Source organism: Globicephala melas, chromosome 15, assembly GCF_963455315.2.
Source record: "Globicephala melas chromosome 15, mGloMel1.2, whole genome shotgun sequence".
NCBI lineage: Eukaryota > Metazoa > Chordata > Mammalia > Artiodactyla > Delphinidae > Globicephala > Globicephala melas.
This window is the reverse complement of record NC_083328.1, coordinates 80,200,171-80,341,957: the sequence shown is the minus strand read 5'-3', so window position 1 is coordinate 80,341,957 and position 141,787 is coordinate 80,200,171. Positions and strand designations below refer to the sequence as shown.

The 141,787-nt window shown below is 45.2% G+C and overlaps 6 protein-coding genes across 13 annotated transcripts in view; 2 read left to right on the top strand and 4 right to left on the bottom strand.

Annotated features, from left to right (window-relative positions):
- The window catches only part of RTF2 (replication termination factor 2), a 40,003-nt gene extending 347 nt beyond the window's left edge, over positions 1 to 39,656 (bottom strand). The window contains exons 1-9 of one of the 2 annotated variants that reach the window (XM_030839154.2): positions 39,513 to 39,656; positions 36,207 to 36,301; positions 35,273 to 35,366; positions 33,397 to 33,536; positions 29,509 to 29,587; positions 4,215 to 4,328; positions 1,308 to 1,362; positions 1,105 to 1,200; positions 1 to 294 (exon numbers count right to left, since the gene is read on the bottom strand). The exon at positions 1 to 294 is cut by the window's left edge and continues 347 nt beyond it. In XM_030839154.2, coding sequence (XP_030695014.1) covers positions 116 to 294; positions 1,105 to 1,200; positions 1,308 to 1,362; positions 4,215 to 4,328; positions 29,509 to 29,587; positions 33,397 to 33,536; positions 35,273 to 35,366; positions 36,207 to 36,301; positions 39,513 to 39,581 — 921 coding nt within the window. In that variant the 5' untranslated portion in view covers positions 39,582 to 39,656 and the 3' untranslated portion in view covers positions 1 to 115. The remainder of the gene's footprint in view (positions 295 to 1,104; positions 1,201 to 1,307; positions 1,363 to 4,214; positions 4,329 to 29,508; positions 29,588 to 33,396; positions 33,537 to 35,272; positions 35,367 to 36,206; positions 36,302 to 39,512) is intronic. The other variant, XM_030839155.2, reaches the window with a different exon arrangement.
- On the top strand, positions 9,942 to 21,234 carry LOC115843268 (beta-1,3-galactosyl-O-glycosyl-glycoprotein beta-1,6-N-acetylglucosaminyltransferase 7). Its single transcript, XM_030839152.2, has 4 exons — positions 9,942 to 10,018; positions 15,143 to 16,171; positions 17,108 to 17,203; positions 21,011 to 21,234. The coding sequence occupies exons 1-4, from the start codon at positions 10,003 to 10,005 to the stop codon at positions 21,232 to 21,234; spliced, it is 1,365 nt and encodes a 454-aa protein (XP_030695012.2). The 5' UTR covers positions 9,942 to 10,002.
- A 7,655-nt stretch (positions 39,657 to 47,311) lies between the features above and the next one.
- On the bottom strand, positions 47,312 to 91,954 carry CASS4 (Cas scaffold protein family member 4). 2 transcript variants are annotated; one of them, XM_030839143.2, is made up of 7 exons: positions 91,816 to 91,954; positions 70,084 to 70,506; positions 65,696 to 65,797; positions 55,597 to 55,680; positions 52,826 to 54,133; positions 51,568 to 51,645; positions 47,312 to 48,566 (listed from the first exon to the last, which is right to left on the bottom strand). In XM_030839143.2, the coding sequence occupies exons 1-7, from the start codon at positions 91,849 to 91,851 to the stop codon at positions 48,156 to 48,158; spliced, it is 2,442 nt and encodes an 813-aa protein (XP_030695003.1). In that variant the 5' UTR covers positions 91,852 to 91,954; the 3' UTR covers positions 47,312 to 48,155. The 2 variants fall into 2 exon arrangements, with proteins under 2 accessions (XP_030695003.1, XP_030695002.1); XM_030839142.2 differs by lacking the exon at positions 91,816 to 91,954 and having other exon boundaries at positions 70,084 to 71,528.
- A 2,278-nt stretch (positions 91,955 to 94,232) lies between these two features.
- Positions 94,233 to 109,024, bottom strand: CSTF1 (cleavage stimulation factor subunit 1). 3 transcript variants are annotated; one of them, XR_009559041.1, is made up of 7 exons: positions 108,679 to 109,024; positions 106,345 to 106,545; positions 104,114 to 104,391; positions 103,752 to 103,949; positions 102,611 to 103,001; positions 99,482 to 99,820; positions 94,233 to 94,364 (listed from the first exon to the last, which is right to left on the bottom strand). XR_009559041.1 is itself a non-coding variant. In XM_060284926.2 (6 exons), exons 2-6 carry the CDS (start codon positions 106,511 to 106,513, stop codon positions 99,561 to 99,563), a joined length of 1,296 nt encoding a protein of 431 aa, XP_060140909.1. In that variant the 5' UTR covers positions 106,514 to 106,545; positions 107,884 to 108,609; the 3' UTR covers positions 97,459 to 99,560. The 3 variants fall into 3 exon arrangements, 2 of the variants coding, with proteins under 2 accessions (XP_060140909.1, XP_030695006.1); XM_060284926.2 differs by lacking the exons at positions 94,233 to 94,364; positions 108,679 to 109,024 and adding an exon at positions 107,884 to 108,609 and having other exon boundaries at positions 97,459 to 99,820; XM_030839146.3 differs by lacking the exon at positions 94,233 to 94,364 and having other exon boundaries at positions 97,461 to 99,820.
- A 90-nt stretch (positions 109,025 to 109,114) lies between these two features.
- AURKA (aurora kinase A) lies at positions 109,115 to 128,869 on the top strand. 4 transcript variants are annotated; one of them, XM_030839150.2, is made up of 9 exons: positions 109,115 to 109,235; positions 112,856 to 112,899; positions 115,610 to 115,889; positions 117,906 to 117,960; positions 119,022 to 119,210; positions 120,000 to 120,138; positions 124,342 to 124,490; positions 126,355 to 126,529; positions 126,656 to 128,869. In XM_030839150.2, the coding sequence occupies exons 2-9, from the start codon at positions 112,861 to 112,863 to the stop codon at positions 126,833 to 126,835; spliced, it is 1,206 nt and encodes a 401-aa protein (XP_030695010.1). In that variant the 5' UTR covers positions 109,115 to 109,235; positions 112,856 to 112,860; the 3' UTR covers positions 126,836 to 128,869. The 4 variants fall into 4 exon arrangements, with proteins under 4 accessions (XP_030695010.1, XP_030695007.1, XP_030695009.1 ...); XM_030839147.2 differs by having other exon boundaries at positions 119,019 to 119,210; XM_030839149.2 differs by lacking the exon at positions 109,115 to 109,235 and adding an exon at positions 112,400 to 112,502 and having other exon boundaries at positions 119,019 to 119,210.
- Positions 128,454 to 139,837, bottom strand: FAM210B (family with sequence similarity 210 member B). The gene is made up of 3 exons (XM_030839151.3): positions 139,600 to 139,837; positions 131,022 to 131,197; positions 128,454 to 130,824 (listed from the first exon to the last, which is right to left on the bottom strand). The coding sequence occupies exons 1-3, from the start codon at positions 139,783 to 139,785 to the stop codon at positions 130,608 to 130,610; spliced, it is 579 nt and encodes a 192-aa protein (XP_030695011.1). The 5' UTR covers positions 139,786 to 139,837; the 3' UTR covers positions 128,454 to 130,607.
- Positions 139,838 to 141,787: the final 1,950 nt, after the last annotated feature.

The following is a 141,787-nucleotide window of genomic DNA, read 5'->3' as shown; positions in this document are numbered from 1 at the left end:
GGGGGAGGTGAGTGGAGAGGGTGACGGGGTGGGGCCGGCAGGGTCACCGAGCCCCCGTCTTGCCCTGCCACGCCGGCTCCGAGCTGTGGGGTGCGCCGAGGCCGCGCCCTGGGCCTCAGAAGCAGTAGGATGTGTGGGTGACCCAGTGGGCCGATTCCTCCTTGGAGCGCTTGGCGGAGCTGTGGGTCGTGAAAAGGGACTTGTAAGCTTCTGACTCTCCGCTGTCGGCGATGGACCTCTTCATGGCTCCACACGGAGGCTTCCCGGCTTTTCCGGAAGAGCTCCCCTGTGCTGCTGGAAAAATGAAAAGCCCAAAACTTTAAAGCTGGGACTACAGATTATTCCAGATGTCACATCCTCAAAAGTTCATTAATCCCAGGAATTTCCCTCCTGCTTTCTGGGGATGAATGTTGAAATACGTTATCTCAATTGCCAAGTCCTAAAAACAAATGAAGCTACTGTATCTAAAATCACACTCATCACGACTTGCTATATATTCTCGGCACTGGTCCCAGCTCTGGGGATGACGTACATCAGATCCCGAGGCCAGGTGGCTGAGGTGTGTGTCGGGGTACTGGAACCCATGAACACTCTGGAGGGCGATTACACCACAGGATTACACACTCCTTTATTTACCTCTTCAATCTGTGCTTTTCTTCTTTGTGAAATACTATTTTCTTTGCTAAAGGTAGTGAGTTTCCAGGCAAAGGCACTAAATTCTGGACTATGCACCAAATGGAACGGCTCTCGGTCAAGAGCAGGTGGAGGAAGGCCGGCTCGAGTGCACACGTGGTGCACAGCGAGCCCCATCCTTAAATTAGGGAACGCCTGAGTCAGGCCTCGGCGCCCCTTGTTAGCCTGGCACCAAGTGCAGACTCCACAGGAAAACTGGCATTTGTGCCCGCACCCCTTCTGTCCCGAGAGGGCTCCTGCTCTAAGGTGAATCAACTGTTTCTTAGTTACCCGCCAAGAGAGCTCAGTGAACTATTCAGAGACACCATTAGGACGAGCTTGAGTTCTCGAATTCGCGCCAGCAAAACCGTGACGCACCCACGCAGGTTCCCAGCTGTCTAAGTGGCCCACTGCCATCTCAATAGGACCCACCTGCACTTCTGGGAGGCAAGGTGGTTTTCTTCTCTTGAGAATCAAGGCTGGTTTCTTCGGGCTTCCCTGTCTTCATTTTTGATGGTCCTGGGGCTTCTGTGAAAGAACAAAGTAAGCAAAACAAAACAACATCAGGAACTTATTTAGGAAACAGGCCTATGGCCTTATTTTTGCTAAGATAAGGACCTCTTTGAGCATCTTACCTTCACTGACATCTGATTTTGAGAGAGACTCTGCCACCTTGGGTTTCTTTGTTTTCTGTGAAAAGAAAGGGGGTGGGGGGAGGGGCGGACACGTGCTCAGATGCACTGATTTCGGTGTCAGTGTGGCTCCCGCCAGTCCGGGGGCCCAGTGAGAGGCCAACACGGGTCACTCAGGGCAGGCCTCCCGCTGAAGAGGACTCTGATCCTCTGCCCTAAACCTCGGCCTCCCCACGTGTTTCCAGTTGTGCACTCTGGCCTCACATGACATACATCCGCAGAGATCTGCTCAGCTGTATAGTTACATTCCAAAACCACATCCTCAAAAAATCTAAATGCGGAGGACAGGTTTCAGTGGTAACAGTCAGTGTTAATGGTGACGACTGCACACAAAAGAGCAGTTACCTGGATGATAACGTAAGTCCAGCCAGTACCGAATCTCAACCTTTCCAGGAAGACTTCTTCAAAGTTGTCCAACTGCTCTGACACTTGTGTATTTAACTATAAGGGCTTGAGGCCTGTACTAAGGAACACTTGAGCCAATTCTCCTCAGCTCTGGATCACTTCTGTCAGAATTCTGTCGCTCATAATCGTTAAACTGGTCAGCAAAAATTTAAGGAATGCAACAAACCGTTCTAAAACCACACAGCTAATTCAATCACAGAAAGGACAAACAGGACTTACGTTCACTCAGAGAATTTACTTTAAACATGCCGTTTTCCGAAGCATGCAAAAGGTGGCATTAGAGATACGCAGCCTAAACGTTTCTGAAGGCTCCCATCACTAGAAAACATCAAAGGCCTTGCTCAGGCAGTGAACCTGAACCTGTAATATGTATATGCTACGTGATCTGTAACACTTGCATAAAACATAAACACATCCTGTTCATTTCACACATGCAAGACATGCATTCACATTTGTGAAGGTAACACGTCATCCTTCAAAAAAAAAAAAATGCAGAAAGCTGCTTATTTCTAAGCCCTCCATTCAGAGCTGAGGTTATCTGAAAAGCACGAGCAATGAGGCCTTAGACAGGAAATGCTATGCCCTGTCTCCAGCTGCGGGTATACTGGGGAAATATTTTGGTTTCCTGGTAGCCGTCTCTAGGAAGCATTCCCAGAAGGTCTGGGAAGTATCCTGCCTCCGGAGAGGGGTGTGTTAGTTCCACCGGGCTTTGAACAACTTGGCAGGAAGCCTGGGACAGAGGAGACAGCTCACTAAAGTAAGAAGAAGGCTAATGACCATACCAATGTCTCTAGGAGCTTCCATTAAAATACAATTTTTCCCTTTTGTGCTTCTTAAAAACTGAACTTGATCAATAGTAGCAACAAAGAACAAGTTGGTAAATGTCCTCAAAAATACCTCAAACTTCTATTCGCTTCTAAACCCGAACTCGCCCCTTTAAATGACAGAGTGTCTCTTTCTTTCTCATGAATATTGCAATAACCTTGTACAAGACCGCTTCACGGAGCACTTCTACTGGTATTTGATCACAAAAGCTGGGCACAATTCCTTGTACTACAGAACCATCCACACACATTATCTATTTTCTACCTAAGTGAAGCTATCAAAGGAGGAAATGCCAGTGGTTTGGCTCTGAGAATTCTGGGCCCACACACAATAACGATACTGCTATCATATTCTCAGCTTTTTAAAGCCTCACGACCATGAATTATATATTATTCCAGGGTGATACGGTCTTGCACTTTCCTCTATTATGATTTTAAAGAATGAAAAAGCTGAAAAATCTTTAATCATTACATCACTGGTAAATGCAGCCAGTAGCACAGAACCAGGCAGGCTATTTCTCTTCACAACTTTATGTCCTCAGGACACTGAAACTAATTTTCTAATACTTTAGGCATTCTTTTGCCTTAGTTCTGATGGCATGAAGTTTCTCCCACATTTACCCTGAACCTTTTTTTTTTTTTTAAAGAAAGAAAAAAAGACCATGGCTATCATCTGTAAGTACTCAAGAAACAACAAAATTTACTACTGGATCCAGAATCAATGACACATTGAATGATTTCTTAGCTGATCAACTGTTTTGAGCCTGCTCATCACATCAGATCATTAAGCACGGATTCCACTGCTTATGGAAGGTGGTTCTAAACCTGGGGCGCAAAGCAAAGCCTTCACCCCAGCACCCCCGACCCAGAGCGCCGGGCATCAGCAAGCATCGCCGGGGCGCCACTCAAGACCGCGGCCAGGGGAGGCTCGGGACGGCCAGGCAGCGGCTTCCACGGGGGGAAGGCTGCTTGTCTCCTCGCTCCAGGGAGTGCAGGGAGGGGGTGTGCGTGTGTGTGTGTCTGCATGTGTGTGTGCGCGCGCATGCACGCGTGTGCATGTGTGTCTGCATGCGTGTGTGTGGGGCTGCATGCGTGTGCGCATCTGCATCTGCACTCCCAGGAGTGGGTGGGAAGCACAGGCCCCGGGGTCCCCCCAGATCTCCCCCCAGATCTCCTGGGCCGCACAGGCTCTGCAGAGGTGCTGGGGGTGGTGTCTTTCACTCCTCCTCAGTTTTACAAGGTGTGACACCAAGCCTCTTACACGCAGTGCCCGCGCAGCAATCGTGGTGGCCGCCTTGCCCTCCGGACGCACTTCACAGGCCTGAGCTTTTCTACCCTCCTGCCCACACCCGCCCCCCGCAGGTGGCGTGAACCCCCGCCCCCCTTCACCGATGAGGCAGCCGAGCGCAGGGCAGACCACTGAGCTCGACCCAGCAAGGCCGCCTGGAATCTTCCAGAGCCCAGGCCCGCCTGGTCATAAAAACACCTTGATCGCAGTGAACCCCGAACCAGCACCAGCAGCACAGCTGGCGGGTTTGCGACAGGCTCTGGAGCAGAACCTGCAGACTTGACTTGCGCCCAGACTCGGGAAGGTGAGGAACTGAGCCTAGGACTCCGGTACCTTTCCCAGCTTGGATCGCAGCCTCCTCCCCTCCATCCTTCTCTTCAGCGTTTCCACGTCCTCCTTGGTGCCATTGAGCACGATGACGTCGTCCTCCTGGAAGGCAGCCCCACACTGAAGAGGACGAAAGAGAGAAGACGACAGATTCCGTCACCACGTGGAAAGCAGCTACCCTCAGGCCCTCACTCTTAGCCCAACCACGGGTCCTCAAGCTCTTGGGAAATTCCTGTTGTTTCCCCGCCTGCACCTTGGCTTGGCCAGTTTTTGACCCCGAGCCCTGCTTGGGAAAGTTTCTGTGTACAGGGTAGCATAGCAGGCCTGCCTGCCAGACTGGCCCTGGCTGGTGTCTAGGAACTTGGATTTCTGCAGGGTTCCTCCCACTTCCTAATTGTGTTGGGCTTCTTAGCTTACAGGCCTCCCCACTGGACCCGACCTCCAGGGGCCCCATGCAAAGACCCAAGCACAGGGTGGACGTTTAGGAAATGTCTGTTTAAGGGATCATTAGCAATACTTATTGAGCACCTACTGCTGGCTCATCTCATGAGGACTGACTTAATAAGAGCCTGTGAGACTCACACACAGCTGAGCCAAGGCTAAAAGCAAGAGGCCGGGGGATCTCACATGCCAGACAGAGGTTTGCAACCTTGACCTTACATCAGCATCTCCAGGGAGATCCCTGAGACCCACGCCGGTTTCTGATTCAGGAGTTCTAGGGTGGGACCCGATAATTTGCATTTCTAATGTTTTCTCAGGTCATGCAGATGCTGCCTGTGGGAGAACCAGGCTTTGAGAACCACTGTTCTAGAGTTTAGGAAGTTGGCCAATTAGGGTAAATGGACTAAATCCCAGCAGGAGAGGGGAAGGACCATTCCGGAGGCACAGCCTGCATTTCGGCTCTTTCCTGGGCTGCAGCTGCCCACTGTCATGCCCACAGGGGATCTGCATTTTCAATTGCTCCCTGGGGAGCCAGCGCTGCTGAGGACAGTGTGTGGGCCAGCATCCATTTCGGGGGTTTGTTTGCCTCTTCCTGTGGGTTCTCTAGAGTCCCTCTGCCTAGACCTTGGCCTCAGTTACCGCATCTGTTAAATGGGGATAAACTGAACTCCCAGCATGATCGGGTTGAGGCAAGAATTAAGGGTAACGCCGTAGGGAATGGAGCCCAGAGCTGGGCACTGAACACTCAACCATCACCAGTTTTGCATTTTCCTAACACGGATGGAACTCCAAGTTCCAGCCCTCAGCATCGTGTCTCTAACTAGCTTCCCTAAGCTGAAGCATCGCATAACCTGAGTTCCTCATCCATGGATTCAACCAACTTCAGACAGAAAATATTTGGGAAGAAAATATTTTCCAGAAAGTTCCAAAAAGCAACACTTGACTACTATATAAATAGCTGCCACGTACCAGTGCAGGTCCTGGCAACTATTTACACAGACCAGCAACTATTTACGTAACATTTACACTGTATTTACAACTATTTACATAGAATTTACATTATATTAGGTATTATAAGTAACTTGAAGATGACTTAAAGTAAACGGGAAGATGGGTGTCGGTTATACGCAAACGCTACACCACTTTATATAAGGGGCTTGAGCATGTGCGGATTTCAGTATATGCGGGAGTCCTGGGCCAATCCCCCCAGCCCCCCAACCGACAGGGAGGGATGACAGTACGCGCTGCTGCATTTTCCTCGCTGGGAGTTGTGCCCCCTCGTGGAAGGGAGAAAGCATAAGGAAGCCTCACGTGGATTTCTCTAGACTCTGCCTGGGTCTCTGCCCCTTACCATCTGAGGGCTACACAGCCCTGCTGGATCACTGGACAAACCTGGGCGGTGAGGACGGCCGTAGGCCGAGTCCACGCCCAGTATCTCTCTCATAGAAAACATTCTCAGCACAAGAAAAGCCACGCAACTGCTCTTTTTCTTAAAAGTTGCCACAGCTTTCCCAGCACCTCTTAACACACAGAGGAGCCGGTCACCGTCTGCTGACTCTCCTTGGCCGCTGCCTTAGCTGGGGTTATTTATTGTGGTTCTGTGTCCAAAACCCACAGCTCTAGGTCAAAGTCGGCTCTTTTTCTAAGGTGGTAAAGACCCACAAAGCCTGAGGCTGGTGCCACAGAGAGGAGCTCTGTGCACAGACAGGGGGCGTCTGGTATGGCGTCTGGCCAGGGCTGCCTCTGGAGAACAGAGATGCCAGGAGGCCAGGGGAGGGGAACAGCCCCTCTGCAGGGGAAGGCCACCTGGGAAGCCCCGGGCTGTGGGAGACTGGGGCAGAGCCTTCCCCTGGGGGCTGTCCTCCTTGGAGACAGAAGGAAAAAGGATCTGCAGGAACAGAATCAGGTGGTAGATAAGGCCCGGTGGGGCTTGGGGCTGGGGCTCTGGCGTCAATACCCTCCTTAGCGTATCTGCTCCCCTGCCCCGTCACAGCCCTCACCCTCCCCCCCCGCGGGCTTTCTGCGCCTCTTTCCACCATCTTGCTGCCCGGGTCTGACTGATCGTGCCAGTGGTCCGCAGCCTCCTTCCCTGCACACGATTGTTTAGTTGTCTACGTGTGACGGTGGGCCCTGTCCTGCCTACAGCTGTGGTGTGTTGTACCCGAGCTGTAGTCCTAGAGTTGAATCAGCTGCTAGTAACAACACTGAGCCGGGAACCTTGCACGTTAAAACTTGAGATATTTTGCTCTTTGTCTCCAAAATTCAAAAAATCCACTAATACCAAACCCACCCCTCAAGGACTCAGCTGCCTGGACCTGAGCGGGCAGCCCCTGGGGACGGCAGCACGTGGCCCTCCCTCCAGCTACGGGCCCAGCACCTGTTCTGGGGTCATGCCTGACCTCACCAGGCTTCTGCTGGAACCCAGGGCCCTGCGTGGAGCAGCCCGTCCCTGGAGGCGAGTAAAACCAAGGCAGGAAGCAGGTTTCTGCCACGATGTCAGCTGCCAGACAGGGGCTCTCCTCCGTGGACTAAAGGGCGGGGGGGCTTTAGAAAGGGAGTGGGGCTGCTGCAAAGGCCAGCGGCCCAAAGGGACTGACCCTCTCTTTGCTTATAAAAGTAATAGGTACACAAAGTAGAAAACACCTGGATTTCCCATTTTTCTATGTGTACTGTTCCCGTACAGGTGAAATCACATATTCATTTTCAGTTTTGCTTCCTTTTATGACTTGTACCTCAGATGTCCAAAAAAGGTGGGAAATGGCTAAATAAATCATAATACATTCCTAAAAAGGAAGCGTATACAGTTATGTTAAGAGTTTTCGACAACACAGCATATGCTCAGTATATGTTAAATAGAAAAGCAGACTAGACGTTGTATATTCACATGACCTCTGGATGTTAATTTTTTTAAATATTGAAAAAAAAAAGGCCAGTAGGAAAGTGCTGAAGGAAACAGAATCAAGAGTAATATGCTACTATGTCTGTATATTTATATCACAAACAAGTGGAATAGTGGTTTCTCAATCTTTGTTCCTACAAATAATAATTGTGATGAACAACTGATTACATGCATCTTTGACCCCCAAATTCCACTTCTGAGACTTGCTTGTTCTCTATCACAGAACCCTGTTTCCTGTATTCATGGCTTATGATAAATGAATGTATGCCTGTATGTGTGTATTGACTTTTAAAACAGGGCTTCCCTCTGTCACACTGTAAGCTCCAAATGGGAAGGTTTTGTCTTTATCTTTCATGGCTGTAGCTGAGTCTTAAGCCCAGGGTCCTGCACACAGGGATGTTCAGTAAATAATTGCTGAATGAAGGAATGAGAACATGACCTAAAGAAATATTTCAAACCAGGATGAAAGGGAGTGAAATTTTAAAGCCAAATAGCTCCTCTAGAAGGTCATGAACTTCACACTCCTTACAACATGTGAGAATGCCCATCACACCACGTAAAGGAAGGAGAAAAAAAACTTATGCTAACCTAAAAAGCAGAAGAAGACAGCTCCTTTTTGGCTTTAAGAAACATAAAACACCCCACTGTATTCACAGCGCCTCTTTTGTAATTTACATGTTTACGCTCTATGTCTGTTTTATTTATTAGGATTTTGATCTTTCAAAAATTTTAGTTGAATCACATCAGTATAAGGAGCTGATGCAGGGCTTCCCTGGCGGCGCAGTGGTTAAGAATCCGCATGCCAGTGCAGGGGACACAGGCTTGAGCCCTGGTCTGGGAAGATCCCACATGCCGCGGAGCAACTAAGCCCGTGCGCCACAACTACTGAGCCTGCGCTCCAGAGCCTGTGAGCCACAACTACTGAAGCCCGCATGCCTAGAGCCCGTGCTCCGCAACAAGAGAAGCCACCGCAATGAGAGTAGGCCAACGCTCACTGAAACTAGAGAAGAGTAGGCCCCGCTCACTGAAACTAGAGGAAGCCTGCGTGCAGCAACGAAGACCCAATGCAGCCAAAAATAAATAAATAAAATAAATTAAAAAAAAAAAAGAAGCTGATACATTAAGCCTGTTTTTTTGTCCATTTATTACAACACTCCGTTCAGCATGGCTGGTTTTACTCTGTGTCTCCCTTAGAGCTATGGGAGTACAAAGCTGCACGCAGGCAACTCTCCGCATCATTTTCTCAGGTTCTTCCACTGCTTTTTTCCAGGTTAAGCATGTGTGGTCCAGGTGAAATCCAGCGCCAATCCTCTTCCCCCAGGGACGGACCTGCCAGGCCAGTTCAGCAGCACTCACAGGACAATTTAAAACAAGCCCTCGGGGTTGGGGCAGAGTTGGAGCAACACTTCAGCAGCTGACAGGGTGGCCTTTCCTTTCCTGACTCTTGTCTGATAAAATTAGTCTCTCAACTCACAGAATGTGAACAACTCCATGCAAACATATACACGGTCTCCCCACTAAAAGGCTGCACGGACCTGTTTCTATATAAAAGGCACACACGTCACACGTGTAGCAATGCTGCGTCCCCTTAAGACTAAAGAGACTAGGTTCTAGCTGCCTAGTTAAGAAATCTTTCTAGGGCAACAGCAACATCTGTTCTGCAAAAGAGCAACAGGTATCTCGAGTCACCGCAGCAGGTGAAGAAAAGCTGAACTCGGCTGACTAAATAAAGAGCTCAGGTGTCTGGACACCCACGAGGGTGAGAGTCTCTGCAGGGTGTGATTCACGTCTCTTGGCTTCACTATTCTCGACAGACACATCTGGGATAAACCTAAAGAGAGGTCCAGCGAGCGGGAGGACCTTTTAAACCAGAAAAGGAAGGATGTTAGGAGGAAAAGTATCCATCGGAGAATAACGAAAGGGAGTCATTACTAACCATGCACAGACGGCCGCGGGAGGACGGGGCACGGCAGGGCGCACCTGCCTCCCTGAAGTCAGGCCTCTGGAGAGCCACACTGAAGCACTCCGAATGCTACTTAGGAATCAAATGAGATTTTTAAATGACTTTTATTTATCCCTTTAATGAAAAAGTGTCCGATAACCAAACCTAGCCTCCTACTTTTAAAGACATTTAAAGAATTTGACCCAGGACTGCCAGGATTTCATCCAGCTTTCAGAATCCAACAATTACCCTGCGCTGCCCTTCACCTGGGCTGGGTGTTTTCTGCTGTTTGTTTTATAAGGCAGGGGGCCAGCCCTGAAGAAATACGCAGGTTCTATTTTCCAACCCATGCGTCAGGATCAACAAGAATAAAATCCTCCAGGGATGAAAGGGTAACAAAACCTGCCAAGCAACTCTGTTCATGTGATTTCACCCAGAGCCACAGCAAGGAAGCAACTGAAGGAAAAAAAAAGCCAGGCTGGGCACGGACGCGGCCAGGACCTCTACCCCGTATGCGAGCCTCTCCCGGTAAGTGCTTCGTTAACTATGCAGAGATCATGAATGGCACAGGCTGAGCAGGTCTTATTACTAAAATATGTTTTTCTGTGCCTCCTCCATGGTTTTAAAATAGAACTATTGGAATATCAGTAATTTTATAAAATGCAGAAGTAGCAGGCATCTTTTCCTCTCAAAAAACAGTCCTCTAATAAAAACGTTGTTTTTGTTGTGATTGTTTTAAATAGATATCCTAAAATGTAGTTTTCCCCTTCACATCAAAGTGGCTGAAGAAACGTATACACATTTTAGGAATAAGCATGTGTGATTAAGACATCTATTTTACTGGACAGCTCTGACGGTCTGAATTCGAAATCAGTCTAACTACTATGATAAAGCTCAAATAGTTCAAGAAAAAACTGTTAACTTGTAGGGTGCTCTGGACATCATTCTGAGCCCAGAGACGACAAAAATAACAGACACAAAATTTTCATTGCTGCAGCTACAGTGACTTCTTTGGTCTGAGGGTCTCACTGCTCCGGGACTGGCGGGTACCGAGTAGCCCCACCCCGCTCAAGCACTGAGCACTGCCCCGGGCCAGGCTGAGAGGGAAACGCTCAGCCGTCTGCTCCACACCCCTAGCCCAGTGTCCTCATGAGGCAGGTACTATCATACACCCCCATCTGCAGTCCAGAAAATAAAGACTAGATTGTTTAATCTGGTTAAGCTAATGTTAATACTCTAAAACAGTAATAGTCTATAGAATATATGGCAAAATATTACAAGTTCATCTTTAAAGATGCCCATTTTCTATTTACTAACAAGAATTACCTTTAAAAAAAAAACAGAGGGACTTCCCTGGCGGCGCAGTGGTTAAGACTCTGCACTCCCAATGAAGGGGGCCAGGGTTCGAGCCCTGGTCAGGGAACTAGATCCCACATGCATGCTGCAGCTAAGAGTTCACACGCCACAACTAAGGAGCCGGTGAGCCACAACTAAGGAGCCTGCCTGCCACAACTAAGACCCGGTGCAACCAAATTAAAAAAAAAACAAAACCCACAAAGTATAAAAGATTTAGCAAAATAATTAATTTATCCAGGATGTTGCCAACTCCCCCTGAAAAGCCTATATAACAAATTAAATCCCGTCATAACAAATTCAAAATGACTGCCCTTAAGTGTTCTAGTGGCAACACATAGTACCAGACCCATACTGCTGACTTCTGTTCTTGGCTGTTAAGGCCTACAGTAGGGGCGGTGGGAGAGGGGCACTACAGACAGATAAAGAAGGCAGAAAAGAAGAAGGAAAACATGCTTGCCGGCTCTCATAATTAGGATAGTAATGTATTTTGAAACAACTCCTTGGCAATATTTTATGCTTGGACAAAAACCTAAATAAAAGGTAAAATAATTCCATTCTGAGAACTGTAACTGGGAATCATCTGTGATTTCTAGTACCACGAAACGGAAAAAATTTTAATACCATCCTTAACCGTAACTTTGGTAATTACTGCTACCGAAAGATATTCTACAAAATCCCTTGGATGTCATATGTCCTCAGTCAACTGAACGTGTAATCTTCAAAACATTATTCACTGTCTGGAAGCTATTCAATTCTACTGTACACTATACATATTTTAATGATGCTACTCACTAAAGGCTGCAGATATGAGGAGCTAAAAGATTATCAAAATATATAAGGGCCAGGAAAGATAATTTAAGGAATGACACTATACGAAAAAAGCCTTAAGATGTTCTCTCACACACACAAAATAATAATTTTAGAAATCATTTGTGATTTCAGTAGTACATGAGGAAATAGAACACTGGAATGGTAAAATAATGGGTCTGGTCTGAATAAAGAACTTTTGTATCTGCTCCATGATATATAATGATAACTGCCACTCTTTCTAAAGTCTTTAAAATAAATAAAAATTTAAACATTTTGTGGAGGAAAAAAATTGCTCAATAATCAGTAAGACTGCACTTTTTTTTAATGGGCTGCATGTTCCTCTCACCTGGAAAACATCACTTACATTTCTTGGAAATTAATTTAGTGATAAAAAGGCACATGTTTAACAATTACAGTTTCATTATGACTACAAAAGTTGATTTCACATTATAGCAACAAAACCATGACAACAAATCACCAAGAACTGAAATGTCTGCAAAGCTGAAAGTGATGCTCATCGTGACTTAAAAAGGAAAAACTGCCAGGCCCTAAAGAGTTGATTCCTGTGGGAATTTTCACACTGTCCACCAGAAGCAGGTTAAAGCCACAGCAAGAACTATGTAAAATTCAGCAGCAGTGGAGTCTCCAAAGGCTTCATTACAAGGCTGTCCTGACTACCTGGAAAAGCTTGTACTGAAACAATGAAAATAAAGCTGGTGACCCTTCCCACAACATGGCATTCTAGCCACACCGATTTCTAAATTTCAAAGTGAACCTGAGCCAAAAGGAAGATTTAACCAGGCAACTGTGAGCACTGCACTAACAGAACACGAGGCAGAAAGGCAGCAGATTAACTGTGAGCAAGCTCCTGTGCCTGTCTCTCTATAAATAAGGGAGGGAAAGCATTTAGCCAACGTATTGCCCTGAAGGACAACGGACTACACGTGGGATGTGTCTTCACTTAATTATCATAAAACACTGAAAATACCCAATCCCCTGGGCTCTGCATGGGGTATATAGTCTGTCAGTGAAGTGGGGCTAACATTTCTGTGATGAGACCAGCATGTTTTACACTTTGACCATAAGCTTAAAAACAACAACCAAGACAACAAACCAAAAAACCCCCCAAACCCCCTTCCCACGCAAAAGCTAAACACAGGAGAAAATGTAACGAACTATGGTACATGGTTTACCTTTCACCAAAATTCTTAACAGAGAAGCAGTTAAAAGCTTTATTTTCATTTCAAGAAGGTATTTCCGTCCAACTGAATTTTTGTTTTTATGATACATGTTGTGTCTATTTTAGAGACCAGATATGAAATGTGTTAATTATAATGATGACTGTGCTTATAAAAGGTATTATGTAATTTATAAAAATGCCTGTAAAATTATGCCATAACGTTTTATGCTGGGGGCAATCAACATTTACCGAACCAGAGTAAAACGTAACCTGACATATTTGGGCAGTGGTTGTTTTATTTTTGAAGCATGATGGGCAAAAAGAAACTATACAATGAAAATAAATACGTTTTTAAAATCCACAATCAGCATTTACAGTTTTTATGGGCTCATAGTTTAAGAACACAGGATAACTCAAAATGCTGCCTTGTTAATGCTTTATCCAAATGGCATTTGCAATAATGATGTGGAAAGGTAAGGGCCTAATGTCAAGTCTGAGATAAACACTGGTCAAAAGTAAATGGGGGGCTTCCCTTGTTGAGTGTCCGCCTGCTGATGCAGGGGACACGGGTTTGTGCCCCGGTCCCGGAAGATCCCACATGCCGCGGAGCGGCTAGGCCCGTGAGCCATGGACGCTGCGCGTCCGGAGCCTGTGCTTCGCAATGGGAGAGGCCACAACAGTGAGAGGCCTGCGTACCACAAAAAAAAAAAAAAAAGAAAAAAAAAAGAAAAAAAAGTAAATGGGTTTTTAAAAACAGGAAGTAGGGGGACTTCCCTGGTAGTCCAGAGGTTAAGAATCTGCCTTCCAATGCAGGCGACGCGAGTTCGATCCCTGGTCGGGGAACTAAGATCCCACACGCTGTGGGGCAACTAAGCCCACACGCTGCAACTACTGAGCACAAGGGCTACAACAGAGAGCCCACGTGCCACAACTACAGAGCCCATGCACTCTGGAGCCCTCGTGCCACACCTAAGACCCGACGCAGCCAAAAATAAAACAAATAAATATTTTTTTTAAAATAGGAAGTAGGAACAAGCAATGATGTGACTTTTTACAGAGACCTAGAGACAAAATTCATAAACAAGGGAAAAAACTACTAACAATATAGACATTTTACCTGATCAATTTTCTTCCCTAAATTCCAAAGGATGGTCTTTGCATGCCAACAATAATTAATTAATTAAAATACTTCTTCATGCATCTCTGTAGAGTTCAAGAGAGGAAACTAAATTATTGTCAAATAATTTTATTAGATAAAGATATCTTGTTTTTAATCACTGAAGCCTTCTCTAAAAAAAATTCATAAACTCATTTCAACAAGTTGAATTATATGATCGCAAAATTTCTCTTGATTTGTTGTTTTCTTTATTGGAAAGATATATTCTCATAACACGATACAGAATAATGGCGTAAGATAAATTCTGAATAACGCCGAACAGGACAGTATCTATGTCCAAAACAAATATTTGAGATTTTTATCTGCCAATAAAAGGGCAATAACACATGAAAATTAGTCATCAGGGAAATGCAAAGTTAAACCAAAATGAATTACCACTATGCACCTATTAGACTGGGTAAAGTGTTTTAAATTGATCATACCGAGTGTCGGTGAGGATGTACAGTAAATGGAGCTCTCATACACTGCTGGGGGGAATGTAAAATGGCACACCCACTTTGGAAAAAAACCTGGCAATTTCTTAAGAAGTTAAACATATACCTGTATGCGAGCCAGCCATTTCACTCTTAGGTATTTACCCCAGAGACACAAAAACAAAGGTCTACACAAAGACTTGTGCACAAATGCTTACAGCATCCTGTAATATCCTAAAACTAGAAGCAACTTCAGTGTCCTTCAACAGATGAACAGATAAACAGATTGTGGCTCGTCCATTTCATGGAATACTGCTCAACAATAAAAAGGGAAAAATGGTGATAAATGCAGTGATGTGGATGAAATCTTAAAATCATTATCCTAAGTGAAAAAAAATCCAGGCAAAAAAGTACACACGTATAACTTTGTTTATATAAAACTGTAGAATATGCCAACTAGTCTACAGTGACACGAGCATATGAGTGATTTCCCAGAGACAATGGTGGAAGGAGGATGGAGTAAAAGGGGTCCAAGAAAACTTTTAGGGGTAAAAGAAATGATTGTTATCATGACTGTGGTGACAGTTTCATGAGTATACACATATGTAAAAACTGATCAAATCATACACTTTAAATACGTGTACACCAATAGAGTTAGCAGGGACGGGGGGGAATAAAGTTAACAACACCCTAAATTCTGCCTGTTGCTCTTTTAGGAAGCTTAGAGGAAAACATTTTAAACCATGGTAATAAGAAGGCGACTGGAGCTCAAAACATGAGCCAGCTGCGAGCCACAAAGCCAGGTCTTCTCGTGTGCGTAGCCATTGGCGTCTTCATTTTTCTTTATTTAAGGAATCCAACTCCTGAGGAACCAGAGGAGGAACCCACCTACCCAGCAGTAGTGGACTGTGGCTTTTATCCAGATGAACTGTGTTCAGCTTTGTTTGAAGGGAAAGAGGTGGCTCCCCAAATTGCAAAATTCTGTAAAAACCCTCATGGATCTGAAATACTTGCTCATTTACACAGGCCAGGAAATTGTTCCAGGATATCCCAGGAGTTGCATTTCATAACCAGACGACTGTCTGCAGAAGAGGGCACCTTCCCTTTGGCATATATTATAACTATTCATAAGGAGCTGGCTATGTTTGTGCAGCTTCTCAGAGCCATTTATGTGCCTCAAAATGTTTACTGTATTCGTGTTGATGAAAAGGCCCCCAAGAAGTATAAGACTGCTGTGCAATCCCTGGTTAATTGTTTTGAAAATATTTTTATTTCATCAACGAGAGAGAAAATGGCTTACACTGGCTTTAGGAGACTACAGGCAGATATTAATTGTATGAAAGATCTAGTTCATTCCAAATTTCAATGGAACTATGTCATTAATCTTTGTGGACAGGATTTTCCAATCAAAACTAACAGAGAAATCATACACTACATCAGAAGCAAATGGAATGATAAAAATATAACTCCTGGAGTAATCCAGCCACCAAGCATTAAATCCAAGACGAGTCAAAGCCATCCCGAATTCACCCCTGAAGAAGATATCTATGTACCTCCAAATGAAAGATTCAAAGATGAACCACCCCATAACTTAACAATTTATTTTGGAAGTGCTTACTATGTACTAACAAGGAAGTTTGTGGAGTTTGTACTAACAGACACCCGCGCAAAAGACATGCTTTGGTGGTCTAAAGACATCCACGGCCCAGAGCGACATTACTGGGTAACTCTGAACCGACTGAAAGGTAAGAACAATCCAGAAAAACAGTGTCTGTTCAGGCCAGGGGCAACAACAGGAGAAGTGTAGCCTTAACTGAAGATTCTGTTTCAGCTCTTTGCCTTGGTAAACAGCTCTGCGTTCTGTAAGACCTTCCACTGGGGTAGTCCAGGAGGGTCTTTGCTTTTGGGGATCTGAGGTTTGCCGAGAGCGCGCCGTGTTCCCACAGCAGGCTGGCTGCTTTTGCTCCCTCTCCAGAAGGAAGTACCAGCACTGTGCATCTCCTCAAATAGAGCCTTTTGAAACTTCTGAGCACAGATCTTTGGAAAGTTCTTCCTTTCTTCCTTCACTTATTAGATACTGCTGGATACCTACTAGTGCCAGGTATCGTGCTAGGGGCTCGTTAAGAATGGAAAATATTAAAACTAGTAATTTTGTTTGTGGCTAATATGATACTTCAGATAGGTTTTCTTAGAGGTAGAGGGAAATCTGATGCACTACTTTAAATGGGCTTATTTGCTCTTTCTATAAAGCTGATTGGCTCTTATTGCGAATGTGGCTTCAAGCTTGAACAGCTAAGCGAATCAGTCAGTCCAGGCGACAGTGCAAACAATGAAATCCAGCAGAAATGGGTTAGGAGCTTTTTAAAACCTCTCACATCCACTGAAAATCCTTTCAAATCACCCCCAGGGAGCTGCTGCGGAGAAAACGCGATCCAAAGAAACCCAACATAACACGCTGTCAATACTAGGTGAGTTACTAGGGATGGTGGAAGGGATGAAAAGTGAAGTCTAAGCACAAAGACGGAATACGGGACCTCGCTCCAGCCTGATACTACCACAGGTGCAGCACACACCCCGCCCCCAGAAGCGTTAGCCTTTCATCAGATGAGAACATGCATTCTGAACGAGGCTGGGCTTCCCCTTCATCTGCTCACTGTATGCCTGCATGTCTTTTCCCTTAGATGCTCCAGGTTCCACCCCAAACACTGGATGGGAAGGAAATGTTCGAGCCATTAAATGGAAAAACAAGGAGGGAACTGTTCATGATGGCTGCAAAGGTAAAAACAAAACCCAAGGGGGTTCTCTGGTGGCCTAGTGGTTAGGATTCTGGGCTTTCACTGCCGGGGCCTGGGTTCAGTACCTGGTCTGGGAACTGAGATCCTGCAAGCCACGCAGTGTGGCCAAAACAAAAATAAAAACAAAACCCAAGCCACAAAACGCCTTCAAATTTTATAAAAACTGTACAACTGCTGCCTCGAAAACAGTGGGAGAAGACTGACAGTCATGTTTACTGCAATCTGGAAGAATTAGTGATGATCCAACTAGCACGGTGTCAATTTTTAAAAAACTTTCCTTTGAATTATAATATCCAGACAGAGAAGTAGACAAATTCTAAGTATTTGAGTCGATAAATTTTCACAAAGTGAACACACAACAGGGCTGCAACTTTTAAAGTTTTAAGATGAAAACACATGAGCTATCTGGCTTGTCCCACCTGCTCCTAGAATTCAAACCCTAACATTTATTTAAAATGAGTTCTCTGTCTCCCTGGGTCTCTTTACTAGAACAGGCACCTGAGTAACACAGGTATATGCTCCTCGGTGGGGTCAGCCAGCTGCCCCCATACTTCTTACGCAGTTCTTGCTGAAAAAAGGTCTCTTTGCTTTGCCCTCAGGAGATTCTCCCTGAGGGACTGTGAATTCTTTTGCCCCTTTGTCTTGTGTGCCAGAGGTTTTAGTGACCAGGGCAATACACAAAAGCCAGATCTGGGGTGGAGGAGAGGACATCTCTATTCTGTGAAGAGTCTGGAAGAGAACTAGCTGGCTACAGAGCAGCTCTCAGGTGCATCGGTTCGGGGAAAACACCTCCGGAGTCGAAGAGCTAGAACTTGGCTCCCGGGAAGTTATCCGTGCCTCCTCTCTGGGGCCGGCGCTCTGCACCCCTGAACCCCCAGGGTGAGCAGACAGTCTCAGGGAGGAAACGATGGATGACAGACAATTCGCAGCATGATACGGACGAGTCCAGTAGAAAGATGGCAAGTTCTCTGGTGTACTCCGGGGAAGGAAAACAGAGTGTGCTTGACGTCTCTGGGGCCACAGCTGGTGGTGGACAGAGAACGCGGGAAGACTGGAGCAAAGCCGTGTGTGAAGGCGGCTTCGGCAGAGCACGTGCTCTCCAGGGATACCTGGGCCCTGCGCTGTCTGTCTACAAGCAGCTCCCTAACCACCACGGGAGCTACTACAGAGATACATACCTATTTTCACAAGGCATCTGGGTACAGTCCTCAGGTCTGAATACAGTATATCAGATAATGCAAAATAAACTAGGTTCGCCCAGTTTCCAAGCTGATTTAAAGACTGATCTAAAAGAAACAGGTTGTGGACAAACAAAAAATGGAAAATCTAATACCAGAACAGTTCAAAGACAAACAATTCCCGCTGCCATGTGCACAGCCATCCTCCTGAACAGGTACCAGGTCAGAAGGACTGGAATAATTTTCGAGTATTTTTTAAAAGGTAGATATGATTCAGCTAGGGGGATAGTCACATAGAAAGAAGGTAACAGTTAAACGACAGACTAACAAACAACCCTGGCCTTTCTTCAGACAGTAAGTGGCCCACAGGGGTTGACAGGACTGGCGGATAAATGCTCAGAAAAGGAGAGGTTCAGATTCTTCCTGAAAAAGTGATTCACCAATGGTATATAAGATGTCATGGGGCCTCCCTGGTGGCGCAGTGGTTGAGAGTCCGCCTGCCGATGCAGGGGACACGGGTTTGTGCCCCGGTCCGGGAAGATCCCACATGCTGTGGAGCGGCTGGGCCCGTGAGCCATGGCTGCTGAGCCTGCGCGTCCGGAGCCTGTGCTCCGCAACGGGAGAGGCCACAGCAATGAGAGGCCCGCGTACCGCAAAAAAAAAAAAAAAAAAGATGTCATGAAGGGTTGTGGCTGTCAATGATAAAGTGATTCCAAATTCTTAGAGTAGCAAAATCTGAGTATTTTAATAATGTTTGCAAGAAAATCTAGTCACTGCGAGTCTTAACGAGAATCATTATTCCCTACAAGTAAACACTTCAGAAAGTTCTTGCCATCACTAGCTTCACTGTGCAAATGGTTCTACTAGCAAAGCAGTACAGGGCCAACCCTGGCCAGCATTCAGTCAGTCCCGACTTAGGCCAAGCACTGTTGCAGGGTCTGTGGTAAACCCTTCTGGAACCCGGCTCTGGGCCTACTGTCGATGCTCACAGCGATATGCAGGTAGAAACTATCATTATGCACACTTTACAGACGAGGAACCCCAGACTCAGAGAAGCGAGGTCACTCCCAGAGTCACAGAACGTGGCACAGGAAGTGGCAAAGGCAGTAGCAGAGCTGGGTCTCAAACCAGGTGCGGCTGCCTGATGCCACGCCACTGGGGGGGCATATGGCCCAGCTCTGCACACAGTGCAGAGCCATCCCATTGCTATCAGCAACAAAGAATTTGTTTATTTTTAATCACCAAAACAGCATTAACGCAATTCTGACAAAGTTCCATTTATTTGTGTTCCCTTCCAGTTCATACGTACATAAGCTATAGAGTATGCAGTTACGATCAAGGTGCAGTTGATTCCTCTTTCACTATGTCCTAAGCTTTTCATATTATCTTCATATTTACACTTTCAACTGGTTAAATGTAATACTACTGAGATTCTGTGACATTGCACCAAGAGTCTATCAGTTAAAAAGATTCTGATCATGATAACAGCTTTCACGCATATAGTGCTTACCATGGGCCAGTTCTAGGCCCTTCACTACACGAATGCACGCTTAGCAGGGAAAAGATCCCTTTTGATTTTTTTCAGTCTTACAAACAACACTGGACATTTCTATGCATGCAGTTCCAACTCTTTTAAATAATATTTCCTTAAGATAAGTTTCTGGAAGTAGGATTACAGTATCAGCATGGGGGAGAGAGCATGGCAGCACTGAGCAGAGAAAAGAGCAAGGTCTCCAAAACGGACAGAAATTTCCCTTACACGCAAACTGAGCACTCCTGCCTCTGCAAACTGAAGGTGATGACAGAAACCACCTCCCAGTGTTGGTGGGAGGATTAAAATAGAGTAGGAGGGGGCTTCCCTGGTGGCGCAGTTGTTGAGAGTCCGCCTGCCGATGCAGGGGACACGGGTTCGAGCCGTGGTCCGGGAGGATCCCATATGCTGCAGAGCGGCTGAGCCTGTGCTCCGCAACGGGAGAGGCCACAACAGTGAGAGGCCCGCGTACCGCAAAAAAAAAAAAAAGAGTAGGAAGAGTCAAGCACAGTGTCAGACACATAAAACGTGCTACTGAGTTCACCTCGAAGGAGTCCAATCAGTACTGGATCCAAACTAGAATTCCAATTTTAATTACTTCTATTTATATCAAACTCACTCTGCAAAACCAAAAGAAGGTTGAAGCTATAGAAGGTTGAAGCAATGTGTTGGTTATTAAAACCAACACAACTCTTATGAACTACCCGCAACCGAGGAAAATAGCTGAAAAGTTCATGGAACTTAAAACAGCAGCTATCAGAATTTAGGTGTTATCTGGCAAATGATGGCTGTTACGTCCCCCTCGTGCTCATGACTAGCTAAAATTCTACAGTATTCACCTAAAGTAGCCATTAAACATTTCAGAAATCACTAACCAAACAAATGAAAGCTTCCCTTCCATCATGAATTCAAAATTCAACATAAAAGCCCCTGTCAAAGAGATCATGGAAACCCCATTTAATCTGAACTGGCATGAAGCAGAGAGGCCTTACAGATGGCCTTAGAAGTGCATCACTTTTCCACGTGGATGTAAACTGATGAGGAAACAAAGGCAGCTAAGTTTCTGTGTTCCCTTTGCAGGCCACTATGTCCAGGACGCCTGTGTGTATGGACCAGGAGACTTGCCCTGGATCATTCAATCACCTTCTTTGTTTGCCAACCAGTTTGACTCGACCGAGCCTCTTGTGGTCTCATGCTTGGAGCGGTGGCACAGACTTAAAGTTCTAGGGCAGGCGGAGGTCCCTGTGGAACCACACTGGCATTTCAAACGGGAGAGTCATTTTAATATGAAATTGAACCGCTGAGCTGGAAGTTATAGAGAATGTTTGCTTTCTTACTGGTATAATTCTGTTTCCCTAACTTGAAATCAGAGAACATTCAACCAAAAAGAATGGGAAAATAATTCCTTGACACAAGTTAGTCCTGAAATGAGTTTAGAAACGTGCTACCAACAAGACTCTGCTATTGACTATAGGCCACTTTTACGGCTTTGAGAAAGAAATCACAAGAGAAAAAATAACTCAAAGTCCCACTGGTGACTGGGTAAGTATCCTGGAGGCTCGACTGCCTCACTTAACAGCTGCTGAAAATCAAAGTCCCCCAAACACTTAGATTCAGGCTCCGGTTAGAATAAGAACATATCTTGTCTTAAAGATATACTACTGTGGATGAGATTCTAAAAAAGAACAAACTCCCACAGAAAATGGGAGAAAATATGCTTATCTCTGGCTGGGAACAATGTAACTTTGTTCTGGAAATCCTAGAAAAGCATGGAAGAGTCTATTTCCTTTGGGTAAAATAAAATTCTGGAGTTGAAACACAACTTCCTACAAAGGCCGCCCTAGGTCCCTGCAGCCGTGCAGCTGTGATGATGCAGTGGTCTACATCTGCACAGTCTGATACCAGACACAATCACGGGGAGAGCTGGGCATCTGAAACGTGGCTGCAGTGGCTGATTAAGGGAACCTTAACTTTTAAAATTTTAATTAATTGAAATCTAAATAGTCACATGTGGCTGATGATTACCATACAGAACAGCACAGGTCAAAGGCATGAATGGTCTGAATTCTCTCTACTCACAGATTCAGGTCTGCCAAAAGTCCGCGAATCTTTGTTGTTTTGTCGAGGACTTTTAATATACTCTCTTTCTAAAAAAGAGCTCACGGCGTCATACAAGGCTGGAAATATACAACTATTAAATAGCACAACTTAAAACAACTAAAATAAAGGAAAAGCAGGAACCACAGGAGAGGACACTAAAGAAATAAATGGATAATTCAAGGGCGAAGTATAACCCCTCAGTGAACTGACGCTTCCCAAACAGAGAAATGAAATGAAATCCACTCAATGAAAATAGCCCTTGAAAAGCACGAAAACTACATAGAAGGAAAAGAGGCTCTGAAAGCACAGCCCACAAATCAAACCCAAGCTACCCACAGCATATTAAAATCTCTGCTTAAACAAACATTGCTTCCCCAAAGATACGTAATCCCAGGGAGAACACACAGTAGCGGGTTAGGACCGTCAGAGGAGGGCATGAGAGCCCCAGACAGCTCGGAGCAGCCTCCCCGCGCACAGGCAGACACACAGCTCACGGCCGTGTTCCGACTGGCTGTTCCGAAAGCTCAGGTTCACCACAGTCATGTCCCTTACGTTTCATCACAACCCATTTGCAAGTAAGTGCACACCCCATTGCATTTTTAAAATTAAATAAAATAAAAAATAAAGGGGAAGCTTAAATCTTTTCAAATTACTTAAAAGATAAGCCTTCCTTCATCTCATTTCAACGTCAACTCACAGAACCCAAATACAAACACATACCTGCCCTCAGAGGGCTCAAACATTATAATGGAAGAAGTCATCTCAGTGAATCCTCTCAGTAACAGTGAGATAAAATAAAAATAATAAAATAACTTAAAGGCACGGTGGAATGAAGCAGCATGAGATTCAGGGAAGCGCAAGCTGGGTTTCAGTGGAGCGTCAGGGGACAGGCCAGGGAGGCCAAGGTAAAGCAGCAGGCTCCGTGGGCATCGGAACCAGCAAGAAGCTGCTGCTCTCTCCAGCCTGACTCAGCCTCTGGCTGTACTCATTCATGAAGTAAAAGAACAAAATTAAATCATGTGTAAAACACGTCTGAAATACATTGCTACAAACTGTAACTTAAAGGCAACCTTGAGGATAACAGGGATACTGAGATGATTCCTCTAACTTTCTGGGGAACAGAACCTTCTTGCTAACACGCAGTCTACTGTTCAATTTTTCTATTGTATTTTTCTTTCATGTAGAAGTCTACAGCTGCCTGTGCTGTATATGATTTCTTGAGGCTTAATATTCACAAAGACCATAAAGACAGTAGAAAGGAAAAGCGTGAAGGAGGCTGGGCCCGAACAGCAGTATTTGCCAACCGCTTTTGAAGAGACCCCCTTCCTTATTTTCTCCCCTTTCCACTCCACCCCCTCCATGACAAGTACTCAAAACAAACAAACAAAAGGTATACGAGTGTAAATTTTTGTTTCGCTTCTGACTTTAAACACCGCACTCACCTGTCACAAAGCCTAAATAAATGAAGCCAGAAGGCTAGCAAGTCAAACACTGCTGCCCACACCTCTAACGCCCAGATCAGCTTCTCAAGCTTTACTGTGCATACAAGTGCCCTGGGGCTCTTGTTAAAATGCGATTTCTGATTCTGCAGGTCTGGGGAGGGGCCTGCGAGTCTGCATTTCTTAAAAAACAAAAATACAAAAACCTCCCAGGCGATGTCAATATTCGCAGGACCATGGACCGTGTTTTGAGTAACAAGCACATCATTTATTTTGCAACCTGTGATTACTCCGATGTGTTTCTTCTTGTTACAAGAAGGGAAGAACATAGTGGGGAATACAACTAATTTTTCGGCTGGTGCTTTGCTGACAGTGAAAACAAAGAAACCTAGCAACTACATCTCTTTGGACTCTGTTTACTGAAATCAAGTGTGCACACCATGTGTTTTAGACACAGAACCAGAGCTACTTCAAACCCTGGAGTCTCTTCTAGGGAACTGAAAAGCCAAATGTCGATGGAACTACACAGGGAAAAGCAGAGAACGTGCACACCCTCAGTATCACGGAGGTTCCTGACACTGTTCTTTTTTTTTTTTTTAATATCACATTCTATCGTGTCTGTTTACTTGTTTATTCCTTTCTGTTTCCATGGGAAGGTGTCTTCCTTTTTTTGTTTTTTCCTTTGGCCGTGCCGTGCAGCATGCAGGATGTTAGTTCCCTGACCAGGGATTGAACCCGTGCCCACTGCAGTAGAAGTGCGGTCTTAACCACTGGACCGCCAGGGAAGTCCCTGACACTGTTCTTATGATATTGGTTCCTCTAAATTTCAGACATTACGTAAAACATGAAAATATTTGCTTTAGACTTTGACACTGTGGCCTTATCTTCCCTCATTCACATTTTCACGATGCACTACAGCTCCTGAAACTGCGCCATCACTCTTCCTTTTGCTGGTTTGGCAGAAGTGGCTCCTGTTCACCTCTTCTTCCCGGGCGTCCAGCTAGACTATAATCCCCAGGCTCCTGCATGTAGCTGTGGTCACGTAACTGAGTTCTGGCCAACGGAATGTGAACAGAAGCATTAAGTAGGCCTGGCCCATAAAAACCTCCTAAGCTAGATGCTCCTTCTCTGTTCCCATCAGCCAACTGAACGGAGAATACTCTAAACACCAGAGGAAGTCAGACCTACAGGACAGAAGAAGCCTGAGTCCTTGAGTTTCCCTTAAAAGAAAGCTGCCTAACCAGGAGCTCTCACCGTTCTTAGCCACTGGAATTGGGGGGCTGTTTGTTACAGGACGTAGCCAACCTTGACTGATATACTTAGTATTACTAAACTTTAGAGACATGAAATTAGAAGTACGAGCTTGATTCCTAATGACAGTATACGAATTTGTCATTGGATTTTTTCTTCATTTAAAAATGTCATTGTTTGGAATTTGGGTCTAAAAGGAAAGCGTCCAAAAATTTACTACAATTCCTTTGTTTTACATACTAGAATGTGAAGCCCAGAGAGGTGAAGTGATTTATACTCCCAAGCCAGCCAGTGCTGGTGTGTGAACCAAAACTGATATATATCAGGCTCTCAATGTCGGTCCTGTGAGTGCCCGAATGAATGACTCCCACTCAAGTGTGCCACTGACTGACTGTCCCATGCTCTGATTTTCTAAACTGTATAGTGTTATCAGTTGAATTATGCTCCCCCCGCCCCGGCATGTGTTGAGGTCCTAATTCCCAGTATGTTAGAATGTCACCTTCTGCAGATGCAATTAGTTAAGGTGCAGTCACTAGTGTGGACCCTAATCCAACCCGACTGGTGTCCTTATAAAAAGGGGAAATTTGGACACAGGGACAAACTCCACAGAGGGAAGACAATATGAACAGACACAGGGAGAAGAGGCCACCGACAACTCAGGGAGACAGGTCTGGAACAGATCCTCCCCTCACTGCCCTCAGGAAGAACCAACCCAGCCAGCATCATGACTGCAGACTTCTAGCCTCCAGAACTGTAAGAAAATAAATTTCTGTTAAGTCACCCAGTTTGTGGTACCTGGTTATGGCAGCCCTAGCAAACTAATACGCAGAGTATTCAATCTAGCTATGTTTCAAAGGCAATTTTTAAGGAGATTATACAAGTGAAAAGAGTAAAATATTACTCTTCTGATAACAGATTTATTTTTAAGAGAATTTTGTCCCTGAGGTGTTCCTAGACTCCAGCCAGGGTCCTGTCTTGACTGCAGGTAGTCTCAACAGCCCTGGCAGCCCCCATTAGGAGGCTGGAGGAGCCGGTGTCCGGTCCTCAACTGGTCTTGGCTTCTTGCGCAATCCTGATGCAGTTGCTTCCCCTTTCCTCCTACTTCCTTCCTTTCCCTTGAAGCGCTCTACGTAGACTTTCAGACGTTTACTAGCACTTTGTTCCCAGACACCAACAAAATGATTTCAGAGTTCCCTTGCAATGTTGCATTTCCATGAAATAAAATCAACTTCTCTGCAGAGCTGTGAGCAGACACTCCTATTCTGCTTCAAGTCTGTCAAGATGGTTACGGATGCCTGGCGTCAGCCAATGAAGGGACAACTGCACGCCAATCTAAGAAAGTTATCCCTGTGGGTCGGGGAAAGAAGCCTGAGTGCTTTCGATCCCCGAGTCCCCCAGACCTGCCTGCCCCTTAGAATTATTCCGGGAGCTTATATGAAAGTGGAACTCCGTGCGGGCTCCACACTAACCCTGAAGATGCTCACGAGGGGTCTGAGGTGGGGAGTGGGAACTTAGCAAACCACTGTGGGGATTCTATAGTGCAGCCTGGGTTGGGAACCACTGATTCAGGACACTTGGCTGCTTTAATAAATTTCAGCTTCATTTCTCACCTTCTCATATTTATATCCTTTCAAGTAAATTTCCTCAGTGTGCCTGCGGATGTGTCTAACACTCAGACAACGCCTCGCGCACTATCTGTGAAAACACGCACACACTTGGACACAGAACAAATGCGAGCGAGGTTCCTTTCCTGCTCGCAGGAAGCCCAGGCCAGCTGAGCCGTTTCCTTCACGATACTTCTCTCTCAGGCTCCTTTTCCTCACCTGCTGTCAGATTCTTGCTCTTGTTTAGTCTTTTCCCTCTGCCCATACTGCACAGACCTACACCCCGCTGCTCCCCAGGCGCTGTGCTGCTGCAAAGGCGTCAAGGGCCGCCTGCTGCATGCCCCCCGAGCTGCCCCTCTGCCTGGCACTCAGAGCTTCCGCCAGCAGTCTGACTCACATCTCTGGCCTCTCCCTGCTCCTGAGCGGCTGGGCCAGGACTACATCTTGAGGCCCCATCTTCACAGGCTGCCCCGGCACTTCCTCCCCTGAGTGTGACGGCTGCTCTCCTCTCCCACACATTCCCTTTGCCCACAGCGCACCCACCATCACTGACAAGGGCGTCTCTCAAACTTCAGGCGTTCCCCTGCCTAAGGTACCGTCAGTATCTTAATATTTTTCGTTAAATCTACCCATTGTTTTTACTTAAATTTACTTTAAATGTTGACTTTATATTCATACCATATGTATAAAAACAGTACCCCTTGCCATAAATGTAAAGAAAGCATAAAAATGCAGAGAACACAAACATATCTCTCGAGGCCCTGCCTGCCAAAGCTCTGAGCGTAAGGTCCGCTCTCTCTCGGGAGCTCAGTGAGATGTATTAAAACCATCCGAGGACCAAACGGAGACTTTCTCCACAAGGCAGGCAGGCACACAGGCAGAGGGTGCGCCAGAATGGGAGCTACCGTCCTGCTGTGCAATGTCTCACAGGGGCGTCTGGGGTCCTGTCTGTGGACCCCTCACACCAATTCGCCTATGCCAGCAGCCATGTCCCACTCTCTGGGAAAGCCTGACCCGTGAGAACATGCTCTGCCTTCAAGGCCTAGAACAAATGTCTCCTCCCATAAAGCCAATTCTCACCAGCACAGCCAGAAAGTTCTCTGGCCCTTCAACTCCAGTAGCATCCTTACATCCACTTGGCAACTGGCCTCAAAAAACAAAACAGAATATGATTTTTCATGTAACCTGATTCCTGCACGACTGCAGTCTCCTTGAGCACAGGCACTGATTCCTTCACATCCCATCCTCCCTGGGAACACCTGTAACATTGTCGTGAACACAGGAGACATAATAAATACTGGACAATAAACGACATGAATCAATTCCTGAATGCATTCTTTGAATTTCTCTTTTTTTGGCAAAAGCTTAATGAGACAGATTCCAAATTCTGACGGCTTGATCCGTAATCGCCCCAAACTGGAAACAACTCCACGCCCCTCCCTGACTTCTTCACTACCAATCACCTTTTGTCTGTCTTTTGAGTCTCAAATAAATGGAATCACATTTGAGCGTATCCTCCTCCACGTCTGACTTCTTTACAGAGAAATCGTTCTGAAACTAAAGTACATCCGGCCTGGCCGAAAGCTGTCCCCAGCTTCCCACTGCTCTTAGGGTAAAATCCACAAGCCCCAGCGCAGCCACCTGGGCCCTACAGAAGGTGGCCCCTGCCTCACCCTCAACCTCATCTACTTCTCTCCTGTCCCCACCATCCACCGCACTCTCTGCTCCTTCAACTAGCGAAGTCCTCCGCCACTTCTGAGCTTCGGCTCAGACCTCGCTTGGCTGGCTGCCATTCACCCTCGGGTCTTAGCTCAAAGCCCCAGAGGCGCCCCCGCCGACCACCGCTGAGGGGGCCTCTCGCCCTCCGGCACCTCACCCTCTGCGCTTCCTTCCTGGCAGCTGTCACAAGCGGTACTGCCTTGCTCGGTTACCTGAGTGTCTCTCTCTCCAACTGGAATGTGGGTTCCATGAAGGCAGGGACTGGATCAATCTTATCTACAATGTACGCCACCCCACGTGCCTAGGACGGTACTGCCCATGGCAGCTGTTCCACAATAGCTACTGGATCAAAGAATAATTCACAACAGGGAGAAACAGTACTGGGAGGCCTAAGGAAATCCAAGCAGAATTAATGTGGGTGAAAATGCAGCCAGGAGTTGTTGGTATCCATGACATTAAAGTAAATGCCAGGCTCCCCACGGACCGGCGGAACACCCAGACACAGATGTCCCAGGCTGCAGCAGCAACCCCGTGAGGACAAAGCCCTCAGCACCGCCCTCACGTGAGCTGAGCAGGCGCGCCCTCACGTGATGGGTTCACTCACTCCCGAGAGCGTCTACTGAGGACGTGCGACCTGCCCTGGGGAGAACAAGGCTGGCAGGGTGAAGGATGGATGAGCTTTGCCCTCGCTCTCAAACACTCACAGGCGGAGCACAGGGGATCACAAGGGCAGCGAAGATACACCACGTGAGGCTATAATGATGGATACACGTCATTATATACTTGTCCAAACCCACAGAATGTACAGCACCACGAGTGAACCCTAATGTAAAGGGGATGTGGGTGATGATGGGGTGTCAACGTAGGCTCACTAACTGGAACAAGTAAACCGCTCTGGGGGGGGGATGCTGATAATGGGGGAGGCACGTGTGAGGGTAGAGGGTACAGGGGAAATCCCTTACTTTCCTCTTAATTTTGCTGTGCACCCAAAGCTGCTCAAAAAAAATATGAAGTCTTTAAAAAAAAAAAAAAAGAGTTAGAAGAAGAAACCCTCATGGTCCAGTAGGGAAAGCACCACCTAACTAGCAATTACACTGTGATGAGGTCAGTGGGATAATAAGGTGCCCAGGGAGCAGGGAAGGAGACAGCAGCAAGGTTCACACAGGAAGCAATGGCTCTGGAACTAAGGTTCGGGGAGCAGGACCCCTCCCGCTGGCAGGTCACGGTGGAGGGGACAAAGGCACAGGAGAGGACAGAAGGGCAGGGACACATCACAAGAGGCGGTCTGAGTCTCTACTTCCGGCAAGGACGGGACTAGAAAGGTTTTAAGCAGAGAAGCAACTAATTAGATTCATGTTTCAGAAAGAATTGAAAGATGCTGAAATGACACATGGAGGGGGGACCCCAAACCATCTGATTTCTTCAGCTACTGGGAAGGAACAAATGATGTATGTTAACAACTCACCGTGTGACAGACTTCTGCTTTTATCTCTTTCAGGGCTCGTTCAGAAAACACGCAACCACAGCACCGCAGGAAACAAAACCTGGAGAAATAATCCAACATGGAGAATGACTTAAATAACAATTCAAAAATCATTACGCACAGTTAGCAATTGACATTTGTTTCGTTTACACAAAGGCCAAGAACCTCAAAGAAAAAAATGGTTATATTTGATTCCATTAAAAAAAAAAATCAGTGTGTCCTAAATAAATAAAGTACTTAAAACACACACACACACACACACACACACCCCGCTTTCTGAAAGTCTGCCTTACGCCACTTCATTTTTACGAAAGACCTACATTAGTACCTGTTTTCGCTAACGGAAAGAAATCCAAAGTGGATTTCTGCTTTTATGAAAAATGGCAAGAACTAAGAAATGGCACTCAGCATTTGTTTTGCAGTGAGCTGTTATACAGGCAGCTCGCACCCCGAGCTCCTTCTAGAGGAACTACATTCAGCATCTCAGTGTCAAGCTGCCATAGCTTTGAACTGTGTCTGTGACCATCTGTGCTTTATCCCTATTTATTTTGTGCATCTGCTAGCAAGATGTGTCTTAAGGGTAACTGCTTGTTCGATTTACGCCATTTCAGCTTAGGAAAGTTTTCTTAGTCACTTAGGAAAAGCTCTACTTTTCAGAGAGAGGAGAAATTTGTGTGCTGAAATTAAAACCACAAACATAGGCCAAAGTTCCACTCCTACCCCCCTGCAATAATCCTTTGGAAAAAAGACTCTATCAATAAAAATAAATAAAGGCATTTTTTTAAAAACACCATAAAAAGTCAAAAGACAGAATAGGAACTCAGGGAGAAAATATTTTAAACACATATGAGGTTCAGAGTTTATGAATATTCAAAGAGGTCTATAAAAGCAACAGTACACAATATAGAAAAATGGGTAAAGGGCGTTAACATGCAGTTGACAAGAGAAATATAAATGGCCAAAACACATAAGAGATGCTTAACCCCTACTTTTAATTACAGAAATGCATTTCAAACAAGGACATACAGTGTTTTACCTATCAAGCAATAATGAAAGAGTCTGAAGGTATCCAGTTGGAAACTGTCTGAGGAAACAGGCACGTGTTGCTGGGTGGCCACAACATTTCAGGACAATTGGCAGTAGTATCAGGTAAAGCATCACTCTGCAGACTTTCTCCTACAGAAACATGCCCACAAGTGTGCACATGCACAAGTATATATTTATGAAGTTGTGTAGGACAGCAAGGAAGAAGAGGAAGCCACCTAATGCCTATCAACAGAGGACTGGTTAAATAAATATGAACTCTTACACAGCTATTGAAAAGAATAAGGTGAGACACTTCCCTGGTGGCACAGTGGTTAAGACTCCATACTCCCACGGCAGGGGCCCTGGGTTCGATCCCTGGTCCGGGAATTGGATCCCACATGATGCTGCAAGTAGGAGTTTGTGTGTCACAGCTGGGGAGCCCGCAAGCCGCAACTGAGGACCCTGTCTGCCACAACTAAGGAGCCGGCAAGTTGCAACTAAGGAGCCTGCCTACCACAACTAAGACCCGATGCAACCAAAAAAATTAAAAAAAAAAAAAAGAATAAGGAAATCTGTATGTATGGCCAAGAAAATGTTTAAATTAGACAGAGAAGTAGAAAAAAATAAGGTTACAAAATATGTGTAATATGATTCCATGCCGGTGGGAAGCATACATGTCTATTTGTGTCTCTCTTGCAGAGGTGCAGGGAAGTGTGTTGTGTGTTGGGGTTGCAGAGGTCTGTAGGGGGCGTTAGACACCGAACAGCTAACAGTGCTGTCACTGGAGGCTAGGATGGGGTAAAGGTGCAAAAAGCACTTTCACAATTTACTTCTTTTTAATTTACTTCTTTATTTATTTTTTTATTTGGCTGTGCTGGGTCTTAGTTGCAGCATGTGGGATCTAGTTCCCCGACCAGGGATCAAACCCGGGCCCCCTGCATCGGGAGCGTGGAGTCAGCCACTGAACCACCAGGGAAGCCCCTCACATTTACTTGTTATGTTCCTCTAAAAAATACCACCATAGAAACTTTCTCCAAACTTTTCACCATAGAAACTTTCTCTAATTTCTCCATAGAAACTTTTAATCCTAGGGATTATAGCAGATGCAGATTGCTCTAATGAAAACCAAATTAATAACATTGTACTAATATTCATTAAATGTTGTTTAGGACTTAAAAAAAAACCTGCTTTATGAATGCTTACTAAGTATTAGTGACTTAGGAACTGGTTTTTCTTTAAACAAAGGCTAAATGTTTTTATTATACCAATAACCTATTTCTATTTTTCTGTACACTTAAATCTTTATTATACAAACGTTATTAAATATACAAACTAACCCCCAAATCAATTTTTGAGTGTGGAGGCCCTATTAACAGGAAGAGGGCAAAGCCAAAACAGGCAAAGCTCAATTAACTGAGAAGAGAAAAAGGAGAAGAGATTAACCAGCAAATGAAAGGGAAAAAACTGGGGGAAGCCACAACTGGAGCAACAGGCTACAGGTAACCCCTGCTCAAGACGCCAGAGTTGAGTCTGTTTCTGCTAAGTTCCTCTTTTGGGGGTGAACCATGGTTTTCTTAAAAAGAAGTGGGAAGCCAGATACAAAAGGTCACATATTGTGTGATTCTATTTTATATGAAATATTCAGAATAGGTAAATCCACTGGACAGAAAGCAGATTGTTTGCTGCTAGGGGCTGGGGGAGGGGGCATGGGGAGGGACTGCTTAATGGGTAGGGTTTTTTTTTTTTTTTTTTTGCGGTACGCGGGCCTTTCACTGTTGTGGCCCCTCCCATTGCGGAGCACAGGCTCCGGACGCGCAAGCCCAGCGGCCATGGCTCACGGCCCCAGCCGCTCTGTGGCATGTGGGATCTTCCCGGACCGGGGCACGAACCCGTGTCGCCTAGCATCGGCAGGCGGACTCTCAACCACTGTGCCACCAGGGAAGCCCCTGGGTAGGGGGTTTTTACTTTGGGGTGCTGAAAATGTTCCGGAACTAGATGGAGGTGATGGTTGCACAACACTGAGAATGTACTAAATGCCACTGAAACATACACTTTAAAAAGACTGTGAATGTTATGACTTTCACCTCAAAATAATGTGTACGTATACACACACACACACACACACACACACACACGTAGGACAAGGTTAGGTACATGAATCTCATTCCCCAGAATATTCCTCTTGTGAAATTTAGTCTGGACTACCAGCTATTAAAGATATTTCTAAATGGTGGGAAAGAAGTTTAAAGCTTTGGCAAAGTGAGACATCCTATAAAAAGGCACCTACTAATCCACTCGACACTCGTATTTTTTTAAGGGGGAAATATACTTACTTACTTACATTTGCAATATAAATCTCAAGCTTAAGATTTCTGGTGCTCTAGCCAGAGGATCTGTTAGCTACAAATTCAAAGCAAGTTATCATCATCAACCGGGCCTTTCACTGACCGATCAACCACACATTCTGTAAGACCGTTTTCCACTGCAGAGTTTTAAGCAATTGTTAAGGAAATGGCATTTGTTTGATGGGAAATATCTGTCCTTTACTTTCTTTCCCATAGGAGAAGACCAAAGAACTCAACTCAAGTCTCTTAAGTGTCACAAGACAAATGTTTCAACTCCCTCTTTACTTTAGGTTCTCCTGACCTCAAGAACAGAAAGCTGCAGACAACAAAGAGGCCACATTACACGTGGCTGGTAGGGAATGAACATGGCCTTGTGCGCCACCCAAACCAAAAGGCACCTTAAAGAAATCTGTGTGATTATTAAGCTTCGGCACAGATCCTAACAGCACTGGGATTACTCACCCAGACTCCACAGCATCTGCCCACGCCCATTACTGACCTGTGTCGGCCATTCATCTCCAAGCCCACAACAGGGCAGATGAAACGTGCCCGCTGGAGGTCATCGTGTTTGTCACCTTTAGTGTTTCCTTTATCTCCTTCCCAGGCGGGGTTATCAGAAAGTCTCAGTTCTGTCACATTCTGTGAAAAAAACATGAATATTTTAAGAGTTCCTTTGACAAATGGATCATCTTTGGCCTTAATTATTATTCTAGTCCCTTCCCATTCAAACCTCTTTTTCTACTTTCCTTTAACATCAATTAACATGGATATAAAATTAAACCATAAGTTGTGATAGAAAACAAAATTTTTTAAATGCACTGTCTAGCAAATAATTAATTTCTATTTTACAAGCATTTTGCTATATAAGGCAAAGTAACTTCAGACATGAAAATTTACCCCACCAAGAGAAGAAAGCTTTGTATTAGTTTCATCCAGAAAGGAACACTTTCTTCCCTGGCTGATGAAGCCTCACTGAGGCTGTTCATATTACTGACCAGCCACGTTTATTTAACAGATAAATAGACGGTAAATCTGTGAGGCCATGGTCTAATGAGTCCAAGGCAGAATATTAGCCGGAGATTACTGTCACACTCCAAGATCCAGCTGTTCCGGTTTTCAAAATTCAGTTTTACAAGGAGTGACCTAACAGCCCCACTTTAGCATTTGAAGCATTTCTTCATATTTAACCGCACCATTTGATTTCAACACTCCAGAGAGCAGCTGAGCACCTTGAAAGGAAAGCCACCACACACGGGGTCGGCTTCCTGCTTGTGTGTTCATCAAGTTCTCTGCTCAGAGTGTCTGTGGACTATTAACTGCAGTAATAATAACCTTTGCATTGTTTTATGTGAATCCTTTTGTCTTTACAGTTGTGATTTCTTAGAAAAAAAAATTTTGCATTAAAGTTAAAAGTTCAACCACATACATTATATATTGTGTTTTAAGTATAGACTTGTATAAGTTAATTTCAGTGATAATCGCATTTTTGAGATAAGATAATTATGCTACTATGGGTTTTTGAGAAATGAATTCTCTTCCCAAGGAAACGATGGCAACAGTCAGCATGGTTACCTCTACACCACTACCAACAGCTACATCTCAGAATCACTAATTTGTCTGAAATAAACATATTCTGTAATTACCCCGAGAACTCAAACAAAAAGCCTATTATAATAATAAAAAATTTTTAAAAAGAAACAGAAGGAGGAAAAAACTCAAAGCCGTAGCCTGGGCGTCAGGGGCTCTGGACCTAGTTTAAGCGCCCCACTGATGAGCCATGAGGCCTCAACATGTCATACACAGCGAGTGTTTTCACCTGTCAAGCCTGGTGGTTCTCGAATTTTTCACTACTTTGATTTTTCTCCCACTGACCAGATTTGAAAGATTCTGTCCTCTCAACAAACTTCCTTTACTAAAAAGCTTGTTTTTCCACTTTTATGAAAGAACTTTCAGAACCTCTAATCAGCAGGAGATAACCACTATGATTGAATAGTTATCCACCTATAAAAATCTCTAATTCTATAAAAGTGTCTTCCAAACCAAAATTCGAGTGGCTGAGTTTTAACTATAAAAATAATGCCCCCCCAAACCTATATAGCACAATATACAAGTTTCGAAGTTTTGAAACTCGTATACTACAGTTTTGAAGTTCTTTACCACAGATGAACTCACAACAGATTTATAATCCAGGAAGTACGGGTGTGAGGACTTCTGGTTTGAACTTCAAGTGACTTGCCCCAAATCACACCTTTATTAGGTGGCTGGGCAGGACTGGAATTCCAAATTTCCAAGTTCAGTCTAAAATTTACATGAATTCTATAAAATAAACCCTAACCACTGAAAGCGCCGGAGCACTTCAGAATCACCTGTCTTACCTTAATGCTTTTAATGTGAGAGGCTGCCTTCCCAAGAGCCTTTTCAGAAGACTTGTCCAATAAAAACTCAATGATGGCATCTTTGTTGTAAAGTCTGCAACAATAAAGATCAGTCAAAACATTCTGGCAATAATCAACCTTCACCCAAAGGAAGGAGACTAAATTGAGTACAATCCAAAGTCATTTACGTCTGATAATAGAAATGCCCTGCACTCCTAAAAAAAAAGTAAATTTAATCCTGTATCAACCATTTCCAAAGCATACAAAGAAAGAAACTAGTTTACATAAAGGGCTACAAACTGGCAGTCTGAGGACTGAATGTGACCTGAACAAGGCTTTTTTTAAATTGGGAAGTTTAATATAAAAGTACACATTTTCAACTTTCCCTGAAAAAAAGAAAAAAAAACAACCATATGTTCTGGAATCAGTCTACAATCTTGAACTGTAACAACAGGCTGGAACTGAATAGCAACTACCCTTAATTTGCCTTTTTTGTCGGCCGTGCAGCACAGCTTGTGGGATCTTAGTTCTCCAACCAGGGACTGAACCTGGGCCCTTGGCAGTGAGAGCGTTGAGTCAGTCCTAACCACTGGAGCACCAGGGAATTCCTGCAGCTACCTTTTAGACAGGAATGTGAACTCTCCAGTTTCCCCCAGTCCTCACCATTCCCTACTGACCCCACATGGGTCCTTCATGCATTTATCTTTATAACTTAACTCCTAATGGCCCCTGAGTTTTCAACCCATGGATTAAATAAACCAAACGGAATAGAAAAGTGCAGAAGTATGTTCTGAGACAGGGAATGATAACCCAGGCTTCACAAATTTGCTGGAGATCATTCACATTTGATGAACCAAGAACAGCATTTATACATTAAAATTCTTTTTAAGATCATTTAATAAAAACTCGTCTCTATTAAGTAACGGAACCACACCTGCCAAGTTCACAGGCAACTATTGGTCGTCTTAATATTTCTTGACTTAGAGTACAATAGTTCCACTGGGCCACTAACTCAGCATTCTTGTCAACCTGAGAAAAGAAAAAAAATCTTGTCAATTAATTTTCACCTCTGAAAGACACATGGTCCACAGTTCCACATATAAAGGCTTATTCAGTAATACCACACTGTGACAATTTTTTTGTTTGTTTTTAAAATATTTATTTATTTATTTATTTGGTTGCGCCGGGTTTTAGTTGTGGCTCACCAGCTCCTTAGTCGTGGCTCGAGGGCTCCTTAGTTGCAGCATGCGAACCCTTAGCTGTGGCAAGCATGTGGCATCTAGTTCCTTGACCAGGGATTGAACTCAGGATCCCTGCATTGGGAGCGCGGAGTCTTAACCACTGCACCACCAGGGAAGTCCCACGATTTTTGTGTTTTAAATCAAAGATAGTGACACACGAAGTTGGGATTTAAAAAGTCACAAGTAACCGACACTACGTCAAATAAAGGCCTCTCTATACATGACATGTACAAAGAAACAGTTCACATCAAGTCATTATATTGCTTATGCTAGTTACATATTAATATCTATATCTTAACAGTAAGTTAGGAAGGCCATACAGAAAAAACAAGCAGTACAGGTTAATTCCTAACAATGGGAAAGGCTCCAAAGTTGTAGCAGAATTTAAGGACAAAGAATTGAGAAGATAGGCATTTTTAAAAAAAAACAGTTCAGCACAGACTGTATAATTCTTTATAAAATCAGCAATTTAACAGAAGTGTTTTTTGCCAACTGCTCACTATGTGGCATATCAAGCCATTATCCACAGTATAAAGATCCAGATCTGAGACCTTCCCGAGCCCTCAAATGATATTTTCTCCTATTTAATATTCCATGTCCCACTCTTTCCTCTTCCTAAAATGTCAAACCTGAATAATGTAACAGGATGGCACATTTGAAAGAAAACAGGAAGAAAAAATTTTAAATTCCCTTAAATTTAATTTTTGCAGGAACAACTACTTAAGTGTTTACTGTGTGCCAGGCACTGTGCTAAGCAGTTTCAGTGACTTGTCTTTTAGCCCTCATAAAACCTTCTGAGTTAGGATTTTTACCTTTGTAGTTGAGGAAACTGACATACCAAGAAGTTAAGTTACATGTCAAGGTCACAAACACACAAGCAGACCAAGGAGCTAGGATAAAAAGCCAGGCAGGGGACTTCACTGGTGGCACAATCGTTAAGAATCCGCCTGCCAATGCAGGAGACACAGGTTCGATCCCTGGTCCAGGAAGATCCCACGTGCCACGGGGCAACTAGGCCCGTGCACCACAACTACTGAGCCTGCGCTCTAGAGCACGCGAGCCACAACTACTGAAGCCCACGCTTAGAGCCCGTGCTCCGCAACTAGAGAAGCCACCGGAATGAGAAGCCCGTGCACCGCAACAAAGAGTAGCCCCTGCTCACCGCTCACTGCAACTAGAGAAAGCCTGCGCGCAGCAACAAAGACCCAACTCAGCTAACAAAAAATCAATTTAAAAAAATAAAAAGCCATGTTCAGCAAGTTTAGGATCTACTTTCCAGATTACTCCGTGCCCGGGAATTTAAAAATTGGTCCCCCCAAAACTTCTGAAAACATTTATTCTAGGGTCACTCTTTTCAGGGCAAGGTATCAAATTTGAGTAATGTTTTGGGCCAGACCCAACATACCACATGAGTGATCAACAAATGTTATTATTTACCTATTTGAAAATGTAAGCTCTACAAGGGCTGGACTCTGTTTCCTGCTGCATCCTCAGGGCCTAGAATGGTGTATACGGTAAGCACTTAATAAGTATTTGTTGAGTGAATAAGGATAATAAAACTCCATCCTGCCTGGGCACTCTAGTTGTTTCAGATCACCCTTTTTCTTTTCTATCCCCTTCTGACACCTATTCTTTGCCAAGCCTTTCATTAAGCTACTTCTTCAGCTCTGGGCACAAGTTAACAAAACTGAGCTGAATACTCTTTGGGTAAAAGCTCTCGCACACAAGTGGTAACCACCCAGCATTAATGTCTGCACATGTTGGTATGATTAGAGGGTACGCTCCATCCTCCTGGGTGTTCATTCACTCTCAAATTCCACATATTTGTTGGGTGTCTACTGTGTGGCAGACACATCACAGGAGTCACAGAAATAAAATATACAAGGACCCTGTCCATATAGGAAAGAGACAAGAACAAATATAGTGATAATCATTATAAAGAAAAGTAGGGACTTCCCTGGTGGTCCAGTGGGTAAGACTCCACGCTCCCCACACAGGGGGCCCGGGTTCGATCCCTGGTCAGGGAACTAGATCCCGCATGCATGCCGCAACTAAGAGTCCACATGCTGCAACTAAGACCCGGCGCAGCCAAAATAAATAAATAAATAATTTTTATTTAAAGAAAGAAAAATAAAGCAGCAGAACAGGATAGAGTGATCAGAAGTGAGATGTATTTTGGCTACAGTGGACTGAGATAACATTTGAGTAAAGAACTGATTGATGTTAAAAAAAAAAACAAAACCCAAATGATATGACTATCTCAGTGAAGAACATATCAGGTTGAGGAAATTATACTCCAGGTTGAGGAACAAGGCCTGTGTAGCTGGAACAGAATGAAAGGGCTGGAGAAGGGCAGAAGATGAGGTAATTACATCAGACCCTGTCTGACCACACAGGGTCTTGTGGGATTCTTTTTCTGAATACAATGGGAAACCACTGGAGTGGTTTAAATACAGTTGATATGTGGAGTTTATCTTTAAAAAAGACTTCTCTGGCTGCTGAATGGAGACTCATACGGACCATCCACAATGTGCCAGCCACTTGTATTAGGTACTTTACACACCTTCTATTATTAAAAAGTAATTACTAGTGCTAATTTTGAAAGTTAGTGTGTACAAAACTCAACAAAGAGCAGCCATTTGTATCACTGTTACTAGCAGCAGACAGACTTCAAATCCTGGTTCTGCCACTTACTAGCTTTACAACTTTCTCCTCCTGAGCCTCAATTTGCATGTCTTCTGACAGTATGTACCCGTAGAGCTGTTTTGAGAATTACATGAGATACCCCATATTATGCGCACTGCCGGGTGAATAGCAACAACACGCACTCAATAGAGGCCCGTTATTAAAACTGTGGTTAATCTTGAGTTCTCTGAAAGGGATAAATGAGCACAGTTGCGTGTGGAAACCCGCTGGCTCCCCCTCCCACCTCTTTTCGCCCCCTGGGGGCGTCCGCGTGCCCCACTACCCCCGGGCCCCACTGGACCCATGTCACTGACCTTCTCAACCTTCTTCGGCCCCTTCACCAGTTCATGCCTCTTGGGGATTGTTCCCCCGTCGCAACCCATCGCAAGCCGGGAGTCAGAGTCCAAAGTAAACCCCTACAGCCGCAACTTCCGGGCTGCCTAGCGACTGTAGCAGTCACTTCCGGCGCGCCGCAGTGACGCAAAACGCCCGTCGCAACGCGGCGGGGGTGGGGTGGGGCTTTTGCCCCGCCCTGGTTGCCATGGAGAACATCGCTGGGCGCTGGGCGTGGCCCCACGGCGGGAGCTGCTGCAAAGTGCTGAATGGGCCTCGAGTGCGAAGCAGGGTGCGGAGCGTTCTTCCACTCCCTCGCGGCAGCCCGTCGGGCCCCAGCCTGTCTGACTCTGGGCAGACATCCGTAGGCTGGGGAGCTCGTGGAGGGAAGGGCTGCATTTTATTCGTGCAATTAGTGATGAATATGGATGGAACTGTTATTTCAGTTAACGTTCATGTGTTCAAAAAGAGAACGTATCTTTTTAGTGAGCATCAGTTGTGACCTAAGCACTCGTAACAAATCCTTTGAAGTGATATTATATGAGATTATGGGGGAGTAAGATCCTCTAAGGCCTGAAACTTTCTGATACTGCCACGTATATTTTATACATATGAAATAGTGCACACAGTTTGTACATGTATACATTTCATTCACAGCAGACTGAAGCCCAGGCAAAAATATTTTACTTATTAAAACGCAGGTATATAAAAAAATTAAAAATAAATTAAAGGATAAAGGAGGTATAATTAACAGACTCAGGTATAGTTATAAAACGTACACTGATGTTTCCAAGAGACAGGCTGTATCATATCTATAATGAGAACACAAATCCCATGCAAAACCCCTGTTAAAATCCATGATTGTCTGCTTTCATGCTCTTGACCATCTCTCCATTTGTTCCTTTAATTATTACAAATATTAGGGGAAAGCTTATCCACTGCGAGTAAAGCTGACCATTTATGAATGGATGTTACCACGTTGACCAAAGTGAAACATAAAAAACAGAAAATATTCCCCACTTGGGAACAGAAAATAAAGTGTATGTGGATATGAAAACCTCAGGGGCTATAAGATTGGGTTATCTGTTACTGCAGTTAATGGGAATTAAAAGAAAATAAACCCTTTAATCAGCTGGCCTCTCATTGGCTTATGATTTATTTTTATGCCCATGACAAGAATTGTAAACTCCCTAGGGACTTTGATTTATTCCCTGTTGCATCCTCAGTGCCTAGAAGAATCTTTGGCACACTCACTATTCAGTAGTCAGTAAACCAAAAGAAAGTACAGACTCATTCAGAGAGAGGTGACAAGCAGCCCCTAAAACTGATGAGTACACCTAGAATCTCATTTCTAGGGGAGGAAACAGAAGGCTGGAAAGATCGAAGCACTCGTCAACGGTCAGACAGCTAGTCAGTGAGAGCTGGGAATGGGTTCTAAGATTAGTTTTCTCTTACAGCAATGGACAGAAAATCAGACAGAGAATAGCAAAAACCCAAGGATCTTTAGACAGACTCTCAAACCAGTGCTATTTTCTGACAAGTATATCTACCCCTCACTGAATTCATTTGGGGCAGAAAAAACAAAAACAGCTGCTCTTGGGCTTCCCTGGTGGCACAGTGGTTGAGAGTCCGCCTGCCGATGCAGGGGACGCGGGTTCGTGCCCCGGTCCGGGAAGATCCCACATGCTGTGGAGCAGCTGGGCCCGTGAGCCATGGCCGCTGAGCCTGCGCATCCAGAGCCTGTGCTCCGCATCGGGAGAGGTCACAACAGTGAGAGGCCCGCGTACCGAAAAAAAAAAAAAAAGAAAAAAAAATAGCTGCTCTTTATCAAACCATGATTCTACCTACACTGGGAGATTTGGAAACATTCTTTCCTTCTGTCCTCACAATCTTAGTAGGGGGTGTAATGCCTTCTGTTTCCCGAAGGACAAACCTGAGTCTCAGATGTCCAAGGTGTCTTGGGTCAGGGTCACACATCAAGGAAGTAGGAGTAGGAGATGAGGAAGGGGCTTCCTCAAATGAGGCCCATCTAACCACAGATGCCAGGATCCTTGACTTCTCCCCGCAAAGCTGCTGATGACACCCAGTGGTGATGACTCTCAGGGCATTAAAGGTCAGGCAGCTGGATGTTTTTTCTCTTCCTCCTTTGTTTCTTTTTTTAGAGTATTGGTCTCTAAGTTACTTCTTGTTGCAGACCATACACAGCTAAGTTGATTATTATCATCAGTAGCAACTAATTTGTGTTGAGAGCTGTCAGGCATTGTATTCCGTGCTTTATTTGATTTGAGCCATTTCATTTCCAGCGCACTGGGCAGCAGCTTCTTCCCACTGCCTTTGCTGAATGAACCAGTAAAGGATATTCCCTTAAGAGGATCCTTGGTGACAACTTTGATCCTTGGATCAAACTGTGAACTTGAAGGGCAGGAGAAGAATGAAATCATGAAAGAGAAAAACATTACCCTCTAGCAAAATCAGTATTCCTTAACCTTTCTGGGGTCATTGGACCTGTTGGAGAATTTGATGAAAACTTTGGACTTATTCCGCAGAAGAATATCCATAAGCATGTAGGAAATTTTGCTACTGTTTATACGTGTATGTATTTCATTCATGACTTCCCGAGGCCCAGGCTAAGAACCAATACTTTAAATGCTTCTACTGGGTGTTACTATAGTTCCCAAATATTTCAGACTTCTAAACTGTTGAGGGTTTGATTTCCGGTTAGCTCTGCCCATGTGCTCTCCAGAGGTGCAGTTTTAAATTCTGTTTGGAGGGACTTCCCTGGTGGCGCAGTGGTTAAGAATCCGCCTGCCAAGGCAGGGGACACGGGTTCGAGCCCTGGTCTGGGAAGATCCCACATGCCACAGAGCAACTAAGCCCGTGCGCCACAACTACTAAGCCTGCGCTCTAGAGCCCAAGAGCCACAACTACTGAGCCCACGTGACACAACTACTGAAACCCGCGTGCCTAGAGCCCATGCTCCACAACGAGAGAAGCCACCGCAATGAGAAGCCCGTGCACTGCAACGAAGAGTAGCCCCTGCTCGTCACAACTAGAGAAAGCTCATGCGCAGCAGCAAAGACCCAACGCAGCCATAAATAAATAAATAACATAAATAATAAGAATTCTTTCCGGAAAAAGTTGATATGCAGAGTAACTCACTTTAAGAATTAGCATGAAAAAAAAAAAACAACTCTGTGCTAGGATTCTTCAAGAATTTCGCAGCCTCATTTAAGGTTACACTTGGGAGGATAACCCAAAGATGGTTAAAATAAAATAAAGTAGAAAATGGAGTTGATTGCTGAGATAACTCAGGACAAAAATTACTTTTTGTTTGCAGTTTTAGTGAAATATTAAAAATATTCTAGGAGGGTCTTCCCTGGCAGTCCAGTGGTTAAGACTCCGAGCTTCCACTGCAGGGGGTGCAGGTTTGATCCCTGGTCGGGGAACTGAGATCCCACAGGCCGCACGGTGTGGCCGAAAACAAAATATTCCAGGACTGTATGGGCCTTACATGAAGTGGCCCCTGGCTACTCCTTTCAGCTCATGTCACTCTCTTCTCTATGTCTCACTCAGTTCCAGCCTCACGGGCATGCTCCTCTCCGTTGAACTCTCCAGGTGTACGTCTACTCTGGGCACTCACCTTGCTATTCCCTTTCCAGAACACTCTTCCCCATGTTTGCCAGACCAGCTCCCTTCAGCGACGCATCACTCAGCTCCTGGTCCCCTATTCGGAGTCATCTTCCCAGACCTCTCCAACTAAAAAAGCACATCTCCTCCATCATGCTACCCCCTACCTTGATTTAATTTCTTCCTTGCACTTCCCACCACTGATACCGTGTTATAAATTTAAATTTTGATATCTTGTTCACCATGGATTTTTTGCATTGATTTAGATTTTTAAAATATGGCATCAAAGTATAATTTATCTTGATTACTAAGTTTTGGGGGAGCCCCCCCTTACATTTTCCATCCAAAAAGAGTGCCTCACTCGCCTCACCCGGTTCTGGCCCTGGTTTTCCATCTCCCTCAGCTGGGATGAAAGCTGCATGACGCAGAGTCTTTGCTTTGGCCCCTGCAGCACCTCTAGTGATCAGCAGAGGCCTGGGCAGATAGGAGGTGCTCACTAAATGTTGAATGAATGAAAGGAAAAGGGCATTAGCAAATAACCTACATAAATGGGCAACTTTTGCAAAGGGGCAGCTTCAGGAGACATGGGGTGCCTACCTGGGGAGAACATGAAGTTTTTAAAAGATGCTTTGTTAAGAAAAATAGTTGCCACTGGGTGCTTGGGTCCACAGTGCTTATCACACTAGGAGATCTCTAAACAAGGCTTCTTACCACTTCCATCTTCCTGATGAAATTGAACTTAATTGAGATCAAGTTGCTACCACCACCATCACCACCATACCACCCACCATTTCCTCTTCCTACCTGGAGAGGAAACAGTACAGAAGTCTGGGTGTTAGAGAAAAATACTTAGCCAAAAGTTGCTGAAAGCTAAAAAATACGATTTTATCCTAATTTACAGGTTTTTTTCAGAAGTAATTTTCCTATTGAATTAATCAGTGGAAACTCATCCCACAACTGCTCTCTTTTAAAAAAAAGGAGGGAAACACATTTAGCTGAGAGCAGCAGTTTGCATTATTTTAAACCCAATGGTTTTGTACTTTGTTGACAAAGGTCCTTGGTTTGAACTCTTCTCAAAAAAGGAAGTATATATAGATATAGCTCCAGATCCGTGTGTGTGTGTGTTTCTCTCTCTGTCTTTCTCTTTCTCTTTGGCTCTATCCATGGCTTGATCTCTCCACTCACATACGTACATACATAGTATTCTGAAACCATTTGGGACCTGTCCATTACCTATTGGAGACTATGTCACTTCTAAAGGACTAAATGAGCTGAAACATCTAAAGCATTAGAACAGTGTCTGGAATATAGTAATCCCTTAATAGATACATCTTGTTGTTATCACTCATGTGTAAAACATCATTTTGCCCCCTGGAGTAAACAATTATTGGTGTCTCCCTGGAGCAACCCCTCCTCCTAACACCATTGCTAACTTTGCTAGGGGCTCCAGCTGGGACACAGCGCTCCAAGGGTCTCTCGTGTTTCTGCACATCTTCTGAGCAGAGGCATTGACTTGACATTTTTTTCTAGACTATCCTTTCCAGGATGTTTGTAACAAACTCCCTTGGAAGACAGAGATAACCTCTCCCTCCAGAGCAGAAGGGCGGGATTGTTTGCTGTCCAATATCGTAAAGATAAGGTCTCCCTCTGAGGCAAAGCTTGGTCAGGTTTACACAGATACTATAAAAGATTGGGGCTTCCTATGTTCAGGGTTTTTTTTCTTTGGCTTTGATGCAAACCCACTGTGTGCATAGCATCACATGGGCCCACCTTTGCATTGCCCCTGGGACTTGAGGGATGTGAGGAAATGATGCAAAGATGAAACATAAGCTGCTTGCGAGGCTGTAAGAAAAGCCCCCTGACTGTGCAGGAGAGTTGACATGACAGGCCTGACTAATCTCCCTAGAAAGTCCTGCTTGCAAGGTTGGCTTTGGTGCTTGGATAGGAATTTGGATTTGAGGAGGGTTTTCACCATCCGCAGAGTTGGTAAGAATGGTGCAGGGCCTAAACTGTTTGTACAAATGATGTGATTCATGCTGGATGCCTGCTCTCCTTTGGAGAGTCTGGAATTTTGGTCCACGCCACACAGAGGCTGCCTGCATGATCAGCCCCAGTGAAGACCCTGGGGGCCAGGCTCTCAAGAGTTTCCCTAACCGGCAACATTGCCCATGTGTTTGTCACAGCTCGCTGCTGGAGGAATTAAGGGTGTCCTGTGTGACCTCTGGGAGGGGACTCTCAGCACCTTGAGCCTGGTTTCCTTGCTACTTCACCCCCCGCCACCTGTGCGCTTTCCCTTTGTCGATTTTGCTTTGTCTCCTCTCACCGTGATGGCTCAGAGCTGTGAGCACAGCTATATGTGGGAACCTGTGAATCCTCCTATCGAATCACTGGACCTTGTCTTGGGGACCCTGACATAGCCTCTGACCTCAGTCTCGTGTCTTCTCTCAGCATTCATGAAGTTGTCACAGGCTAACTTGTGAATTTGAAGTAGGAGAAAATCTCAGACATGTCACAGTTCTTGTCAGATCCATCCCCTTACCTCTCTCGGGACACATGGGAGTGTGTGTGTGTGTGTGTGTGTGTGTGTGCACGCGCGCGCGTGTGTGTGTGTTTGCGTGCATGTGTGTGTGTGTGTTTGCGTGCATGTGTGTGTGTGTGCGTGTGTGTGTAGGGGTGAATTCCAGGTCTAGGACAACTTGGGTATTACATGCCCTTCTCATCATGGAGCTTTCAGGGGCAGGCATCTGATCTAAACTAGTCCAAGCAAAAATCAAGACTCTTCCCCATTGGCCACAAACCAAGAAGGACATAACTCAGGGCAGCCACCCTGCAACCATGAGAGTTAACACAGAGAGAGTGGGACTGAGAAATTGGGCCTTGATGATTCTGCTGGAGGACCCAAAATCAGCTGTTCTTTTTAAAAATTTTTTAAATTAAAAAAATGTTTTATACAGCAGGTTCTTATTAGTTATCTATTTTATACATATTAGTGTATATATGTCAATCCCAATCTCCCAGTTCATCCCCCCCACCACTTTCCCCCCTTGGTGTCCATACGTTTGTTCTCTACATCTGTGGCTCTATTTCTGCCTTGCAAAACGGTTCATCTGTACCATTTTTCTAGATCCCACATACATGCATTAATATACGATATTTGTTTTTCTCTTTCTGACTTATTTCACTCTGTATAACAGTCTCTAAGTCCATCCACGTCTCTGCAAATGACCCAATTTCGTTCCTTTTTATGGCTGAGTAATATTCCATTGTATATATGTACCACACCTTCTTTATCCATTTGTCTGTTGATGGGCATTTTGGTTGCTTCCATGACCTGGCTATTGTAAATAGTGCTCCAATGAACATTGGGGTGCACGTGTCTTTTGAGTTATGGTTTTCTCTGGGTATATGCCCAATAGTGGGATTCCTAAAACCAGCTGTTCTTGAAGCCAGCCTGCCCCTGGATTAATTTAAGATACTTGAGTCAATAAATTCCCTTTATTGCTTAAGAGAGCATGGATATGGTTTTTGATCCCTTGTAACAGAAGGAGTCGTAGCTGATACAGATCACAGCTGCTCCCAGAATGTGGCTCTCTCCATTCTAGTGTAGGGAACCAAGCCTCACAAAGACGGGGTCCTTCTTTAGGGACCCTGAGACTAACTCAATGAAAATAATTAGTCTTTTGGCAGTCAACAATTTAAAAGAGCTTACTAAGTAGCAGGTAGGAACCGGAGCTAGTACCATTTCAGGTGATTTCCAGACTGGAGATGCCTAGTGGCTGAGGTACACGTAGGAGATGTGAAGACTTGAAGTGATGATGTAACCATAGCAACGTAAGCTAAAGCCCCAGCTACAAGGAGAGGAAGAGGAGGTGGTTTGACTTGCGGGGGTGGTGGGGGGAGCTCTGGGCCCCTCTCAGATCTGTGCCCAGCGATAAGGATCCTGTTTATACCACACTTCCTGGCTTTGCTTTTCCTGAGCTAGCCTTGCGCGTGCGAACTTGGCCTCTTCTGTAGCTCCTTGAACACTTTGGGGAGAAGCGTTTAAATGACACAAGTAAACATGTTGCTTTGGTACCAGAACCCAAGTGACACGGATCAAAGACTTTTCCAAAGAAAAGATTGCTACAAAGGATGTTGCAATTCATGACTGTATTTACATAATATTATAAATGGTAACACATTTGAGACCACTGAGGTGTAAACCTTTTATGATCCAACATACTGAATTTATCAACACAGAACCTATAATGTACAAAATAAATTAATAGGGAACCCAACAGAACATGTTATGTTGCAAATTTACTGCTACTTATAACATGCCTGTTTTACTAGGTTCAGACAAAATAGCAATATATATATATATATATGTGTTTTTTTGGTGTAAGATGCAGATACATAATTTGTACCAATCTCACAGAATTAGTTTAATCCAAAATGAAAAACTTATTATATTTTCTATCAGATGCAACAGAAATTGTTTGAAAATAATCTCTCCCTGCTTCTCCTACTTATTTTCTCCCTAGCAGCTAATACATTGTGTATGTACTTCTTCACCATTTGTCTGTCTCCCCATTAGATTGTAAGCTCCTTGAGGGCAAAGCCTCAGTCTGATTCAGGGCTATATGCCCAGAACCTAGAATCTGACGTATAATAGGTCCCCAATAAGTAAGGACTGAATGACTGAGTTTAAAACAGGCACACATTTAGCCAATATAAAAGTTGATTTCTGTAACTTCATTTCACACACTGGCCCTACATGATAGGCTAAAAACTTTGGTCCTTAGTTCACACCTGATTCTCTTCCCTGACTCTCTGTGGGATAAGCCAATGTCCTGGGGTTGCTCAGCCACTTGGTAATACTGGGTTTGGGCACCACGGCTGTTGCCACCCCTTGGTGTATCCCCAGGCTGGCTTTTCCCAGAGCACAGACTTGCACAGGTTGTGGGTGTGAAGCTGAAGCGAAGAAGTTAACACGGAGAAGGAAGGAGGAAGGAGGCTCATTCCAACATCCCCCTGAATTGCTGCGTGTGCCGCTCCAGCTTCTTGGTCTCAGCCTGGAGATGCTGCAGGGCGGCGGGGCTGGGATGCTGGAGTACGGCGTGCTTGGTGGCCAGCGCCAGGTCCTTGAGCAGGCTGCAGAGGCGGCTGCTGCCGCGCAAGATCTCGTTGCGCACGTCCCTCTCCTGGGTCTCCTGGCACAGCGTGTCCACCAGCTTCTGCCCGACCATGATGACTAGCTTGCTCTGCGCGATGAAGATCTGGGGGGGCTGGCCGTTGCCGAGACTGCTGTGCAACACGCCGATGGCTTTGAAGAGCGCCCCGAAATAGAGGCGGCAGTGTTCAGAAAGGCGGATTTTCTTCTCAGGATTCTGCTGACTCAAAGGTCGGGGGCAAAGGGAGCTAGGATTCTAGAGAAGAGAAAGGAAACAATGGATAAGAGAGAGATTCGATCGACAGGCTGTGGTTGTCTCTCTTTTCCTGTTTTTGCTCAATTTGCTAGACTTTTTGTAAGAAAAAGTACAGTTTTGTTTGGGAAGCCCCACAGTGCAACATTTGCCTAAGAAATTAATGTTAAGGTTTTCAAAGCACTGTTACATATAAATTATCTCTCAGGTATATAATTTTATATATTACATTATATATATAAAATCATTCATATTAGATACATATAAAATCGTATTCAATCCTCTCTACAAACTGTTAGAAACCCATTCTAAGAAACTCATTGACAATGACTAAATTTATAACTTAAAAAAAATGCAGAAAACTTGATGGTGAGATTTAAAAATTTACTCAAAGAACAGGTTTTAAAGCATTTAAAAAACCCTTCCTAGTTCCAGTATCAGAGGTAAATCTGAATCCCCCAACTTTCCAGAAGAAATAAAAATATACTGACTTATCTGCTTTAAGATTAAAATATTTATCTTACTTGCTAATTAAAGTTTTATTTAGAAGTTTACTTTCATGAATTTTATTTTCTGGAATGTGGAACAAAAGCCTGTTCACTATTGAAAGATTCTCAGCATCAAACTTAGTGGAAATCCTACTCCAGGTAATAATCAAATACACTGCTATATTTAAATTGGATAACCAACAAGGACCTACTGTACAGCACGGGGAACTCTGCTCAATATTATATAACAACCTAAATAGGAAAAGAATTTGAAAAAGAATAGATACATGTATATGTATAACTGAATCACTTTGTGTACACCTGAAACTAACACAACATTTTTATCAACTATACTCTAATATAAAATAAAAAATTTAAAAAAAAAAACCCCTTTGTTAGGTTATAGGTGAGGAGACTGAGGCTTCCGGAAGAGAAGAGGCTGCCTAGGGTCACTCTACTAGCAAAATAAAGATCTGGAGCTCTTAGCCTAGTCAGCAAGCCTGAAACTCTCATTCTTTCTATCAAACTGTGCACTCTTATCAACCTATGGTCTTAAAACACCCAGCTCAGAAGCACTCAGACAGTGTTATAGTCTGACTGTGTCTCCCCAAAATTCATATCATGAAACTGTACCCCTCAGTGTGAAGTTATTGGGAGATGGGGCCTTTGGGAGGTGACCAGCATTAGATGAGATCATGTGGGTGGGGCCCCCAGGAATGGGGTTAGTGCTCTTCCAAGGGTTGCCCGAGAGCTTGCTCCACCCTCTGCTCTCTGCCAGGTGAGGATACAATGAGAAGTGGGCAGTCTGCAGCCTGGAAGAGGGCTCTCACCAGAATCTGACCCTGCTAGCACCCTGATCTTGGATTCCTAACCTCTAGGACTGTGAGAAATACATTTCTATTGTCTATAAGCCACCCAGTCTATGGTACTTTGTTGTAGCAGCACAAACAGATTAAGATAGACAGGTAAAGGGAAGAAAAGCCTGGGGTGTTGGTTGAGATGGGCTCTCGGGGGGCAGGGAGCATGAGAAGAATGCATCAGAGGCTAGAAATGAGGAGCAACCATCTGGACGTTGGAATGTTGGCATCTTGGCTTGGGAGTATTACCTGTAGGTAAACAAAAATGTACTATGATTTTTATTCTGGGCTGTTGGAAATCTCTATTTTTGGTTGTCACATTGACCAGGGAACACTACAGGCTACCAGTGGACAGGGGGCTAGGGATGCTGAACAGTCCATCCCACGCAGTGAAGAACTGCCCACCTGATGGTCAGTGGTCCCCCTGCCACCCCCACTGAGAAGCAGTCAGTCTAAAGCAGGGTTTTTCCAAGGGTGATCCTTGGACCTCCAGCACCTGGGAACTTGTTAGAAAAGAAAATTCTCAGGCCCTTCCCTAGACCTACTGAATCAGAAACTCTGGGGTGGGGTCTAGCCCTCTGGGTTTTAACAAGCTCTATAGGAAACTATGACACACTCTCAGGTTTTAGAACCACTGGTCCAAGGCATACATCGTGCTGAACAAAATAGCATGACTTTTAGTCATCTGACAGGCCCCAAGTTTTGGGTTTGGGGTTTGCAGAACGAAGCATCAGGACGCCTGGGTTATTATCTTAGTTGGCCTCTGAGAAGGCAAACAATCTTGTCCACATCATTGGATATCTCTGTCCCTTCTCGCCCATGCTGCCCTTCCCACCCCCCATCAGCCAGGAGGTTGAATGGGTTCATTGGTTCCCAGGCTTCAGTGATTCAAAGAAAACCTTCACACATTACGCCCTTTCCATCTTCCTCTTAACTTCGGTCAGCTACATCCTTGTTTTTAAGCGATCAGCTGTTTTTACTTAAGTTAAAACTTTTAAAATCGGTAAATGGAAAACTACTATCCTTTGCCACTAATAGGAGGTAAGCAAAGAAAAATAAGTACAATGATAACATTTTTGATTTAAAAAAAAAAGGAAGAAGATCAAATGTCAGAGAGGTGTTGAAGATACACAGGCCCCAAACCAAAATGTTTTTTCTGTTGTAATCAGAAACATTAAAAGGGAATGTCAAACAGATACACGCACAGAGGGAAGATCAAGTGAAGACACAGGGAGAAGACAACCATGTACAAGCCAAGGAAAGACACCGGAGGAGAAACGAACCCTGATCTTGGATTTCTAGCCTCCAGAATTGTGAGAAAATGAATTTCTATTGTTTAAGCCAAAGGGGAAAAAATGTCAACAAGAATGTGAGTCCGTGTGACTTCATGCCATGTCAGTATCTCCTGTGATAAATTTGCAGAGCACCTAGAATTATTTCACTGATGGTTAAAGGACCATGGTCCACGTTTTGGGGCTCATTGGACTTGCTCATCCCCAGGGTTCCTTCTATTATAAAAAAGGAAGAACCGTCACAAAACCAAGTCTCCTCCCATGTGGGTCAGGGCTGTAATCCTGAATTATTCACAGCAGGAAACGTCTCTGGGGATGAAGCCTATTAGTCCATCAGAAGTATTGGAGAGTCAGCATCATCGCTTACCTGGGTTTCTAAGTCTTTGTTTTCATCCAACCTTTGTTCCAAGATGGGTGTTTCTTTCTCTTCTAGGCTAGGCAACTCCTGAAACATAAAATCCCTTCAAATTACCAACTGGAATGGTCTTTATACTATTATATAGCTGTTTAAGTCCACTTTATAACTTGGGCATTCCTCGTTATGTTTTTGTTGATGGTTCTACCTAGTAATGACTTTTTCCAACAAAGGAGACTTCAGCAGCCCGAGGGCTGAATTTTGCCTACCAACATGGCCTAATATAATGACACACAATTTTATTGGGAAACGAAAAATAACCAAATTTCCAGCTTCTCTAGAGTGTGTTAAAGCTCTTGCACCTCCAGCCATGTCAGCAGAAAACCAAGACTGGGGCTGAAAGCACTGAGTTATCTCCGTGACACAGGCCCCAGTTTACCTGCTGCATTTCTTGCAACTTGGAATTCTCTCTCTTTTTCTTTTTTGGCTGCGTTGGGTCTTCCTTGCCACGTGTGGGCTTTCTCTAGCTGCAGCGAGCGGGGGCTACTCTTCGTTGCGGTGCACAGGCTTCTCATTGCAGTGGCTTGTTGCGGAGCACGGGCTCTTGGTTCGTGGGCTCTAGAGCGCAGGCTCAGTAGCTGTGGCACACGGACTTAGCTGCTCTGAGGCATGTGGGATCTTCCCAGACCAGGGCTCGAACCCGTGTCTCCTGCACTGGCAGGCTGATTCTTAACCACTGTGCCACCAGGGAAGCCCTGCAACTTGCAATTCTTGAACTAAGGGTCTCTTTCTATAGTGTCTAGACTCATGGAGCAAAGTATTCCTAAGAGTAACTAGAGTCTGGAGGCTGCTAGGACCATGCACAACTTGGAAGAGTGTTTACAGTTCCTCTTCTGTTTCTAAGAAACACACTGACAATGACTAAATTTAAAACTGTGAAAAATGCAAAGAAACTTGATGATAAGATGAAAAATTTTGTTCAAAGAACAGGTTTCACAAGGTTTTCAAAATCCTTTCTAATCCTAGCATCAGAGGTAAGCCCAAAACCCCAATTTTCCAGAAGACATCCTGTCTGCCTTAATATTAAGATACATATCTTACTTCTTACTAAGAGCTCACCTAGAATTTTACTTCCATGAATTTTATTTTCTGGAAAATGGAACCCTTATCTCCCCAAAGACGATAAAACAGATTCTCATCATCTAACTTACTGGTGACCACTCCAGATAAAAATGGAAAGTCCCCTTATAGTATACCACTCTGAACTCACCTGTTCACAAACATCTGTCCTATTTTTCTTTAATAGTTCAGGAGGGTGTTTGCTTTCCCTTTGTTTCTGAAAAGAAGCATTCCTTTGGTATGATTCAATCTCCTTTTGGGGAAGCCAGATGGATTTTGCAAGCTTAAATTCTGCATTTGGGGTCAATTGCATGGGGTCTTCCTTTTCACAGTTCGGCTTGAAAAGGAGTCTCCCGTTGGCAATGACGAGGGAGGCGAACCTCTTGATGTCTTCTGGAACCATCCGCGCCGTCAGGACAAATCTCTCCAGGTCATCCAGGCTGTTTTGGACTTTGTTGGTCACAAGGACTTCCAGGGACCAATCGCAGCTCTCCAGACTTTCCTTTGTTTCAAGCAGGATTTGGTAGGAGTTGGAGATTGTCTGTAGCTGATCCCTAATTTTGGCCTGAAGTTTACTGTCGGTGAGGTTACAGGCGGTCCCACGGATGCCGCAGGCGAAATCCAGAAATTCTCTCAAGGATTCCTCTATGCGGTCGGCAGCCCTGCGGATCGCGTGGATATTGGCCTCCAGGTAGTCTCGGAACCTCCACTGCCTACTGACGAAGAGCAAGAGGCCCGCGACAGAGTTGTCCACCTTGTGCTGCAGAGCTGTGACTGTCTCTTTGGCCAAGTCCAGGTCCAAGGGGAGCTCTTTGGCTGACTCCTCCGAGAAGGAGCTAGAAGAGTGGCTAGACGTGGAGGAGCATGAGGAAAGGACGCTGGCTCTGCTGTCAGAACTGGAAACGGACAAGCCGTCTGGCTCAGGAGACGGCGATGCTGCCCGTCCGGAGAACCATGAGGAATTATGGTCCATGGAATTCTCTGAAGGCCCATCGGCTTTTCCCAGCTCTTTCCCAGCCTGAGGGACACTTAGCACTGCTTTAGGGACGTCGTAAATGTTCAGCCTGGTGTTCTTCTGTTCCACTCGGGAGATCAGAAAGCTTGCAGGGACCTTGTAGCTGACACCTTCATCCAAAGGGAATGCATCCCTGGGTGGTGGAAAGCTATGAGAAGGAATCTCTGGAAGGCTGAGTTTTTTCTGCATGGGCACGTTTTTCTGCGGGTGTGGACTGAGGGTCCTTGCTCTGCTGTTCTGAGGGCTGTGAAAACTGGACATGTACCTGGGGAGAGCACGGTGCCCCGATTTTTCCACAAAGCTGCTTAGAGATGCGTTTCTTACATCAGCCTTTTCCGGAGACACTGGCGTGTCATAAATCCATTCGCATTTCTGAGGGCTTGGCAACGTGTTGCAGCTGCCTCTCCTTAAGGCAATGCTTGACATCAGCGGAACACTCTGCCCCTGTGAAAAACCACACAAAGTCACCCAGTTTAGGAGCAATAAAAAGACAGTATGAGCGACTCAGGTGACACATGTGTATTATATTGAGGACCCACCAAGTGCTTGGCACTGTGCTTCTTAAAAATCTGATCAACACTCCCCACTCACGCTTCTTCTGTTGCTCCCCACTGCTGTTATCACTCAAGCCCTTCACAGTCGGGCTCCAACCTCCTTTTGAGCCTCCTTGCTCTCCGCTTCTGCCACCACCCTCCTTAAAAGTCCAGCTACCCTTGCTGTTTACCTTCCCCTAACACAGAATGCTCTCTTGAACCACTATATTTAATTTTACCCAAACTGGTTCCTCTGCTCTAAATGTCTTCCCAACCCCTTGCTTTCTGTCTAACAAACTCCTATGCATCCTTTGTGAAACTGCTGAGTTGCCACCTTGGGCATAGGTACATTTATTTATACATGTGACAGAATCCAACGATAAACATGGATTACAGATTTCAAATTAAGGCACCTCCTTTTTATACAAATAAAAACCTACCTTGATGCAACATGTCTCCAAGGTATACAATAAGAAGAAGCATTTATCTAAAGTCTACTGAGCTCAAGGGACTTCCCTGGTGGCGCAGTGGTTAAGAATTCGCCTGCCAACGCAGGGGACACAGGTTCGAGCCCTGGTCCAGGAAGATCCCACATGCCGCGGAGCAACTAAGCCCGTGCGCCACAACTACTGAGCCTGCGCTCTGGAGCCCGTGAGCCACAACTACTGAAGCCCACGCGCCTAGAGCCCGTGCTCCGCAACAATAGAAACCACCGCAATGAGAAGCTGCGTACTGCAGCGAAGAGTAGCCCCCGCTCACCACAATTATAGAAAGCCCGCCTGCAGCAATAAATACCCAACACAGCCATAAATAAATAAGTAAATTAATTAATTAAAATAAATAAATAAAACAAAATAAAATAAAGTCTACTGAGCTCTTGCTCTGTGCCAAGCACTGTACTAGGTCTTTTGCAGGGATTATGTCAATTCTCACACAAGTTTGTAATAAGAAACGGAGGCATATGGAAGTTAAAGGATCTAAACCACGTAGCTTGTTCTGTTCCTGAATGCCATTGCAGTTACAAGTTTTGCCTCCAGTGAAGTAAGTTCTGCTGTGAGGGATTTGCATTCCTAATTTTTTTTTTTTTTCTTTTGCAGTACGTGGGCCTCTCACTGTTGTGGCCTCTCCTGTTGCGGAGCACAGGCTCTGGACGCGCAGGCTCAGCGGCCATGGCTCATGGGCCCAGACGCTCTGTGGCATGTGGGATCCTCCCAGACCGGGGCACGAACCCGTGTCCCCTGCATCGGCAGGCAGACTCTCAACCACTGCGCCACCAGGGAAGCCCTGCATTCCTAATTTTGACCAAGCAAACAACATTTCCCAGAGGCCATTCAGGTTTGCATAGCATCGGATCTCAGCGCCCGTCATACTTACGTTTGGTTGGCTGGCAGGGGGACCAAGTGCTGCTTTTTGGGGGCTGGGGAGGATGTCATATAGCTGCTGCTGCTTCCCTGGCTCCTGGAGAAAGACCACAAAGAAGGACAACATGAATTTTTCCCTCCTGATGGCTGCACATCACAAACTCTCTCCACTCCAGTGTTCCTTTTTTTTTCCAAATGAAAACACAAATCACTGAAGACTTGGGGGATTTCAGTCATGATGCTTTCATGGTGGAAGTGTGTGCTCTACTGGGTATATTTTCAACAATGGACTCTGCGCTTTAGAAAAGGTGACTTCTAGATCGAAGGTGGGGACAAACTATAGAGAGAATTAGCTGCAGCTGCAGTTAAAAACGGTAGTTCATTTCCTCTTGTTAGTTCACCTTAAGATTGAATTAAAGAAGAATAAATATAAGATTGGGACTTACTATGTCTTTTTCCTTTCTTGTTTTTCTCAGCAGAAATTTTCCTGTGCTTGTAAGTCATGTATTCATCCTGCAAATATTTACTGAGTGCCTACTAACGACTACACACTGAACCATATGACATATATACACCCAGTAATGAGCAAAAGACATGGCGCCTCTACAGATAATAGGCTTTTTTTGGGTGCAACAATTAGGAAATACATATTTTAGGATAAAAAAAACAGGTTCCATGTTCCAAAGCGAGGTGAGAGAGCACCAAAACAGGTTTTGCAAAGAAAAAGAGAAAAAGCTGGAATTTGGAGAGGGGGTATCTTTGGAGCGAGCTGGGCTGTGAGTGTCCTGCTCTCCCCTTCTCAGTGGGGGGAGGAAAGGATGCTTTTCACTCCCTTCAGGCAAAGTGGAAAGTGCCCCACGGAACCTTCCGAGATTTGAGCTGTGCCACCTGAGCTTGGGGTCATAGTGCACAATGTCTAACTCTGCTTGCGAAAAGTTAAAGGTGAGAATCTTCTGACAAAGCACAGGGTGGTGGCTGGGCTGAGGGGGTCTGTTCTCAGGGCGGGGACCAGGCGGAGCAATGGGAAGCGCCTGCCTTGGCATAACATTTAAAGGTGCACCAACAAACTCAGTGTCTAAGATAAATAATATTTTAATGCAATACACTTTAAAATCGCAATTGATGTGAAAAAATCGTGATGAACAAAATATCAACATTTTGAATAAAGAAATGATCCACAGGGCCGGGACGAGGGCGAGGCAAGTGAAGTAAGTCCTGCAAATGTGTCTTTGTTTAAAACTTTGGGGGAGAAAGTGCCCCATTCTCCATACCCCACCCGCCCCCCAGTCCTGGCCCTGGGGTCCATTGCGGCTGAGGGAGCCCGTGCGTTCTCTGTGGACCAGACGTGGGCTGCATGGGAGCTGGAGCCAGGCCTAGAGGGTGAGAGCATCTCAGGAGGGTGAGGCTGGAGATGACCAGCTGCCTGGAGCTCAGGGAGGAACCTTCAGCCACCGGCCAGAGGAGAAGCATCTGCCCACCCTGTGCAACTTGCAGGTAAGAGATACCCAGCATGGGACTTCCCTGGTGGTCCAGTGATTAGGGCTCCAGACCCTCACTGCTGAGAGCCCAGGTTCAATCCCTGGTTGGGAACTAAGATCTCACAAGCCACGCAGCCAAAAAGAGAGAGAGAGAGAGAGAGAGAGAGACACCTGGCAATCGGGGGAGACGGGGAGGGGTTGGCACTCGCAAAAATGTCCCCGAAGGGAAAGAATCAGCCTGCAGTGCTCACTGCCTCCATGGGGTAACACTGCACCATCCCTCCCACAGAACCAGGCACGCGGGACCTTTCCACCTCTGTCCTGCCTCCCTGCTTCCTCCCTGAGGAGTGACCTCCCTGAGGTCACCCAGTGAGAAGGAACCCGAGGTGGGGAACTAGCAGAGAATCCAGCCAGCCCTCCGTCCCTGCAGCAGGAGCCCAGGCCCTGCAAACAAGCTGAGAGAGCACGAGCTTTCGCTTTAAATATAGTAGGAACTTCGGGTATTGCCTGCACTGAACATTAAATTCCTCCATTGAGACTAATTATTACCTGTGAGGGACCAGGAAGTCACAGAGAAGGCCTGAATTTTTATTTAGACTAGAGCAGTGGCCTTTAGCCCTGGCTGTGCTCCAGAACCATCTGGGAGCGTTAAAATTACTGCTGCCCGGGGCCCACCCAGACCTCAAACATCAGCGCCCCTGAGTGTGGTTCCAGGATGCAGGCGTGGGTGAAGCACCCAGGCCATTCCGATGTGCACTGATGGGCAGGGGAGAACACAGCCACGGGGCAATTTTGATGGGCTGAGAAGTGAGTGAAGTTGTTTTCTGATTAAACGAAGCATGTCTTACAGAAGTGATGTACTAGTAACATTCAAATAAGTTTAAAAAAATCCCAAAACCTAAAATTTCCTCCCCCAGAGATAATCAATGTTAAGATAACCAATGATAATGTTAAGACTGTGATGTGGGACTTCCCTGGTGGCGCAATGGCTAAGAATCCACCTGCCAGTGCAGGGGACATGGGTTCGAGCCCTGGTCCAGGAAGATCCCACATGCCACGGAGCAGCTAAGCCCCTGCGCCACAACTACTGAAGCCCACACGCTCTAGGGCACATGTGCTGCAACTAATGAGCCCGTGTGCTGCAACTACTGAAGCTCACGTGCCTAGAGCCTGTGCTCCGCAACAAGAGAAGCCCTCCTGTTCACTGCAATTAGAGAAGGACTGCGCACAGCAACGAAGACCCAACGCAGCCAAAAAACAACAAAAAAGATGTATATCCTTCATGATATTATTACTTTTAAAAAGTGCAGGGGGGTGGAGTCAAGATGGCAGTGTGGGAAGACACCAAGTTAGCGTCTCCCCACAACTAGGGCAACTGCCGGCTGCTGGTGTGGGACCCTGATGCCCAAGGAGACGGGAGGAACCCCCAAGTGAACTGGTAGGACATGGGAGGACTGAGCGGGGAGAAGAAATGGGGGCCAGACAGGATTGGTGCCCCTGAGGCTGGGGAGACCAGGGGAGGCAGGCAGGAGGGCCTCTCCAAGAAGAGCGGGAGGGGAGTGAACGGTGATTACCCCTCCCACTGGGGCCGGGGAGCCTGCTGAGCTCCTCGGCTGGTAGCTGCCCCGCCAAAGCCCCCTCAAGGCCGCGTGGGTCCCAGGGGCAGAGGAGGGAGGCCAGGGAGATCAAGAAAGGCAGGCAGGAGGGGCCCTCCGGGAGGAGAGGGAGAGGAGCGGAGGGCGATTGCCCTGCCTACTCGAGCCCAGGAAGCCTGCTGGGTTCCCAGGTGAGGTCCCCCGCCCTCTGAGACCAGGGGTGGGGGGCACGCCTGGGCCCCTTCTGTTCCTTGAGCCTAAGCCCCACCCGCCACAGCCCTCAGGGCCTTTTCCAGCCCTGTGGGTCCTGAGCATAGGCCCTGCCCACCACCCAAACCCGCCCTTGCTTAGGCCCCACCCTCCACAGCCACGGCCTTCCCCCCACCTTTTTTTTTCTTTTTCCTTTCCTTTTTTTTTCTTTTCCCTCATCCTCTTTTTTACTATTGTGGTAGTGATGTACCTTCCAGTTGCTGATTCATGTATATTTTTATTTTTATGTTCTTTCTACTATATCTGTTAGTTTCCTAGTCTAATTTTATTTTTTAATATGTTATTGTTCTTTTTTTTTTTTTTTTTTTGCCACCCCATGTGGCTTGGGGGATCTTGATTCATGTACTGGGGGTGGGGCAGAAGTTACTGCGGTGGGAGCTCCAAGTCCAAACCACTGGACTAACAGAGAACCTCAGACCCCAGGAAATATTCATCAGAGTAAAGTCTCACGGAGGTCCTCATCTCAGCACCAAGACCCAGCTCTACCCAACAGCCTACAAACTCCAGTGTTGGAAGCCTCAGGCCAAACAACCAGTAAGAAAGGAACACAATCCCACTCATAAAAAATTTTAAAAAAATTTTAAATTTTTTTTTAAACGGAGGCAGAAGAACGAATAAGTGAGCTGGAAAACAAAATGGTGGAAATAACTGCTAAGGAGCAGAATAAAGAAAAAAGAATGAAAAGAATTGAGGACAGTCTCAGAGACCTCTGGGACAACAATAAACGCACCAACATTCGAATTATAGGGGTCCCAGAAGAAGAAGATTAAAACAAAGGGTCTGGGAAAATATCTGAAGAGATTACAGTAGAAAACTTCCCTAACATGGGAAAGGAATTAGTCACCCAAGTCCAGGAAGCACAGAGAGTCCCATGCAGGATAAACCCTAAGAGAAACAGACCAAGACACACATTAATCAAACTAACAAATGTTAAATTCAAAGAAAAAACATTAAAAGCAGCAAGGGAAAAACAAAAAATAACACACAAAGGAATCCCCATAAGGTTATCAGCTGATTTTTCAGCAGAAACTCTGCAGGTCAGAAGGGAGTGGCAGGATATACTTAAGGTGATGAAAGAGAAAAACCTAAAACCAAGATTACTCTACTCAGCAAGGCTCTCATTCAGATTCAGTGGAGAAGTCAAAAGCATTTTAGACAGACAAAAGCTAACAGAATTCAGCACCACCAAAACAGCTTTACAACAAATGCTAAAGAAACTTCTCTAGGCAGGAAACAAAAGAGAAGAAAAAGACCCACAAAAACAAGCCCAAAACAATTAAGAAAATGGTAATAAGAACATACATATCAATAATAACCTTGAATGTAAATGGATTAAATGCTCCAACCAAAAGACACAGACTGGCTGAATGGACACCAAAACAAGACCCATCTATATGTTGTCTACAAGAGACCCACTTCAGACCTAGGGACACATACAGACTGAAAGTGAAGGAATGGAAAAAGATATTCCATGCAAATGGAAATCAAAAGAAACCTGGAGTAGCAATAATCATACCAGATAAAATAGACTTTAAAATAAAGACTGTTACAAGAGATAAGGAGAGACACTACATTAAGGGATCAATCCAAGAAGAAGATATAATAACTAATGTTTATGCACCCAACAAAGGAGCACCTCAGTACATAAGGCAAATGCTAACAACCATGAAAGGAGAAATCGAAAGTAACACAATAAGAGTAGGAAACTTTAACACCCCACTTACACCAATGGACCGATCATCCAAACAGAAAATAAATAACAAAACACAAGCTTTAAATGACACAATAGACCAGATAGATTTAATTGACATTTATAGAACATTCCATCCAAAAGTGGCAGAATACACTTTCTTCTCAAGTGCACATGCAACATTCTCCAGGACAGATCACATCTTGGGTCACAAATCAAGCCTCGGAAAATTTAAGAAAATTGAAATCGTATCAAGCATCTTTTCTGAACACAACACTATGAGATTGGAAATCAATTACAGGAAAAAAAAAACTATAAAAAACACAAATACATGGAGGCTAAACAGTGTACTACTAAATAACCAAGAGATCACTGAACAAATCTAAGAAGAAATTAAAAAATACATAGAAACAAATGACATCAAAAACACGATGACCCAAAGCCTATGGGATGCAGCAGAAGCAATTCTAAGAGGGAAGTTTATAGCAATTCAACCTCACCTCAAGAAGCAAGAAAAATCTCAAATAAACAATTTAACCCTACACTTAAAACAACTAGAGAAAGAAGAACAAAGAAAACCCAAAGTCAGTGGAAGGAAAGAAATCATAAAGCTCAGAGAGGAAATAAATGAAATAGAAATGAAAAAAACACTAGCAAAGATCAATAAAACTAAAAGCTTGTTCTTTGAGAAGATAAACAAAATTGATAAACCCTTAGCCAGACTTATCAAGAAAAAAAGGGAGAGGATGCAAATCAATAAAATTAGAAATTTTTTTAAAAAAAGGAGAAGTTACAACAGACACTGCAGAAATCAAAGTATCATAAAAGACTACTACAATCAACTATTTGCCAATAAAATGGACAACCTGGAAGAAATGGACAAATTCTTAGAAAGGTATAACCTTCCAAGACCGAACCAGGAAGAAACAGAAAATATGAACAGACCAATCACAAGCAATGAAATTGAAACCGTAATTAAAAATCTTCCAACAAACAAAAGTCCTGGACCAGATGGCTTCACAAGTGAATTCTATCAACCATTTAGAGAATAGCTAACACCGATCCTTCTCAAACTCTTCCAAAAAATTGCAGAGGGAGAAACACTCCCAAATTCATTCTATGAAGTCAACATCACCCTGATACCAAAACCAGAAAAAGATATCACAAAAAAAGAAAATTATAGACCAATATCACTGATGAACATAGATGCAAAAATCCTGAACAAAATATTAGCAAACAGAATCCAACAAAACAGTTAAAGGATCATACAGCATGATCAAGTGGGATTTATACCAGGGATGCAAGGATTCTTCAATAACACAAATCAATCGATGTGATACACCACATTAACAAATTAAGGAATAGAAACCATATGATCATCTCTATAGAGGCAGAAAAAGCTTTTGACAAATTTCAACACCCACTCATGATAAAAACTCTCCAGAAAATGGGCATAGAGGGAACCTATCTCAACATAATAAAGGCCATATATGACAAACCCACAGCAAGCATCATACTCAAAGGTGAAAAACTGAAAGCATTTCCACTAAGATCAGGAACAAGACAAGGATGTCCATTCTCGCCACTATTATTCAACATAGTTTTGGAGTCCTAGCCATGGCAATCAGAGAAGAAAAAGAAATAAAAGGAATACAAATTGGAAAAGAAGAAGTAAAACTGTCACTGTTTGCAGATGACATGATATTATACATAGAATATCCTAAAGATGCCACCAGAAAACTACTAGAGCTAATCAATGAATTTAGTAAGGTTGCAGGATACAAAATTAATGCACAGAAATCTCTGGCATTCCTATACATCAACAACGAAAAATCAGAAAGAGAAATTAAGGAAACACTCCCATTTAAGATTGCAACAAAAAGAATAAAATACCTAGGAATAAACCTGCCTAAGGAGGTGAAAGACTTGTACTCAGAAAACTATAAAACACTGATGAAAGAAATCAAAGATGACATAAACAGATGGAGAAATATATCATGTTCTTGGATTGGAAGAATCAATATTGTGAAAATGACTCTTCTGCCCAAAGCAATCTACTGATTCAATGCAATCCCTATCAAACTACCAATGGCATTCTTCACAGGATTAGAACAGAGTTAAAAAATTAAACAGAGTTAAAAAATTAAAAAATCTTACAATTCTTATGGAAACAAAAAAGACCCTGAATAGCCAAAACAATCCTGAGAAAGAAAAACAGAGTTGGAGGAATCAGGCTCCCTGACTTCCAACTATACCACAAAGCTACAGTAATCAAGACAGTATCGTACTGGCATAAAAACAGAAATGTAGATCAGTGGTACAGGAAAGAATAAAGAGATAAACCCACACACGTATGGTCACCTAATTTACAACAAAGGAGGCAAGAACATACAATGGAGAAAAGACAAACTTTTCAATAAGTGGTGCTGGGAAAACTGGACAGCTACATGTAAAAGAATGAAATTAGATCACTCCCTAACACCATACACAAAAATAAACTCCAAATGGATTAAAGATGTAAATGTAAGACCAGACACTATAAAACTCTTAGAGGAAAACATAGGAAAAACACACTTTGACATAAACCACAGCAAGATCTTTTTTGACCCACCTCCTAGAGTAACATAAATAAAAACAAAAATAAACAAATGGGACTTAATTAAACTTAAAAGCTTTTGCACAGCAAAGGAAACCATAAACCAGACGAAAAGACAACCCTCAGAATGGGAGAAAATATTTGGAAATGAAACAACAGACAAAGGATTAATCTCCAAAATATACAAAAAACTCATGGAGCTCAATATCAGAAAAACAAACAATCCAGTTAAAAAATGGGCAGAAGACCTAAATAGACATTTCACCAAGGAAGACATACAGATGGCCAAGAGGTACATGAAAAGATGCTCAACATCACTAATTATTAGAGAAATTGGAGGAATCAATATTGTGAAAATGACTATACTACCCAAAGCAATCTACAGATTCAATGCAATCCCTATCAAACTATCAATGGCATTCTTCACAGAATTAGAACAAAAAAGTTTACAATTTGTATGGAAACACAAAAGACCCCAAATAGCCAAGGCAATCTTGAGAAAGAAAAACGTAGTTGGAGGGATCAGGCTCCCCAACCTCAAACTATACCACAAAGCTACAGTAATCAAGGCAGTATGGTACTGGCACAAAACAGAAATATAGATCAATGGTACAAGATAGAATGCCCAGAGATAAACCCACGCACATATGGGCACTTAATTTATGACAAAGGAGGAAGAACATACCATGGAGAAAAGACAGCCTCTTCAATAAGTGGTGCTGGGAAAACTGGACAGCTACATGTAAAAAATGAAATTAGAACTCTCCCTAACACTGTATACAAAAATAAACTCAAATGGATTAATGTCCTAAATGTAAGGCCAGACACTATAAAACTCTTAGAGGAAAATGTAGACAGAACACTCTATGACATAAATCACAGCAAGATCCTTTTTGACCCACCTCCTAGAGTCATGGAAAGAAAAGCAGAAATAACCAAATGGGACTTAATTAAACTTAAAAACTTTTACACAGCAAAGGAAGCCAAAAACAAGACAAAAAGACATCCCTCAAAATGGGAGAAAATATTTGCAAATGAAACAACAAAGGATTAATCTCCAAAATATACAAACAGCTCATGGAGCTAAATATCAGAAAGACAAACAGTCCAGTTAAAAAATGGGTGGAAGACCTAAATAGACTTTTCACCAAGGAAGACATACAGATGGCCAAGAGACACATGGAAAGATTCTCAACGTCACTAATTATTAGAGAAATGCAAATCAAAACTACAATGAGGTATCCCCTCACGCCGGTCAAAATGGCCATTATCAAAAAAATCTAAAAACAATAAATGCTGGAAAGAGTGTGGTGAAAAGGGAACCCTCCTGCACTGTTGGTGGGAATGTAAATTGATATAGCCACTATGGAAAACAATATGGAGGTTCCTTACAAAATTACAAATAGAACTACCATACGACCCAGCAATCCCACTACTGTGCATTTACCCTGAGAAGACCATAATTCAAAAAGAGACATGTACCACAATGTTCATTGCAGCACTATTTACAATAGCCAGGACGTGGAACCAACCTAAATGTCCATCGACAGATGAATGGATAAAGAAGATGTGGCACATATATACAATGGAATATTACTCAGCTATAAAAAGAAATGAAATTGAGTTACTTGTAGTGAGGTGGATGGACCTAGAGTCTGTCATACAGAGTGAAATAAGTTAGAAAGAGAAGAGCAAATACCATATGCTAACACATATATATGGACTCTAAAAAAAAAAAAAGGTACTGATGAACCTAGTTACAGGGCAGGAATAAAGATGTAGATACAGAGGGTGGACTTGAGGACACGGGGTGGGAAGGTGAAGCTAGGTCGAAGTGAGAGTAGCACTGACATATATACACTACCGAATGTAAAATAGTTAGCTAGCGGGAAGCAGCAGCATAGCACAGGGAGATCGGCTTGGTGCTTTGCGATGACCTAGAGGGGTGGGATAGGGAGGGTGGGAGGGAGGCTCTGGAGGGAGGGGATATGAGGACATATGTATGTATATGGCTGATTCACTTTGTTGTACAACAGAACTAACACAGTATTGTGAAGCAATTATACTCTAATAAAGGTCTATTAAAAAAAAAAAAGACTCCATACTCCCATTGCAGGAGAACTAAGATCGCGCCTGCCAAAATAAAAGTGCTTTGGAAACCGAAAAAAAACAAAAAAAAGTGCAGATATGTGTATGTGTATGTTTGTGTGTATACATATGCGTGGATATAAAGTATCTATTACAAATGAAAAGTAAAAAAGTTTTAAATATTCAGAATTCAAATAGTAGTAATGTTCTCGTGAGTAGGTCTGGGCTCCCTGGGCACAAAGCTGGTTTCTGAGGGAAGATGTGTCCTTTGGAGTCAGGACTGATGCTCCAGGAGATATCTCAGTGGCAAAGCCGAAATGCAGGGTCTGCGTGACCCTGAGACCCCACAATGGATGGAGAGGTGTGGGAAGAGCAGGGCCACGGCTGAGGCTCACCTTTAGGGCTGGGAGGCACCGGCTCTGGGCAGGCACATCGTACACCTGGCAAGGCAGAGCTGGCAACGAGGTCCGAGCAGGCCTGGGAATTGTGAAGAGGGCCTTGGGGAGAAAAAGAAGAGTTGAGGGAAAGAAACGTCACCACTGAGTCCACGGGTCATGAGACAGCAAAGGCAGCTCTGACACACTGGGATGTTCTCTGGGCACCTCTAATTGGAAGCCCTTCGCTCTGAGACTGGGAACAGCAGCACGCTGTTGGGGAGGTCCATGGTGGAGGGCAGTCTTCCTCACATGCTGGCCCATAGCTGCCTGCATCAGCCTCACCTGGGAAGCAGGCTGGAATGCAGATTCCTGGGCTCCGCGTCCGTGGTACGGAATTTCTGAGTCTTGATGGAGAAACTGAAAAACTGCTGTATCATCAAGTTTCCCGGGTGATTCTGCTGTTCTCTAGGGATCCCAGGCTGTGATTCGAACGCTGGGTTATTAATGTTTGTCTAATGATGCTGAGGATGCAGCCGTGAATGAGGCAGGCAGGGGGGCTTTACAGGTGCTACCTGATCCTCTGCTCTGTGATCCCCTTCACTGCCGCAGATTAGTAAACCGGACTTGGTCCCTGCTGGTCTTTGGCTGATCTGTCCAGGACAAACTCAGCAACGGTTCCCCATTATGCTCTGGGTTAATTCCAAGCTCCTTGCAGGCCATGCCCTGCCCAACCCCAGGGACTATGCATGGTGTGTCCCCAGTTGTCAGCCATCACCTTCCTTCCTCCCTGCCCACCCCCTTCCTTATTGGAACACAGCGAGCTCTCTCCCACCGCAGAGCCTGTCCAAACACGGTTCCACTGCCTACCACTCCCCAATCACCACAGGTCCATTTTATTTATGCAGCTGACTTTGTGGGTCACACTTGCCCAAGAGACAACCTACAGACTACAAGGGGACTTTCCTGTGTTTGGAATTTTAGGTGGAAAGAAGTCAGTTCAAAAATGCCCAGTGTTTCTCGGAAAATGTAGATGGCAATCAGTTAAGGAACCTGTTTTGAGAAACGTGGTTTTGAAAGGTTTGGAGGACAGAAGGAAGCTCCAGGTCGAGAACTAGAGGGTCTAAAAGCAGTTTCATCAGGAAATCTGACCTTCTTACTTGAAATACAAAAGATTACCCTCTCTGAATTTAAACCAAAATCAAATACCTTCTTTGTATGGTCATTTTATTTTATTATTTTTTTAAGAGAGGCCGGCATGTTATATTAAGGAAGTTGGAATAAGAAGTAAAACAAAGCTCAAGACAGTGGTTACCCTGGGGGGAAGTGGCTGGGAGAGGTGGGAGGGGGCTTCTGGGATGTTAGTTTCGTTCTTTTTCTAGATCCGGATACTAGCGACTGAACTACATACCCTTAGGATCTATAGGTTAAACTTCAATAAAACAAAATAGATAGCGTCAGCCACAGAGCCAGGTGAACAAGATCAAGCGTAGGCCAAGGGCTCTGCCTTGGGTGTTGTCAGCCCAGGGGTGTAGACAGAGACAGACACAACAAAGAAACTTTGGTCTCTAGTACTCATCAGGGTATGACCCTGGATGGGCCTTTCACCTCCCTGGGAATCAATTTCCTCATTTGTAAAGCGAAGAGTTGTTCTAATCTACACGGGTCTCTTCCAGCTAGAAAGACGGAGAATCCCTTATTAGGACAACTTGAGACAGGTGACATATTTCCACCTTCTTGGTTTTTAATTTTTGGCCAACCTTAATCTAGAGATATTCAACCCGGGGAATCTCTGAAATGGGTCCCCCGGGCCGTGTACCAACCCTGTGAACCGCCCGTCGGAAAACAGCTCAAAGCTAATGGCTGGACGTGCTCGGTTTTACCAATGTCCGCTTCTGCTCAGAATGGAATATTTTCTGGGCGGTCTCAGACTCAAGGCTCACCGCTAGATTACCCGAACTTGGAGAAGATGTCTGCCTTTTCTGTGAATCAGAAGATTCTTAACTGATTATCATCTTGCATTCTTCTAGCTCCTTCCTTCTTGTAGTAGAGGAAGAAGCAAAATTATTCAGAATCACCAAAAGATACAACTTGAGGTGAACTTAGAAATGATGGAGCCCCACCCTCTCTTGATACAGAGCAAGAAAGAGAAGTACAGAGGGGTGCTGGGATGTCTCCAATCACCCAGCATAGCTGTGGCTGCCCCCAAAGCCAAGTGAATCTGGACTCCTGATTTCTAAGCCACAGATGGCATCTCTTGCTTTAAAAGACCCCCAAGCACGGAGAAGGCAATAAAAAAGGGAGGCGGGAGGGAGCAAAAATATAGACAGGGCAGCGATGGAGGGAACTTAAGCAGGAGTGAAAGGAAGGAAAGTTCCCCAGGTGTTTTGCTGGGGCCACAGCAAGACCTGCTTGAGTGGTGAGGAGTCCCTCGCTTCTAAATTCCCCTCTTGCAGCCGTGGTTTCTGTCCGTGGCCGCAGCCTGCACCAGTGAGAGCTCCACGCTTCATGTCAAGGACAAATGTTACAGCTAATGCCCTGGCCCTTTTCTGATGAGGTAAACTCATCTCTCCTTCCATACCGTTGTCAGTCTAGAAGTTGACAGTGAGTCCATGGTTGTGAAGCCTTAGGTTGGATCCGGTCATTTCATTCGTTCCGTAAATGTTTACAGAGCACCTTGCAGGAGCCTGGCACTGTGCTGGGGGTTTGGGATCCCCGGGGAACAGTGGGCATTGCAGCTGCTGTCCTTTTTGGGGGCCTTTGATTTTTTGTGTGTGTCTTTTAGTGGCTTTGAAAAGCAACTCAATTAACTTCAGCTCAGGCCACTTGTTGTTCTCAGAGAAGCCAGCACCGAGTCAGCTGCTCAGATGACAGCTGAGTGTGCCAGGCCTAGATCTGGGCCAGTTGTTCCCGAAAAGTGACTTGGGGTCCACCTCACGGATGGATGCTGGAGACTGAGCTGCCTCCTTCTGGTGTCTGCAGCCAGTGCCTACGAGTGGCAGCTGTTCTGTGTAACAGCTGGTTCTCTGCATGGCAGCCCCGGGGAGCTAGGAAATCTGAAGTACTCAAAATCTCTTAAGGAATCAACACCTTGTCTGAAGAAGCTAGTGTGGAGGAGGCCTGCATGGTAGGTGGGATATTGCTCGCGGGGGGGGAAGCTGGGGGGTGGGGGCCAGCACATACATGGGAGGAGTGGGCCTTCCTGGACACAGACCTCGCCGGGACTTCCATGCAGAGCTGGGGCCGGGTGGGATGTGTCATCTGAGCTGAAAGCAAAGTGTGTGACGGCAGGAAATGCCTGCAGTGACTGAAGACCATATGCAAATCTGTTCTACATTCTTAACACTTCATGAAGGCCAGGGCTTGGGGAAAAACAGTACATTATTTTTCTCTTAACTCCTTTCCTTCTTTAAAAAAAAAACAGTTTCATTCTGCATTTACTGAGCGCTTCTTTTCCTCTGTTTTTTAAAAATTGTTATTTTTAAAAACTACAGATGTAACACATGCTCTGCCTAACGCACAAATCAACTTCCTAGTCTCTTTGTTCATCAAATATTTATCAAGTACCCACCCCATGCCAGGCATGGTCCCAGATGCTGGGGACACAGGAGCGAATAAATTAAAGGTCCCTGCTTAATGCCTTCTTTCATTTTCTCCTTAACCAGTTCCACTTCCTAAGCGTAACCACCGTTGGTGTGTATTCTTTTCAATGCACACATACACACACAATTTTTGTTTTTGAGTTTTTCTTTGTTAGGTTGGTTTTTATTTAAATGGTTCTTTGTCCCCACTTATAAATACCTTACAGGACTGCTTCATCTTTTTTTTCACAGCTGCATAGTAGCTCATCATAGGTTATGCCGAAATTTACGGAACAAATACCCCATGAATAAACAGTTAGGCATCCTGGATCTTTCCCTGTAACAAATAACGCTATAGTGCCTATGACCTCCTCATCCAGATCTATTTCTGCCTTCTTGTATATTTCTGCAGCTATTCTGAAAGTAAAGTTTCTGGATGGAAAGGAATACAAATTTTAAATCTGATGAGTGATTTCCTGCCTTTGACCCATGGAAATTCAACCCCTCCATTTACCACTAGCCATCCTAGTGTTCCTGGCGTAAAAAAACACCACCATGAATGTTGAGATGCTTTCACACACAGCTTGACTAAGTATTTAGTTTCCTGCAAAGTGTGGGTGTCTCGGTGAGCCAGGAACCGCCAGGGTGCCCAGAGTGTTAATGACAACCAAAGTGGGCGCCAAACACAAGCTCATCCACTCACCCCGGCCATCTGGTTCCCATCTTGTATGTTTGATCTCCTGACGGACACCCACGATTCAAGGGTAGTTAAGCCCCTGGGTGCTACGTACCCCTTGACCTATTTCTTCTGTCCAGAAACAGGCTTACCTGCTTTGGAAATCTTAGAGTCTTTTCACAGACGATTCTGGCGCTGGAAGGCGGGTCAGGGACTTCATAGACTTGGACGGTGGGAGGCAGAGGCCGCTCCACCCAACTCCTCATCTGCTCGTACACAGGGCCTGGAGATGAGGGGTTGAGCAGGGTGGGCACTTCATAGGTCTCCTGGGAGCTGGTGGAAGCATCTTCCGGGCCTCTCAGGAAAGGGGGACAGGGCCTGTCGGCAGGGGCCTCCACGAGGATTTCAAGGCGGTTGGCAGGGGCCAGGCCTTGCCTCCCGTGAAGCAAACACTTCCACCAGCCCTTGCTTTCTGGCACATTTTGTTCCAGAATGGTCAGGATGTCTCCTCTGCAGAAAGCCAGCTCATCGGCACAGTCGGGGTGGTTGTCATAAAGTGCCCTGGCCAAGAGCATCTGGGGGCAGGGGCGAAAGAATTCACGGTCATTATCATTGCCAGTAACCACTGCAGCCATACCACTCGCTTAGCACCCAGTCACAGCTGCTCATTTATCTTGTTTCCTCGACCCCAGAGGCCCCGTCCCTGTTGTTTGCCGGATTTATTTCTACCCATCCTTGGGGAGTGTGGGGCGTGGTCTCAGGTGAAATGTCAGATCCTCCAGGAAGTATTACCTCCACCCTGAGACCAGGTCCAGTCTCTCCCCTCTCACGGTCCTGATTTAATTTATGACCCCCCTAGTTATACGGTAGAGGGCAGCCTAGCACAGAGTTGGGTTGAAATCCTGACTCTGTGACTTCCTAGCTGTGTGCCCTTGAGTAAATTAGCTACTCTCTTTGGGCCTCAGTTTCCTTGTCTGTAAAATGGGAATAATAGTACCATCTACCTGATGGAGTTATTGTGAGAATTAAATGGGTTGGTAAGTGTAGAAAGCTCATTGAACAGTGCCTGGCATTTGCTAAGTGCTCAGTAATGCTTGGCTGTAAAGTGTCAAGATGATTCTACTGCCCTTTGCCTGGTGCTTGTTTTTCTCCCGACTGGAACTGGAAATTCCATGACTTCCGGGACCAGACCTCACTCGGTTTGCTGCTCTCTCCCCAGCATCAAGCACGTACCCAGGCGCATAGGCGAGGCTCCATCAATGTTCATTTATTCACGTGCAATGAAACAAAGACGCAAGGGGTGAGTGACTAGTCTATACAGCCAGGATCAAAACACGGGCAGTCTCCTAATTCTCAGACCCATGCTCTTTCTGTAAGCCACACAGTCCTCCAAAAAACGCAAAACCACCTGTTGTAACGACGGCAATGGTAAAACCCCTTCTTACTGGAATTTTCTGCTGTCAATAAAAGAATGCAATTTGTTTCTGTGGGTTTTAAAGTAATCGCCTCCTTCCCTTATTATATCAGTGCATTACAGAAAAATTAGGAAATGTAGAGAAGCAAAAAGAAGAAAGTGAAAATCACCTACAATCCCACCACTCAGAGGTAACTATTTACAGCATTTTGGTATTCATTCTTCCGGCTGCCTTTTTAAAAAAATCAAATTTAGTTAATTATACTTTTTATACACACTAGCCCCTAGTACAGTTTATAAATAAAGCGGAAACGACCAATCCTCCCATTACATTGGTTGAGAACTGATGCCGTTTTTTTTTTTGCATAATAATGTTTTCTTTTTCTGTCACAAAAATGGAATTGGATGGCCAACTGCTGAAAAATACCATCTTAAACCCACAATCAGGTCTGTGGATTTGGGGGAACACATGCATGTATATCTGAGAAGACTAAGGAGAATCAAATCCTCCTTGCAGGCAAAGAGGCACTGAAAATCCTCCATAAAATCTACAGCAGCTGAGATCCTAGGAGATCATGCACATTTTTGTACATGAGCCTTTTTTTCCTTGCTACAAAAGCGATGAAAGTTCATAAAGAAAGAATACAAAATGACGGTAAGAAAATAGAAAAAGCCAAAAGCACCTACAGTGCCACCAACCACAGGTCACTACTGTTACTTCTTTGGCTGTGTCTTTCCAGACCTTTTCTTGAACTTACATGTTCATACACATACTTAGAGTAACAATTATATTTTAACCTAGGGGGCAGGACAGAAATAAAGACGTAGACGTAGAGAATGGACTTGAGGACACGGGGAGGGGGAAGGGTAAGCTGGGACGAAGGGAGAGGGTGGCATGGACATATATACACCATCAAATGTAAAATAGATAGCTGCATAGCACAGGGAGATCAGCTCGGTGCTTTGTGACCACCTAGAGGGGTGGGATAGGGAGGGTGGGAGGGAGACACAAGAGGGAGGAGATATGGGGATATATGTATACATATAGCTGATTCACTTTGTTATACAGCAGCAACTAACACATCACTGTAAAGCAATTACACTCCAATAAAGATGTTTAAGAAAACATAATAAGAATCTATGATACATCCAGTTTTATAATCTGCTTTTCCCCACTTAAAAATAGATTGTGAACATCTTCGTCAGCCTATAAACAGTTTTCTTCAATATCCTTTTAAATAGCAGAATGGTCTTCCATTGTATGAATGACCCATACTCGAACTTCCTGATTTGGGGACATTTTAGCTAATTCCAGTTTTTAGCGATTACAAACAATGCTGAAATGATTACCTTGATAGCCAACTATCTGCAACTCCCCCTGTTATTTCCACAGACACATTTGTGGGAGGGGAGTTGCAGGTGGAAATCATTGGGGCTCCCCCTTCCGGGCTGTTCACGGCCCTCCAGCGAGGTCTGAGTCATTTCCACATCTGCCCACCCTGACCCTTGAATGAAACTGCCCATTTCCTTGCACCCTAACATACCCTGTGCATCAGCTCTTGGTTGGATGGCGCATTCGTTTTAAAATCTTTGTCAAGAAAACTTGAAATGTTTTTGCAGTTTGGGAAGGGCGTTACCTCCCTGGGGCATCTCCACTGTTCACTCATTTTTCAAAGAAGGAAGAAGGGCCTGAAGCGTTAAGGGCTGGTGTACAGTGAGGGTCATTGCTGCCTGCGGAGATTTTCTCTTTCATCCATGGTGAACCACAGATCCTCAGCTAGAGGGATGGTATGAAGCCTTACTTGTCTGAGGTTGAGTGAGTTTATGAGATTCAACTGGAAAGCAAAGAGCTGAGTTAGAGCTAACAGCCAGGGATCCGAGGGGAAGCTTCCCCTCGGGCCAGCCCTGTGCTCCTTCACGAATTCTGCCAATGTTTACTGAGTATTTACCAGCACTGTTCCCAGTGCTGGACTTTCCAGGGACACAAATTTTGATCGCGTCATTCCTCACCCTACGGCCCTTCAACGTCTCCCCAGCACCCTTTGGATGAAGCCCAAACTTCCAGGACCCTGCTCTCCTGTCCAGCCTCATGGCGTCACTTCCTCACCAGCCACTCAGGAGCCCCACCCTTTTGGGGTCCTCGAATCCTTCACACAAGCTGTCCCTTCTACCCAAAACAGTTAGCACCTTGCCCCCCTGCTCCCCGTGAAACAGTTAGCACCTTGCGCCCCTGCTCCCCGTGAAATCCCTCTCATCCTTTCAGATTAAAGTGTCCTTTCCTTGAAAGATGATGCCCTGTTACCCATATTCTTCCAGACTAAGCTAGTTCTCCCCATTTTTTTTCTTAACACCTTTCCATATCAGGATTTATGACCCTTGTATTTAATTCATTAAGCGGGCGATCATCTATTTGGTATCTGTCTCCCTGCAGAGCATAACGTCCAGGAGAGCAGGGACCACACTTTCCTGCTCTTACTGTATCCCCAGATTCCAGCACACAGTAGGTGCTCACTGGCTACTTGGTTAGTTAATGAGTGGTTAAGGATGAGTGATGCGATGCCTTAGGTTCAAGTCTTTGGAAGGTAAAGAGACACACAGCACCAAGGTGAGAGCTCCTATTTCTGTCTAAGAAGAAGGAAGCTCTCTGACTCTCTGGCCACTCTTTTTGATGGCTTTCAGTAAGAATGACCCCTGAGATGTCCAGAAGATGGACCTCGAGGCCTGGCTAGTCTGCCCACTCTAGTACTGTCCCTTCAGTGTGCTGTGAGTTGGTTTCACATGAATATGGGTCCTCAGCTTTGGAGAATCGAGCAGAGATGAAGCATTTAGAGGGAAGGGAGGTTTCGAATCTTATAAAGGGTATTGATTAAAGGTCCTGACTTAGTAAAGTTACTTGCTACCTTGTGGATTTTTTTTTTCCGGTTAAAGAAGCCAGTAACTTCTGTTCAGTAAGAAAAGATAACCTGAAATGTTAATGGTTTATTACCTTGTTGGCTGGATTTTAATCAGATTCGTGTCCAGCCCTGCAATCCTATCCCAATATTACTGTATTGAATTGTCTCCAGATACCTAGATCCTCAAATGCTCTTTTAACTTTTTTTCTGGTTCCTTCATTAATTACTCAGTTTAATAAAATCTTTGACATGAGTTCATTTTATATTCGCATGAGAGTCATGATTTTACCTTTATGAAAATGATACTTTAACTGTCCACACTGGGAAGAAATGGGAAAACAAAACACAATCTCCAACCCATCGTCACAATTCCCATGAAATACATCTAACGTAGTCTGAAAAGAAAAAGCCCATCATCTGAAACGTGCTTGCACTTGTCTAGAAATAAGATCGTGTGTATCTTTAGACAGAGAAGTTGCTTCAACATGGCAGTTGCTTTGAAGTGCCCAGATTGGCATCAGCTTAGCCAGTGGATTTGCCTGTTACAAAAGGCGGGGATGCTTGTCCAGAGAACGATGGGCTTGTGTGATCACTCACCCCATCGGGCACCCACAGCTGTGTCCAAAATGGAGACACAGTTTACTTTGCACTTACAGCCTGAAGCCTTCAGAGCAGCAGCCAGCATCTTAAAGGATGTAAAGTCCCAGCAAAGGAAAATCCTAAATATGTTGCTATAACATGATTCCCTTCAGAATAGTATTTCATTATAATTGGTCCAGAGACATCTCCTGCAGTCAATTAATGTCTTAGAGTTTTAATAACAGACTATCAAAATTTGTGTCATAAAAGAATTTTTAAAATGTGAGAAATCTTGGGGAGTTCCTCTCCCAGAAAAGGTAGGTAACAGTGGACTATATTGAATGGGGACTTGTGTTGGGGGCACTGAAGCCATTATGTCACTTAATTTTCAACTGCCTCAGAGGTAGGTTTTCTTATTCCCATCTTACAGATGAGGAAATGGAGGGTCAGAGAGGTCAAATGACTTGTCCGAGGTCACGTGGACTCTAAGCCTTCTCCTCACATCCGTTATTGCACACTTCCCCTGACAATTCAGTGTCTAGACACCAGCCAGAATGATATTTGGTATATTTGTCTTTCTCTGTCTGGCTTACTTCACTTGGTATGATAATCTCTAGGTCCATCCGTGTTGCTGCAAATGGCATTATTTCATTCTTTTTATGGCTCTGAGTAATATTCCACTGTATAATATACATGTGCCACATCTTATTTATCCATTCCTCTGTCGATGGACATTTAGGGTGCTTCCATGTCTTGGCTATTGTAAATAGTGCTGCAGTGAGTATTGTGGTGCATGTATCTTTTCAAAGTATGGTTTTCTCCAGATATATGCCCAGGAGTGGGATTGGTGGATCACATGGTAGCACTATTTTTAGTTTTTTGAGGAACCTACATACTGTTTTCCATAGTGACCACACCAATTTACCTTCCCACCAGCAGTGTAGGAGGGTTCCCTTTTCTCCACACCCTCTCCAGCATTTATTATCTGTAGGCTTTTGGATGATGGCCATTCTGACCAGTGTGAAGTGATACCTCATTGTAGTTTTGATTTGCATTGAGTGGTATTTTATACATATAAATCAGACTTTTGGTCTCTTGTTTAAAAATGTCCAGTTGCTCAGAACCCCATTTAGAACAAAACCTAAACTCCCTACCGGATTGCCCGGCCTGATCGGCTTCCCGAGCTGCTACTACTCCCGTTAATTTCCCTCCAGCTGCATCGTTTTCTTACTTTCCTGCGATGCACTAAGCTTGCTTCCACCTCAGGACCTTTGCCCATGCTAGTCCTCCTGCCCTGAACGCTCTTCTGCCAGATCTTTGCACGAATGACTCATCCTCCTTCAGATCTCAGCTCGAGTCACCTCCTGAAGAGAATGTCCCTGACCACACGCTGGAGGCTGGGCTCCTCCACGTGCATCCACGGGACTTGGAGGTGATGACCCTCTAGGCATGTTCAAGAAACAGTCTGGTCGGGGTAACCCAGGCTTTTATGGACAGGCTGGCCGTGTGGGGAGAACAAGAAATAGCAGCCGCAGCAAACAGGCATCGTGAACCCATGCCCCGGCACTGCGCTGAACACTTTATAGACAACAGATGGAAGGGACTGACGAGGACTGCAAAGCATCCTGATAACAACTGCATTTGTCACTGAGGCCACTCCCAAGTTATTTTTTAACAGGGTGATAATTTGGAAACATTCGTGTAGATATTTAAGAGATGAAAGAGGGCATATGTTTATATTTTTATTCTCTTTCGGCACAAAGACAGTTAGGTTCTAGGTACAACGGAAGAAACCTTCTTAACCAATTTCCAAAAAGGACATTTCCACCAAATGCCCATCTTCATACAACAGTTGGAAGAAGGGAAAGGAGACTAGGGAGATGAAGGCAAACAACAGATTCCCTCTCTGGGGAGACGTTCACACAATGGCCAGATGCAATGTGCTAATCTATACTGAATCAGCAATGAGTCATGGGAGTAACTAGCTAGCTTCATTCATTCATTCATTCAATCATTCATACATCAAGACTGCATTGAGCATTGATTATATGCCCAGCACTCTGCTAGAGATACAGTGGTGAACAAAACAGTTCCTGATCTCATGCCGGTGTACGTCCTAGCAGAGGAGACACATTCCAGTCACATCAGAAATAAACGTAGGGTTTCTACTTCTCTTAAGTGCAATGAAGGAAGATATAGACATTTATGAGGAATTATGAGTGCAGTTGGGAAGTGGGGATGGATGAGGGCTTAGGGAACGTTCCCTTGAGAAACGGGCCATGGAAGTTGCAATCTGGGAGTGAGTAGAAGTTAGTCAGATCAAGAAAGGGGGACAAATCATCCAGGCAGAGGAAGAAAAGTGGGTGAGGGAGGGAGGGAGTGAATTTGTGTGTCTATGCGAAGTGCACTGTGAGTCAGGGAAACTGAAAGATGACCAGGTGGTCCGGAGAGAAGTAAACAAAAACCTGGGACTTGGTTTCCGTATTGGTTGATGTTTATCTCTGATTGCTGGGTGGAAAGGGGACTCCACGGAGCCAGTGTGAAGCCAAAGAGGCTCATCAAAGCCAGTGGTCCAGTCCAGGCGGGAGATGCCTGAGGCTCAGATAAGGGTGGCAGTTGGCTCTAGGAGCGCTGCCAGGAGGAGCTGGCGAGGGATTGCGGGCAACCCTGAGGTGAGTCTTGAAAGAAGGGCAGGATTGTAACTGCCAGAGAAGGGAAGAGAGGCGCGCTGTGGACCAAGGGAAGTAAGATGCAGAGAGACAGATTTGGTTCTCATACTTTGTCTTCTGCAGTGATGTGAAGAGCCAGCAGCTACAGTTCTAAGCAGAACCACATTAGATGAGCCTGTAGAAATGCCACCTGCTGAAGCTGCTCTTTGGGCTTCTGCATCATTCCCACTGCCAGGATGGTCATCCCCTCTCTGGGCCGGGAGGGTGGGCACAGCTCCTCAGTTCCTGCCCCATGCTGGCTCTCCAAGAGCCTGGCTTGCCTTCCTGCTTTACTTTCCACTTTTCTTCAGTTCACTTGAAAGAGCAAAGCTGCAGAAACTCAGTGTTCGAGCTGGATGGGGTGGGGGTGGGGGGCTCACTGGCTGTGTTGGCCTCATTTTAGAGCTTTATGGTGCCCGAGACTAGGAGAGGGTAAGGTCACACAGCAGCAGTCAGTAGACTGGGTATTCAAACTCGAGTCTGTCGGACTCTGAAGCCTGCTCTTGTCAATTCAGTGCACAGCCTCCCCGAGTCCAAGTCAATTTCCTGCTCTAATCTGCTGAAGTCTAGATGCATGTAAACTTAGAAGGAGCTGGGTTAATGACGTCTATAGGCAGGAGAGGCAAACTCAAATGGTCACAGGAGCCGGGCAAGCAGTATTATGTCAGGGAGGCAGGCCAGGTGTCAGACGTTTGGGAGCGGTGGAGACTGCGGCACACTCAGGCAGATTTCAAAAGATGACACTTGGGCCAAATGAAGTACTCTGTGGCTGAGTCCAGCCCACTGCTGGGCTCTTAGAGGCCCCACACTGGTTTCCTTTGCAAACTGGAAGTTAACAAGCGGGGGCTGGAGCCTTTCTGCCCAGTGCAGGACTCCTCTAATGGGCAATCTGTTCTGAAGCCCCCCATCGCCCCCCCATTATGTTATCCAAGACTATGTGCAAAATGCTCACAGTCTGAGGCTCTCTCCACCCTCCCCTGCTTGCTCCCCTCTTTCCCTTCACAAGGGTCAGATCAGCATCACAACCCAATCCTGCTTTTTCTCGCTTCATCCCCACAAGTGTTCCCCCCACCCCCAGACTCTTGTATTCTTGAAATGACAGAGGTAGTGGCCAGGGGATAGGAGAGTAGAGATCCTGGAATGTTTTCCATTAAAGTAGCCAGAAAATCTTCATTTCCTTGGGAAGGTAAATCATACCACAGGGTCACCTGCTCACGGCAGGAAGTAGTAAATAAATAAGTGTCCCAGACAGGAAGAGATAGAGATCATAAACGTGGAAGGAACCCTGAGCAGAAAGCCGTTGCTGGGTCCCTGCTCTGTACGACATCTTGGAACCCCATTAACAAGACAGGCCTTTTTCTTCTACTAAAATCCTTCTTTGAAAAGCATCCATGTTTAGCGTTTTAGCTTCCTTCTCACAGATTCCATGACTTACTTCCAAGAATTCTTGGAAGTAGTAGTTAGTTTCAGGGGAAGGTGATGGAATGATTGATACTCCCCCTCTGAGGGCCATGAGAGAGAATAGTTACACATAAGCCACAATTTTTTTAAAATGCATGCACTATAAATATTTCAAACCCTGTGATGTATGGGAAATGTGAACCCCTGAAGTTCATGAAGGTTTTTCCTGGATGTAGGAACTTTTCCTTTGAGATCAATGAGATATTCTCTAATACATCTTTTATGAGGCTGCTGAGCCCAGACTGAGAACATAGGAGTAAATGCGGAACGGAGAAAGCTCTTTGATCATCTTTAAAGACAAAGGTCTCCCCTTCAATGTACTTGGAAGTATTTCATATTATATAAATACATAGATAGGCTTAGAAAGATCAAAGCAGAGAGAATGGTGCTATCTGTTGGCTCGTGAATGTTTATTTTCCATCATATTTTAAAGCGCATTATGTTAAACAAAATCGAGAGAGGAGAGAGAGAAAGAAAAGTTTCCAAGAGCATGAGAAAAATCCCCTCACCGCCTCCATTTTCCCTTTCCCACCCACATTCTCCAAAAAGGGAAGAAGGACAGAGGAAGGAGGACAACTCTGAGGAAGAAACAAAGTATCCCCATGACACTTTTTTAATGAGAGATGCGGATGGGTGACAGCATTCTGCAAGGCAATCTGGGGAGAGATAAGGGAGGGCCCAACAGGCTTTAAGGAGTCACAGCAAGGGCTATCTGGGAAGGCTCCCCACTTACAACGCAGACTTCTTACACACTGTATGTGTCAACTGCTATTAAGTTCCCATAATTAATCAAAGAGAAAAAAAAATCCTCTCTAATCTTTGGGATGCATATTGAGTCACGTTTGTATTGTTGTTCCCTATGTAGCCAATGCCGCCTTAATAAGGGTTGCTCACAGCTTTTCAACTCTGTTCCACGCACTGGGATAAGTAATTAGCATTGACTATCTCACTTGATAGTCACAATCCCATAAAGCGGGGACTGTTACTAATGTCCCATTTAAGAGATGAAAAGTTAAGGCGCAGAGAGGGTGAGTGACTTAGCCTAAGGTTGCTCGGGGGGCAGCAAATAGAACCAAGACTGGCATAGAGGCAGTTCTGACCCTGGAGTCTGCCCTTTTAGCCTACAAATCATAGTGCTTAGCATGCTATCCTTTGTGAGATGGCATGTGCATTTCGATGGATGAGCAAATGACAAAGTGTGCCTCTGGAGAGAGGCATGGTAAGCTGATAAAAACATTTTTAACTCAGTTGGGTAAGTTGTATGGTTAGAGGATCAGAATTAGATTCTCCATTAAGAATTTGGGAAATGGCTTCAATGTAATTACTGGCAAATAAGGACACATTTGTATAATGGAATACTATTCAGCCATTAGAAATAATGAGGTAGAGTTTAAATGAGCCGAAGTGGAACATTCTCTAAAATAGAGTATTAATTTTTTTTTGGCCGCATCACGTGGCTTGTGGGATCTTAGTTCTCCGACCAGGTATTGAACCTGGGCCCTGGGCAGTGAAAGTGTGGAGTCCTAACCACTGGACCACCAGGGAATTCCCAAGGATTAATACTTTAAAAAGCAAGATGAGAAACTGTGCAGACAGTATGTCCCTATGTATGCTTTTATGAGTACAGCATCTTTCTGGAAGATGACATAAGTCATTGGGGCTCCCCCTCTGGCTAGCTGAACCGGAGACCAGGAAACTATAGAGCTCTGGGATTAAAGGAAAACATGCTTTCAGTCCATGTTCATTGGTACAGTTTGAATTTTTAAAGCCATATGTATGTGTTTTGCTTTTTCAATATAAAAATCTAGTGTTTAAAAAAGATTCTGTTCTGTTAGAAGAGAATTGCTTCTGCGTTGGTGAACTTGAGCTCCTGCTTTCCATGATCACTTAAGCTTGTTCTACTCCCAGATTTGATAGACGGGAACCTTGACCCAGTCAGTCTTCATCTCAGCCAAAAGCAGTTTGCCACACAAAAGCATCTGGCATCTGGGGAAACCCTTTGTGTACTTCCGGGATAACTCACACCATTGATGGGACTCTCATTGCCCATCCATCAGAGGATCCTTTACAGCATGAAAAATGCTGAGAAGTGCTTGGACAGTTGTTGAGAACCAGCTGATTTTGTGTTTCTTTCTCCCCAGCTCCTTGAGAGTAGGGTCACAGACGACATCCAGAGAAGGCAACAAAAACCTACCACTTAAAGGCAACAGGGTCTAACCGTAGGTGTGTTAAGAATCGCAGAAATTTAGGTGGGGTGAAGCTTTAAGGGTTTTTCTGGCCTGGCCCAGGTAAGTTAGAGAGGCATCGAATAAGTCTCCAGGTAAACAGGAGAGGCTGGGTGCCTTTGCCACCACTACGTCCCCTCCCCTGTGGTCAGCTGCAGAATGACATGGTCCTGGGCACAAACACCTGGGCCAAGTGGGAGGGGCCCCCATGAGGGGACTGTTCCCAAGACCAGAAATTAGGACCAGCAGCTGCAGGACACTGCAGCTGTGCCTTGCACTCGCGTAACATCGGGGAAGGCGTTGGGATAACCACTTGCTGCTTTCCTTCCACGTGGAACTGTATTATGAGGTCTGCAGCTGAGATGGGCCACCAGGCCATCAGGCCTCCTCCTCTTTCTCTTCTCTAAGTTAACTTTTCTTTCCTTTCATGAATTTCAGTAGCTTTCCATAGCCACATTTACATTGAAAAGTAAAATTCCACAAGTTACAGGGAACCGAGTCACTTAACATAGCAAAATGGTATATTTCACAACCAGAACTTGCCTTGAGATTTGCAACTATATTAAATTATTTCCTTTTAATGTGTCATGCCTAACATGGTGCTGTAGAACTTGACACAGCTCGGCTGCAATGATCTGCATTTCATTTTCAGAAATACTTAGAATTTTTTTTTAAATGAGGTGACAGCTAAGTAATTTCTTCCATCATCCCACAGCATAAAGAAGAGTTGCTTCTCTTGGAGCTATTTTTATAAAAAACTTAGCAAAGCAGTTAAGTGAGAGAGGCTGAGGGAAAACTGCTGTCTTTCTTGTGGTTAATATTAATTTGCCAGATAGGCTAGAAAATAACTGAGTTTTAGCTTCAGCTCCGCTTCTGAAAAAGTTGAAAAGTTCTGGACTAAAAGGCTCCAGAATGTGTAGAAAGTGATCTGAAGTCATTTAACTGAGATACTGAAATGCTTTTTTCCAGATTACTTTTATATTTAGAGTCACCTTTAAGCTTTAAAAAAAAAAACTTAGGGCTTCCCTGGTGGCGCAGTGGTTGAGAGTCCGCCTGCCGGTGTAGGGGACACAGGTTCGTGCCCCGGTCCGGGAAGATCCCACATGCCGCGGAGCGGCTGGGCCCGTGAGCCATGGCCGCTGAGCCTGCGTGTCCAGAGCCTGTGCTCCGCAATGGGAGAGGCCACAGCAGTGAGAGGCCCGCGTACCGCAAAAAAAAAAAACAAAAAAACGAAAAAAGCCAAAAACTTAACTGAGTAGAATAGAGCTTTCTAAACAAAATTCAATTTCTCTCTTTTTTGCTTCAAAATGTGGGACATAAAACAACTTTTGATAATTTCCACTGATGGGATAGTTGCTTGGGAAACATCATTACCTACTTCCTTAACTTAGTGGAAAAAATGCAGAATAACAAGTAATGGATGCATTTACACAGTTCACTCTGAGTCCTAAGCAATTGAACTCTTGCAGGAAATGGATTCCAGAAGAGAGAAACTCAGATACAGACATTCACCTTCGTCTTGATCCTTTAAAGAAATTATTTTTAAAGGTGATTAGTCCATACCCTGGAAAACATTGGCAGAAATCACTTCAGAAGGGAACTCCTGTAGTAGTTGGTGCTGGCATGCTGTGAGGTTTGGGGTCTAGAACACTTGTGCCTGAGCACTGCTCTTTCTGCAGCTGTCCCTACCTGGGGTGGGGTGAGAGATCTGGGGTGAAACCAACAGCCATGGGTGGGAAAGGTAGGGGCCGGTTACATAACACACCGGTTCCCTTCCACCCATCTGGATGCAAATAGCCATTGTCTCCAGCTTAGCTGTAGGCACTGGGGACTAAGAAGGGAATAAACCTGGTGAACTTGGAAATGAGAAGGGATATAAGAGAAAAAGAAAAACTTAAATAAAAGAAGGATTCCTTGTTTTCCCAACACCTCTAAAAATGAGCCTGACCATGGCTTAGTCTGCGAACACACACAAACCTTAACTGATTTCTCCATGAACAAGGTGAACAAGGTTCTGTTAGTCCAAGCCCAAGGGTTGAAATGATGCAACAATAAAGATCTCCCAGGTCTTCTAAGTAATTGATATTTTTGGATTTGGCCCAAGACAGGTTCACGTTATACCAAACTGTTTCTGTAGCTTGTAGTGCCCTAGAGATCCAGGATATTTATTCATCCGTCCCCCAAACCCCCTCCCCACCTCCAAGTTCACTCCTTGCTAGACAAGTCTCTGAATTCTTGTTTCAGGTATTTGGTTTGGGGAAAAGAGGAGTTGAGAGCAATGTTGGGCCAAGGTAAGTGGTTGAGAATTCAGCCCTCTCTTGTGAGAAACACATGGAGGGAGGAGGGCAAGTAGCTGAGAATTTTCCTGGGCCTCAGTATCCTCATCTGAAAGTGTAGGGTTCCCATCCAACTGCAACCCCCCACATTTTGCATGGTTTCGTCTTGCTCTTATCTCCTACTTCATGAAAGCCATCAGAGGGATTAAAGAAAATGACAGGTGGGATCCTTTCCTTTCTCATCTTTTCCTTCCTTCCCTTTTTCTTGTTTTGAAGCGTAAAGGGGATCAAAGGCATGGAGACGAAAGAAGGTGTTTCGTGTCCTTTGATTGGTCTGAAGCAATTATACCACCGCCAATTAGGAGAAAGCTTTGTCTAAGACTGTGTTTCTTAAACTTCGTGTGTCTATTAACTGCATGCTTCCTGTCATATCCATGTGCTGTCTGTACATTTTTAACTTCAAGGAAAATATTAAATTAAGCCAATAAAAAAAAAGTCTCCCAAAGCAATATGACCTATGAAATTACAAGTTTGATGAGCTAGTTTTAGTTTTTTCCAATGCACATTAAAATACAGAGCTAACATTAAGAAATGTTCTATCTGTGTACCACACCTAAAATCATCTTGTATGAATGAGGTCAAAGTCCCTGCAGGGTGTGATTATTTTCCACTTGATTGATCAGGAAGAATTCAAAACTGGTCCAAGCTGTTTACTGGATCATAGAGAAATGTGAAAGTTCATACTTGTTCACCGAATTCTCCATTTGTTAGGGTCATTTTTGGGGGTGTTAGGAAAGCAACGAGCCACCTGTTCTTTAAGTTCTTCTCTCAGTCTGTTGGTGGGCATTTATTCCAGTTCACTGGGTTTATTCATTTTGTTGTCAATAATGAGCCACAGATAAACCCGTCACTAGCGCCACAAGGAAGGTTATAGAGAATGTGCTTTGTAACTGTCCCTGTTGATTTCCCCAGGGCTGTTGATCCCCTCCATGTTGGGAAACATCCGTGTAGGACAGAAGCAACTTGACATTCTCGCTATTAGTAATTGACTGTCGTGCCCCTTCAGTCTCCTCTGAGTTTAAATTCTGAACCCAAGAGAACCTTCCACAGGCACGTTTTACTTTTTGTTAACTAGATGGCAAGCGTCTCCGAGGGAGAGGCACCCTACTGCTTTCTTACCCCAATTCTCACCCCCTCCAAGCCCCAAAAGACAAGCTGCCTGTAACAAACAAAACTGTTCCTGATTCTAAGGAGAAGCAAGGGTTTAAAGAAAAAGAACAATCGATTCACCGTGGAGTGAGTGGGCCCGATGCAGAGCCCAGACTTGACCAGGAATAACATTTCCTAGAGGAGTTTTAAGAGCTGGCAAAGCCTCCCCGCAAAGAGCCAGGAGATGCCGTCCCAGGCGCAGACGCACACTCCGCCTTCTTGTTCCTATCTCTGTCCTTGCCATGTGCACACAGGAGCCCTCTTCCATTCCAATAAACACATGGTTTATGGGCAATACGTTTGGAAATGGTTCCAAAAATACTTAATTCCCCTTTTTGCAACTCATGTTGGAGTCTTCGAATATCACTTGTAGTGGTATCTTTTTTTTTTCTTTGTTACCAGCCTCCCACCTTCCTCCTTTGAAGTTATTTCCCCTCCAGGCTCTTGTCATTTCCCCCCTGAGTCATCACAGTTCCAACATGACCACACACATTTTTAAGGTCGCTTCCTCATTCCATTATCATGCAGGCCACTCTCCTTTGAAAAGTCTCCTGGCAACATTTTTAACTTGTAGTATAAGCAGTTGGTGTTCTGTCTGGCCTTTTTTCTGCACCGCCGCCCCCCCCCAAAGTGAGCTCTATAGCAAATACAATGTTAAGAGAATAAAGGCTATGGACTCCCCTGGTGGCACAGTGTTTAAGAATCCACCTGCCAACGCAGGGGACACCGGTTCGAGGCGTGGTCCGGGAAGATCCCACATGCCAAGGAGCAACTGAGCCTGTGCGCCACAACTACTGAGCCTGCGCTCTAGAGCCCACGAGCCACAACTGCTGAGCCCGCGTGCCTAGAGCCCGTGCTCCGCAACAAGAGAAGCCACCGCAGTGAGGAGCCCGCGCATCGCAACCAAGAGTAGCTCCCGCTCGCTGCAACTAGAGAAAGCCTGCGCACAGCAACGAAGACCCGACACAGCCAAAAATAAATAAAGAAAAAAAATAAATTTATAAAAAAAAGAGAGAATAAAGGTTATCGAACAGGGGGAAGAATAATAGAAGGTAATGGATTTTTAACGCTAATGACAGTTTATTAAATATTGAGAAAAGTGACTTTTGTCTTCTGTGGCATTTAGAGCAGCGTCTGGCTCAATATATTTGGGGAATGAATGAAAGAAAATGGAAATAAAGTTGGTGTAAAATAAACATCCGTTTCTTAAAAAAATAAAGCATATAGCACATGTACCTCAATAAAAGCTATTTATACCTTTATTTACTGTTCTTTCTGATCACATCTCCTGACACTCTCAAACACCAAACGTTTTATTTTTTTCAAAAGACAGAGCAAACGGTTCTTCTCCATGTGCGTTGAGAACAGCACGGTACCATCCAAAATGGAAAATGAAGCCCTGGCCCTGTCTCCTGATTCACGTCCCTGCTTCTGCTCTTTCCTATTGACTGTCTGTGTGTGCACGGCAGCCTTAAGATGTCTTACAAGACGTAAATCAGCCCATGTTATCTCCTACTTTACACAGGCCAGTGGCTTGTGTAAAGTAGCAGTTTGAATGCAGTTAGAGTGCATTCTGCAGTTAGAATGCACTTCAAAGTTCTTACAGTGTCGACGAGGCCCTATGTGAACAGACCCTGCTTACCCCTCAAATCTTGCTTCTGACACTTTCTACCCTTGTTAACTCTGCTCTGACCACTGGCGTTTTCATGGATGCTCTGCTCTGCTGAATTCATTCCTGCCCTTGCATTTGCTGTTCCCTCTGCCTGGAAAGCTTTTCCCATCATTCTGGTTTCCAGAGAGGCCCTTTCTGTGGATCACCTCTATCAGGTCACCCTGTTTTTTTTTGGTTTTTTTTTTTAATACTAATTTTTTTAAAAAATAAATAAATTTATTTATTTATTTATAGCAGCGTTGGGTCTTCATTGCTGCACGGGGGCTTTCTCTAGTTGTGGCAAGCGGGGCTACTCCTTGTTGTGGTGTGCGGGCTTTTCTCATTGCTGTGGATTCTCTTGTTGCAGAGCACGGGCTCTAGGCACACAGGCTTCAGTAGTTGTGGCACACGGGCTCAGTAGTTGTGGCTCTCAGGCTCTAGAGCAACAGGCTCAGTAGTTGTGGCTCTCAGGCTCTAGAGCAACAGGCTCAGTAGTTGTGGAGCATGGGCTTAGTTGCTCCGCGGCATGTGGGATCTTCCCAGCCCACGGCTTGAACCCGTGTCTCCTGCGTTGGCAGGCGGATTCTTAACCACTGCGCCACTGGGAAGCCCTGTTTTCTTTGCTTTAGGGCAGTTGTCAGCACCTGAGATCATTGTGTCCATTTACTTATTTACCGACTGTCTGATCCCACGGGAATGTCGGCTCTGTGTTGATCGCCCAAACCCCCAGAGCGCAATGATTCTGTCTTGGGTGAGAGGCTAAACAGTGGACCATGAGTTGTGCTTTCAAGCTGGGTGCTGTGGTTACTTGTTTTGCTTTGGGAGGCAGGTGAAGGGATGAGGCTGCTGGTGAGGTCAGAGGGAGACCACAGGTCCTTGTGGCCGTGACTTCAATTGCACAGGCTCAGATCTAAGGCAACATCTCGCCATGGGAGAACGAGGGGGGTAATTCTCAAGCATCTAGGTTGAGAGGCGGGTCAGGATGGGGCCAGGTAGGGGTTAGAAGAGCTGAGAGTCAGGGGTGACCTCTGTTCCCAGACATCTGGTAAGCAGGAAGTACTATTCCTGTCCTCGTGACCATGTTGCAAGGGCTCTCTATCTGCACTCCAGGTAACCTCCCATTCATTCACACACGCACACCGACCAAAGTGTTTCTTGAACACCTACTATGTGCAGGCATTGCTGTAGGCACTAAAGATGCAGCACTGAATAAGAAAGGCCAGATCTGTCCCTTATGGAGATGAATTTCCAAAGGACGAAACAAAGGCAAGACAATTTCCAATCTTGTTAAGTGAGGCTGGGACGGATGATGAGAATGATGGGATGGATGTGGAAAAGGGAGGTGGTTTAGACAGGGTGGTCCAGAGAGGCCTCTGGATGGGGAGATGCTTGAGAGGAGGACCCAGTGGTCAAGCCACAGGGAGAGAGGAGCATTCCCAGGTCGGGAACAGCAGGGGAGAAGGGGAAGGAACTGAGGTGGTGGGAGCTGGTGAGAGTGGCACGTGGCAGGGCCTGGTGGATGATGGTGAGTTCCCTGCCGTGATCACACTTGCCCTTCTCCGACAAAGACTGAGTTGAAAGTGTCTTGCTTACCATCTGAGAGCTTTAAAGGTACAAGGAGAGCCTGAAATTGCTCCTCATTCACAAACAAAGCCTCACCGAGCGTTCTTGCCCAGAAGTACCAGAGCAGAAGAGTCCTGGCGAGCGGCAGACTCATCCAATGCCCCTGCAGCCTGTCAGGGTCTAAACTAACCCTGGGAGTGTTGGTGATTGTTTTTTTTTTTTATTCTAAGTCTTTACCTAGACCCTCCTTGAGTGAATCTAGAACCATCCCACTCAGAGTTGAGATGGAAGAGGACCACAGGATGTTTGCTTTTTAACTGAAGCTGAATCTGAAATGTTGAGAACATTTCAGGATGTTTAAACGTTCTTAAAACATAAATATTATTTTGATCAGTGCTCTGGAACATCCACCCTTCAGTAACATGGTAAAGACACTTGGTTTGAAAACTCCCTTCAGAAAACCAAGTGAGCAAAACAGCCTATGGCTCTATTTATAAAAGAGAGAAAATATAGATTGTAGAGAAAATACTATGGAAACTAAGTTTTCAAATTTTAGAAGTTCTCAGAAAGTGATGGAAAACAAAATACCATGCTTATTTGACCCAGGATTCCTCTTTCAATTCCTGGCCATTCACTCCAGGGAGACAAAGATGCCTGTACACAAAGATGCTATTTTCAGCATCACCTCTAATGGTGTGGACATGCGCACGCACACACAGACACATACGCTCAGAAGTAAACCGCAACAAACGGGACCAAATCACTAAAATACATGCAGACTCTATTTTCATAAATAAGGCACTTTTGAAACAACCAAAAATCCAAAGCAAGGACTTACATATAGTAAAACCAGTTATTCACCTTGTCTTTCAGACCTAATTTTCCAGCGTTTCATGAATGGAGTTGAACATGGAGTCAATCAGCTACAGTCCAATGAGATGTCGGATTTACCGCCTTGGCAACACACAACGGTCTCTACCTTTTGCAATTACACTGTTTGAGACCAGTGTTTCCTAGCTCTAATACCACCATGTTTATTTTTTAGTTTTCTCTTCATTTTGTAAGACAGTTTCCGGAAACCTAATAAAAGTCATACAATTACACAAAATCCACTGTGCACAAAGGTGAAATTCTACTGACGAGGAGCTCTTGGTTGTTTGTCAAGCAGCAACACTGGGGAACAGCCTGAAAGGGCAGGCACAGTTCACCTCCTGACGTACACAGGCTGACCTCGGGGCATGAAAGGAGTCTGGGTGCCCCTAAGTGAAAGTCAGGGTTGCTTTAAAGTCAGATGCACCAATGCTGAGAACCACTCACATGGTATGACTCCTTCAAGCATTGTGTTACCTTTTAATCAAAAGTACCTAAATGACAACGTAGGCATTGAAAATACTGAGGTAGGTCAGTGGTGCTAAAACAGATGGAGCTCTAATATGTACTGTTCACTGTAAAAGACAAGAAGCTCAACAGTTGTTCAGTTACTGCTCCTGTTCTTGAAAAACCTTTAAAAAAAATCATATTATCTTATATGTGCATTGGCAGTTCTGTAGGGATACCCAAGAAAGCATGAACTGAGGTTGCCTCTGGGCTAGGAATGGAAGATTTGGGTTCTCGCCCTGGTGCTGCTGTAACTGGGTAGGGGGTGCATCCGTACGAGCTGAGACATCATTCATCTAAGACTTGGGTCGGCAAACTAGGGCCTGTGGGCCAAATCCACATGACCAGTCCAAGAGTTAAGAATGATTTCATATTTTTAAAGGGTTGTAAAAACAAAAAAGAATATGCATCAGAGGGACTTCCCTGGCAGTCCAGTGGTTAGGACTTTGATCTTCCACAGCAGGGGGCCAGGTTTGATCCCTGGTCCGGGAACTAAGATCCCGAAACCCGAGGTGCAGCCAGAAATAAAAAATAAAAACAGGAATGTGCACCAGAGATCAGAGGTGGACCACAGAGCATAAAATACTAGCTGGCTCTTTATGAAAAGACTGCAGACCTCTGGCCTAAGGGTCAGCATACAGTGAGCTGGTTAAGTCTGGGTCTGCGTCAGTCTGTCTGGGTTTGGCTCCTGGCACTCCACTTACTAGCAAATGACCTTGGCAAGTCAATGAACCCTACTTTCCTCATCTGTCAAATGGGGATAAGAGTAACACGTCTACCTTATGGAGATGTCGAGAGGATGTAATGAGAAAAAGCAAGAATAGCACTCAGGACCAGGCCTGACAGATGGACAGTCAGTAAGGGTCAGCTGTTATTATCTGTATAATGTCGATAATAGAAATTCATGGGGATGCTGGGACTATCACATATATGTATATATACATATAGCATCATGGGGATGCTGGGACTATCACATATACATATGCTATATGTATATATACATGTTAATTACACACATACATGTTACAATTACACATTGTAAAGTGCTATAGAAATTGGGCAGAATAAGTGGCCCATTAAAATAAAAGGATAAATCGTTAAAAAATCTGGATATTCATAGAGAATGTCAGTTTTATGAAAGAAATAAAAAAGTAGTAGACTGATGAAGAACCTAGGGGTAAGACAGGAATAAAGACACAGACCTACCAGAGAATGGACTTGAGGATATGGGGAGGGGGAAGGGTAAGCTGGGACAAAGTGAGAGAGTGGCATGGACGTATATACACTACCAAACGTAAGGTAGATAGCTAGTGGGAAGCAGCCGCATAGCACAGGGAGATCAGCTCGGTGCTTTGTGACCGCCTGGAGGGGTGGGATAGGGAGGGTGGGAGGGAGGGAGACGCAAGAGGGAAGAGATATGGGAACATACGTATATGTATAACTGATTCACTTTGTTATAAAGCAGAAACTAACAGACCATTGTACAGCAATTATACTCCAATAAAGATGTAAAAAAAAAAAGTAGTGGACTGTTCTAGATTAAGGATGACAGAGACGTTACAAACAAAATGTGTGATCCTGGAATGAGTCCTGGGCTGGAAAAAAAACAAGTAAACATGCAAAGAAAGAATAACAGCCAAAAGAGCTAGAAAGGATGTTTTTGGATTTTTGGAAAATGTGAACGTAGCCTGTGTCTAAATATATACAAATAGATGCATACAAATGTGACGAAGTGTCAGGAATCGGTGAGCGTAGGTAAAGGATATGCACAGGTTTACTGAATGTTTTTTTTTCTATTTTCCCAATGGTTTAAAATTTTTCAAAGCAAATAGTCGGGTACAAAATTCTAGGGTAGCAATCTACATAAGAGAGACTGTCATGGGTTATTCAGCTGTACATTCCACCAGTGACACCTGTTGTTATTATTATAATAATAAATAACACATATTTAATCATATAAGCAAGCTCCCCATTTCATAATTGTTTCATTTTGTTTTCCTGTTCTACTTAAAATTTTAAAAAGATGTAGCAAAATAACCCTGACCTTCACTTTTCCTTGTGTCCAAGCAGTTTTCTTTTAGCAGCCATTTCAACATTCTAAACAGCAAATCCTTTTTGATTCCTGTCACAGACTTGAGCTCCACTCATGCATGTCAGTACAGAAGGTAATGTGAAAACAGCATGAGGAAGGCCCGCTGAGGACTCAGGGCTGGGGCAGAGACCCATGTCTTGCTCGGAAGTTTGTTAGAAGGTGAATGGACACAAAAGGATGGGTTGTGTTATCAACCGCGTAAACTGGGTTTTGCTAGAAAGTAATTTGCAACCATCTCTGAGTCAGACTGGTCAGGAGCTTTACGGCACATATAGTTTCTATACTTAAACTCACGTGAAACTTTCTCCTCTCAAACTTAGATGTTACTGGTATTCATCTTTGACTTCATCAGAAACTCAGCCCTGAAATCGGCCGCTGTCCTTATAACCCAAACAGGCTGCTCCGTCTGCCTCTGCACACAGCCCCGCCACTCACCTTGGGCGCCCCGTCCGTGATGCTAGCTCCTTTCATGTTGCTGGTGTGAAACGGCTCCTTTGAGCTCCACGGCTGATATCTCTGACTTCAGAGGTGGTTACGCAATGTCACTGCATGCCTCTGGCTGGTTCTCAGAAACTGAATTCTATGGAGCTGACAGCACAGGAAATTGTCAGAATGATTCTCCCAGCAGGCAAACTTTCTGGAAAGGGGGAGAAGAAAAGAGGTGAAGGAAGGGAGACCAGAAATCCAGACCACACTCACTCCTCAATGTGTGATGTCTGTAAGTATAAATTGTCACACATTTGCTACAAGAAACCGCAAAACGAAAAAAAAAATTCTTCTGCTTTACAGGGTGAAGTTCCTACTTATGAACGCACGGCATTCTCATCCCTTGAACGTTGTGGAACAACTCCCCCTGGACAGACCAAGCATATTTCTCTGATTAGAGGCCACCAGGACAAATTTGTGATAACAGTCAGTGTTTCTTCCTTCCTGCCCCCTAAAACTTACCCTGCAACAGCCAGAGAAAACAAGTCCAGCGGGGGTGGGGGGCGTGCCCAAGGGACCTCGTCCCACATCTTTCCCGTCAGGTGCACTCTTCCGCTTCCCCCTGCTCTGACCCCCATACTCACCCCCTGGTCTTTGAGTGCTGGCTCTGCAGCAGGGTTATGCGGAGTACTTATCAATACATTATCTCTCAAATCTCACCGACCCACCCACGTGATGCCACACTAGTTCACACAGTTCGGGACGACTTGCTAAGTCTTTCCACTTTCCTTAAGTTCAGACTAAACATCCAGAGAGGACCCACAGGAGAGCAGATTCCTTGCTAGGCATGTTCACACTTTTATTTCACATAAACAAACGGGTACCCATCCTTCCCAGCGGGGCTCAGCTTCCACCTCCAATGGGCTGTCTCTCTCATTGTTCTCCTGTGATTACAGCACTTACTGTCTTGTCTGCAGGCTATCCCACATGTAGCCCCTACAAGTCTGAGCACCAGGAAGGATTTACAGGTGGAAATAGCTGACTGACTTCTGGCTGAGACAATCTATATTTTATTTTATTTATTTCTTTTCAAAAATATTTATTTAGCTGTGTCAGGTCCTAGTTGCAGCATGCAGGATCTTTTAGTTGCAGCATGCGAACTCTTAGTTGTGGCATGTGGGATCTAGTTCCCTGACCAGGGATTGAACCTGGGCCCCCTGCATTGGGAGTGTAGAGTCTTAGCCACCTGACCACTAGGGAAGTCCCCAGGATCTATATTTTAAATTGTTACCGGTGTTGGAAGTTAACTTGCAGTGCCAAGTAATTGACATGCTGTTGATGGGAGCAGTTAACAGGGAGGGAACGGTGATCGCACAGAACGATCACAAACTGACTTGGCAACAAGCTCAAGGTGGAGATCCATAGAGAGGAGGACAGAGATGGGAGAGTGGGGGAGTAATTTAGGGAAGGCTTCACGAGGAAGGCAAGGTACGAGAAGCTGGGGCAGAGCCGTATAGACCCTGGCCTAACAGAAGTATTTTATCCTGTTGGTCTTTACAGATGAGACAAATCATTAAAGTAGTACCACTGCAATGCATATAACAGGTGATATTTGTGAGGCAAAGGCCACTGCAAAATAGCAGGTGATTTCCATGTTGTTAAATGTGAATCCGGGTGTTTCTCTTGGGTGCACCTCTTCCCTCCTGCTTTTTCTTCTGGCTCTAGCAGCTCCTCTGTGTCGGCGGCCATGGGCCATGTAGCACCTCAGATGAGGAAGAGGCAAGCACTGTCCAGCTAAGGCTGAGGTTCATGTTTCCAGAGTGGGAATTTATTAAACCAAGATTCAATGTTTCCACATATATATTGAGACGGAAAAATGTTATGATTGCATTTTAAAAAGTCCTTATCTCTCAGAGATATATACTGCAATATTTACAGATAAAATTTGAAAATTCAAAATAATTCAAGGGGAAAGTAGATAGAGGTAGAGGTAGAACAATACTGGGCGTGAGTTGAAGATTGGGGAGTCTGAGTGATGAGTCCATGGGGATTCACTGTACTGTACTGCTGATACTGAATTTAAAAAAATAACAGCTTTATTAAGATATAATTCACATACCACAAAAGTACGATTCAGTGTTTTTTAGTATATTCAGAGTTGTGCAACCATCACCACTAATTCCAGAACGTTTTCGTCACCCCAATGAGAAAGCCCGTACCCGTCAGCTGTCATTCCTTGTTCTCCTCTACCCCGCCCCTGGCAACCATTGTTTCTACTGTATTATTGACTTTCGTATATATTTGAAAAAAAGTAAAAAGAAAGGATGGACATACTCACTCAAGGTCACACAGTGATGAACAAAAAAAGACAACAGGGCTTCTTCCCTGGTGGCGCAGTGGTTGAGAGTCCGCCTGCCGATGCAGGGGACACGGGTTTGTGCCCCGGTCCGGGAAGATCCCACATGCTGCGGAGCGGCTGGTCCCGTGAGCCATGGCTGCTGAGTCTGCGCGTCCGGAGCCTGTGCTCCGCAATGGGAGAAGCCACAGCAGTGAGAGGCCTGCGTACCACACACACAAAAAAAAGACAACAGACAGATTTCACACCAACTCAAATTTGACGGTCCCTATCACATTCTCAAACTCCAGACAGTAATTCTTCCCTATACTGAAGGGCTGACCTCAAAGGTCCCTATACAGATTAGAATGCTGTAATTTGCATGTCTTATTAAAAAATTGATTTCATTTATTTATTTATTTTTGGTTGTGTTGGGTCTTCGTTGCTGTGCATGGGCTTTCTCTAGTGTGACGCGCGGGCTTCTCATCGCGGTGGCTTTGTTTTGCAGCACGGGCTCTAGGCACGCGGGCTTCAGTAATCGTGGCACAGGCTTAGTAGTGTGGCGCATGGGCTTAGTTGCTCTGCGGCATGTGGGATCTTCCCAGACCAGGGATCAAACCCGTGTCCCCTGCGTTGGCAGGCGGATTCTTGACCACTGCGCCACCAGGGAAGTCCCTGCAAGCCTTTTTAAGGAAAAACAATCAGAACCAAAATCCAACATACAAATGTAATAGGATTTGGCCCAGAAATTAAATACTCACCCCTACATAGATATTTAGTGTAGTATTTTGTGAACAAGGGGCTTGAGTTCTCAGACTCCTATTTGACCCTGCTAAGATTTTTCTGAATGAAAGGCTGTAGACATTTTGCTGCAATCCGTTCATATTTACATCTTAAGGCAAATGAGTCTCTTACGTGCACAAATATTGCGAGAGTTGACCATTCTAGAAAATTGGGTGGTTTTCGCAATATACTGCAGGCGGAAGTTTGAAACGGTTAGAATTCAAAAGAACCAAGTGAGAGAGCTTCTAATGAGGTAATTCCCACCCCTCCTCTCTTAACTAATGTACCACTGAGAACAGTATTTTTTTTTTTTTTTTTTGGCTGCGTGTCATGCGGGATCTTAGTTCCCCAACCAGGGATTGAACCTAGGCCCTCGGCAGTGAAAATGCAGAGTTCTGTCTTAACTACTGGACCGCCAGGGAATTCCCGAGAACGGTATTTTGAATTGATTTTCTTTTCAGAACCTAGGGAGTCAGATCACCTCCACAGCTCCCAATAAATGTGCAAGAAGGCAGGGACTTCCCTGGTGGTCCAGTGGCTAAGACGCCATGCTCCCAATGCAGGGGGCCCGGGTTTGATACCTGGTCAGGGAACTGGATCCCATGTGCCGCAACTAAAGATCCCGCTTGCCTCAACTAAGACCCGGCACTGCCAAATAAATAAATTAAAAATAAATAAATAAATGTGCAAGGCGGCAGATGGCTTTTGCGTACTGCTCTTTATATATGCTTTCATGCTGTTTTCGTGTGGACTTTCAGCCATTCAGCTCCATGAGTGGTAGTTCAATACCTGACTTTTTTCTTAAAGTCCAGCCAAACACCACTCAGAATGTCCAAAGCCTTAAAGGCCTGGCAGGACATTTCAGACTCTGCTGCTTTAAAATCACCTTATTATCTGGCAGATTTTAACCTCATGAATGTAGCTCAAAACAGCTCCTTTGGTCAAAGTAGGATTTCATAAATTGCCAAGAAATTCGTCTAAATACCCTAGTATAGGGATAATACAGGGAGGACTGGCATCCTACAGCTACTGTAACTATTAGTGAGAGCTCAGCTTAAGAGCCTGAATTTTGATCCCAAGGTTGAGAGGGAAAAAGAATGAGAGCAAGACTTGAAAAGGATGCAAAGGAAACACTGCAGGTGGAGAGGGGGTGTAAAGCTGGAGGAAAAGGCTGAATGCAGACAGGGAGATCAAGAAAAACCAGGGCAGAAAATGACACCACAGGCCAGTAGTCATTGCGGGTGCGCAGCCAGGAAGAGAAGAGTAAATTGGCCAGAAAATGACTGCGAAAGAGGCTTCATAGATGAAAACACTCACTAAGGGAGTAGCAAGGCAAAGGCAAAGGCAAAGGCTCCAGAAAAAGGGCAAAAACATGAGGTACGAAAGCTACGGACGTGCTGAATGTTTTATAGTTTTTGTTGTTCAAACCCACTTGGTTACTTTTGACGTCTCTTGATCCTTGGCCCCATTTTAGTTATTCTGTTTTAGTTCTTCAAACATGTTCTACATATATATTGTGCATCTGCTAATTCCACTAAGTCTGACTCGTTTCTGATTCTCATCACAGTGGCTGCTTCCTATGTTCACTTGTGAACACGTGACTCCTAGCGCTCTCTGGGAGAAGGAATAATTGAGGCCTGGTGTTAAGATGTGCTCATCCATGGAGAACTGGTGCTGGCCTGTCTGGCACTCATGGCCACTACCAGCTGGAGTTGCTTGGAATTCTCAGCTTGCTTTTCTCCAAACCGCATAGGTAGTGTGGATTGGTTCACCCTTGTTTGTGGATGAGATTCTCGAAGACCCTCCCCTGTGCCAACGCCCCAGACCCTTCCCTGCAAACCTGAACCAGCAGTGTGGGGCCGGATTCCTCTTTCTCTGAGGTGGGGATTTTGTCCAGTTCGCCCTTTTGCTGAGGGGGCCACTTTTGGGTTCTGGGTTTTTTTTACGGGTCTTGATCAAAGTTCCTAACCTCGTGAAGACTCAGAGCCCAGAAATCTTTAGGCTGCAAGGGACTGACAAATGTCCTTCGTGCAACCGGCAGCTCTGTCACTGTTAATCCTCTGGATGTGTGCTTTGTGTGGGGTCTGCCTCAGAAACCCCCTCACTTTCTTGCTAGCTCAGCTATCTACTTAGTGATTAAAAACAAATTCTATCCAGGTTCGTACTGAAAGGGTTCTGTCTGGCCTGCTGTTTTTTTCAGTAGAAGACGTGTCCCCCAAGAAGTAAATGTTTTTCCCCTCTCCCAATTGTTTATATCATGTGTTTTTAAAAAAGGAGGTTCAGTGATTGAAGTGCATGTTGGGGATGATTTTGATAAAGTTCTTCAATCACAGAAAAGGAAGCTATCGCCTGGAAATGACTTGCCTCAACAGAGCTGAGACTTAGATGCCCCCAACATCTCCTTTCCTAAGAGAAACCAAAGCTTAAGGTGAAAGCCAGATTTCTCTGAACCATCTAAAGAAACAGATTATACTAAAAATTGTACATTCATAGAAGAGCAAAGATACACAGCTAAAGGTGATTAAGCTACGAAAATCTGCCTTCTAGAACAAAGCACTGAAGAAACAGTGTGAAACGTGTCAGTCCAAAGTCACAACTGCTGTTCAAGAGCTTACGTTCAAATACAGAAACATTCAAGGCAAGCTCCAAAAAAAAAAAAAAAAACCCCACAAACACTAGCTTTAAATTATCATTATATACAAAAAGTTTATTTTAGAAATCAGATGTCTTTAAAAAATAACATAGAAGTTATAAGTTCTTAACTGCATATTACTCACCATCTGAATGTCAGGGTGTTATGTGGTAAAATTAAGTGGTACAATAATTAACGATGTGATGAAACCAAGTCCATGTAATATACCTGGCATTTACACCAGTTTCAAACATTAATGTGATTTTTAAAAGCAAAAAAATTTAAAAAGAAATCTATTTTGGAAACACACAAAAGCATCTTGATCTTGTAAACAGAAGTCCTGAAACTACAGATCTATTGCTGAGACTATTCCAAAAGCTGGAAAAAGTAGGCAGTATCATTTAAATACATGGACAGTTAAAAAGGTCCAATGGAAATTGTATCAGGAGTACAGTGTGGTCATCCCAGTGCATGTGCCAGAGAGAATAAGCAGAAAGGTTGAACCTCTGCTTTACAGTTTCATAGGCTGAAAGATGGAAAACGTGGGTAGTTTTGGTTGGTAATTTTGGGGTAGAACTGGTTATCCTTGTTTCTATCCAATAGGTTTCTTTTGGTCGTACAAGAAAAGCACCCACAGATGGCCAAGCTCAAATACCGCAGAATGAGAACACAAAATAAATTTAAACTCACTACGGACCAAAAAATATAGCTCTTTGGAAATCTTAACTAAAACCTGTGACTTACCATGTTAAGAATGCTGAAAATGGTTTTATAGACCAAAGAGTTAAAATGATCCTTAAGGATGATGTCTAAAGCAGACTTTTTATACAATAAACTTCAGAAGACTATAAAATTCCTGTAACATAAAACAATTAACATATTTAGTATCTTTATCAAATGATCCCAGACTGTATTTCTAGGTACTCCTACCCAGACCATGAGGTATTTGTATTGGGAGATAATGATAAACCAAAGTTTCTCTCTGTAAGGGGAGCTCAGGGCTCTCTGACCTAGCTAGAGTTGAATCCAGAGAACCACTGTCAAGTTTCAAGAACCAGAAAACCTGTATTAGTTCGTTAATTGCAAAAAATCTTCTGAGAATGCAGCTGCTGGGTCTATCCACGATGAGTAGTTACGGCTCATGCTGAAGGGAACTGAAAAGTAAGATTTAAAATTACATAAGAACAAAGTCAATTGACAGTAATCATTCCTGAAGATGAGCAACACCTGAGAGCAATAGCGGGCTCACCTAGTTTTGATTACACTGGATGTATTTTCAATGTTTCCTATCAAATGGCAATAATCTCATCAGAAACACATTTACTGAAGACAAGCATTTTAGGCTGTGAAAGGATAATGTGGGACGTGTGATGGGAGACAGACCTCCTATAAATCTTCAGGAAAAGCTGGTCATTAGTTTCACTGCAGTGAAAAATGTGTTACCAGTAACGTCGCAGATCTGAACTTTATTATCCGAGTGATGTCACTTTAGGATAGAATTGATACTATCGATGTTCTAAAATGGTTTTAACGTGGCATAAAACTCTTGATTCTCAGAGCCATATGCCCCCGTATCTGCCAAAATGTATTCTGAAAGGAAAGGTACAAAGGGGATGTAAAACAGGCACGAGAGTTGACAAAATATCCAAATGAACGTTCCTCACGACAGATCCACTTGGGATCTAGAAAGCACTTGAACACTCCGTCCTTCTTCAAATGATCAAGGGAAATAGCAAGTCCTGTATTTACAAAACTGATGAAAATCACACTGTAATAATCAGTGACTGCAGAACAACCGCACAGATCTGTGTTTCCAACATTTTCCACCATGATTCTCCATCAAGGTAAAAAAAGATTCTTTCATACAAATCCCAGAAGGACGCAGAGGTGGCAGCACAACTGCCAAAGATGGTACAATGACTTACTACTGAAGCTGATGGCGGGACACAAGGGGAAGGAGGGGCGGAGTCCTCGAGGAAAGAACCCTATTTAACGCCGGCGGCTCTAGTCCGTGGTTGACCTCCGGTACCAAAAGCGCGCCCTGAAGTCGTCGCTACAGGTCATGAAGCCGGGGTTGGTGGGCGAGTGCACGATACAGCGCACGATGTTGTTGTGGCCCAGCGAGAGCAGGTTCCGGCGCTCGGCCGTCCTCGAGTCCCAGCAGCAGAGGCTGATGGTCCTCTCGTCAGGCAGCAGCACGTAGTCCTCCGTGTGGTTGAAAACGGCCTGCGTCCGGTGCACCTGCCGTCCGCTCAAGCCAGCACCTGCGCAGAGACCGAGAGGTTAAGGCCTGGGCACCAGGGCTAGCTTTCCAGTTCACATCTTAGAGCCCAGACTGTTCTACTTTTGTTATTAGCTCTGTTGACGTAAAAACTGCATTTTACAGTTGTTGAAGTAATACACATTTATTGTGCAATTTTGGTAACTCTAAAAAATGTATGAAGAAGAAAATCACCTTTGGGCCCGCCACCTAATGCGACTCTATTAATGTTCTGATGGATTTTTAGGCATAAAAACACCTTAAAAAAATACAAAAGTGGTGCCACATTATCTAACTTCATGTTGGATACGTTGTGTTTTTACTGGCTGCAAAGTATCCCATTGTTTGGAAGCACCATTAGGTAATGATTCTTTTCCTGCTAGGCAGTTAGTTTGTATCCAACTGTAATACTGTGACAAACATTCTTTGTATAGAACACATTATTTCTTTAGGACTAAATTCCTAGGACTAGAATCACTGGGATGGATGAACAGCCACTCTGCAAGAGGAAACTCTATGCTTTTTGTTTTTCACCATGAATTAAAAAAAGCATATTTTATTTTCAAGTATTATATGAACTATTAAAAAAAATCTGCCTGATAATTTTACACAGTCAACATTTTGGTGAGTATCTTTTCCAATCTGTGTGCGTTTGTAATTTATATAAATCAGGGCATACGGCATACAGTTTTTATTCAACAGTTTGTGGTGGAGACCTACAAAGAGGGACTATAGCTTAACGGATAAAAATACACACTTTGGTGCTGGATCTGGACTCAGTACTTATCAGCGATGTGACTTTGAATGAATAACATCCCTGGGCCTTAACTGTCTCCTCTGCTCTGCAGGGATAATTACAGCACCTGCCCACAAGATGTTGCAGGGATTAAAATGAGGTGTAATGCCCATTCAGCTTTGCAGTATAAGTGTTCAACAAGCATTACTATGGGTATTTATTTTTAAAGGCTGCATGCCGTGAAAGGCTATGTAACAATTTTCTCAATGCTTCTTCTGGACATTTATATTCTATCTAACTTTCCACTACTCCAGATAATGCTGGGATGAATACCTTTTTATGTGTGCATGTGCATGCCTCCCAAGAATCTTTTTAGGTTAAATTTCTAACAGTGGATATAGCAAGTCAAAAATATATATATTTATAATTTTGATAATATGACACCAAGCTGCCCTTCAGAAGTATTTTACCAATCATATTCCTAACAATATGTGATTTCCTGAAACGTTTATCAATACTATATAATACCAATCTTTTAAATTCCTGAAATCTGATGAGCAAAAAGATACTTCCATATTCATTTCTTAGGTTTATAGTGAAGTTGGTCATCTTTTCTTGGGTTTACTGAGCAGCGTATGACCTATGCTTATTACCTATGCTATATATTTTTTTCCCTAGCCAGCATTTAATTTTGTTTATAGCGTTTTAAATTAACTTTTTTTTTTTTTGCGGTACGCGGGCCTCTCCCTGTTGTGGCCTCTCCCATTGCAGAGCACAGGCTCCGGACGCGCAGGCTCAGCGGCCATGGCTCACGGGCCCAGCCCCTCCGCGGCATGTGGGATCCTCCCGGACCGGGGCACGACCCCGTGTCCCCTGCATCGGCAGGCGGACTCTCAACCACTGCGCCACCAGGGAAGCCCTAAATTAACTTTTAACATCAAAATTTCTAATGTTTACTTGATAGTTTTTCCTTTTCCTTCATTATTTCAAGAGCCCTCTGAATTCTAACTAAAGATTAAAACTGGAAAAGCAGATCCAATAGTGCTAACATGAAGGGGTCTTAAACTGTGAATTAGAAAAAGAGGGAATTTGCATATAAATTCATTATAATCTCATTTTAAAATTAAATCCCAATTCTCCAGAAAAACAAACCAATCAGCCACATATAACCATAAAACATCCCAAACATTTGTAAAACAAAAATGACTCTTCCCAAGACTTGCTAGCTATACCATCTACATCAGAAGCCAGAGAGATGGCAGGAAGCAAACTGGTTACAATAAGGTAAATCTATGGTAGGTTATGCTGCACCCTAGTGGTTCAGATGTCACCAACTCTTCAATTTTCTTCACTTATTAACATCCCAGCAGTCCCTTACAACAGTGTTGTTTTCTTGTGAGTTTTAAAGTTGTGGTCATGGAAATTTCAGTGTATGACACAAACATCTCACAACAGAGGAAACTAGCTGAAGTTTTCTACCAAACAGCCTTTGCTGCTACAAGGAACAGGAAAATGAAAGACAATATTTTAATACTTACTATCAAATAATTAGACAAACACTGACTACTAGTGATAGGATAAATTTAAACAGATCTCATAAAAAGAGCTCACAGGCACAACTGTTACAATTAGAGACCAACATAAATTAGACAATCAGACTGACCATTTTGTGTTTCTGTCTGAAGGGCCCACTTTATATCTAGGTTCGGAACACTTGGGGTCTCTTTTGGGGGCTCCTTCTCCTCTCTCAGGCATGAGCCAAGATCTTTCCTCTCACTTACTGAGTCTCTTCTCTGGACTGCTTTCATGTTTTTGCGGGAAGTGGGCAGGCCATGGGTCTACAAACAGACCACCTAATTCTCAAGTGTTACTTGCATGGAATCAGATCTAATTTTAGCTGTTAACATTTGAGAAGGGCAAAGAAACTGTGGTTCTATTTCCAGCTCTGCCTCTTGTTTGATCCACATAGATTTATTGTGTGGATCTAGTTCGAGGATCTAAGAGTTCTGGAAACTAAAATGCCTCAGAAATGTGAAGTAATATCAACTTCTCACATACCTGTGTATCTCACCAGGGTTCGTCCTGTTGATATTTCCCAAAGTTTAGCTACAGAGTCTTTTCCACTTGACAGAATGTATTTTGAATTTTTGGAAAAAATGGCAGAACAAACTTCAGCACCGTCGTGTGCTTTCTCAAACGTGGTGATGCATCGATTTGAAACACCATCCCACAATTTGATGCAGCCGTCCTTGCTGCCAGTCACATACATATTGGCACTAGGATTGTAATTAACGGAACATATGGCATCAGTGTGTTGATCTTGAGGATTGCAAGAGACAAAGCACTGAAATGTGTTGATATCGTAAAGCCGAAGAGTAGGATGCTGAGTTCCAACAAGTATAAAGTCTCCAGAAGGATGAAAAGAGATGGAGCGTAACATTTCAGCCTCCTGTTGGGAAAGAGACCAAGTGGTGAACAATTAAACCCACAGGAAATGGGGAAAATATTTGGCTGATGCAAAGAACCCATAAAACAATGACTAGATATTACACAGGTAAGAGAAGAACAAAGAACTTTCTGGAATACACAAAAGGACCATCTGAACAAAGATTTCCGAAACTATCTACTGGTGAGATTATTCCGAAGATCACTGGTGAGCTTCATCATTTGCACATAAACAATGGGTGAACTCAGAAGGGAATACTATCAATCTATGACACATTCACATACGATTAATGAATAAAAATAAACTATAAGAAGAGTTTCTTTAATTTGTCCCAGGGCTCCAAATATTGAAGTGGAAGCCACTACAAAAACATCAGCATTTCTGAACCGCATATTCAAAACAGAGCACCAAATGTCGCTTTTCCAGCAAACACCTGAGAATTTCAACTGAATAATTTTTTAATTCCCCTAAGTTAGAGAAGTTCGTTGTGTTTTGTCTTTAAACAGGAATCTGCAACCTTTAAAATGTGACGTGCATTCTGAACTGTATCTGTGACCGGCAGCCATCCTCACTGGCCAGAGGTGGGCGCGTGACAGCATGAGAGCCGTGCCATTTGCAGTGGGCGCTGCGTCCTTGCTGCCATCCTCTCTATTCACAGGATGACCACTGAGACGACTTTTAACAAGAGCCACACAACAGCTCATTGTATTTAGGGAAAAAAATGCATACAGCTCCTTTCCAAACATTCCTAACCTGAATGTATTTGAAGGCTCTTTTTGCAGATGGTTTGGAATAATCAAATAATTTAAGAGTATAGTCCCTTGAACCAGAGGCAAGGATCTGTTCTGTTGGGTGGAAAGCGAGACACGTGACTTCATCCACGTGGTCGTAAAGAGTTCGAATCACTGGGTGGTTTTCCATGTTCTGCTGTGCAGTCTCATTCATCATGACCTAGGCCAGCAAGAAGAGAAGAGAATGTTGAAGTGTAAAATCTGTCTGGCTCAAAGTATACATTCTACAGCTATGCTAAGTTAAAACTGGTTTAAACTATGCTCTCATTCTCCCAAGAATGAACAACAAAAGGCAAATGGTAAGTATATTACCAGGATTTTTACCTCTATTGGCATGGCACTTTTGGCCAACATTCTTTCTGTGTCAAGTATTTTTATGGAAGCGTCAGCAGATCCAGTAGCTATTAACTGCCCATCTCTACTATAGGTAGCTACACGACATGGTCCTTTATGGGATGTGACATAGCATGTTTCATACTCTGAAGCCTCTGGGGACATAGTCTGGACATCTGCATCAAACTCCAGGTCAATTCCTGTGCCAGGGGCAACTGTATCTGACCGACCAATTGCATACTGAACTGCAGTATCATCGTTTTCCATTCCTGAAAGGAATAAAAATTAAGGGCATGAAGAAACGTTATTTTAAAAAGACAGGACAAAGTTCTGGATCCAAACTGGGAAAGGTGTTTGCTGATGTCAACTTACTCTTTCTTGGAGCTGCATGGTACTTAATACTGTACAAAGTTATGTATTGTGACCTGGGTGCACAAACAGTGACAACGCTGTAAGGCAACAGGCGTTGTGGCAGGTTAGGTTCCAACAGGTAAAGTCACCTCCCCAGATACTTGCCTCCAAAAGTTTCTACTTTAACCACAACTACAGAAACTGAAAAAGAGCAGTTCTGTAATTAAATTGTCCATTTTTCCCGATTTCGAATTTTAATATTTTTAGTGTTGAGATCTGTTAGTAGCAGCTCTGAAGCTCACTAAGTCAGATATATTGTTAGTAATAACATTAGTGAAACATCTTTGAAAGAATGTTGAGGTTTAAACAAACTGAAGTTTAACAAGAAAATCCATTTTTTTTTTGTTTTGTTTTTGCGGTACGCAGGCCTCCCACTGTTGTGGCCTCTCCCGTTGCGGAGCACAGGCTCCGGACGCACAGGCTCAGCGGCCATGGCTCACGGGCCCAGCCGCTCCGCGGCATGTGGGATCCTCCCGGACCGGGGCACGAACCCGTGTCCCCTGCATCGGCAGGTGGACTCGCAACCACTGCGCCACCAGGGAAGCCCAGAAAATCCATTTTAAATTGAAAAATAACTTGACATATCATATAAACAATTTTTATTAGTATAGGAAAAATCAGATATGCAGATAAACAAAAAACAAACATAACCTTGTATTATATCACCCAGAGATAATTACTGTTAACATGGCGGTATGAATTCTTCTGGACCTTTCTCCACGCACACAGTTGTTTCATTTCTTAAAACACAAATAAAATCACAATATGTAACGTGGTGTGACATACTCGGTCATTTACCCATATGGAATAAACACCTGGCCAGTGTAATAAACGTTCACCCACATCATGTTGTTGGATCCAACTTTATGAATATGAGAACATGTACAACCAATTCCATATTGTTGGGCATTTCAGTGGAATTCATTTTATTTCCTCAGGCCAATTCGAACAGTTTACACTGCCAAGTCAAAGAGTATAAATATGTTTGGCAATTTTGTATTTTACTGAGTGCTTTCTATGACACAGGCAAGCACCTGGACACACTGTTGAACAAGACAAGGTTCAATATCTTTATTAAACTTGCAGTCTGGGACTTTCCCAGGGGTCCAGTCATAAAGAATCCGCCTTCCAATGCAGGGGATGAGGGTTCTATCCCTGGTTGGAGAACTAAGATCCCACATGCCGCGGGGCAACTAAGCCCGGGCACCAGAACTACTGAGCTCATAAGCCGCAAAGAGACAGCCCACGTGCTGCAAACTACAGAGCCCTCACGCCACAACTAGAGAGAGAAAACCCGCATGCCACAACTAGAGAGAAGCCTGCACATCACAACAAAGAGCCTGCGTGCCACAACTAAGACCTGACGCAGCCAAAAAAATAAAACCCAAACCCAAAGCAAAACAACTCGCAGTCTTCTGGCAGGTGGTATGGATTGTGTGGGAAACTCAAAACAATATAGAAAATTTCAGACAGTGATTCTGTTACAAAGGAAATGGGATTGCTGTTTTAGAGCACTTGCGGAGGTACGGGGAAGATGTTCGGGTTATTTTAGAAGAAATGAGGAGGACTCTGAGACGACATCTGAGCTGAGACTTGAAGTCAATAATACAGCGGCAGAAAGCTCCAGATAATTCACATAAAGACCCTGAGGCCAGAACCTGCTCAAAACCTTCACACTCTGGACTTCGCTTTCTCCTTCATTACCCAGCACTGTGCTCGACACATACTAGGCACTAAAAGTAAAGGGCAGCAATCCTGACAAACATCTGAACGCTTGTCACGGGCTCACTGAACGTGCGCTCTCAAGTCACCTAGTTTGATGAGGTGCAGGAGCTGCTCCGAGGGCGCACACACAGACTGAGGCTTGATTTCATTGATGAGGCCATTAGCAATGCTGATGTAGCCATCATAGAGCAGCTGGCTAATGATCAGCTTGTAGAGCTGCTGGCGATCCTTCAAGCCCACTTTGGTTCTGTACATCTTGGAGGAGAGGAAGGTAATTTCCCTGCCAGCTGCAAGAGAGAAAACAGGAGATGATGAGGGGCAGAGGCACTAGCAAACCACAGAAGCAACACAGGAATCTGGTCAGCCTTTCCAGGGCTTAAATCCCAGCTCTATCAGCATTATCTTTGGTCAGCAACTACGTTTCTCTGAGATCAGGGTCCTCAGCTGTTAAATAAGTCAGTGAAGGCTAAACAAGATGATACATGTAGAGCATTGAGCACAGCAGCACACAGAAATGGTTCAAATCACGTTAGCCAATATTTACAGTAGAACCTCTCTTCATGAACATTTTTTCTCTGCTAAATTACCCACCTGCAATTTTTATTCTTTACTGCTATCCCAGAATCTTCCACTTCTTCTGTTAATGAAACCCTGGCTAATGTTTGCAATAGGTACAACAGCTGCTACTGTTGGACGTCTAGACACTACTGTTTCCACCAGCTAAGCTGTTATGTTTACTAATGTCAGTTATGGTCATTCTTAAAACATGTTTCAAGGCAACCGAGCTTGTTACATTACATAATTTAATTACAGAATACTTTGGAAAGCATTGCTGAATAAAATATTGGCAAATAGGATACAGCCAAAATAACTATAAAAAATGGAAAAACTGGAAGGACTGTGCGTTTAGATTGATTTACAAGTGTTTAAGTTCTCTCTCCGGCTCAGAAAGCAAAAGAGAAAATTACAGATGGTTTCCAGTTTATGCAAAAAAAAAAAAAAAAAAAAGAACTCCAATTGGTTGACATGATTAGATAATCTGATTATAAAAATCAATGTCTGTACACGTGTAGATCTGTACAGGTATCGGAAAACTGCAGGAGCTGGGGAACAGCGGTAAAGAATAAAAGTCACAGGCAGACAGGTAGCTGTGGCACAGAAGAAAATTGGAAGGCAGAGCACAGGAGACAGAGAAGAATATAAGAAAGAAGGGCGGGGAGTGGGCAGTTAACACCACTTCACAGGGGTGATTCTGAAAGTGGGAGGTGCTGTAGGAAAGGGGCGGGAACAGTGTTTTTAACTACCCAAGGCCCTCTGGAGAATTACTGAGGCTACTGATGATAAGAATAGCCAATGTGTTTACCATGTTTCATCTCAATCCTCAACAACATTCTATAAAGGAGGTCCAGTAATCTTGTTTACAGGTGAGGAGGGGAAATAACTTGCCCAAGGTCTCAGAATTAGTGCCTGGAGGAACCAGCATTAGAACGCAGGCGGTTTGACTCCAGAGATGGTGTTCTAATTGCTGCGTGTACTGCTCCTTAAAAACTTAATGATAAACTAGATAAAATTCATTAGACATTCCGCATATAACACACATGGTGTAAGCAACTAATATGCATTACCTCATTCAATCTTCAGCTTATGCCATTTTAGAGGTGGGCAACCGGAGGCACAGGAAGGTTATCTCACCCAGGATCCAACAGCCTGTAAATGGCGGAGCCTGGATCCTAACCCAGAGCCTGAGCTCTTACTGTGCTCTACTGATGGGTATTAAGCAAATATATATAAATCCATGCTTGTGTAGACAATATTAGGACACAACAGAGATGATAAAACCGGCTCAAAGAGGTTAGGAAATACTGCAAGTAAAACGTGGCTGCGTAACTCGTCCAAGGTTAAAGTGGCCACCAGGATTACCCACCCCAGAGCCCAGAGCTTAACCACTATTCCATCCTTCACTCGTGCCAGGCGCATCATAGGGCTACCAAGAGATTAAAATAGGAAAAGAGAGGACGAGCTCTGCTTCTCAAGTCCCCATAGAACGTCCGTTCGCTGGGCTAGAAAGCGCCTAATTACCGCCCCCAATTTGCAGGTGAAGCGTCTGCGGCCCGAAGACAGGAAGTAACCAGTCCAGGACTGGTTGTACCCGTAGTTGGAAGGAAGACCAGGGAGAGAACACAAACGCCCCCTCACCGTACGCTCCGCTATGACCCCGAGCTAGAGGCTAGCGAAGAATAGAGGGTGAAAGAGAGGCCTCTGAGGAAGAGGAGCGAGTGCGGGCCCAGCCTGGCAACTCAGGGCGCATGCCACCCCGCTCACTATTGACTCTTCCTGCCTCGCCCGCGTCTTTCCTGTGGTGCCCCAAAGGCGCTAGCCGACCGCACCCGCCATTCCACGCACCCCGGGCTCCCCCATACCGGAACGTCCTGCTCTCTCGGTCTCCCGCGCTCTCTCCTAGAAAAATGGAGACGCGAATCCTGCCCAATCGATCGCTCCGGGCGCACCTTCACTGCGCACGCACAAAGGGCATCGCTCCGAGCGCTGCGCTATCGATTGACCCCACTCGCTCCTGCCCTTCTCGCCATCTTACGGGCGCGTTCTAGAGATTCGTTCACCTCCTCCAACTTTATCTCCGACGCGGCAACCCTGACGCCAAGGGACTGCTGCCTCACGGACAAATGTCAGACCCGGAGAGCACCGCGGGCGCTAGAACGGCCGCAGATGTGGCGGGCCTTTGCCTCCATCACTTCCGGGGCCTTGCGAAGCAAGTGCGCCTGCGCGCCGTCTCCGCCGGGCCGTGACTCAAGCCGTCGAGTTGGTTTTGAACCAATGAAAATGCAGCGCCTCTCTAGCCCCGACCAATCAGCTTTCGGGTTCGAGGGTTTAACTCCTATTTAAAATGAAGACTTTGCCTCCTAACGGCCGAGCTCTCGGGAGGACTCGGAGCCTTCGGGTCGGAGGTGGGAGGCCGTAGGTACGTAGACCTGGGGCATCTCTGTGAGGCGGGCGGGAGGACCCTGGGTGGCCTTTGGGGGTGGGTGGGAGGGAAGAGGTCTTTGGGGCCGCTGGGCCGGCGAGGGGAGGGTCGGGGCGAGAAAGTCTCCCTTGGTCCCCCAGTTCCTCCCTGCGTTCCCCCCCCGTTCCTCCCTGCGTCCCCCTGTGCTTTTCCAGCGCCCTCCCATCAGCTCCTGGGTCCCCAGACGCCCTGTAACATGCCGCCTGGTGTTTATTAAACACCTGGAGTGCGTTGAGTTGTGTGGCGTGGGGGGGGGGGCTCTGGGGGGTTGCTTTCTGATGGGATTCTCGTGTTCAGTGAGCACCTGGGTAAGGAGGTACAGAAGGTTTTTGCTGTCTTGGAGTTTACGTTCTGGGGGGTGGGAAGACAGACGATGAAGTAGCAAGATAACTTCCACTAGGGAAGGGCGCTAGGAACCGGGGGCTACTTTGGGTAGACTAGCCGGAAAAGGCCCTTGTCCGGGCGGGACGGATGAGTGGGTGAATAAATAACTTCCTCAAAGAGGCCTTCCTGGGCCAGTACTTCTCAAACCGTAGACCTTGGACTACCCTTATCGGGATTACTTGAGCGTCCTTGTTAAAAATATGAACCCACCTAAGGGATCAGAAGCGCTTGGGTGTAGGACTCAGGTGTCTGTATTTTTATCAAGCTCTGCAGGTGATTCTGATGTTTCGTTGAGAATTCGTGGTCTAGCCCAGCCACATACTGGTCATCTGGGGGTGTCTTTGAAATGCAGGATGTAGTTGTTAGGTCTGGGGTTGGGCCTGAAAGTCTCCATTTCTAGCGAATGTCCTCCTGATGTAGATGTAGCTATCACCCTTTCACTGTTTCCTGCTCATCCTTAACCTTCCTAGTTCTTTGAATTAAATGCTTCTCAGCGACATACTCATTTCCTCTCCACTCTCTTGCATCTGTGCAGACATTTGCAGGTTTAACGAAGGAAGGAAAAGCCTCAACCCACAGTGCAAATCTGTTTTGCTGTTTAGACTAGTAGGATCTCTAGTTTGAACTGCAGGGATCTTGTGCAGGTCGTCTGGACATGTGACTCCTGAACTCCGCTGCAGGCCAGAATCACCTGAGAAGCAGTCTTCTTGAGGCTTTCTCCAGAATTTCTGGATCAGAATCATGTTCCATTCTGTTACTGTGCTTCCTGAGAAGGAAAGTGCATTACATTGGCGTGAATGTCTGTAGCTTCTGTGGAAGATGGTTCAGTGTTCATTGGTCTGTGTGCTCTCATGAGTCTGCTGCTTGTAACTGTTAGGGAGAGTGAAGAAAGCATCAGAGCATGTGTGAAATTCGAGGAGAATGTATTTCCTTTTCTTTTTTGTCTATTATGTCTAAATGGCTGTTTATAAGGACTCCAGGCTCTTTAGCCTGGTCCCGGCTTCGAGGTGGAGTTATTTGATTACTTATAAAGTGGATGTGAAAGCGTGGGGCTGAAGAGTGCTTTCTGATTGGATTCTAGAGTATAAGGAGCATCTGAGTAAGAGAAATAGAGAAAGGTTTCTGCTTTCTTGGAGTTTATGTTCTACTTACTTGATAGGTTGTTGTGCCTGACTCACAGGAAGTGATTCTAACACTTCCTAAGTGTTAGAAACTATTTTTTATTACTGATCTGTTTTGTTAATGGATTGATTCATTCCCAAAAGATGAGCATACATACTGTGTGCCAGGCATGTTCTGGGGAGGTAACAGTGAACAAAATGGGACTAAGCTCTTCCTCCTGTGGAGCTTACTTTCTTTAGAGATACTGAGCAGATAGCTGGGTATCTGAGTCTGGGGACTCAGAAGGTAAACAGGTACAAATAATGTTATGTAAGGTGTTAAGTAAAAGATGATCTGAAAGGGGCATCTCAGCATGAATGAAATGAAGGAACAGCCACACTTCTCTTTTAGGGAGGAGCCTCATAGGTAGAGGGAACAGGAAGTGCAAAGGCCCTGTGGCAGGGGACTTCTCTGCCAGGGAAAGGGAGGAGCCCTGAATGGCTGGTGTGCAGTAGAGAAGAGGAGGGGATCTGGTCACAGAGGTGGTCAAGATCCACATTCTGTGAGGCTTTATAGGCCTATATGTGCAAGTAAGATTTTGAATTTGAGTTGAGGAACCATGAGGGGCCTCTGAACCAAGGACCATATATCTGACTTGTTAATGGGATCACTGGGCACAGTGTTGCAAATGGACTTAATGGGAGAAGGGTGGAAGCAGAGTGACCATTGGGGAGCCTTTTGCAAATAATTGCGGGGAGAGAAAATTGTGGTTTGACGAGGTGGGAGTAGTAAAGGCTGTGAGCAGTGATTTTGAAGATAGCGCCTGTAAGATATGCTGATGGATCAGATAAGGGTTTTGAGGGAGAACCGTGTAAAAGATTGTGCTAAGACTTTACACTTGAGCAACTGGCAGGATGGATTTGCCGTCTACTGAGATGGGGGCAGCCCAGTCCGCCATCCGAGAGAGCGGGTTGCCGGAGATGGGGTGGGGAAGGGAGCAGGACTTCAGTTGGGGACAGTTTAACATTGAGATGCTCTCAGATTACCAGCTGGTCAGAGTTCCGATGGAAATTTGGGGATCCTCAGCCTGTGGATGGTACTGAAAGCCAGGAGACGGGATGAGCTCACCGAAGGAGTGAGTGTCGTTGGGAAAGAAGTGTTTCTGGGCAACCCCCATGGCAAAGGGGAAAAGAAGTGTGCCGGAGAGAAGAGGTTTCATTTGGTGTGTTGGGTTGAGACGCCTGGCAGACCTTCCTGGGGGATCCTGAGCAGGTTGTTAGAGAGCCTGGCAGTCGCAGGAGAGGGGAGGGCAGGAGATGCAAATTCGAGTTCTCTTGTTAAAGATGTTCAGAGTCCTGGGGCCGTAGGCAGGTGTAGATGGAGACCTGCAGAGTCCATTCCGGAGTCACCTCAGACACTGAGATTGGTGGTACGCGTGAGGCTGATCAGCAAAGGCGGTTGCGATGGGACAGCAGTAAGGTGAAGACAGATCTGCGAGCTAAGCGAAGAAAGGAGTGGGAAAAGAGTGCAGGATCCCCTGGAATGCAGGGAATGCACGTTAGAGGAAGGCCGAGAATTGACCTTTCGGTTTAGCAACAGCAGGGGTCAGTCTGGAGCTGGGCTGGCAGTGGGGATAAAAGCCCTGTGGGAGGGAGCTTGTGGGAAGTGGTAGAGACTTGCAGAGCTTTGCTGTTGAAAGGGGAGGCCAGAGATGTGGTCATAGCTTGAGTCAGTTTTGGGGTAAAGAGGACCTTTTTTGTTCTGAAGGCAGCAGGTGTGGAAGCTGGCTTGTACAGTGATGAAAGTGGTCCGTTAGAGAGATGATGGGGCAGGACAGGGCGGTTCAGGAGTGAAGTCTGAGTATCGGGGGAGGGGCGGGCTGCAGCGTGTGAGGTGGGGGGAAGGCCCCATGCCTGCACGTGGTATCAGGCGAGAAAACACTGCTCCCTTATCAGCCTCATTTGGATGACAAAACGTGTAAAATTCTGTGTGCTGTTGAGGTTTTTTCATCAGGATTTATAACCCTCATCCAGCATAACACTTGGAAGCAGGTGGATTTTTACAAATTAAAGGTGGTTCTTTTTTCTTTTCAGGCATCATGGACAAATGTAAAGAAAACAGCATCTCGGGGCCTAAGGTAAATCGAATAATCTGTAATCTCAAGTCACATTTATAAAACCCAAAGGGAGATTGGGTTTTATTTTATTATTTATTTATATTATTATTTTTTTTTATTGGGGTAGAGTTGTTTGAGATTGGGTTTAAAATCAAGAATTCGTTTTACCTTTACTCTGGGTTGTAACTTTAGATCCCTCTACCACGTTCTTGGGTGGGAATTAGTCATTTTTCTACGCATTCAAAAACACTTCGTTGCTTCTTTCACCGTAACTTTTATTTCCTCTGCTTTGTCTTACAGTTAGCTGTTTAAGTATCTCTATTGCTCCATTGCATGCAGGATAATGATGTACGTAGTAGGTGCTTAACACTTGCCCGTACTTCCTTGCTTTCCAGAAATTAATTTCTTTGCCGTAGTTGGTTCTGCTCACGCTTTAGAGGAATGTCGAGCAGCAGTTCAGTGGGCATTTCCTGGGCATTGCAGCCAGGTTCTGTGTCAGGTGCAGGGATCACAACGGTGAAAAGCATGTGGTCTTTGACTTTAAAGAACTTAGAGCCCTTCTGGGTAGGTGTGTGAGCCAGTACCATACTATATATACATATAACCTGAGTAATTCCTAGGAGGGGTGCTCAGTTCAGCTTGGGGGAGATTGGAATCCAGGAGCAGAGACCCCCTGGCCCTTACTTAGCATTTGATGAATATTTGTGGAGCAGTTAGGTGAATGGGTCTCTCACAGAAAGATCCTTTTAATATAAGTAATCCCCGGGTTTTTTTCCTTCTAGGAAATTAGAAGAATATGAATACTGCTTTTTTTTTTTTTTTTGAGGAGAGGGGTTTGTTTTTAGAAGTCTTCATCTTTGAAAAATGGCTACTTAGCCTTTTTTACTGGCTGAAAGTGTAAAAATGACCAACCAGAAAAAGGCTAAATTGGTTCACTGTATTTGATTCTCAATTCTGATGATAAAAATCATTTTAAAAAATTGCTCTAGGGACTTCCCTGGTGGCACAGTGGTTAAGAATCCGCCTGCCAATGCAGGGGACACGGGTTCAAGCCCTGGTCCGGGAAGATCCCGCATGTCGCAGAGCAACTGAGCCCGTGCGCCACAACTACTGAGCCTGTGCTCTAGAGCCCGTGCTCTGCAACAAGAGAAGCCACCGCAATAAGAAGTCCGTGCACCGCAACTAGAGAAAGGCCATGCGCAGCAATGAAGACCCAACATAGCCAAAAAAAAATAAATAAATTTACATAAAAAGAAAATTGCTTGATGTTTAAAATGTCTTTTGCTGCCTGAATGTCTGCTGTGTTGTGGATGCTGCTAATTTCAGAAGCAATCTCTTTTTCCTGTAAGTTGGAAACCCTCTCTTGGAAAGCACTTGTACCAGCAAGCTGGTGATGGATTCTGAGGCTTCTCTTCTGGCACTGTTTGCTCGTTTATGAGGAAATTGCCTCCATTGAAGCTAGAGGAAGTGCCCCCTGCCCTGTGTTTGATTAGCTCAGGGCCTTAGAATTTAAGTATTTTAAAAACTCGTGACATCCAACTTACAGGCATGTAAATAATATATTTTGGTAGTAACTTTTTTTTTTTTTTGCGGTACGTGGGCCTCTCACTGCTGTGGCCTCTCCCGTTGCGGAGCACAGGCTCCAGACACGCAGGCTTAGCGTCCATGGCTCACGGGCCCAGCCGCTCCACTGCATGTGGGATCTTCCCGGACCGGGGCACGAACCCGTGTCCCCTGCATTGGCAGGCGGACTCTCAACCACTGCGCCCCCAGGGAAGCCCTGGTAGTAACTTTTTGAAGAGCCTATATTTATTTTGTCTTTTGCCTCAGATGCATTTTGTCAGTATTGAACACTTGGAAATTGAAACACTACTAAATCAGTAGTAATTAGCTTTTTGGACTATTAAAACTGTGGTCATTATTGTTAAAAAAAAAAAAAGTAATTAGCTTTGGTGGAAAATCTGGCAAGTACAGAAATTCTCCAAAACTTCTTTACTCAAAGATAATCACTGTTGAGGGCTCCCCTGGTGGCGCAGTGGTTGAGAATCCGCCTGCCAATGCAGGGGACACGGGTTCAAGCCCTGGTTTGGGAAGATTCCACATGCCGCGAGGCAACTAGGCCCATGCGCCACAACTACTGAGCCTGCGTGTCTGGAGCCTGTGCTCTGCAACAAGAGAGGCCCACGCACCGCGATGAAGAGTGGCTCCTGCTCGCCACAACTAGAGAAAGCCCTCGCACAGAAACGAAGACCCAACACAGCCAAAAATAAATAAATAATAATTTTAAAAAAATCACTGTTGAATATTTTGTTGTATTTCTTTCAGTCTCTTTTCTAAACATAGGTATTGTCAAAGAAATGTCATTGGAATTGGCATTTTGGTATACAGTTTCCAAATTGCAGCTTCTTGCTAAATAATAATTCCCAAGTCATTGTGAATTCTTAGTGTTTAATGCCTCCTTTTTTCAATGAAAGTTTGTTCATGAACATTTGTTTATGGGGGCGTGCTTTTTAGGGGTGGGTGTTGGGGAAGGGGAGGCGGTGTCATTCAGGTATTGCAGCCATACACTGTATGCTCTGGAAGTGCTGATTAAAATCGCTTTCCCCTAACGTCTGTTATCAGTGAGTGACACTCATTTTCTTATATTGGAAAAAAAACTTTTGGAATATTCTCTTGATATTCAGCTTTCGTTCATGGAGACCATAAAGTTCCTTTTTCCTCCCCAATCTAGACTACAGTTCCACTTGGTGATGGCCCAAAACGTGTTCCGGTGACTCAGCAATTTCCTTCTCAGAATCCGGTGTCTGCAAACAGTGGCCAGGCTCAGCGGGTCTTGTGTCCTTCAAATTCCTCGCAGCGTGTTCCTTCACAAGTGCAGAAGCTTGTCTCCAGCCAAAAACCCGTACAGCCCCTGAAGCAGAAGCCGACGCAGGCAGCCAGCGCCCCTCGTCCTGTCTCCAGGCCGCTGAGTAATACCCAAAAGAGCGAGCAGCCCCAGCTCCCAGCACCTGGTAATCAGCGCTCTGAGGCTCATTGGAGAGTCATTCTTTTTAGTTGCTAAAAAAGCAAGTGTGTAGACGTGTGTTTATTGTTTGGAACCCTAGCTTTTACGTCATTTTCTACTGAGGATGGGGAGAAAATCTGGTGTCCGGGTGAAGTACCTGTGTCTCCTGTGGGCCAGGCCGGACTCCCACCCTCAAGGAAGAGTTGGCAGCCAGGGAGGACACAGCACCAGTGCCGTGTTCTTTGATTGCATAGTAGGGGCGGAGGGGAGGGATGGGGTTCTTGTAGCAGGTACTCTTGGAGCTGAACAACTTCAGGGTTCTGGGGTGTGGAGGGAAGTGCCCGGCGTGGGGAGTGGGTGGACTGAGGCGGGCCAGGTCAGGTCGAGGTGGGCACTGCTGGCCGCGGTGAGTGGGGCTTTATCCCGTGTGCACTGGGAAGCTGCTGAAAGGTTTTTGAGTGGAGGACGGGCTGACTTGCCTTTATAGAAAGCTCATCTGAATGTGGGGCATGAATTGGAGAGTAGCATTGCTGGACCCAGGGGTACCAGATAGGAGGGAAGCCATTGTGGTTTGGGGCCGATATGGCAGCGGCCTGACCTAGGCAGAGCAGGGTCGGTGCTAATAGTTAGCATTTACCAGGTGTGAGCGCTCACACTGCAGGCTTCCTTCATCCGCGTTGTGTCATTCTGTCCTCGTAACCACTCTACAAAGGCAGCCATGGTTTTTAACTTGGTTTTGTGGAGGAGGAAGCTAAGATTTTGAAGTGTTAACTTATTTGAAGACAGCCAGGATGGAGTGGTGCAGACAAATCCGAGAGCTCACTTAGGATGCAGACTTGACTGAACTGGGCAATAAACTGGACATGGGGATGGTGGTTATACTGGTGGCCTTAACTGAGATTGTGAACCAGGGAGGGGAAGAGTCCAGTTGAGGCCTGAATTCAAATACCTGACCAGAGCAAAATGTGCTGCTATTAAGAGTTTGAAGTGCTGGAAATAGACAAGTGGAAATGTCGCATGTAATTTCCCCTTGGCCACCAAGACAGTGGAAGGAGGTGGTGGTTGGCTTATGTTTTGTTGCACATTGTCTGTAGCAAATGGACAGCTGGCTGGCCCACCTCCTGGGGAAAAGGTGATGAGGTGGGAGCTTGTGATGGATGGGAAGATTGGTAATTCTGCTTTAGAAGCTCTTCACTGAGGCTTCAGGGGGCTTCCCTGGTGGCACAGTCGTTGAGAGTCCGCCTGCCGATGCAGGGGACACAGGTTCGTGCCCCGGTCCAGGAAGATCCCACATGCCGCGGAGCGGCTGGGCCCGTGAGCCATGGCCGCTGAGCCTGCGCGTCCGGAGCCTGTGCTCCGCAACGGGAGAGGCTACAACAGTGAGAGGCCCGCGTACCGCAAAAAAAAAAAAAAAAAAAAAAAAGAAACTGAGGCTTCAAGGAGATTATCTAAGGGCCTAGCTATATGTATCTGCTTGTCTTTACTCTCGAGGTTCTATAAAGACTTCAAATGGCAGGAGTGAGGTTACAGTGTAGTAAGTACTCTTTTTAAAAAATATTTTATTTATTATTTATTTATTTTGGCTGCGTTGGGTCTTAGTTTTGGCATGCGGGATCTTCGTTGAGGCATGCGGGATCTTTTCGTTGCAGCACGCTGTTTTTCTCTTCTCTAGTAGTGGTGAACGGGCTCCAGGTTGCATGGGCTCTGTAGTTGAGGCGCACGAGCTCAGTAGTTGTGGCGCATGGGCTTAGTTGCCCCTCGGCATGTGGGATCTTAGTTCCCCAACCAGGGATAGAACTTGCAACCCCTGCACTGTAAGGCGAATTCTTTACCACTGGACCACCAGGGAAGTCCCTTTTTTTAAAAAAAAAAAAACAAAAAAAAAACTAGAAATAGTTCAGATCTATCATTCTGGACATACACTAATATTTTGGACATACACTAATATTCATCTCTAATCAAAGATTTCTAACTTATTCTGCATAGTTATTCTAAAAACAGGTTTTTAACTTACTCTATCTAGGAAATAATCCTGAAAAGGAAGCGGCATCAAAACAGAAAAATGAAGAATCAAAAAGGTAAAGTTTTATCTTGTTTACAGAGTTCTGTGCCATCATTCTACTAGAATACACCTTTTAATTGCAAATTTAGTTATGGGAACACTTTTAAAATAGGTCTTTATACTGTATTTTCACTTAGAAAATATAGATGTTTCAAATTTCCAATCTTTAAAGAAAGGGAGAAGGAATTTTAATGATGGATGTTTATTAGGGACTCAAGTTTTTCTTATTGCTTTCCAAATTTAGAAATGACTTGTATGAATCTGCTACAGAAATGTGTGAAGTGAAAGTTCCTCTCCACCTTCAGAAGTAACTACTACATATGGTTTATGTATGCTTCTATACTTTTTTCTATTCTAGTAAAGAGGTGGAAGTTAAAAAAACAACAACAAAATGTGGTCCTATTGCAGAGCTATGGACTAATACATGACTGTCTGGGTATTTTGAAAGTATTGACAGAATTATTATACTTGTTCCTCATAATAAAGCTTGGCTGTATTTTCCCCTGCTCTCAGTCTCTGAATTGTCTAGATTCTAGAATGTGATAGGAGCCAGGAATGAATCCATAGCCTTTTTTGCTCTAGCACCTACCGGAGGCTTTCTGAGAATCTACATCCAATGGTTCTCGCCCCACTGCCCTGCGGGCTCCATCCCACTCGCTTAACCAGAGTGGTGGAGGCTGTGCTTGGTTTGAAAGAGGCTCACAGGTGGTTCTGCAGCATTTTTCCCTCTCCAGTTACTCATCTAATCCTTCTTACGGTCCTAAGTGTTGTTGTTAATAGGTCTGTGCTCCAGGGCATAGTACTGCCGTGGGACACTTCCCAGTGAGTGCTTCAGTTCTAACAGTCCAGGTTGTTCCTTGTCACAGAGTCACTCAGCTGATGGCGGGTGGGGGCATGGGGGGCTTAATGTCTGTGGTGACTCATTAATTGTGGTTATTGGTTTGGTTCTTGCAGAGGGTACATACTCAATACAACTTTGAATATAAAATTTATAGGATGTCTACTACTCACTAATATACATTGTTAGAAAAGATGTGTTTTCTTCACATTTTAAAATGTTCAATTCTTTCCTAGAAGGCAGTGGGCTTTGGAAGATTTTGAAATTGGTCGCCCGCTGGGTAAAGGAAAGTTTGGTAATGTTTATTTGGCGAGAGAAAAACAAAGCAAGTTTATCCTGGCTCTTAAGGTATTATTTAAAGCTCAGTTGGAGAAAGCAGGAGTTGAGCATCAGCTGAGGAGGGAAGTAGAAATACAGTCCCACCTTAGGTAAGTTTTCAGATGTCCAGGAAGAGTGGTGTACAGAACTTTAAGAGTTAAACGATTGTAAACTTCTTTGTAGAAGGCTGGCTCCGTAGTACTGCAGAGTGACTAAATTCACTAGACTTAAGTGCCGTGGTCCTGAAAAATTGCTTGAAGGTTTGTTTTGTTGATGGAGTAATTTACCGGAGGTGTTCTTGTTTTGTTTTGTTTTGGTGGGTAATTAAAGGGAATGATACCTTTTATTTTGAGTTAGGTTGCAAACTGGCAGCCTACAGGTTGACTTTGGCCAGTGGATCTTTTTCTTTTTGCTTTCGGTGAATTAAAGAAAAAAAAAAAAAAAAAGCAAAACGAAAAAACAGATAGCCTGTGCTCAGCTGTCCAAAGTTGTCAGCAGCACATCCCATGCCATTCGTGAACGCTGCCTGTGTTGTCTATCTCATGGTGTTTGGGTTTCAACTACTGTGGGAATGCCATGTCTTTTTTTTTTTTTTCCAATTTGCAGAGACTTAATATTTATCTGAATTCTTTCCCCACCTAAGAATATAGATGGCCTAAAGGAAGACAATAGTCTTAACTAAACCCAAGGTCCATTAATACCTTGAAATGCATGTAAATTGATAGCAGTGTACATCTTTTTCTTACAGTGGGTCTGTAGTTTCAAATTCTCAAGGGGGGTTGAAGTGGGATCTGTGGCCAGCAGCAGTTTTCACCACTGGTTTCACATGAGCATTTGTTTGATACTCAGTACATATCAGCTCCAAAACCAGGTGTTAGAGTGTTCGTCCTTCGTTGCAGGCATCCAAATATTCTCAGGCTGTATGGTTATTTCCATGATGCTACCAGAGTCTACCTAATTCTGGAATATGCACCCCTCGGAGCTGTCTATAGAGAACTTCAGAAACTGTCAAAGTTTGATGAGCAGAGAACTGCTACTGTAAGTTTTCATTTGTTCAGACTAATTCTGTTTCCTCTATACCTGTCCTACCTAGCAGTGGACCTTTCATTATATAATAGAGGGGGTTTTGTCTCATGGGAAGATAGCTTAATCAGATCAAATATTTGAAATGGAAAAATCAAAATAGCTTAGGTGTACCTTTTATATACAGATAAAATCAGGTACCAAATGGAATATTGTGGTTGGTTTCCACAGCTGTTTCTGTGGAAATGTATAGTTGCTCTCTTTAAAAAAAAAAAAGAAAAATTTGTTTTAGATTAGTTTTAGACTTATAGAATAACTGAAGATAGTACAGACTTACTTTCTCCTATTAATACACACCTAATTTTCCTATTTATATTTTATCAGTGTGGTACAGTTGTCATAACTAAGGAACCAATATTGGTACCTAACTATTGACTGAAATCCATACTTCATTCAGATTTCTTTAGTTTCTCATGATTAGATGAGGGTCATGGGGTTTTGAGAGGAAGATCAGAGGTAAAATGCATTCTCGTATCAAGGATACATACTATTAACCTGCCTCATCCCTGAGTGTCGGCCTTGAGCACCTGGCTGAGGTAGTGTTTGGCAGGTTTCTCCACTGTAGTTACTCTTTTTCTCCTTTGCATGCTCCGTCCTTTCAGAGGAACGGCCCGTGGGGGTTAGGGTCCCCTGTAGGGCAGGGCGTCGACATGAGCTACTTGGAGTTCTGTACCGGATATTTCTCTATTCTCCATTATTTATTTACTCATTTTTATTTATTTATTTTTGACATTTGGAAGTAATGTTTACTTCTTATATAAATTTAGTAATAAATTTTGTAATCCTGAAGGAAAAAATAATAGAGAAATTGGGCAGAAGGTAATGTTTGAAGTGATAATGGCTGGGAATTTTCCAAATTTGATAAATGATATAAATCCTTTGATTCACCAGACAAAATTAATCCATAGACATAAAAGACATATAACAACAAATACCCACACCAAAGGCAAAATGATGTTAAAATAGTCAGAAAATGGAGTCAATCATTTATTAACATGGACTCATGGATTATTTTACACTTTGAGTATAATCTAATACCAGTTTGCTCTCATTGTTCCAGCTTTGGCCACTGGGAGCTCTCTCGTGGTTCCTGTGTCCTTTGGATGTGTCCCTATCGTTGTGTGTGTGCGTGCACGGAAAAGCACTTTCTTGTTTTCTGGTGCTATAAGATGATGTTCCAGCTTCATCTTGTACATTTCCTATCCCAGTCTTAGAATTCGTTATTTCTCCACGGAGCTTTGGTTCCTTTTATTGGAAAGTGTTACTAGAAACCAAGATCTGGGCGCTGGATATGATCATTGCTACTGAGTGTTATTACTTCTAGGCTTTCAGCTGACAGAGAGCAAGGAAATATGTGTATAGTAATCCATGTAAATGCGTGTATCTAAAAGTATTTCTATATTTATCCATCCGTATCTATATTAAGCAAAACATGAGTCCATTATCACATGGATCATTTTACCCTCCTCCCTTGCTTATCTGTAACCTCCACCCCAACATTGAGAAACTTGGGTTCCACCCTCCGCCATCGATTTATCTGTTCAATTCCAGTGTTCATGTGTAGTGGTAGCATTGTTAACCAGTTACCCTGTGGGAAACAACTGTATGCATTTGAGATTCATCTGTATCTTTTTAGGGTTTGATAGCTCATTTCTTTTTATTGGTGAATACTATTCCATTATTCTCTCTTCACCTACTGAAGGGCATCTTGGTTTCTTCCAGTTTTCGGTGATTACGAGTACAGCTGCTATAAACAATTGCATGCAGGTTTTTGTGGGACATAGGTTTTCAAACTGGCTGGGTAAATACTTAGGGGTGCGATTGCTGGCTTGTATGGTAAGACTACATTTAGCTTTTAAGAAACTGTTAAACTGCCTTCCAAAGTGGATATACCCTCTTGGCCTTCCCACCCACGAATGAGAGTTCCTGTTGCTCCTCACCAGCAGCTGGTGGTGTTGAGCCTTTTGTTCTTTCTTTCTTTTTTTTTTTTTTTTTTTTTTTGCAGTAAGCGGGCCTCTCACTGTTGTGGCCTCTCCCGTTGCGGAGCACAGGCTCCGGACGCGTAGGCTCAGCGGCCATGGCTCACGGGCCCAGCCGCTCCGCGGCATGTGGGATCTTCCCGGACCGGGGCACGAACCCGTGTCCCCTGCATCGGCAGGCAGACTCTCAACCACTGCGCCACCAGGGAAGCCCGGTGTTGAGCCTTTTGGATGTCAGTCTTTCCAGTAGGTGTACAGTGGTGCCTCAGTTTTAATTTGCAGTTCTCTAATGACGTACAATGTTGAGCATCTTTTCATGTGTTTAGTTGTCATCTGTATATCATCTTTGAGGTGTTTCTTCAGATCTTTTGCCCATTAAAAATTTTTGTTGTTGTCTTACTGAGTTTGAAGGGTTCCTGTGTATTTGTGGTACGTGTCCTTTATCACGTTTTCTCCCCATCTGTGGCTCATGTTTTCATTCTCTTAACTGTGTTTTTCAGGGGCAGATGTTTTTAATCTTAATAAAGTTCAACATTATCAGGTTTTTGTCCCCCCCCCCCCAAATTCTACTTTTCTTTATTGTGTGAAAATTGTTTGAAGAAGCTGAGTCTTAATTTGGGCTGTTTTTTGTTGAATTAGCTGATGATGGGCCTGTTGAATGGTGGTTACTTCGTTCTGTTTCTTGGTGGAGGTCTCTGGGTAGTATGTACACTCATTTTCTTTTTGGCATTGATGTAAATGGCATTAAGTTCAGGTGGTTTTACTTTTATCTTCTGATGAAATCACAGCACTATTGGTGAATGACCCTCTGGTCCTGTCTGTGCAACGAGGACGTACTATTTTAAACTTAAATATTTGCCCTTTGGATAAGTAGAAATCTATTTTATTTGCTTTTTAAATATTAGTTAACCAAACTAGTTTCTTATTTAATTGGCAATTAATATTTGTAGTACTCAGTTTTCCTCAGTCCAGATGGAGTTTACTTTGGTGTAAACAGCTATTTGAAAGAAAAGATTGGTTCTTTCTAGATTCCTTAGTTTGGAGATATATACACGCACCTGTTTTTCTTTTCTAATAAAAATAAGACTAATTCTAGAGAAGTGTTAGGGACCTTTACGTGTACCCACAATCTAATGTGGGAGGTGTGGAGGGAGTTGGGTGCCAGAGAGCTCTGGTTCTCGCCGAGGTTTGAGCAGGGACAGCCTGTTGCCCTCCGGAATAGTAATGTGTGCTCCTAGGGCATCATCAACCCAACTTTGGTGCAGGAGACGAGCTTTCTTTGCCTTCACTTTCAGTTTATTATGGTCTAAATTTTGGTCTCTGGCTTTGGCTGAAAATAATGAAAAATGTCCTTTCTGACGATAACATCTGGTTTCTACCCATTTGTTTAGTACACCTTTTTTGGTATAAAATAATGTTCAGTCCTGTCTAGAATTACTTTTGGGAAACAAACGCTTCTCTAACTTAAGTCAGAGCTAAATATATTCTTTCAGTATACTATAAAACCATTCTTATTTATATGTTAAAGCAAATTCTGGACCTGCTTGCTAGATCTTTTAGTTGAAATGCAAACAAAACGAACGAAAGGACTGACTTGCTTGTGTACTTTGAAGCTGACTAATGAATTACTATGTAGTGTGTCCCCAAATTTAGCTCGCTACTTAACATGCCAGGACAACTGCTCTTAGTTTATTGTTCAGGATTTTTTTCTTCCGTTGCTCTTAGAGTAAAGTTTTAGCTTCAGACAAATCCTTTTGTTGTAAATTGGCCTTGGTTTAAAAATGGGAATGGTCTGTACTTAAGCGTTTTTGTTTTAAATGTTAAAAACCGTTTACATGTCTGACTCCCTAATTTATACCAGTTTTTCAATATTGTCTTAATTCATTGCTGCTGGGCCATATATTGCCATGTGGGGATGTAGTGCTGTCTCTGTGTTTTCCTGTCTTTCAATATCACATCTGCTGTGTTAGCAAATAACATAGCACAGAATCACTTGTACTTAATGCTGCACACTAAATTGGTTTGTTTTCTTGTAGAGTCATCCATTTTCTCTAGTTTTGGCTTTAAAAATCTACGAAACATGTTAAAATCTATGTTGGGTTTCCTTTCAGAAGAGATGTCTAAAATTGTGTTATATAAATCTAAAACACAGACTTTCAATACTTTTTTTTTTGAATAGTATATCACAGAATTGGCAAATGCCCTGTCTTACTGTCATTCAAAGAGAGTTATTCATAGAGACATTAAGCCAGAGAACCTGCTCCTCGGATCATCTGGAGAGCTTAAGATCGCAGATTTTGGGTGGTCAGTACATGCCCCATCCTCCAGGTATGTAACTTCAGACGTGGAACTTGCTTGCTCAGTTTAGCAAAAGCCCAGGGGCTAATCATGAGCTAAATAGTAAAATATGTAAAGTATAGATGTGTGCTGAGTTGGGGCAGGTAACTGACGCACGTACTTTGGTGTAATTTAGGCCTGATAGTAAACTAGTGTCTTCAAGAACATTTTTACTCCGCAGCCATTTTGGGCTGTTTATCCTGTCCTAAGCCTGGGGTTAAAAGATGCGTAATGTCCTTAGAGACTAATGAAGGGGACAAATAAGTAAAAGATAAGACAAGTGTATGACAGGTGAAGTGCAGCATGTGTACAGGGGCAGTAACACCTGGCTGACTGGTGTGAGGGAGACTCCACTGCTTCCCGGACCAGGAGACAGAAGTTTCTGAGGGCATCGCTTGCAAAGATCTAGAACCAAGAGCACAGTTCTTCAGGGAACTTAAAGGAACCAAACTGGTTTGGACGGAGCTTTCAGGACGGAGCTTTCAGGGTGGGGAGGCAAAGATTCTTTCGTCCTCTGTCAACAGAACAGTCCTTTCCTGTCTCCTCTTAAAGTGGAGAGATCAACGTAATGAAACAATTTAAGTGAACTTTGCCAACAGAGCTAAAACATTTTCTCCTCTTTAAAATGTAAGTGGAGTTTAAGTGAGCTTTTGGAACCACATGTGAAGTAGGGCATTTAAAAGCATACATCCACCAATAAGAGTCTGTCAACTTTGGGGTAGGTCTTTAAAAAGTTTTAGCCAGATTACCTTAAAGCCAGTTGAAAAAAAATTGTGTAGTCTAAAATAGATGCCATTGGGTGTGGGGAGCTTTGTTTTTGTCACAGACCACTCCTAATTGTTTCCTGCAAGGCACTGAATATGCTGCTGCAGTCTCTGTTTAAAAAAAAAAAAAAGTCTCGTGGTCTGCCACGGGTGGGAGCTGTTGGCACCTGGCTTCATGGCATCGCAGGGCTAAACTGTACCTTAACCCTCCCAGTGGTGTCATCGTGACAGGAAAGGTAGCTGATCCTTTTCTGAAGAGGACACTGTGTAAATGTTGGTCACTTCTCCTCGCCTCCCATACCTTGGTAACTGTAAGAGCTCCTTCGATGTTGTGCTGTCATTTGAGAACCCCCCGATTCAGGCCGTCTCCTGAATCTCGGTGGTGATGAGAGGCTAGGTGTCTGGAGAGGTAGCTCCTTAATCCTGGGTCACCATGCAGTCGAGCGAGCATTTGTGCGCTCACTGGGCACCAGGGAAAGAATAACTGATGTAAACCAGCAAAACCTGCATGGTCTTTGCTCCTGCTTTGATGTTTGTTTCCAACCTCTATTATAAAAACAACATACAGACGTGCTGCATTGGTCACCTGTCGATCCAGTGCCTACACTCAAACAGTTGTTAACATTTTGCCATGTTGGGTGTGTCGTCTACGTATAAGTTGCAGACAGTGTGCTTTGTCCTTTGAGTGCTTCAGTGTGCATCTCCTAAAAATAAGGACATTGTCCTGTATAATCACAACCATTATCACGCCTAAGAAAATTAACAGCCTTATTAATACCTGCTATTTAGTCCATGTTCAAATTTCCCTAGTTGTCCACAAAATTTTATAGTGGTGATACTTTAAATCCTATATTTTATATCATTTAAGGAAGTTCTGGAGTTGGACAGATTTGGAGTGCAGCTTGATTGCTAGCTGTGAGATCTTGTACATCTCCCTGCCTAAAAGTGGGGATTTATAACAGTACCTGCTTCGTAGCACAGGATCTAGCCTAGGAAAAGCGCTCAACGTTAGTGTAATGGTTGGTGATTTTGAGCAGCTGTTGTGCATCAGAAACAGAAGCACGTCAACCTGAACCTGCCTGCGTTTTTAGGAGAACCACCCTCTGCGGTACCCTGGACTACTTGCCGCCTGAAATGATTGAAGGCCGGATGCATGACGAGAAGGTGGATCTCTGGAGCCTTGGGGTGCTTTGCTATGAATTTCTAGTTGGGAAGCCTCCTTTTGAGGCAAACACATACCAAGAGACCTACAAAAGAATATCACGGGTAAGACATCACTAGAAAGGACCCATCATTCCTTATCAGCCTTGACTTTAGGCTACGATCTGAATATTTATCCTGTTCTCTCTTAGCCACGTTTGTGACCCTGTCACTTATTGTACACTTACCCAGGTGGAATTCACATTCCCTGACTTTGTGCCAGAGGGAGCCAGGGACCTCATTTCCAGACTGCTGAAGCATAATCCCAGCCAGCGGCCCACCCTCAAAGAAGTACTTGAACACCCCTGGATCACGGCAAATTCAAAACCATCGAGTAGTCAAAAAAAAGAATCAGCTAGCAAACAATCTTAAGAATCTTTGGGGGCAGAAATCCTCGAGACGGGGCTGCTGATAATCTGCCTGGAACAGGCTGCTGGCCTATCTCCCTGCTGCCTGCCCGCCCTCGAGATGCTACAGGAAATACTGTTTATGAGCAGGCAGTGCTCGGCCTCCCAGTTCAGAGCTCCACCTCCGCAGACATGACACTCTGCAGTGGGAGCAGCCGTGGTTATATAATCAATCTGGAGGCAAGGTTCAAGTGCAGCCACCCCGCAGCCTGTTTTGAGTAAGGTGTCCTTGTGGAAGATGGACTCGCAGCCTGGCTGTGGGGAAGGGCGGCTGTTTGGTCCTGACTCGACCCGTTGAAAATCTGTGCAATAACTTTCCAAGTCCCTGTGTGCGTGTAACTTATCGGGTGGCCCAGTCTGGTAAAGCTGTCGGAATGAACATGTGATTCTTTCTTTTAAATGTTAAAATAAAGACTTTTGTATAGACTTGTATTTTTACCTCCATGGCGTTCCTTTAGGACCGCTCTCAGTGTCTGTCCAGTACCCCTGCCGAGCCTGCTTGTTGGTCCTCAGCCACTTACCTCCTGGTGAGACTGAGCGGGGGCCTCTGGGGGACCACCAGGGCTGCAGGTGGTCAGGACAGAGCGGGGGAGTCCTACACATCCACACCTGCCCATCCCTGGCCTCTGACTGTGTTCTCAACAGGATGGCAAAGAGATTCACACGTGGGGTGAACCAGTTCTTGGCAAATGGATTTTCCAAGTGTGGCTTTTGTCCTGATTCTCCGGTGAAGGAGTGTTTGCCTAAACGGAATTCCTCCTCCGCAGCCGTACTTGGATCTGGGCGCTGTCAGTGTTCATCGTGGCTTATAAAGTGGACGCCTGCTGCCCCTTCAGTACAGCTGGCAGAGGCTTCCCTTCTTCCCTGTGTCACCTGGTTCCCACGGGACACACTGGAGTTGTGGCGTCTGTGTGAAATTGAAACCTGAGTCCACAAGTACACCTGTCTGCAGTACATGGGGTAATTCTTTTCACCACCTGTTCACTCTTGGCCTAGAAATGAGGAGGTGCCATGAGAGGAGCTGGTCTCACGTTCTATGTGTTCCTATCACGTAAAGTGACGTATTTCTGGCTGCCAACACCTGTGCATCAACCAAAGATGATGAACTTGACCATGATGAAGGCAAAGGTGGAAGTGTTGAACTTACTGGGAACTAGGAGAGGAAACATGCTTTCATGGCCAACTTTCAGTGCAAGAGGCCTACAGAGGTCAGAAATGTCTACACAGAAGGACGTGGCTATACGCTTCCATGTCAGAGTTGCCGAAGTAGTTGTGGAAACTTAAGAACTGAGTAAAACGGCCGTGTCCAGTTAGCCCCGTTGGGACAAAGGAGCTTTTGGTTCCCACAGTCTCGAGCTTTTACATCCCAGAGTAGTAGTTCATCCATCCACCCCGGATGCAGTCAACACAACATGACTAACCCCACCAGTGACACTAGCTAAGCTGTCATTTCCCCAAACAATCCCACAGAAGCACAGAAAAGAGCTCACTGTAGCAGCACAGCATTAATAAACTAGTCACACGCACTGCTGCTTCATGATCAGCAGCAGTGATGGCTTTCTAAGAATAAAAAGTTCTTCATAAACTTTACAAAGATGTTTATTTGTTTCACGGAATTTAAGCTGCTCATTTGGTCAGATAAAAAATTAGAGGTGAACAATGGCTTACGTGTTTAAAATAGATCATCAGTTTTATTCCCCTAGTTCCATAAAAACAATGTAAATACAAGTGATCTGTACATCTTGCTGGTGAATTCACATAATGCTGTAACACCCTGGTCCTTTGATTGCCTCTCCTCTCTAGTTACTCTGTTCTGTTCTGACAACTGGCCACTGGAGTGGAGTGGAGTTGGGGCTTACAAGAGAACGCTATGGCTTTTTGGTATGATAATTTGTTTTATTGCTTGCCCTTTCAGTACACTCCCATTCAAGCCCTTAAACCTGTAGGAATCCCTATCGGCTTTTTTGCATAGGCATTACTCACGAGTTGAATGGTTGGGAGGCCGGTGAGGAAGGTGGTTAGGAGCCCAGAGCCAACTGTTCACACACAGACAGCAACACAGAAGTGCTGGTCCTGTCCTCATGAGGAATTACCTAGCACTGGTGCCATCTCTCTCTGATGTGGACGTGTCCTGGGAATTAGACCCCAGAAAGGCAGTCTAATTCCAACTTTAAATTGCTAAAACCTTTTGGCAGTGGGCTAACGGCTTTAAAAGGGGGGGTGGGGGTGGGATAATAGATCCACTTTAAAGATCTTGCAAGTGGAGAATCTGGCTCACAAAGATTCTCATAAAAGTTAACTGAAATAACTGATTGACATGGGTTACTATGGGCTAACGAGGAAAACCTGTCAATAGTCAGATCTCAGTAAAACCAGGATGATCAGTTTATAGTTCCTTGAGTTTTCTGATAGTCACAAATGTAGTTAATCAAACCAAAAAACTAAAATAAAAAATAAATCTGGGAGCCAGAAAGATAAATGCAACCCCTGAACCATGGTGGCAGGGCAGTTACACTGGGGTTCCTGGGGTGCAGCCAGTGTCCCGTCAGTGATGCTGAAGCCCACGGGAATAGATTCCTGCTCCGTTGCTTGCTCCTGACTGGCTCAAGGAGAAAGTCTCAACTGAGATCTGTGTGCTTGCATTTCTGTTCTTAACCAATGTCCCAAACAGAGAACGAGGGGCCTAAAGTCACACGCCCTTTACCTGGTAAACTAGCTCGGTCCCTGCCCGGCCTATATTATTATTTTGCGGTTGTCTCCCATTTACAGCAACTGCTAGTAATTTTACTTTTTTAGAGAGTGATACAAAATCTTTTTTTTGCATACATAATTTTAACTCAATTAAAAAATATAAGTAGCAACACAATGTAAACACTGTGACACTAGTTCTGGAATGTCTGAAGTCTGAGACAGAGTTAGTCAGGCCAAGATTGTCTCAGCTTTGCGTATATGTACAGTGTCCAGATTCCTGAGGACACATGCGTCCGGGGCCAACTGATGCCATTACTATTGGATGAAGTTTCCGTGTTTTACCGAAACAGAGACAAATGATTCTGACCTACTTTGATGAAGTTTGGGAAAAATCAGCTGAGGCAGGCCCCATCATGTCCAGATATGAAGGTGTCTTGGGATCAGTGAAACGTACCAGAAATACTTGTTTTTCTTTCCCCCCAAACAAGTGTAATGAACGTCAAAGTGTTGATGCTAATTAAGATCCTGATTCCATATTGTGAAGTCTTAAATTCTGCTTCATTAATTGTAGCACTGGCAGCTGTTCTGCACATTACTGCATATTAAAACGAAGGCCGCCTGACAGCAAATATTAGAGGAAGGGGAACTTTAAAAACCAGCTTAATGAATCGCTGCCCTTTAAGAACTTGAGCAAAGATTAACCCCTGAGGCTTCTTTCTGCACGCAGACCCTCACCAGTGATCCTCCAGAAGGAACATTTCCTGGCTGACAGTTTTGTTTCAGATGATAACTCAATGGCGATGCTTTGCTGACACTGTAGATGATGCAGACAAGCCCTATGATGAATAGCATCACCAAAACTTATAAAGCAAAAAAATTACAGTGATTTGAAACCCTGAATTTTTGCTGGCAAAAGTAAATGCTATTCACGAGAAGACAGCAGCTAGCCCCTGCCTCACCCCCACCAGAAACCCTACATCATAAAACCAGTCCAAAATGTATCATTTCAAAGAAGTAGGTTTTCAGGCCCACAGTTGAAGAGTTTATCAAGGCTTTGCAGCTGGAGGTTTAAAAATTCCCACTTTCCGAAAATACCTGACAATCAGGGGCACGGAAAATAAGGTAATGCTTATCCTCACGGGTGCAAACAGCTTGTGGATGGCATAGGCCACCACGAAAGTACTTGTGCCTGCTGCCATTTTCGACTGTACCAGTGACTCTTTAAATCCGAGCTTAAGCAGGATGGCTGACATGTCCACACCACTGGAGGGGAGAGAGGCAAACAGACAAACACAAAAGGGATAGAGTTAACCGATCAATTTGGCTATGACATTTACAGTATTTTAAAAAATGTGATGAAAGTAGCTAGATGAATATAAAGTCTTAGGAAAAAAGTTCTTATTCCCAAAGACACTTGGATGGCAGCGAAAAACAAATATCTACTACTGTCAAAATCTTACCTTGAAACAACCATGTAAAACATGCCCAAAGAGATTAATGAGATTCCAATGTGCAGTGACACGCCAACGGCACCATATTCTTGAAAGATCTTTTTCAGCTGCTGCGACTTGCTTTGCTTTTTCTCCTCTGTACTGCTGATGTTGCCGCCTGTTGTCACAGTGATTTTGCTGGTGTCCTGCGCACAAGCCAAAGAAGGGGAGACGCTTTAGGGCAGGAGCAAGGATGTTAGTGGTCATCAGCAGCTTCAGATTCAGGCAGCGTTCTGCTCTTTCCTGTCCAGTGAGAGATAAGTTACTATCTTTCTTTGTCAGCTGAGGCTAATGCCCGCTAAGCCACTGAGTGCAGTGAAGGGCTGGGTACCAGGTACGATGGGCAGAACGATGGCCCCTAAGATGTCTAGGTCCTAGTCCCCAGAACCTGTGAATATGTTACCTTACGTGGCAGAAGGATTTTGCAGGTGGGATTAAGTTAAGGATCTGCGATGGGCAAATCATCCGGATTTTCTGAGTGGGACCAGTGGGACCTTAATCATAAGGGTCCTGTGAGTGGACACAGCGGGGCAGGAGGGTCAGAGAAGCAGACGTGAGGACAGCAGCAGAGTCAGATTTGCAGAGATTTGTGCTGCTGGCTCTGAAGACAGAGGAAAAGGCCACGAGCCAAGGAGTGCAGCACCTCCAGAAGCTGGACAAGGCAGGAAATGGGTTCTCCCGTAGAGCCACTGGAAGGAACCAGCCCTGCCCACACACTGACTTTAGCCCTGTGAGACCCCGTTTGGGCTTCTGACCTCCAGGGCTGTCAAAGAATAAATGTGTGTCGTTTAATGCCTCCAGGTTTGTGGTGACGTGACAACCATGCTAGACTCTACAAGACAGTGGGTACGAAATAAAATGGAGCAAAAGCCGTGACGTATCTACTTCTGGAATCAAGATTTACCCCTGAGATCTGAACGGAGAAAGGGAGGGCTAGTTCTCCGGCCATAAATGCAGCGGCCGGGTTAGTACAGAAAGTATTCATTGCGTGGGGTGTTTGTTAACAATTACTGAGCATCTACAGGGCCTGGAATGTTTGGGAGAAATAAAAACAACCTTGGATTAAAAAGACAAAACTCCTCAATATGGAGAGTGCCTTTTACATCAAAGGGTTTCTTCAGCTCTAACGACAGACCTCAGAGCTCTTCTCACAGGCAGCATCTGGGTCAGTCAGCTCCGGCTACTGACTTTGCAGCGGGACGGCTGCTTTCTTGTATTTTTAGAACATGCTGCAGTGGAGCCATGCTTCAAAGGCTGCGGTGGGGGTGGGGGGGTGGGGACACATGACGTGCAGCGTGGCATCCCAGGGACAAAAGTGAAATGACACAGGTGCCCAGGGCAGCAGCCTCCAACCGCAACGAGGCACAGGTCCTCCTCCCGGCCCTGCCCTGCTTCAGAGCCCCTGCTGGCGGGCAGGTGGGAGCTTTGACCAAGCACGTCTGGGGCCTCCCTGCAGACGCTGCCTTTCTCAAGAGCTCCCAGGGGACCCGGATGCTGCTGATCCATCTGTCTGTGCCCAGGTGCCCAGCCTCTGATTTCATAGATGTGGGGTGAGGCCTGGGCACTGCGATTAGATATCAGTTCCCCTGGTGCTTCTAAGTGATCAGCCAGCGTTGCCAGGTAAACACCTGCTCAGCACTCTCGCCTCCCCTTGCCCTGCTCCTGCCCGCCCTCAGCAGACTCTCCACGTGGCCGTCGCTTCTCAGATGTACCTGCCTTGCAACAGACTGGAGTGAGCCACTTCCTAAGCTGGAAACACAAACGTCACCTCCTCCAAGAGGCCCTCCTTGACCACCTCAGCTGCCTGCCCTCAGTGGCAGCCATGCTATCACATCTCTACTTCCCTCTCTGAGATTTCCATCTTCAGGAGTTGTCCTGCTTACAATGTAACAAATATAACGAATACATGTACGTAAGCATTCCGTTCTTCGCTTGTTTGCTGTTGGCCAGAGGCCCGGAATGTGTGGTTCCAGGGAGCAGGGAACCTGGTCGTCTTGCCTGGCTCCTAGCACTGGGAGAGTGAAGGGACCATCTCTGCCCGGTGTATTAGGGGTCGAGCTGGATTGCATGCACAGGTACTAGGATGTGATCAGGAGTTTTTACTTTTTTGGCCACGCCACACAGCTGTGCCTTGGGATCTTAGTTTCCCGTCCAGGGATTAAACCCGCGCCCTCGGCACTGAAAGCGCGGAGTCCTAACCACTGGACTGCCAGGGAACTCCCTGATAAAGGGTTTTAAGTGCAGCAGGTCCCCTTCCTCCTCAGATACTTCTGGAGGCTTGCCCACCCAAGCCTCGTCCTCCCATCGCACGCCAGGCCCGCACTGTGTCCTCCATCCCTCGTGCTCATCCATGCTGTCCCCTAAGCCAGCAGCCCTGGTGGCCCACCCCCGCCCTTCCATCCTCAGGACGTGATGGTGTCTGCCCATCAGAATCCACTGCCCCGCCCTCCACCGGGCCCACTGCAGTCGGCCTCCTGGGCTGTTTTCTTTCTTTGACGGCACTCAGACCAGACCTCCCGAGCTACTCTTGCCCGGGCTGTAGGCAGGAACATGAGAGACCAGGGGCCCGGGGCCTGACCTTGCAGGTCTCCCATGAGGGGCTGACCCTACAGAGCAGCAGACAGGGGTACTGACCGGAGGGGCGCTGAGCGGTGCCAGCCTAGGTGGGTTTAGGGAACGCTGCTTCAGGACCACCTGGCCCAGGCGCCTCATCTCTCCCCTGGGTTACTGTGGTGGCCTCCCTCCCAGCTGGTCCCCCAATCCCACCCTTGACCACTCAACACAGTGGCCAGAGGGAGCCTGTAAAAACCGAGGTGGGATTACAGCACCACCCCCGTCAGAGGCCTCCTGGAAGCACCAGCCCCTCAGCCCTCCAGGCCCGCCGCCCCCCACCCCCATTCTCCTTCCTGCTCCCCATTCGGGCCACGTGGCCTTCTTGCTGCTTTAAGCAGCCCACGCCAGGCCCGCTCCTGGCCTTGGCATCTGCGGCTCCCTCTGCCTGAATGCTTTTCCCCAGACGTCCTCATAGCCCCGCCTCCAGGTCTTTATTCCGACATCACCTCAGGGAGGCCCTCCTGGAGCACCCTCTTTAAAACCGAGACCCTCACACAGCTGCTCCTGTGCAGTTCCCTCCATCGGGCCGTCACCACCTAACGCCCCACGTGCGTTTCTTCCTCCTCCCCAGGGAGGCCCATCCACTTTGGTAACAGTTTTGCTGGTATATAGATTACAGGCCATAAAGTCCATCTTAAGGTTTAAAACGTACAGTCAGATGGTTTATGTGTGTTTGCAGTTGTGCAACCATCACAAGGATCTAATTTTGGAACGTTTTTGTCACCCAATTAGCAGTCACTCCCCATTCCTCTCTCCCCCATCCTGATGGGGAAAGGCAAACACGAAACTCCTTTCTGTCTATGGATTTGCCCTTTCTGGACATTTCATGTAAACGGGGCCATACAGCATGGGGCCTTTTGTGACTGGCTTCTGCTACAGACTGAATGTTGGTGGAAGCCCTCCCCCGCCCCAAATTCGTATGTTGAAACCGAATCCCCACCAGGATGGTATTTGGAGGTGGGAGGTGACTAGGTCATGAGGGTGGAGCCCTCATGAATGGGATCAGGGCCCTTGTAAAAGAGACCCCAGAGCGCTCCCTTGAACCTTCTACCATGTGAGGACATGGCAAGAAGACAGAAGACAGCTGGCTATGAACTCGGAAGCAGGCCCTCACCAGACACTGAATCTGCCCGTGTCTTGACCTTGGACTTCTTGACTCCAGGACTGTGAGAAATGAATGTCTGCCGTTTAAGCCGCCCAGCCTATGGTGTTATAGCAGCCCGAACAGACTACGGCAGCTTTTTTCACTTATCGTGTTTTCAAGGTTCATCCACGTTGTAGCAGGTATCAAACTTCATTCCTTTTTATGAAGCAGAATTTGATTCAACTGAAATACAAAGTACAGATTCTAAAATTTACTCTTCAGGGCAAGCTGGGAGCCACAGTACATTTTGCCCTACAAAGAATGTCTGCAGTGTCTGGAGCCCTGTTGTGTCTGGTAACCCCTGGGGCAGCCTCTCAGCTTGGTTTCATGCTGGACAGGAGGGCTTGGCTCTGGACCAGCTGCCAGAATGGAAGATAAACTGTGGCTGCTGCACGTACGTAGAAGATAAGAAGGCACAAAAGCAGACTCTCCTAGTGTCCCCAAAAGAACTAAGTAAGGCTCAGTGAAGGGCCACGTTCCACGCACGGCGAGGAGGGGGTGGAATTCAGTCTTGGATTAAAACTTGCCCATAATTGGGAACTCCCTGGTGGTCTAGTAGTTAGGACCCTGCGCTTTCACTGCCGAGGGCACGAGTTCAATCCCTGGTCAGGGAACTAAGATCTCACAAGCCGCGCAGCGTAGCCAAAAAAAAAACAAAAACCCAAAAACCTTTCCCAGAATCATCCTTGATTTTTAATCATACACAGCAGCTGCTCATTTGCCCCTGCTCCCAAAAGAGTTGGCACAGAACTCAGATTTATTAGTTGAAAGAGTCTTTTCATTACCTCCCAACTGAAAGAGCATCTCTTTTGTTCCCAAACTGCAGTTGGGACTGAAAAAAAAAAAAAACCAACCAAACAAAACCCCAAAACACCTGGAAGCTTTAAATTAAAGCTTCAATTAAAATTAAATCTGTTTCATTAAAGGCTGCTCAGTCCCTGGGAATTAAGTGTTAAGGTCCTAAGGCGGGAGACGAACTGTATTTCCTCTCTGCCTTTAGCTTTGACTTCTGCGGGCTTTTTTCAGACTTAAGAAAACAAACACTTAAAAAAAGGGGACTGCCTACTAAAATCCAGTATCCATTTATGGGGTCCCAGAGGCTGGTTCTGATAGGCAGGAAAGCATAACGTTTTTTGAAAGGTTTTAGGAAAACCACCAGTGTCCTCAAGAGAGGCCCCTTCTATTGAGCCAGGTACCGGGCTTAGCACTTTAAAGGCGCCATCCCATAAAAACCCTCACAACCCCACGACGTGGGCACCTCTGTCGCTCCCACTTTGACAGATGGGAGACCAAGGTTTGGGGCAAAGCTATGAGCTGGCTGGCGGCGCCCAGACTGAGTTCTGTGCTGCAGGCTCCCCTTCATGTCCCCCAAGAGCTGAACATTCCTCAAGGAAGAGCCTGTTCCAGAACGTCAAGGCTCTGGAGGGGAGAAGGAAAACTGTCACCAGTACCCTTCGGTTGGGCCTGCACCGCGCCCGCCCTGTCCTCTGACGCCTAGCAGCCAGAATGGCCGCTGGGAGCTCAGGCTCCTGATAAACAGCTCCCCACCCGCCTTTTGGCTGCGGATGAAGTGCCCCGGATGGGAGATCTGCCAGGCCCTGATAGGAGGAGCAGTGGACAAACCCCGGTTCCAAGAGCCAAACAACGTCCTGAGGCTGATGACGGGTGAAAGCCCCTTTCACTTTCCACCCTGGACATCTGGCCCAACCAGACTTCATTATGTCCCCTCTGTCTACTTGCCAGGACTGGGTGGAACTGTCTCTCTCTCGAGAGCCCTTTTCTGTACGACCTCTATTTTGGCAAAAGGCCTTTTGGCCAGAAAAGAAAAAAAGGCAGCCAGGGCTTCCCTGGTGGCGCAGTGGTTGAGAATCTGCCTGCCAATGCAGGGGACATGGGTTCGAGCCCTGGTCTGGGGAGATCCCGCATCCTGCATGCTGCGGAGCAAGTGGGCCCGTGAGCCACAACTACTGAGCCCGTGCTTCTCGAGCCTGTGCTCCGCAACAAGAGAGAGAGGTCGCGATAGTGAGAGGCCCGCGCACTGTGATGAGGAGTGGCCCCCGCTCGCCGCAACTAGAGAAAGCCCTCGCACAGAAACGAAGACCCAACACAGCCAAAAATAAATAAATTAATAAATAAATATTAAAAGAAAAGTTATTCCTTAAAAAAAAAGGCAGCCAGACTTCCAGCTACAGAATAACCAGTATCTACTGCAAGACAATGGGAGGGACAAAATATTCAGACACAAAAGACAATTTCCTGTTAGCCGGTGCTGCAGTTAGTTTTTTTTTTTTTTTTTGGTGGTATGCGGGCCTCTCACTGCCGTGGCCTCTCCCGCTGCAGAGCACAGGCTCCGGACGCGCAGGCCCAGCGGCCACGGCCCACGGGCCCAGCCGCTCCGCGGCACGTGGGATCCTCCCGGACCGGGGCACGAACCCGCGCCCCCTGCATCGGCAGGCGGACCCCCAACCACTGCGCCACCAGGGAAGCCCTGCAGTTAGTTTTTAACTTTCTAGAGTTAGAAGCTTATATGGACAATTTTCTTCCTTTTATCCTGGAAATCTCTTTAATCATTGTGGGTCATGCATTTTTCTTCCTAACCCTGGAGGAGAATAAAGAGACTGAAATAAAGGAATTTATGAGGTGATGACCTGCAAGGAATGGAAACTTTTCAGACATTCATTTCTTTGTGAAATATCACCTTAAGAACCTGTGATGTATCCTTAGTCGCTGCCCTGGATGCAGACAACATCTACCTCACCCGTGTCTGTTCTTAGATAAGTGCTTTCATATACCTGCAGATGGCTCTCTGAGCCCCAGTGTCCTACCTCCCAGTTCTCCCTCACACGCTGCCTTTTCAGGGAGCCTTTCCCTGATGACCTTATTTATTAACTGGCAGCATCCCTCCCTGCAGCCCTGCCCATCTGCACCCTCCCTCCCCCCTTGGCATTTCTCAGTAGCACCTCTCACATCAAGCCTGATATTTTCCTTTTCTGTTTATTGTCCCTCCCCTCCCACTAGACGTCAGGCTCCCTGAGGGTGGGTTATGTCTGTTTTGTTCATTGCTCTATCCGCCCCCCCCCCGCGGCCTTAGAGCAGTGCCTAGCACAGTGCAGACACTCACGAATAAGTGAGGAACACAGCACAGCTGTTGAGGGCAGAAGCCTTGGAACGAGACTGGTTTGGATCCCAGTTCTGACAGGTAACCTCTGCGTGATTCTCAGAAAGTTACTCAACCTCTCTGGGCTTAAGTGGGGGGGGGATGACAGTATTGCTTACATCACAGGGTTGTTGTGAGGATTACATGAATTAATATTTTCAAACTACTCAGAACAGTGCCTGGTACAAAGTAAACAAAATATAGTGTTTATTATTAATATTACTTATTGCATGAATGAAAACAGGTGTCACTCTAAACAATCTGAACTTGTGAGCAATTTTTGGCTCATTCCTCAAACCTTCCTGACCCTTCTAATACAGCCTTCTTACTTTAATAAATATGGGGTGGGGGAGCAGTATACACACACACACACACACACACACACCTGCCAGTGCCAGGCTCACAAGACAGACCAGCAAGTCAGGAGGACATTCCATATGATGAGTGCATAGAAGATGCACACCCATGGGGCTGAGGAGGGGGCCAGTGGAGGCACCCAAGGTATCACTGGTGGTCAGGGAAGGCTTCCGGGAGGAAGGGACAGCTGGGCTGATCCACAGAGAATCACCAGGAGACAGCTGGGTGTGCGCGGAGGGTGCCAGACGCATGAGGATCCCCTAACTGGGCTCAGGAGGCAGAGACAAGATCTACCACCTGTCCGATGGGGGAGCAGAAGGCAGGGAAGGAAGTTTCTCCACCTGTGGCAGAGGCATGGTAAGGTCACGGGTCAAATGCCTATGCAACATTCAGGAAGCACTGGCTCCCGGTGGCACCATGTTGAGGCCCACATCAGCTCATGGAACTGTTCCCCAAACTATTGTTGGGAAGGTGCTATTTTAAACGCCTGCAAGGTCAGCAAACAGGCTCAGAGGCCTTCAGCACTTGGGGTAGGTCTGCACCGCTGGTGAGTGGATGCAGGCAGGCAAAGGGACCAAAGGTGCAAACCTCCAGGCACTGCTTGTCCCAACTTGTTAGCTCTGGATCTCCAGACTTCACTGCTTACCACCTTTTTTCTTTAAGGAGACCCACTTCAAAACTTTCAAAAAGGGATAGTCTGCATTACCATTCTGAATGGAAACCAGTTTTCAGTTAGCAAACACAGAAGCAACCGAAGTGAAATATTGATGCAATGAAGTAACACTGGGTTTCTTGCGCGCGTCCTGCCTGCAGTCTGACAGGGAGGCCTGCCCTCTAGGTTAGATAAAAAGGGAGTGGCAGCAAGTGTTGGGGGGGGGGCGGTGTTAGAGACCGCAGCACCCACCAAGACTTTCTCCTCGGCCCAGGGAGGAAGCCCCGGCGCGACTTCAAAGGGAACAACTCTACCGCCCAGTGAGAACGTCGATACCAAGTCCAGGCCCCATCTCCAATCCTCCCGTCCACCACCACAGTACAGCCTGACGCTTTGGGATCCTGGGATCACCTGGAGGTTGTGACCTTGGGCAGTCACACCTCCCTGAGCCTCAGTTTCCCCTGCTGTAAACTGGGAACTCGCTTCTTTGACTTGTAGAGATCTGAGGCCTGGGGACCCTGGCGGTGCTCGGTCTCGGGCATTTGCGCGAGTCAGGCTCTCCTTCGGCGGAGATGGGCCGACGATCGGGGCGCGCGGGGTTCGGGGTGGGGGCGGGGAGGCTTACCTGGCGGCCGTGGCAGTTCCCGCGGGCCGCGTGCAGCAGCGGGGCGTCCAGCCCGGTCCCGAGCAGCGGCAGAAACAAGGGCGGTGGGGCGCGGGGGGCGGCAGCGCCCAGGAGCCAGGCGGCGCGAGACCGGACCCGGGCGCCCACCCTGCCCGTGGGGCACAGCAGCGCCAGCAGCCCGGCCATGGTACTCAGCCCTGAGCCGCTGCCCGCACAGCGGACAGCAGAGGGAGCAGCGCGGTGGGCGGGGCCCGCGGGAGCCCGAGCCCGGAGCGGCGGGGTGGGGCCGGGGCCGCGCGCCGTCCTTGGCCCCGCCCACCGACCCCCGCCCCTCCGCCGCCTGAGCGGCGAGGGCGGGGCTGTAGCCCCGCGCTGCCGGGGCGGGCCGGAGCCGAAGCCCCGCGAGAAATGGGCGGGGCTGGAGACGTGCACCCCTTCCGACAGCCTGCGAGTTCTAGTCGGCGGATCCTGACTCATCATGTTGCTTACAAGCGAGTCAGAGGCCAGCCCAGCCCTGATTCAGGAGTGAGGGGGTCAGATTCCTCCGACTTGACGGGAAGTGACAAGGTCACGTGTGGAAGGGCTTGTGGAATGGGAAATGTTGTCGTGACCATGTTTGGGAAATGCAGTCTACCACGGTAGTCAACTATTAACTGTAATAAAAATAATAATCTTGATTCCTCCGACTTGACGGGAAGTGACAAGGTCACGTGTGGAAGGGCTTGTGGAATGGGAAATGTTGTCGTGACCATGTTTGGGAAATGCAGTCTACCACGGTAGTCAACTATTAACTGTAATAAAAATAATAATCTTTGGTCTCCATTCTGCAGAAGAAGAAACTGAGGCTCACAGAAATGAAACCTTCCCTGAGGCCTCTTATTCTCATCCTTTTGTCATGCCTGAGCCCCCGGTAGCTTTTTTTGGTTCAAACTAGAGGATCCAGAATGTTATGTTTCTAGATCTTTGCTATTTTAAGCAGAAAAAAATTTTTTTTTTTTTACCACAGGGAACGGTTGCTTGGAAAACCATTGGAAAAGCTGGGGGAGTGGACATTAGGCTGGCCCCCCAGGAAAGGCTCTCTGGACAGAGCAACACAGGCCGGCAAGAGGGGGGACACAAGCCACAAGCCGTTAGGTGGGTGTCAGGGGTCGGCCAGTGGAATGAATGAATTCTAGAGCACACTGCCAGAGCCGTGACCCCAGGATCAGGAAACTGCCACTGCAGCTGCTTTCCAGCTTCTACAGAACAGATCACTGGACGCTGGAAAGCAGGGTCAGGCGGCTGCCTCGGCCACAACTAACGGTCCACACCCGTGGGCTGGCGACTGCACACCTGAATTCTGCTGCAGAAAACCCCACGTCTCCACACACTTGTTTACCAGCAGCAAACAGCCCAAACCGCAGGAGGATGCCTCCGCCTCCTTTCTGCCTTCGAAATATTCTGCCAGTGCATTCAACTGGCAGAAATGAGTTCGTATCCAGAAACCTAGGTGCAAAGGGAAATTATAGCTGTTCTGCCGGCCATTCAGCCGTTCTACACTGGAAAGAGATGGGGATCGATGTGCCCAAATTCAATACCTCAGGACCCTACCCCCACCTTGAGAAGCCCCTTCTGTCTCACTGGCTACAGCTGAGTCACAGGACACTCTTAGCTGCAAGGGAGTCTGGAATTTGAGGATCCAGCAAAAGAAATAGGCCTGGCTTAGGTCAGAGTAGGCACATCGTCTTCCTGAACACAGTCGGGGTTCTGCTGGCAGGGAGGTAGAGGGGGTGGCTGCCGGGGGACGGGGGTGGTAACTCCAGGCAGTGCGACAGGGCTGTGTGCCCGTGCACGGCGGTGAGTGTCACACAGGAAGTGCACGTGTACCATGGGAAGGGGCACACATCAGTGTGTGTGTGTGTGTGTGTGTGTGTGTGTGTGTGTGTGTGTGTGAGGGGGCTGAAACCTAAAGGGGGCCGGGGTGCTGGAGGAAGGAAAAGGAGTTTTCCCTTCTGGTGGAGGAGGAACTACTTCTTCCCAGTTCCCAAGGGAACCATGGTTAATCTGCTCAGGGGTCCAGGGCCTCGGGGTTACTCACTGTGGCTCCTTTCTATAAGAATGTGGGAAGGTAGATTCTGGAGCACAGGCAGATAAACTGTGATAAAATAGAAAGTGAACAGTGTTTGGGACACATTGCCACGTTTTCTCC

Coding starts and splice junctions, on each gene's coding strand:
- LOC115843268 (XM_030839152.2), top strand. Junction 16,172..17,107: donor AACTCTGAACCGACTGAAAG/GTAAGAACAATC, acceptor CTTTTCCCTTAG/ATGCTCCAGGTTCCACCCCA. Junction 17,204..21,010: donor TGTTCATGATGGCTGCAAAG/GTAAAAACAAAA, acceptor TTCCCTTTGCAG/GCCACTATGTCCAGGACGCC.
- CASS4 (XM_030839142.2), bottom strand. CDS start 70,566: ATGGCTGCAGTGGTTACTGGCAATGATAATGACCGTGAATTCTTTCGC. Junction 55,681..65,695: donor GGTGCCTCCCAGCCCTAAAG/GTGAGCCTCAGC, acceptor GTCTTTCTCCAG/GAGCCAGGGAAGCAGCAGCA. Junction 48,567..51,567: donor ACAAAGACTTAGAAACCCAG/GTAAGCGATGAT, acceptor TCTCTTCTCTAG/AATCCTAGCTCCCTTTGCCC.
- CSTF1 (XM_030839146.3), bottom strand. CDS start 106,513: ATGTACAGAACCAAAGTGGGCTTGAAGGATCGCCAGCAGCTCTACAAG. Junction 104,392..106,344: donor CCTGCACCTCATCAAACTAG/GTGACTTGAGAG, acceptor TATTCCTTTCAG/GAATGGAAAACGATGATACT. Junction 103,950..104,113: donor AAAGTGCCATGCCAATAGAG/GTAAAAATCCTG, acceptor TTGCTGGCCTAG/GTCATGATGAATGAGACTGC.
- AURKA (XM_030839147.2), top strand. CDS start 112,861: ATGGACAAATGTAAAGAAAACAGCATCTCGGGGCCTAAG. Junction 115,890..117,905: donor GCCCCAGCTCCCAGCACCTG/GTAATCAGCGCT, acceptor TACTCTATCTAG/GAAATAATCCTGAAAAGGAA. Junction 126,530..126,655: donor CCTACAAAAGAATATCACGG/GTAAGACATCAC, acceptor ACACTTACCCAG/GTGGAATTCACATTCCCTGA.
- FAM210B (XM_030839151.3), bottom strand. CDS start 139,785: ATGGCCGGGCTGCTGGCGCTGCTGTGCCCCACGGGCAGGGTGGGCGCC. Junction 131,198..139,599: donor GGAACTGCCACGGCCGCCAG/GTAAGCCTCCCC, acceptor GCTTGTGCGCAG/GACACCAGCAAAATCACTGT. Junction 130,825..131,021: donor TTTTACATGGTTGTTTCAAG/GTAAGATTTTGA, acceptor TCTCCCCTCCAG/TGGTGTGGACATGTCAGCCA.